At 38.2% G+C, this 144,179-nt stretch overlaps 1 protein-coding gene, 1 long non-coding RNA gene and 2 pseudogenes across 2 annotated transcripts; 3 read left to right on the top strand and 1 right to left on the bottom strand.

Moving 5' to 3' along the window:
* The first annotated feature begins 9,355 nt into the window (after positions 1-9,355).
* On the top strand, positions 9,356-9,797 carry LOC130707154 (60S ribosomal protein L32-like; annotated as a pseudogene).
* A 33,477-nt stretch (positions 9,798-43,274) lies between these two features.
* On the top strand, positions 43,275-46,338 carry LOC130707335 (uncharacterized). The gene is made up of 2 exons (XR_009007235.1): positions 43,275-43,328; positions 45,991-46,338. It is a non-coding gene; the product is annotated as an uncharacterized LOC130707335 (long non-coding RNA).
* Positions 46,339-52,897: 6,559 nt separating this feature from the next.
* On the top strand, positions 52,898-136,369 carry LOC103016126 (peroxisomal multifunctional enzyme type 2-like). The gene is made up of 23 exons (XM_057540378.1): positions 52,898-52,907; positions 54,470-54,577; positions 56,513-56,572; positions 57,849-57,870; positions 57,971-58,017; positions 59,485-59,569; positions 60,660-60,847; positions 66,974-67,065; positions 69,676-69,700; positions 71,283-71,411; positions 74,601-74,704; positions 76,150-76,386; positions 78,884-78,935; positions 85,069-85,140; positions 88,023-88,126; positions 92,379-92,444; positions 107,876-107,945; positions 108,647-108,753; positions 110,581-110,667; positions 116,787-116,873; positions 117,875-118,013; positions 127,115-127,242; positions 136,016-136,369. Exons 1-23 carry the CDS (start codon positions 52,898-52,900, stop codon positions 136,103-136,105), a joined length of 2,109 nt encoding a protein of 702 aa, XP_057396361.1. The 3' UTR covers positions 136,106-136,369.
* On the bottom strand, positions 111,201-111,692 carry LOC130707315 (60S ribosomal protein L21-like; annotated as a pseudogene).
* Positions 136,370-144,179: the final 7,810 nt, after the last annotated feature.

Here is a 144,179-nt window from a genome sequence, read left to right as displayed (position 1 = left end):
CTAAAATTAACATTTTGATTGGAGATCTTTTAATGTCTTTTAGATAGGGATTTAATATTAATATTTTAAATAGTCTCCCGTTTCCCTGTGGATTATTGACATTTTAAACTCTGCACTTCAATTTTCCCTCAATACCTGTAATTTTGTCATGGCTATTTCTCTCCTTAAAGATGAGTAACTCTATGATTGATTTCTTCATTTTTTCCCATCTCTTTCCAAGGTACTGAGTTTGATTGTGTCTTATGAATTAGTGAAAAATGCTAGTCCTTGAGTCAGGACATTGGGCCCTTTACCAAGTAACTCACCCTATGTGGGCTTCAGCTTCTGTATGCGTGATCAAGAGGCTTGGACTAGCTGACTTTTCAAATGCTGTGTTTCTTTGATTCACTCTCACTTTCTGATCTGCTACTTAAGAAGAGGGTCTGTTCTCATAAAGTAAGAACAGTCTTTTTAATCCTTGGGTTGGGCAGAGTTTAATTGGTCATACTCAGTTTGTTAGTTATATTTACTTTTACATATGCTTAACTCTAAATAATTTATATAGGTCTTGTGACTTTTTTTTTTTTTTAAATTGCTGACACAGCAAGAGGCTTTATTGGGAAGGAGCGCCGGGCGGAGAGCAGCAGGGTTAGGGAACCCAGGCGGACTGCTCTGCCACGTGCCTCGCAGTCTCGGGCTTCACGGTAACGGGGTTAGTTTCCGGGTTGCCTCCGGCCCATCACCTCGCTTGGCCTGTAGTCGGCCTCAGGGTCCTTCCGGGTGGCGCGCGCATCTCTCAGCCAAGATGGATTCCAGTGCGAAGGGCTCTGCGAGGTTGGTCGTCTCCGCCGTCTTCTGGCCCCTCCCGAGTCCTGCTGGTTAGTTTTCCTCGGCAGCACCGTGTTCCGTGTCGGGACCTCCTGTTGTGAGACGCCTCAGGCAAGTGGTCATCGTCGTGCCGGGCCGAGGCGGGCGGTTTCGTTCCCTCACAGAATTACACGCAGCTTTTCGAGGACGGGGCTGCAGAGGGGAGGAGAAATGGGGCAACAGCTGGGAGGGAAGTGGGCTAGGAGAGGGTCGTTGTCTTTTAAAGAGAAGAAATAAGACCATGTTTGTGTGGCGGTGGAAGGTTGCAGTGGAGAGGGGAGAGTTGCTGGTGTGTTAAGCACTGAGAGAGGAGATGGGGACCCGGGCCGGAGGTCCCTCTCCGGTACCAGAGGGAGAGGGGACTGAGGCAGAGCGCAGAGGAGGGGGCGGGAGAGGGGCTGTGGGCTTCCCTCCAGTGGCTTCTGCCTCCTCTGTGCAGTAAAAGCTGGTCACCAGTAAGAGGCAGGGAAGGGGCAGGAGCTGGCGGTTTGAGGGCTGGTAGGACCGGAAAAGGCAGAAAACCCTGGAACAAGGGCAGGACTGAGGTGGGGTCATGACTGCCGCTTTGGGCAGGAGAGGAACTCCACACAGGAGTGCGTACACCTGCTGCCTTTCCTCCAGCCACGGGCAGGACGCTCAAAGGGAGGAATATGCTGGTGTCTTGGCTGCTTTCTGCCTCAGGGGAATAGGCTCTCACAAGGGAAAATATCAAGAGCAGAGAGTAAAGCTAGAGCCAGACATTGTTCCTCTTAGGCTGTCTGTAGTCAGATAGAAGTAGCCTGCCGTCTACCAGTCAGTCCATCAGTCAGTCAGTCAACAAACACTCATCTTACAGACACCTGCTAAGCTCCAGGCACTGAGCGGTTGCTGGGGATATTAAACTACTGTCTTTCTTACTAGACTAACTGTTATTTAATGTGGCTGGAGCTCCGTCAGTGAGGACACTCTGGAGAGGGAGCGAGTCTTTCCGCCCAAGGGGAGAGGGCAGAGGAGGATCCCCACCAAGAGCTGCCCACGCTGCTCTCCTGGTTGGACCCTCTCTGTTCCTTGAACACACCTCACGCTGTTCCCTCTGCCCTGGCTCTTTGCATGGCTGATGCCTTCGTTATCTCTCACGTCTTATCTCAAAACCCTCTAGGCCTCTACCTAGAGCACCTTTGGACTCTGCCTGGGAGGCTCCTCCCCCACTCACCTGTGGCTTCCTCCCGTGTGTCTGTTCTTCTTTTCCACCTCAGCCTTACGGAGGTCTAGTTGAGAAATAAAATCGTAAGATACTTAAAGCATACGTGCTGATTTGATATACATATACATTGTGGAATGACTCCCCCAGTGAGTTAATTACCATATCCATCACCTCACATATTTACCTTTTCTGTGTGTGGGAGAACATTTAAGCTCTACTCTCAGCAAATTTCAATTACACTCTACAGTGCTATTAACTAGAGTCACCACGTTTTACATCAGATCCTCAGGCCTTATTCATCTCATAGCTGAAAATTTATACCCTTTTACTTTTACCAACCTCTCCCTATTTCCCCCACCACCAGCCACTGGCAACCACTTTTATACTCTCGGTTTCTATGAGTTTGCCTTTCTTTTTTTTTTTTTTTTCAACACAGGCACACTGTATTTTATTTTGACAAGAGATAAATAGACTGACACCAAGCATTGTAAATGGATGACCACAACAAAAGCAACAATGATTGCAATTACCAAATACGAAACACACTCAGACTATGTCATAATATTGACATTCAGTCCAGTAATCCTCCACTGTAACAGCTCCTTTACTTTGCAGTGAAAATTGATTTCTATATTCTTTGCCTCTGAGTCCTTGTGGGATTTTTTTTTTTTAATTTCAAGCAGAAAATCACTAAAATTATAATCATCCTCATCAGTTCACTCAGTCCAATGTAATTAATTTTCTTTTTCATCTTGATCTTTTGTTAACACTTTTATGAGTTCATCAGTTTTTCATTAGAGTTCTGAAAATGCTTATTCATTCAGTTCAGCAGTACAGTCAGTTATGAGAAACCTGTACTTGTCAGAGTCTTTTCTATGAATTCCTTGGAGATGAAACCCTTTTATAGGAACATATTTGCAAAAGCATCAGAGTACACCCAGAAGTGTCTGTAACTGACAAAAGACTTCAAAAGGACCATGGTTAAAGATTTGATGAAACTTCATAATAGTGCAATTGATAAGGAAATTTAGTTTTTTCTGAGATATAAGTTTTAAAGTAATAACTAGAATTATGAATTATGACATTATACCAGAACATACAAGATTTTTGGAAATTTCACGTAATGTCTGAAACATTTATATTAACATACTTCCATACAGTTAACCCCATGAAAGTTTAGTATTGTTTTGTTTGTTTTTTTATACTGCAGGTTCTTATTAGTCATCAATTTTATACAAATCAGTGTATACATGTCAATCCCAATCGCCCAATTCAGCACACCACCATCCCCACCCCACCACAGTTTTCCCCCCTTGGTGTCCATATGTCTGTTCTCTACATCTGTGTCTCAACTTCTGCCCTGCAAAGCGGCTCATCTGTACCATTTTTCTAGGTTCCACATACATGCGTTAATATACGATATTTGTTTTTCTCTTTCTGACTTACTTCACTCTGTATGACAGTCTCTAGATCCCTCCACGTCTCAACAAATGACTCAATTTCGTTCCTTTTTATGGGTGAGTAATATTCCATTGTATATATGTACCACATCTTCTTTATCCATTCGTCCGTTGATGGGCATCTGGGTCGCTTCCATGACCTGGCTATTGTAAATAGTGCTGCAATGAACATTGGGGTGCATGCGTGTTTTTGGGTTTTTTTTTTTTTTTAAACATCTTTATTGAAGTATAATTGCCTTACAATGGTGTGTTAGCTTCTGCTTTATAACCAAGTAAATCAATTATACATATACAATATGTTCCCATATCTCTTCCCTCTTGCATCTCCCTCCCTCCCACCCTCCCCATCCCACCCCTCTAGGTGGTCACAAAGCACCGAGCTGATCTCCCTGTGCTATGCGGCTGCTTCCCACTAGCTATCTATTTTACATTTGGTAGTGTATATATGTCCATGACACTCCCGCACCCTGTCACATCTCATCCCACCCCCTCCCCATATCCTCAAGTCCATTCTCTAGTAGGTCTGTGTCTTTATTCCCGTCTTGCCACTATCTTCTTCATGGCCTTTTTTTTTTTTTCCCTTAGATTCCATATATATGTGTTAGCATACTGTATTTGTTTTTCTCTTTCTGACTTACTTCACTCTGTATGACAGACTCTAACTCCATCCACCTCATTACAAATACCTCCATTTCATTTCTGTTTATGGCTGAGTAATATTCCATTGTATATATGTGCCACATCTTCTTTATCCATTCATCTGTCGATGGGCATCTGGGTTGCTTCCATGACCTGGCTATTGTAAATAGTGCTGCAATGACCATTGGGGTGCATGCGTCTTTTTGAATTACGGTTTTCTCTGGGTATATGCCCAGTAGTGGGATTGCCGGGTCATATGGTAATTCTATTTTTAGTTTTTTAAGGAACCTCCATATTGTTCTCCATAGTGGCTTTATCAATTTACATTCCCACCAACAGTGCAAGAGGGTTCCCTTTTCTCCACACCCTCTCCAGCGTTTGTTGTTTGTAGATTTTCTGATGATGCCCATTCTAACTGGTGTGAGGTGATACCTCATTGTAGTTTTGATTTGCATTTCTCTAATAATTAGTGATGTTGAGCATCTTTTCATGTGCTTCTTGGCCATCTGTATGTGTTCTTTGGAGAAATGTCTATTTAGGTCTTCTGCCCATTTTTGGATTGGGTTGTTTGTTTCTCTAATATTGAGCTGCATGAGCTGTTTATATATTTTGGAGATTAATCCTTTGTCCGTTGATTCGTTTGCAAATATTTTCTCCCACTCTGAGGGTTGTCTTTTCGTCTTGTTTATGGTTTCCTTTGCTGTGCAAAAGCTTTGAAGTTTCGTTAGGTCCCATTTGTTTATTTTTGTTTGTATTTCCATTACTCTAGGAGGTGGATCAAAAAAGATCTTGCTGTGATTTATGTCAAAGAGTGTTCTTCCTATGTTTTCCTCTAAGAGTTTTATAGTGTGCGGTCTTACATTTAGGTCTCGAATCCATTTTGAGTTAATTTTTGTGTATGGTGTTAGGCAGTGTTGTAATTTCATTCTTTTACATGTAGCTGTCCAGTTTTCCCAGCACCACTTATTGAAGAGACTGTCTTTTCTCCATTGTATATCTTTGCCTCCTTTGTCATAGATTAGTTGACCATACGTGCGTGGGTTTATTTCTGGGCTTTCTATCTTGTTCCATTGATCTATGTTTCTGTTTTTGTGCCAGTACCATATTGTCTTGATTACTGTAGCTTTGTAGTATAGTCTGAAGTCAGGGAGTCTGATTCCTCCAGCTCCGTTTCTTCTTTTTCAAGATTGCTTTGGCTATTCAGGGTCTTTTGTGTTTCCATACAAATTGTAAAATTTTTTGTTCTAATTCTGTGAAAAATGCCACTGGTAATTTGATAGGGATTGCATTGAATCTGTAGATTGCTTTTAGTAGTATAGTTATTATGACAATATTGATTCTTCCATTCCAAGAACATGGTATATCTCTCCTTCTGTTTGTGTCATTTTTGATTTCTTTCATCAGTATCTTATAGTTTTCTGAGTACAGGTCTTTTGCCTCCTTAGGTATTTATTCCTGGGTATTTTATTCTTTTTGTCGCAATGGTAAATGGGATTGTTTCCTTAATTTCTCTTTCTGATCTTTCATTGCTAGTGTATAGGAATTTCACATCAGGAAGTGTTTTAATATAGTCACTATGAAAAACAGTTTGGAGGTTCCTCAAGTAATTAAAAATAGAACTGCCATATGATCCAGCAATTCCATTTCTGGGTGTATATCCAAAGAGAACAAAATCATTATGTTGAAGAGACATCTGCAGTGTCATGGTCATTGCAGCATTATTTCATAGTCAAGACATGGAAACAACCTAAGTGTTGACAGCTAAATGGATAAACAAATTGTGATACACACACACACACATCAGAATATTATTCAGCCATGAATAATTGAACTTTGAATTCATGAGTATTTCATGAATAATTGAACTTCTTTCAATTGATATGTCTGTGAGTTTCATTTATATTGTTGTACGTGGATTTTGATTTTTATTCTCATTGTTACATACTACGATTATGGACATATACCACAGTTTATTTATCCCTTCTAGTGCTGATAAGCATTAATAGTGTAGTTGGCAGTTTTGGCCTATTATAAACAGTGATGTTATAAACATTCTAGTTCCTATACTTTTGTAATCCATCTATGTATTAGGTATACACCTAAGAAGGAAGGAAGAAAATAGAGAACAAAATTATATAGTTCTAAAATTAAATGACTTTAAAATATAAATAATAGACGATAGACTCACACATGACCATCTGCTTAAGCAAATAATCTGAAATATTTTCCATTAGATATCACACATGGCTCTACTGATGTTCAAAGAGAGAAAATTTAACCAAATAGACTTAAATGAAATTAAACACATCTTTGTCTGTCTTTGATGATTCAAATGTACCCTGGAAGGACCTTACATATATAAATAAAAGTTGTTAACTTTGGACTGTCACAGTGGTGAAAGACTGTTTAGAATAGATCAGCTTAAGCAGATTGCATTATATAAACTGAAAAAATCCAACTCTGGGGAAATTTTTTAGAGTATTTAAAGTTTTGTCTTTTCATCTTTATTTTCATTTAAGAAAACTTTTTTTTCTGAAAATAATTGGCTCTGAAAAGTATCTTTTAATAAAGATTTTTAAAAACTTTTTTCTAAACCTCTAACCCATAAAAAAAACTCACTGAATTACAATATGCTGCATTAATTTCCATCTATTGTTAATTTAAAACTCAGTGGATTTTCTTACACTAAACATACTGTGTAACCAGCACTGAGATCCAGAAATAGGTCATTACTGTACTACAGTACTATACGATCTGCAGTTGCTGAATCCATGGATGCAGAACTGTGTATAAGGAGGAACCACATAGAAGGAGGGCCAATTATAAGTTATACTCAGATCTTCAACTGTGTGGAGGGTTGTTCAACAACTCTCTCATTGTTCGAGGGTCAACTGTACATTGTGATTCAGCTTCTCCTTCTGCCAGATTCTGCCTTTCTCACATTCTTCCAGGTGAACTTCCTAAGAGCATTGTCCATTAACTTTCCCATTAAAAAGCCCCATTTTCAGGAAACCCGATCTAAGATAGTACCAGCACAAATCCCAGAACATCCATATGGAGAACTATTAGGCTTGCTAAGGAATGAGGAAAACCATGTGCTGCCGTTGCTGCAGGATTTGGCTAATATGTACCAATATACCATGAGGAGACAAGAGTAGATGCACAGGATTGTATATGTTGAGGATGCTGAATGAAGGGGAAGAGAACAAAAAAGAAAGTTGGGGATGGGGGAGTTTATCAATATGGGAGATAGTCCTGTGAAATAGAATTTAACACTCTGGCATCTACAGTGGGAGATCATGCTATTCTCTCCTAGGATAGCTATTAGAAACATGTAAAAAAAAATAGTGACACAAAATAAATTAGGTAGGAATGTCGGAGTTATCAGGGCTGATGATGGAAAAAGGATTCCAAGATTCAGAAAGAGAGGTAGGTAGGATATATTACATAAAGCTGGATAAACAGCTGACAGTATTTCATGCGAAGGCCTAGAGGACATGCCAGGTGACAGTACTAAGCAAGTAACTGGTGAAAGGGGAACAAAAATTGTTTAGGAGCTCAGGGATGGCTGTTCTCTCTAGGCTATGAATGACAGTAAAAGATGCTGTTTTAGGACTGGGAATCCTGATAGCAATTCATTTGATTGCATCTCAAAATAACAAAGAGGAGATGGTAGTGCTTAGCAATCAAAAGCAAGGTAAGTGCAATGATCACAACGAGCAACAAGATCTGTGTGGCAGATGAGGAAGCTTGACTCACAGTGAGATATAGAAATGGTTAACAGGATATGTTAGTCCTTACAGAAATCTGAATATGCAGCAAGCAAGCATTTTGCATAATATGTACAATCAAAATAAATAAAAATAAATGATAAGGAGGCAGAGGGAAGCTGCCCATTAAAAAGCTGCCCACAATGTTTTTTTCCTAGATTCCAGATGTGATCTGATTCTCAGACCATGAACCCACTGACTGGAAGAGAGGCCTATGATGAAAGATCATTTTTCACTGTGACAAATGTATAACAGTAATTCCCCTGTACTTTACCTAGGTGACCCCTGAACTTTAATTCAGGTGCCTCAGCACTGGGAAAAGGGAAATGTCCAGATCATTCAAGGGTTGATGTAAACATGAACATAGTGAGGACAGAAATTCCATATATTAAAAGGAACAAAATAGAATGTCTAGAACCCAAAATACGTTATGTGCAGATTAAACACCACAGAAAAAATATCAGTGAGCTTAAAGACATAACAATAGAAATTATCCATACAGATATATTTAGCTTTGGTGAAATATGGGATGGTACTAAGAACTCTAACAATAGTGTTATTAGAGTTCCAGGAAGGACGTTTACAGGAATTGAATAAATAATGGCTAATATTTTCCAAATTTGTTCAAAATTATAAGGCTGCATGTCCTAGAAGCTCAAAAAATTCTAATCAAGAAAAAGAAAAGCAAAGGCACATAATTCAAATTTTATAAAATCATTGTTAAAGAGAAAATTTTAAAAGCAGCCAGAGAAAAGAGAGATTAAATGCAGGGGAATAACCATAAGAAAGTTGTAGACTTTTTATCAGAAACAATGCAAACCAGAATATTTTAGAACAACATCTTTAAAATGTTTTAAAAAAGTCTGTCAACCTAAAATTCTATATCCAGAAAAAATATTCTTCAGAAATGAAGCTAAAATAAAAATATGTTCAGGAAAAGAAAAACTTGGAGAATTCATCACCCAAAGATCTGCACAAGAAGAAAATTTATAGTAAATTTCTTCAGGCTGAAGAAAGAGTAAACTAGAGTTTTACTAAGAAATAAAAAATACTGTGAATAGTCACTATGTAGGTAAATTTTTTTAAAATTCCTTCATTTTTAAATTTCTTTAAAGTGTATTTTATTGTTTAAATTATAAAATAATGATATATTTGTGGGGTTTATGACATATGAAGATGCAGATTATTTGACAATAAAGTATAAATAAGAGGAGGGCATAATAGAAATATACTGTTATACATTTCTTACATTAAAACTCAAGAGGCATAACATTACTTGAAGAAAGACTGTGATAAGATGCATATTGCAAACCCTAGAGCTCCTACTGCATAAACGTAAAAGTTATAACTAGTAAGACCATGGTAAAGAAAAATTGAATATTGAAAATATTTAAACAGTCATAAAGAATGCAGGGACGGAGAACAAAAAATATATGGGACACGTCCTCCTCAGTATCATGGCCACCCTCAGACCTCTCATGAAGCCAAAGATCAAAAAGAGAACCAACAAATCCATCCAGCACCAGTCAGACCGATATGTCATAATTAAGCAGAACTGGCAGAAGCCCAGGGGCATGACAGTAGGGTGCGCAGGAGATTCAGGGGCCAGATTTTGATGTCCAACTTTGGTTACTGGAACAACAAGAAAACAAAGCACTTGCTGACCAGTGACTTCTGAAAGTCTCTGTCCACAGTGTCAAGGAGCTTGAAATGCTGCTGATGTGGAACATATATTACTGGGCTGTGATTTCTCACATCGTCTCCTCTAAGAACCCAGAGCCATTGTGGAAAGAGCAGCCTAGCCAGCTGTCAGTCACCAATCCCAATGCCAGGCTGCACAGCGAAGAAAATGAAGAGGCAGCTTGTGTGCACATTGTATTCGTGTTAATAAAACCATAAAACTCAAAAAAGTATACGTATGGGACAAATTGAAAACAAATAGCTGGATGGTATACTTAGAAACAACCATGTAAATCATTAGATTAATTATAAATGCTCTAAACTTTCTTAAAAAAAGCCAAAGAATATTACACTGGATTTAAGAGCTAAATCCAATTTTATATCATCTGGAGGAAGTGCATTTTAAATATGGAGTTACAGATAGTCCAACAGTAAGAGAATGGGAAAATATACAGAGAAGTCCTCACAACCAGGAATATTGACAAAGATGAGAAGGGGAATTTCATAAAAATAAAAGTGTCAATTCTGAATCCCTGTGAACCTAGTACCAGAGATTCATAAATCTATGAAGCAAAAACTGCAAAAAATCTGCAAACAAAATGAGACAAATCCACATTATAGTTGAAATTTCTGCAGAAAATTACTAAGGATATAAAAGATGTGAATAAAATATCAACCAGCAGGACATACCTGAAATTTATAGAATAATTCACTGAACAATGGAACATACAAAGTCTTTTTAAAGAGCACATTCAACAGGTGGAACAAAAAATAAAATTAATTAATGAATAACTGAAAAAAAAAGAAAAAAAAGAAAGTGAACAGTTGTTTGGGACACCTTCCATCTGATTTCACATTAAATGGAGGCATATTGTGGAAATGAATCCTTAATGGCTATCCAGACTTTAAAAGTGCTCACATCAGTTATTAAAGCTAATAGGAACAATTTCAGTTTAAAAGCAGGACTTCCTGTCCACTTAATACTACAGTAGTATTGACTACATTACTTGGAAATGCCCTATGTCTAATTTTCCATACCTTAACTGGAGGAGAATATTGTCTCGAATGCAGATGCCTCAGATACCTTGTAATTTTATGTAACCAATTTCAATGGACTTTATGCCATTTTTAGCTTGTCACCTATGTGTGATTATCCCAGAAAACAATCTCTTTTCCCCCAAACTCACTAGTTATGTACTTCTTATGTTTAATTACTGAACCTTAGTACTTCCCCATTGAAGAGTGGGCTTATAAGTATACTTCCTCATGATTATATGATTTTTAGACTAGATGGTTTATTTGGTAGATTTCCTAGCATCATCTCCCTGGGCTCTAAGTATATTTAATACATTAATTTTGGGCAGTTCATCATGATGAACTGATGGTGTTAATTTTTTATTATAGCCTATTTAGTAGTTTTATCCTCTAAGATTACAAAGATTTTCTTTGATATTTTCTTAAACAAATTGTGGTATAGCCAAACAGTAAAAAGAAACAAACTACTAGACACACAGCATTGACGAATCTCAAAAAATGTGCTGAGCTACCTAGGACACAAAAGAACACATACCATATGAACCCATGTATATACTATTACAGAAGAGGTAAACCTAATCTATAGTAATCTCTGGCCTAGGCAACAACTGATAACATATCAGTTGTTGCCTAGGCCAGAGGTGAGGGTGGGTAAAATGCAAATGGATACAAAGAAAATTTGGGGGGTGATGGAAATATTCTGTATCCTGATGGGGTTGATGATCATATGGGTGTATACATTTGACAAACTCATCAAACTGCAAACTTAAAATAGGTGCTTTTTTATTGCATGTAAGTCATAAAGTTTATAAAACTTATAAAGTTAATAAGGAAAAACAAACAAAATTATTGTGTAGGGAGAAGAATGGAAGCAGGGAGACTAGCTAAAGTGCTGTGAATAATCTGAGCAATGATGGTTTAAACAGTAGAAATGGAAAACAAGAAGATAGATTTAGGATATGTTTTGAAGGCAAATTGTACATGATATGTTGATAATTTATATATGTACGTTTGAGAATGAGGATTCTGATGGACAGTGAGAAATATGGAAAAATCCCTGAAAATTTGGCTTAAAAAATTGGATAGTGTTATTTATTCAAAACAGTTGATCTGAGAAAAGAGTTTGGTAATTGAGTTCTATGGAGAATCAAGAGTACTATTTTGGCTGTGTTAATTTTAAGATGCTTTTTAAAAACACCTGTGGACAAATATCCAGCAGGGTGTTGGGTATATGATTCTGGAGTTCTAGGGCATGTTTGAATCTTAAGGTACAGATGTGGAAGTCGTAGCAGACAAGTTCTATTTCAAGCCATAGGCTTGAAAAAATGTCACCTAGAGAGCCCAGGACACTTAGTGGTGGAGGAGGAGAAAAGGAACCAGTGAAGGAGACTGTGATGAAGCAGCGAATAATGCAGGCACTCAGTTACAAGCACATGGGGTCCTAGACATTAAGAGATGAGAGTTTTGTGAAGAAAAGTGAGCAGCTATGTTGAAAGCAATGGAAAGGTCTGGTTAAGGAAAGAACGGTGATCACTGGATAAATTTGTGTGTGTGTGACCCTGACAAGATCTTTTTCTGGAATAGAAGGGGTGGAAACTTGGTTGGACTGGATGTAGAAGATCGTATTGACATGACTCTATATTTGTCAAGAAAATGTACAATGAATTGGGGAAGAATGGAAGAGTGGTGGGAAGATGATTCAGGTCAAAATCATGGGAGGTTTTATTTGATTTGATTTGAAAAATCCAGTATTAGTGCTTGTTTGTACGCTGATGGTAATATTCCATCAAGAACTGAGAATTGGTTGAAGCAGGAGAGGGAGTGTTTGAGGAAAGTCTTTGAGAAAACATGGGATGCAAACCCCAAGTGGAGGAATTCGTATTTAATACCATGCTTCATTTTGGGATACATAGCATTATGCTAAGAGAATGTATTGATGTCATTGTGCTCTATGCTTTAATACTCAATTTAGAACTAAAAAAGAAGACTTAGCAAAATAAGATTTGGTTCAAGTTAAGATTCGGTTAACATTCTGTGATTTCTTTTTTGGTTTGGAACACACAATTTTCCCAGTTTTGCCTATCCTTCAGGAATATCTTGCCTTCATTAGATAACTACTCTAAAGTTAAAATGAAAAGAGAGCATTTTCTAAACGTTATACTATTTAAGGTTGTATTTATTGAAGGAAAAAAACATCTAAACAGTTTTATCCTGATGGAAAAAATAGTTTCACCTGAGCCACAAATGAGAGTGGAAACAAAAGACAGAATCTGAGAATTTGTTTGCAGGGTCTTCTGTTCAAAAGAATACCGTCCTTGACAAATCTGCAGCCATAGTAACAGCCATTCCCAGTCCTGTGATCTACAGAGCATAGAACCCTGTTAGGTGTCACAAAATTATACACCATTGCACGCCAGTCACTAGTGAAAGGTTGAATTTTTTTTTTTTCTTTTTTGGTTGCTTTGGGTCTTGGTTGCTGTGTGCAGGCTTTTTCTAGTTGTGGCAAGCGGGGGCTACTCTTTGTTGCAGTGCGCGGGCTTCTCATTGTGGTGGCTTCTCTTGCTGCGGAGCACAGGTTCTAAGTGCACAGCCCTCGGTAGTTGCAGCACATGGGCTCAGGAGTTGTGGCTCGTGGGCTCTAGAGAGCAGGCTCAGTAGTTATGGCGCATGGGCTTAGTTGCTCCGAGACATGGGGCATCTTCCCGGACCAGGGATTGAACCTGTGTCCCTTGCATTGGCAGGCGGACTCAACCACTGGGCCACCAGGGAAGTCCGAAATGTTGACTTTTTATTGTCAGTTCTTGAACAGCCACTAATAATCATTCGGAGCTAAAGACACTCTTCATCTAATGTGGTGAATGGAGCTAATGAAATACTTCAGGGCCAGAGCAAGAAGTGAGGAAAAAAGCTGTGACTTTAAAATCCCCAGAAACAAAGGATGTCTTACAAATGAGAAGAAAACTTGAGATTGTGAAAGCCTGAGGTCGGGTCTCAGGAAAAAAGAAAGTGAAAAAAGCAGATTATTTTCCCAAATACTGGCATTTAAGCTGCTAGTACTTCCACGGGGGTGACCACCAAGATCGTGAGAGGATCTCCTACTCTTGCTGGTAGATCTGCGGAGCTTGGGCTATCCCCTCACTCCTTCTCCTACCTCCTTCAAACATAGATAATAACACTAAAACAGGTGTATCAGCGAGGATCCTTTAGGTGCAAGTCACTGAATAAATGAAAAGTGGCTTCAACAGCGAGAATAATTCGCTACCTCGCATAACAGGAAGTCCCAAGGTCGGCGCTATCAGAGTTGGTTACCTCCTCAGCTCCATGATGTGAGGGCTCCTGGTCACTCTCTCTGGGAGTCTCTTGACTTTCCCCTTTTGGGCACAAAAAGAATACAAGTAGGTCCTAACATAGAGGCCTCACGTGGCAGTGTCAAAGGCAGGAACAAGCGAGTCCCTATTTTATTTCTCCTTTTTTAATTATGAGGAAAACAATCCCAGAGGCCTCTCACTAGACTTTCCTCTTTGTCTTGTTTTTCTAATACTTGACCATGTGTAACAAATCACTGATAAGGGAAATGAAATTATAATGGCTGGCATAGACTGATGAGCATCTACCCCTGGGGGTAGGGAAGCCCTTTAAAGATACACAAAAAACTAGTTCCTAAATAGAGCTGGCTTTCTGCCAGCAGAGCAGAAAGGATAACTGTGACCGCTGAGAAGAGAGGGCAATGCATGCGCAGTGATGAGGAGAGTGGCTGGTGCCCAAATGCATTTAGTAAATATTAGCTGCTATTGTTGTCCTATCAAGCCTCTCTTCTGGGAAACACAATAGAAGACCCCAGCCTCACACCCCAGACTACGTATTCTGACCTCCATCCAATCTGTCATCAAATAGTACAGTTAACCCTTAGCTGTAGCTTTACTTTCTTTCCTTGACTGTAAATCCTTTTCCCTTGTCGTCCTGTTTGTCTCAAAAAGTGGTAGCTATTGAGTTGTCTGCCTCCAGCCTCATCGATTTTCAAAAATGTTGCATATTGTAGCCAAACTGATCTTTCTTTTTTAAACTTTTTTTAAAAATTTATTTATTTATTTTTATTTTTGACTGTGTTGGGTCTTCGTTTCTGTGCGAGGGCTTTCTCTAGTTGCAGCAAGTGGGGGCCACTCTTCATCGCGGTGCGCGGGCCTCTCACTATCGCGGCCTCTCTTGTTGCGGAGCACAGGCTCCAGACGCGCAGGCTCAGTAATTGTGGCTCACGGGCCCAGTTGCTCCGCGGCATGTGAGATCTTCCCAGACCAGGGCTCGAACCCGTGTCCCCTGCATTGGCAGGCAGATTCTCAACCACTGCGCCACCAGGGAAGCCCCAAACTGATCTTTCTAAAGGCAGATCTAATCATGTCACCATCTTCCTTAAGAGCTTATCACAGTTCCTCATTGCATTACATCTGAAGGTTGAACTCTTCAGGATCATGTCCATGTAGTTGTTCTTCAGTGCAGGTGGAGGGAGGCTCTCTGTCCTTCAGCTCTGCCGTATGGAACATGAAGTCCCCTTGGTGCAGCAGGAGAGAAACAGAAGACTCCCAAGCAGGGTCTCCATTGTCCACGAAGAGTGGGGTGCCCAGCCCATCTGTAAGGGGCTGAGAAGCACCATCTTGCATTCACCCGGAAGGGGAGGAGGACATACTTCTAGGGAACACTATTGTAATAGATCCAGAGATGTGCCTCCCAGATCCCCCTTCAAGGAAGGGCTTGCTGCCCAATTTCAGAGAACTTGTCTGTCTCAGTGGCTGAGAACTGCCTTGTCTGAGGTCACGACTTTCCTGGGGTAGCCCACTTGTAACTGAGTGAGGCAGAGGGATAAAGACATGGCCGTTTTGGCCCATGCACATAACTCCGAGAGGCGCTGCTCACTCGAGGACTCCCTGCTGGGGTGGCCAGGGCTTCCTTGTGCTTGCTTCACAGTTGACTTCTTCCTCTTCTCTATCCTGTTTCACCATTTCTTTCATATGTTTTGATCCTTTATGAACATCTTGTCCCGCATACTCTACATGGTATCTGCTTCTGGAAATTACAACCTGCAACAACTAGTAATTTCTAGCAGAAAGTCCTTTAACCCTCAACTCTCTTTTCTGCCTCAATGATCATTATCTAAGTTGATAATTTTTCACTCCAGATTTATAGAAATACAGTTACCTGAATGCATCCCCCAAATTTTGCAGATAAAATACAATTTATTAAGTAATTACATGCTGCCAAGTGCTTTTTAAAAAATAATTTTATTTATTTTATTTATTTATTTTTGGTTGTGTTGGGTCTTCGTTGCTGCACGCGGGCTTTCTCTAGTTGCGGAGAGCGGGGGCTACTGTTCATTGTGGTGTGCGGGCTTTTCATTGTGGTGGCTTCTCTTGTTGCAGAGCACGGGTTCTAGGTGCGTAGGCTTCAGTAGTTGTGGTGCATGGGCTCAGCAGTTGTGGCACGTGGGCTCTAGAGTGCAGGCTCAGTAGTTGTGGCACACAGGCTTAGTTGCTCCGTGGCACGTGGTATCTTCCCAGACCAGGTATCGAACCCATGTCCCCTGCACTGGCAGGCGGATTCTTAACCATTGTGCCACAAGGGCGGTCCCCAAGTACTCTTTTTTGTTTTGTTTTTCTTTTTTACTCTCTCATTCTCTCTAAGGCTCCCTATGAGTAGATAGATGCGTAGAAGAAAAGTCATCTGCCCAGACCCAATAGTTATTAAACCAGGGAGTTCAGACTCTGATCCTCCTTTGCCCTTTATAACTTTACAGCCTGTTTCCTTTATAACTAGTTTAAACCACCACTGCCTGGAGCACCCTTTCCCCCTTCTCTTTGTGGGGCTCACTGCTACTCACTCAGCTCAGCATCAGTAAATCCAAAAAGCTTCCAAAGGTGTCCCCTATCCCTGCATGCGCTGTCATGCTGTGTTGCTCGGATAGCTAATACCCAAACATTTATCCCCATCTTGGTACTTATCAATACTGTATTATAGTCGTCATTGCCTGTCTAGCATCTCTAATGGCTGACCAGTGCCTGGTGCATCCTTCTTTACCTACTTCTCAAAAGGATTTTTAGTGATTTAGTGTCAGCACGTAGTAGGTATTGAAAAGTGTTTACTGAGTGAATTTAATAATGCTCTTTTTTTTCTCTAGCTTTGCACTAACTCTATCATCCTAGGAGATTCAGTTAAAAGAGGAAAAAATACTGCCATTCTAGAATGTATGCAACAAACATCTCCGAGTCTAAAGGAATTTGGTTCATTAATGTTTCTTTTCCAGTTCTGATAGTTGACTATGCTCGTGGCTGACTACACAGTGTGACGTAGCGCCGATAACTTGGGAAGGGCAGAGGTGTCTAGTGAATAGAGAACTCTTCCTAGACAGAGCTATTTTCTGTTCATTTTTTTTCCTACAAATCCACGTTCAACATCTATGACATGCAAGACCCCTTCAGGGATTACTATCTCAGTCAGTTTAGATAATCACATTCAAGATGTATGTGTGTAACAGGAATTATGATGAGTATTCACATTCTGGTTCTCTTCCCTGCCCCCCAGTACTATCCCCATTAATTTTATTTGCAATTAAGCAAGATGAGGGGAGAAATATTCTGAGCAAAATGTTTTATTGTCTGATAACAAATGAAAATTATGCAAGTGGAAAAAAACTGAACCACTCTACAAAAGAACCATGTTGGGAGATTATAATATCCTTCATGGAACGGTACTTTATTAAAAGCCAGAAAAAATCTTTTATCAATGGTTGCATCCAAAAATCTGCCATTAATCTATGACAGTGATGCCAAGGAGAGTATCATCTTCCAGGTAGAAAGTTCATTTACTTAACTGAGTAAAAAGAGAGTATTTTATAGCATTTTTATTTCACTTCTCATTGCTATGTGCTTTAAATAAGACAATTGCCCTTATTTTTCATAGAAAAATAAAAAACATGTACATTGTCTATGCAATTTAAAATAAAAATATGTACATATTTTATTGACTTCATTTTAATTATTATTAAATAGACAAATATGGAGACATAACATGAGAACCCACTTTGTCTTGCACAATATTTAATAACTATGTCCTATAAATGGGTGTGACCAAGAGAGTTCCATGTTGTGACAAGGTGGGCAAGGTGAAGATTACAAATAACATTTAGTCAATTGTGGGCCTGCAGAAACCAGTGCTCAGGTGAATGTCAAAGTCAGGCCACGTTTCCCAGCTGTGACGACAGCCTTTCTACTCCAGTTTTGGACAATCTTCACATTTTTAAAAGTACACCCACCAGGTCCCCCTCGCTCCCTCCTGAATTTTCTCCTTCCCTTTTGTCTTTGTGTCTTCCTACCTTTCCTTCCATCTGGCTTTCCCTCCAATTCTCTCTCCTTTCTTCAAACTAGTAGCCAGCACCTGCTCTGAGTTCAGCCACATTCTGACCCGGAGGGATACAAAGATGAATAAGTCAGCCGATTATTGTTTCCAGGGGCTTTTATTTTTGCCTCTCTTCTCATTTTAGACTTAACATTTGCTTTCCCATCTATCACAACAGGGCTTCAAACTATTGAAGTTTCTGTAACTGTCTCCTTCCAAATCAAAAAGTTACTCCTTTCTTCTTCCATTGGATCACGTCAGAATATGTCCCACTTATGTGCAAGGGATGCTCATGGAATAAGGATATCCCTCACAGACAAATTTTCATATTTTCAGCATCCTGGGTTGTGTTTATCCTTAAAGGATATATCTACCTGTAAGAATTGTGGGCTCTAGGTAAGACATATTTTTGAGGATGTAGGTCTTGAGAAAAGGATTTGTGAATGTTGTTCAGAGTTGAGCTCATGGAGAGAGAGGGTTTGGGGAGCAGTTAGTCCTCTGGTCCATTCCCAGCTTGGCCATTTACTAGTTATGTGAAGCTGAGACCCTCGGTTTTCTCATCAGAATTCAGTAATGGGATTTAAATCAGCTGCAATTTGTAAGGTGTTATAAATTAATGTCTGTGTTATAATTCTTAAGCTATTCCTACTCTAAACGTCTTCTCTTTATGTACGTGTGTAAAACCTCATTAATGAGGAGTTGGATCCTTAGAATATACTATTATTATTTCCAGTTGCTTCTCGTTTTTTGCCAGTGTGTATGGCTAAAAAGCAGTGTGATGTGGTTGAGTTGGCTGATTCTACCTCTGAAGACCTGATTGTGAGCCTTTCTTCCCAAATTCACATTGCAGTGTCATTAAATTGATAGCTTGAAATAGGTCATCTTGGGAAAATTTATAGCGTGGAAATTAACAAACACTACAAAAAAAGGCTCTGTTTTCTTCTGGAGGGAGAAAAAAAATTGTTAACCCTTTACTAGCACACCACTGCCAAGAGTCCAGGCAGAGACAGAGAAAATCCTCTTTTTTCTTTTCCCAAATAACAGAATAGGACACTACAAGTCCCGAGTTCCCATTTCCCTATGACTGTGCTTCTGCTAGGAGGGGAACATATATTCCGAATTCTCTCCAAACTCAACTCTACCTTCTGATCAAGGTGGCCTTAATGTTCTCTCCTGCCTTTTGTTTCCGGAGTTGAGTTCAATTTCTCTCCGTGATTGCAGTAGTCTTGACCCCTAAGCAATAGTCTTTTTTTTTTTTTTTTAATTAATTTTTAGTTTTGGCTGCATTGGGTCTTCATTGCTGCACACGGGCTTTCTCTAGTTGTGGCGAGCGGGGGCTACTCTTCACTGTGGTGCGTGGGCTTCTCACTGTGGTGGCTTCTCTTGTTGCGGAGCACGGGCTCTAGGTGCTTGGGCTTCAGTAGTTGTGGCACGTGGGCTCACTAGTTGTGGCTCATGCGCTCTAGAGCATAGGCTCAGTAATTGTGGCGCACAGGCTTAGTTGCTCCGTGGCATGTGGGATCTTCCCGGACCAGGGCTCGAACCTGTGTCCCCTGCATTGGCAGGTGGATTCTTAACCACTGCACCACCAGGCAAGTCCCTAAGCAATAGTCTTGAATGAAGTCTTCCTTGCCTATTTAACCCCATCAATGCAGTTTTTCTTTGACACTGTCCCAGTTTTTTGACACTGACAATTCCATTTTTTTTGCAATATCAATCTCTATTCACACCCTTTTTAAAGCATGTACAATATTTCATGCTCCCAACATGAAGTGCCTCTGAGCTGTCAAATTCTTTGACCATTTATTAGATAGTCTGGCTTATTTTGTCTCTATGATAAAAAAAAAAAGGACAGGTTGTCTGATATTTACAGAGAATCCCAGGTAAATTTTATTGGCATCATTTGAAAAGTACTTAGTGGATTCTTTTTTAAATATAAAAACTATTTTCAAAGAACAGATTGAAAAATAGAAAGTTGTTCCCTTTTAGTTCCCCAAACTTCTATCTGGTTCTGCAGGGTATTTCACACAGCTGTGCTTTATGAGAGGCAATGAATTGTATTTATTCAGCAGCTTCTCTGGGGCAGTGAACTCTGAGCTCTTGCTCATAATTAGCATAAGTAAGCAACACATTCCTGGTTGTCAGGCACTTTTGAGCCTCCAAGTCACCCTCAAGGGAGGCATAACACACACCAGCCTAGAGTGCTTCCACCTATTTCAGCTCTGTGCTTGCTGCCCTACCGATCACTTTCAAATGCAAATATCTCCTTTACTATTTGAGGATTCATGCCTGCTTCTCCCTTTCTCATTAAATTATCCCTCCACCCACCCCACACCAAGGTGGGTCTCTGTGGATTGCAGACCAGTTGCCAAGAACCTTAAGAAGAACTGAAAACCTTTCACTTTCTACCCTGTGTCCTCTCCTTTTTTATTTGCTGTGGTCTCTGTAGCTGAGAACTATTTCTGGAGCAGCGCAGGCTAACAGCCAAGCCTTAGTGTGCTTCTTTCTTCAGGTTTCACCTAAGTAGATCTCAATATCATGCTGGCCTCGGGAATAGAGGCTCCTTAGAATACTTTGCTGCCTTCCCACCTGCCTTTAATGGTAACTAGAAATAGATTTAATGATCTCCAGGTGCATCTATCACCATCCTCAAACAATCTGGTTTTCAATTATTCAGCTTACTGTGGCCAGGGAACAGGACTCACCTTTCTTAGGGAACTGTAAGTTCTACTTCCTATTTCCTCTCCATTTGGGCTCTTTACTGCCCTTCCTGTCCCCTGCCTGCCACCATCAAATCAGGAGAATCTTTGGCTGTCATGGTGTCATGGTAGGAAGTCTATCTCTAACTCTCTGTCTTCAAATCTATTCAGGCTCAGGATTTTGCCTTTAGAATCCCAAATGGCTTCTTTTTGCTATAAAATTATTTTCTTTATGAATGTCTCACAGTTTAGGTGCGTGAATGGTGAAAAGGCCACGGTCTTACCAAAAAAAAAAAAAAGACTAAAAGAGGAGAACTTCTGCTGATATTTCAAAATATTGTGCCACCACATAAATACCATGCTGACTGAAGAAGGCATTTTAGTGTAGATGCTGTCTTTTAGTATCTTTAAGCAGAAACCCACTTAAAAGATATAAAAGCCCAAGCTCTACTTTTTATGTTCCTTAACCTCAAATAAAAGGGAAGTTGATTTGGGCAGAGATTAAACATAACAAATACAAAACTCACTTTCCTACCCATAGATGAGTTCCATTTAAAATAAATATTTTTTATCAAATCATCCCATTGTACACTTGAAATATCTTAGTTTTATTTCTCAATTATACCTCAGTAATGCTAAAAACTAGAATAATTTTTTTTCAGGAGCACTTTTGTATTGGTGACTGTAAATTATGATTTAAATCTGGTACAGTCACTGGTAAGTGTTGCTTGAAATGCAGGCAGGGGATAAGCAAGCACTTCATAGAGTTTACAAAATGCAAGTAGGATACTACCACAAAGTCACAGTTGTCTTTCACAATGTGTATTAATATTTGCCTGCTGAAAATTCCATGCATTTTGCCTGTTAATGAAGACCTTTTAAGTTAAAATTCCCTTTCTGAACAGGAATACTGTCCCTATATACTATATATATACACACACACACTAATATTACACTACTATTATTATACTATTATATATAATTATATATACTATTATATTTATGTGGTTTTATAGACATAATAGATTTACTATTAAACTAGTTATTTACTATGAAGCTATTTAGCTATCACAATTAAGCAAGTTTTCAAAGAGATTCTTTCCAAATGTGTGCTTCTTTCCACAATACCCATTATAAATATTTCAACAAGGAAAAGAATATGAAATGTTTGCAGACTTCTTGTCCGCAACACATTTTTGTTCAGCAATAATGACTTCAAGGTGTTTCTATTCAAAACTAAAGCTTTGCAGGAAGTTGAAGAGGAAGCCCTTACTCCTTGCCCCTTCATTTCTTTGTGTCCTGAAATTTGTGACTCAGTGCAATGAAAATAATCAGAATGAAACCTTGCCCAGAGGGAAGTCCTCTCAAATGCTGGCGGGGTTCCACTGTCCTCCTCCAGCATCATCCCTCATTTTCTTTGGAATATTGTAAATTTTAAGACCTGCTAGTAGAATCTATATCAAATATGTTTTATTGGGAAAGAGATTTTGAGGTGGAATAAAAGCATATTTTCTTAACCCTTTCATATTCTGATCGATTTACTTTAATCTGGATTAACGAAAATCCCTGAAGACCCTAAGAAATTACATGAGATTTCACCTCAGAGAACATTCTCCTATGTTAAACTACAGTGCAATTAGGAAGCCAGGAATGGAGTTTGAGCTCAGTACTCTTGAAGCTGAGAAAAGAAGTTTATTTGCCTTTACACAATTTTCATTCTTTTTGTGGCTTTTCTTAAGTCTCACTCAGGGCAAGATTCTCTATTGCTAATAAGCATTCCCAGTAATTTAGGGCACTGACCTCCTGTTTTCCCAAATAATATTTGTTGGTGCAAATAAAATCTGTTTTTCTCTTATGTTTTTCCCCCCAAATTTGCAGGGGCCTATATTGATGTATTTAATTTTGAAAAGTGTTATGGGATACCTTAAAAGAGAGTCAGTCCTTCTCATGCTGAGAAGTTAAACCTAAGATACATATTGTTGAGTTTTAAAGGTATGTTGGGTGGAGTTTGAATCAAAATATAGGCCATGTGGCACATTTGAAATGCACCTTATGCCCTTGGGAGTGCCCCAGAGAGAAGGGTAGTCATCTTCCAGAGCAGATGGAATGTTGTGATTAGAGACCCCAGTGACTGTTAATGGTAGGTGGCATGGCATATATATCATGACATTTGGATAGTAAAAACAGATGTTTCTAATAAAATTTTCAGATCAAAGCTCTAAAAGCAGACGCTCTAATTTGAATAACTTTGTAGCATGTTTCTGGGTGACCAGTAGCAGAAAGTTATTTTGCAATAGTTAACAGTTTTCCTGAGCTACAATCATCAGGCTCCCTACTGATTAATAAAAACGTGCCAGGTTCTTTGAGGTTAAGTTACTTGGGCAAGTTACTTAAGTTCCCTCAGCATGAATTTGTTTATTCGTTACATGTACACAGGACCTGGCTCTGTAAGCACATGGTAATCACCTGATTTTCAACAAATGAGTGCACACCTACCTTATTAATAGGTAGGTATTTAAAAGATTAAATGAGATAAAATAATATCAAGTAAGCAAAAGTTTCATCACGCACTTGGCATCCATTAAACACTAACCACTTGAGCGTCTTTATCCCTTTTTCACAAAGTGTCTTCACATCGAATACCTTATTTAGACCAGACAATTTCTAGTTTTTATTTAGGGTACATGTTACCTTCATTTTCAAACAAAAGACTGAGATTCAGACAAACTAATTGGCTTTCCAATGTCCATGTGGCCAGTGCATATCTGAGCCTGGAGTAAATATTCAGATAGTCAAGGTTCTGTTTCAGGGCCTAACTTCCAGCCCTGCCACTACTATCCATCTGCTTCCACTTTGGGGTCTGGTGTTCTCCTCTATAAATTGAAGGAGTTGACGTTGTTGGGTGTGGCATCAACTAATATATGGCACGATCCACCACATAGTCTCAGTATCCCACAGCAACATGCATTTACCTAGATCACAAATCCATAGGTCACCTGAGGGTCTCCTGTTCTAGGCTGGGTACATCCCTGGCTGGCTCAGCCCTGTAGGTCTCTAATCCTCCTCCTCAGCTAGCCCAGGCTTACTCTCCTGCTCTGACAGATGTGAAAGAGAGCAGGCACAATAGCACAAACAGTTTTCTGTTAACATTCCATTAACCCAGGCAGATCATGTGGCAAACCCGAAAGCAAGGGGTAGGGAAGTATCTTCTGTCTCTTTCCTGGGAGAAGGTACTGCCAGGTGGTATGTGAAGGATGTGGATAAGGGCAGGGTAAAGAATTGAGGACATTAATGCCATGTATTTCAACTGCTAAGATTGCTTTTAGCTCCAGCACGTTGTGATTTTCTTCCAATTTACATTTGGTTGGCAGAGTCTCTTTTCCTTATTTCTTTTCTTAATGTTTTTCTTTTTTAAAAAAGTGTTATTTTTTAAAATGAATTCTTATTGGAGTATATTTGCTTTACAATGTTGTGTTAGTTTCTGCTGTACAGCAAAGTGAATCAGTTATGCGTATACATATATCCCCTGTTTTTAAGATTTCCTTCCTGTTTAGGTCACCACAGAGCACTGAGTAGAGTTCCCTAGTGCTATAGTGCTATACAGTAGGCTCTCATTAGTTATCTATTTTGTACACAGTAGTGTATATATGTCAGTCCTAATCTCCAGTTCATCCCACCCCGCCCAAACCCCTTGGTATCCATAAGTTTGTTCTCCACATCTCTGTCTCTATTTCTGCTTTGCAAATAAGTTCATCTGTACCACTTTTCTAGATTCTTCATATAAGAGATATTATACAATATTGTTCTCTTTCTGACTTACCCCACTCTGTATGACGGACTCTAGGTCTATCCACGTCTCTGCAAATGGCACTATTTCATTCCTTTTTATGGCTGAGTAATATTCCAATGTATATATGTACCACATCTTCTTTAACCCATTCCTCTGTTGATGGACATTTAGGTGGCTTCCATGACCTGGCTATTGTAAATAGTGCTGCAGTGAACATTGGGGTGCATGCGTCTTTTTGAATTATGGTTTTCCTTGGGTATATGCCCAGTAGTGGGATTGCTGGGTCATATGGTAATTCTGTTTTTAGTTTTTTGAGGAAACTCCATACTGTCCTCCATAGTGGCTGTACCAATTTACATTCCCACCAACAGTGCAAGAAGGTTCCCTTTTCTCCACATCCTCTCCAGCATTCGTTGTTTATAGATTTTTTGACGATGGCCATTCTGACCAGTGTGAGGTGATACCCCATAACTTCTTCACACTCTTTTCAGATCAAAATCCCTATATTCTGCATCTAGGAAGGACTAATTATTTCCTTCTTTTCTGTTGAAACAAAAAAACCTGCATGTGTGTGAACCCTGAAAGCATATTCACGATGAAGAAAATATAGTGCTCCAACCTCCTATGAGATTGTCCTTTAATATTGCCTTCTGGAACAATATGTTCAGGGAACAGCAAGATCACCATATAAAAAAAACACAGAATGGCAAACTGACATGAGTTTTCTGCCCTTCAGTGAATTCCTGTTTGCCCTAGGCAACTTGAAAAACATTGACACTAATTATTAGAGAAGTGCAAATTGTAATGTTTTTGTGTCTATGTCCATCATTGATATTGACCTATAATTTCCTTTTTTGGTGATATCTTTGTCTGGTTTTGGTATCAGGGTGATGGTGGCCTCGTAGAATGAGTTTGGGAGTGTTCCTCCCTCTGCAATTTTTTGGAAGAGTTTGCCAAGGATAGGAGTTAGCTCTTCTCTAAATGTTTGATAGAATTCACCTGTGAAGCCATCTGGTCCTGAACTTTTGTTTGTTGGAAGATTTTTAATTACAGTTTCAATGTCATTACTTGTGATTTGTCTGTTTATATTTTCTAATTCTTCCTGGTTCAGTCTTGGAAAGTTGTACCTTTCCAAGAATTTGTCCATTTCTTCCAGGTTGTCAATTTTATTGGCATATAGTTGCTTGTGGTAGTCTCTTTTGATCCTTTGTATTTCTGTGGTGTCAGTTGTAATTTCTCCTTTTTCATTTCTAATTTTATTGATTTGAGTCCTCTCTCTTTTTTTCTTGATGAGTCTGGCTAAAGGTTTATCAATTTTGTTTATTTTCTCAAAGAACCAGCTCTTAGTTTTACTGACCTTATTTATTTATTGCTATTGTTTTCTTAATTTCTATTTAGTTTATTTCTGCTCTGATCTGTATGATTTCTTTCCTCCTACTAATTTTGGGGCTTTTTTTTTTTTGTTCTTCTTTCTCTAGTTGCTTTAGGTGTAAGGTTAGATTGTTTATTTGAGATTTTTCTAGTTTCTTGAGGTGAGATTGAATTGCTATAAACTTCCCTTTTAGAACTGCTTTTGCTGAGTCCCATAGGTTTTTGGTCAATGTGTTTTTGTTGTCATTTGTTTCTAGGTATTTTTTGATTTCCTCTTTGATTTCTTCAGGGATCTCTTGGTTATTTAGTAACATGCTGTTCAGCTATCATGTGTTTGTGTTTTTTACAGTTTTTTTCCTGTAATTGATTTCTAATCTCATAGCGTTGTGGTCAGAAAAGATGCTTGATACGATTTCAATTTTCTTAAATTTACTGAGCCTTGATTTGTGACCCAAGATGTGATCTGTCCTGGAGAATGTTCCCTGTGCACTTGAGAAGAAAGTGTATTCTGCCGCTTCTGGGTGGAATGTCCTATAAATATCAATTAAATCTATCTGGTCTATTGTGTCATTTAAAGCTTGTGATTCCTTAGTTATTTTCTGTCTGGATGATCTGTCCATTGGTGTAAGTGGCGTGTTAATGTCCCCCACTATTATTATTATTATTTTTAAAATATTTATTTATTTATTTTCGGCTGCATTGGGTCTTAGTTGTGGCATGCGGGCTCTTTGTTGCGGTGCACGGGCTTCTCTCTAGTTGTGGTGCAGGGCTCCAGAGCATGTGGGCTCAGTAGTTGCGGCACGCAGTCTCTCTAGCTGTGGCACATGGGCTCCAGAGTGTATGGGCTCTGTAGTTGCGGCACATGGGCTTAGTTGCCCCACAACATGTGGGATCTTAGTTCCCTGACCAGGGATCAAACCTGCGTCCCCTGCATTGGAAGGCAGATTCTTAACCACTGGACCACCAGGGAAGTTCCCCCCCAGCTATTATTGTGTTACTGTTGATTTCTGCCTTTACGGCTGTTAGCATTTGCCTTATGTATTGAGGTACTTCTATGCTGGCTGCATAAATATTTACAATTATTATTTCTTCCTCTTGGATTGATCCCTTGATCATTATGTAGTATCCTTCTTTGTCTCTTGTAATAGTCTTTATTTTAAAGTCTATTTTATCTGATATGAGCATTGCTACTCCAGCTTTCTTTTGATTTCCATTTGCATGGAATATCTTTTTCCATCCCTTCACTTTCAGTCTGTATGTGTCTCTGGGTCTGAAGTGGGTCTCTTGTAGACAGCGTATATACAGGTCTTGTTTTTGTATCCATTCAGCCAGTCTGTGTCTTTTGTTTGGAGCATTTAATCCATTTGCACTCAAGGTAATTATTGATATATGTGTTCCTATTACCATTTTCTTAATTGTTTTGGGTTTGTTTTTGTGGGTTTTTTTCTTCTCTTGTGTTTCCCACCTAGAGAAGTTCCTTTAGCATTTGTTGTAAAGCTAGTTTGGTTGTGTTGAATTCTCTTAGCTTTTGCGTGTCTGTAAAGCTTTGGATTTCTACATCGAATCTGAATGAGATCCTTGCTGGGTAGAGTAATCTTGGTTGTTGGCTTTTCCTTTTCATCACCTTAAATGTATCATGCCACTGCCTTCTGGCCTGCAGAGTTTCTGCTGAAAAATCAACTGATAACCTTATGGGGATTCCCTTGTAGGTTATTTGTTGCTTTTCCCTTGCTGCATGTAATATTTTTTCTTTGAATTTAATTTTTGTTAGTTTGATTAATATGTGTCTTCGTGTGTTTCTCCTTGGGTTTATCCTGTATGGGACTCTCTGTGCTTCCTGGACTTGGGTGGATATTTCCTTTCCCATGTTAGGAAAGTTTTCAACTATAATCTCTTCAAATATTTTCTCAGGGGCTTCCCTGGTGGCGCAGTGGTTGAGAGTCTGCCTGCCAATGCAGGGGACACGGGTTCGAGCCCTGGTCTGGGAAGATCCCACATGCCGCGGAGCAACTGGGCCCGTGAGCCACAATTACTGAGCCTGCGCGTCTGGAGCCTGTGCTCCGCAACGAGAGAGGCCGCGATAGTGAGAGGCCCACGCACCGCGATGAGGAGGGGCCCCCGCTTGCCACAACTAGAGAAAGCCCTCGCACAGAAACAAAGACGCAACACAGCCATAAATAAATAAATAATTAATTAATTTAAAAAAAATTTTTCTCAGACCCTTTCTCTTTCTCTTCTTCTTCTGGGACCCCTATAATTTAAATGTTGGTTCATTTAATGTAGTCCCAGAGGTCTCTGAGACTGTCCTCATTTCTTTTCATTCTTTTTTCTTTATTTTGCCCCTCAGCAGTTATTTCCATCATTCTATCTTCCAGCTCACTTATTCATTCTTCTGTTTCAGTTATTCTGCTATTGATTCCTTCTAGTGTATTTTTCATTTCAGTTATTGTGTTGTTCATCACTGTTTGTTCTTTAGTTCTTCTAGGTCCTTGTTAAACATTTCTTATATTTTCTCAATCCATGCCTCCATTCTATTTCTGAGATTTTGGATCATCTTTACTACTATTACTCTGAATTCTTTTTCAGGTAGATTGCCTATTTCCTCTTCATTTATTTGGTCTTTTAGGTTTTTACCTTGCTTCTTCTTCTGTAAAATATTTTTTTGTCATCTCACTTTTTTTGATGAGTGGGGCTGTGTTCCTGTCTTACTGGTTGTTTGGCCTGAGGCGTCCAACACTGGAGTTCGCAGTCCAACGCTGAAAGTTGTGTAGAGCCAGGTCTTGGTGCCAGAATGAGGACCTCTGGGAGTCCTCACACCAATTAATATTCCCTGGGGTCTGAAGTTCTTTGTTAGTCCAGCTGTTTGGACTCAGCACTCCCACCACAGGATCTCAGGCCTGACCCTTGTCCTGGGAACCAAGATCCTGCAAGCTGCAGGGTGCAGCAAAAAAAAAAAAAAAAAAAAAAAAAAAAGAAGGCAACAAACTAAAAGGAGCAGAACAGTAGCAAAGAATAAAAAATAAAATAAAGTTAGAAAAATAAAAAATATATTAGAAAAAATAATAATATAAATGAAACAACAACAAGAAGGCAAAACAGAACCACAACAGCAAAAAAAAAAAAAAAGAAAAAATGCCAGAAAAGGCCTTTGGGGGTTAGATGTGGGTGCGGGGCTTAGGCAGGGGCAGCTTTGCCTAGGCTCAGTGTGGCTGGAGGGGGCCCTGGAGGATGGAGGCTCAGGCCCGGGACCCCAGCAGGCTTGCCGGGGCCCGAGCAGGTCGGGAAAATGCTGGCTGAATTCCCCTCTGATTCCCTGATCCCCCAAAGTTCTCTCCCCATCCCCACTGATCCCTTCACCATGAGTGGGCCCCTCCGAGCATGGGAACCCCTCCCCTCCCCCAGCTGCCCCTTGAGGTACTGGTTCTCTCTCGCCTCTACTTCTGCTCCCCCCCCTCCCTCCCATGCCCCCAGGACATGCGTGACTGGAGGGGGCCCCAGAGGGTGGAGGTTCAGGCCTGGGACCCCAGCAGGCTTGCTGGGGCCCGAGCAAGTGGGGGAAATGCTGGCCACATTCCCCTCTGATCCCCCGAAGGTATCTCCCTGTCCCCGCTGATCCCTTAGTGGTGAGTGGGCCCCTCTGGGTGTTGGAGCCCCTCCCCTCCCCCAGCCGCCCCTCAGGAGCACCAGTCCCATCCTGCCTCCACTTTTGCTTCCCTCTTCCCAACCCCCACGTCCTACCTGGTTGTGCAGGGGTTCCTCCCGTCCCCTTAGGTGTCCAAGGTCCCCCACCAGAGCCTGGTAGGTGCCCTAATTGTGAGAAGATGTGAACTCTGCATCCTCCTACTCTGCCATCTTGACTTCACCTCCCCCCCCATCCCTGGAATAAAGCTCCTTGACATGGGTCTTGGTAGTAATTTTTTGAATATGATACTTAAAGCACAAGCAACAAAATCAAAAATAAACAAGTGGGACTACATCAAACTAAAAAGCTTCTGCACAGCAAAAGAAACAATCAACGAAGTGAAAAGACAACCTATGGAATGGGAAAAATATATGAAACCCTATAACTGATTAGAGATTAATATCCAAAATATATAAAGAACTTACACAAATCAGCAGCAAAAAAACCAAACAATGAAAAAATGGGCAAAGAACCTGCATAGACATTTCTTCAAAGAAGATATAAGAAAGACCAACAGGCACATGGAAAAAATGCTCAACATTACTAGTAACTAAGGAAATGCATTAAAACTGCAATGAGACATCACCTCGCACTTGTTAGAATGGCCGTTATAAAAAAGACAAGAGATAACAAATGCTGGTATGGATGAGGAGAATGGGTTTGGTGGGATTGTAAATTGGTACAGCCACTGCAAAACAATATGGAGGATCCTCAAAAAATTAAAAATGGATTACCATATTACCCAGCAATTCTAATACTTCTGGGAATATATACAAAGAAAATGAAAACTCTAACTCAAAAGATATCTGCCCTCCCATATTCATAGCAGCATTATTTACAATAGCCAAGAGATGGAAACAACCTAAGTGTACATTGATAGATAAAATGAGTAAAGCAGTTGTTGTATCTATACACAAAATGGAATATTATTCAGTCAGATAAATGAGGAAATTCTACTATTTCTGACAATGTATGGACCTTAAAGGCATTATGCTAAGTGAAATAAATCAGACAGAGAATGACAAATACTGTGTCATCTCACTTATATGTGGAATCTAAAAAAAAAAAGTCAAACTCATAGAAAAAGAGATCAGACTTGTGGTTACCAGAGGCTGAGGGTGGGGGGAAGGGCAATTGGAGGAAGGTGGTTAAAAGGTACAAACTTCTAGTTATTAGATAAATAAATATTAGGGATGTAATGTACAACTTGATGACTACAGCTAGCACTGCTGTGTGTTGTATAGGTAAGTTGTTAAGAGAGTAAACCCTGAGAGTTCTCGTAACAAGGAGAAACATTTTTTTCCTTTTTGCTTATTTTTTCTTTTTATTGTATCTATATGTGAGCTGAGCCTATTGTGGTAATTGCTTCACAGTATATGCAAATCAAAAAATCAAACCATCCTGCTGTAGACCATAAAGTTATATACTATGATGTTTGTCAATTATTTCTCAATAATTGGAAAACTGGAAAAAATAGAGAAATAAAAAACCAAACATAAATTAAACTTTTGTTCATTTGAACATTTTCTTTCTGGCTACCTAGAAGATTTCATCTTTTCGTCAATATTCTGTAATTTTACCATTATGTAGTCAGGTTTAGTTTTGTTTGTATTTATCTTACCTGAATATTCTAAAATTAGATGCTTTATATATTTTTCATCAGTTTTGGTTAATTGTCAGTCATTATTTACTCAAATATTGCTTTTTCTTCATGTTCTCTCTTCTCTACTTTGGAATTCTTACACATCTCTTTGACCTTTAAGTTTTTCCAGTATTTCATGTTTTTATTTTTTCCATGTGCTTATTTCACGTATTTTATCTGACCTATCTCAGGTCACTAATTCTATCATGTGTAATTTGATAGTAAATACATTTTTGAAATTCTTAATCTAGTCATTATATTTTTATTATTATTTTAAAAAATCCATTAGATCATTTAAAATTTTCCATTCATGGCTTAAATTTTCAATCATTTTTTATTACCTTGAACGAAATAAGAATAATTATTTTGAAATCTATTATCTGGAAGCCCTTGGTGTCTGTTTTATAACCTTTGATTTCTCCTGGATTTTGTTCACATTGTCTTGTTTCTTCAAATGCCTGGCCATTTAAAACTATATGCTGGAATATATATGTGTGTGTATATATATATGTATATATATATATATATATATATACACACACACACACACATACACACATACACATGCACACATATATATTCATATGTATATTATTTTATATATAATATATTCTAGAGTATACTTAAATATGTATATTCAGCATATGTTAAATATATATGTATATGTGAAAGATAATTTAAAGTTTTTAATATAGTATAATATGCATAATATTCATATTATCTAGCATAATATATAATACGCTAGACTTTATATAACACCAGCTGACATTTTTTAAACAATTTTTAAAAATTGAAGTATAGTTAATTTACAATGTTGTGTTAGTTTCAGATGTACAGCAAAGTGATTCAGTTATACATATGTATATATATCTATTCTTTTTCAGATTCTTTTCCATTATAGGTTGTTACAAGATATTGAATATAGTTCCATGTGCTATACAGTAGGTCCTCATTGTGTATCTATTTTATATATAGTGTTGTGTATAGGTTAATCCCAACCTCCTAATTTATCTTCCCCCCATGCCCCCTGCTATCCCGTTTGGTAACCATAAGTTTGCTTTCTATGTCTGTGAGTCTATTTCTGTTTTGTAAGTAAGTTCATTTGTATCATTTTTTTAGATTCCACATATAAGTCATATCATATGATGATTGTCTTTCTCTGACTGACTTACTTCACTTAATATGATATTCTCTAGGTCCATCCATGTTGCTGCAAATGGCATTATTTCATTCCTCTTTTGGTTGAGTAATATTCCATTGTATATATATATATACCACACCTTCTTTATCCAGTTATCCATTGATGGACATTTGGGTTGTTTCCATGTCTTAGCTATTGTAAATAGTCCTGCTGTGAACATTGGGGTACATGTATATTTTTGAATTAGAGTTTTCTTCAGATATATGCCCAGGAGTAGGATTGCAGGATCATATGGTAACTCAACTTTTATTTTTTTAAGGAATCTCTCTACTGTTTTCCACAGTGGCTGCACCAGTTTACATTCCCACCAACAGTGTAGGAGGGTTCCTTTTTCTCCACACCCACTCCAGTATTTATTATTTGTAGACTTTTTAATGATGGCCATTCTGACCGGTGTAAGGTGATACCTCATTGTAGTTTTGATTTGCATTTCCCTAATAATTATCAATATTGAGCATCTTTTCATGTGCCTGTTGGCCATCTGTATGTCGTCTTTGGAGAAATATCTATTTGGGTCTTCTTCCCATTTTTTGTTTGGGTTGTTTTTTTTTTTTTTTTTTTTAAAGGATTTTCTTATTTATTTATTTATTTTTATTTTTGGCTGTGTTGGGTCTTCGGTTCGTGCGAGGGCTTTCTCCAGTTGCGGCAAGCGGGGGCCACTCTTCATCGCGGTGCGGGGACCGCTCTTCATCGCGGTGCGCGGGCCTTTCTCTATCGCGGCCCCTCCCGTCGCGGGGCACAGGCTCCAGACGCGCAGGCTCAGGAATTGTGGCTCACGGGCCCAGCTGCTCCGCGGCACGTGGGATCCTCCCAGACCAGGGCTCGAACCCGTGTCCCCCGCATTAGCAGGCAGACTCCCAACCACTGCGCCACCAGGGAAGCCCTGTTTGTTTTTTTGATATTGAGCTGTATGAGCTGCTTATATATTTTGGAAATGAATCCTGTGTCAGTAGCATCCTTTGCAAATGTTTTCTCCCAGTCTGTAGGCTGTCTTTTCGTTTTGTTTATGGTTTCCTTTGTTGTGCAAAAACTTTTAAGTTTAATTTGTTTATTTCTGTTTTTGTTTCCATTACTCTAGGAGACAGATCCAAAAAAGTATTGCTGCGATTTATGTCAAAGAGTGTTCTGCCTATGTTTTCCTCTAGGAGTTTTATAGTATCCAGTCTTTCATTTAGGTCTTTGATCCATTTTGAGTTTATTTTTGTATATGGTGTCAGAGAATGTTCTAATTTCATTCTTTTACATGACCGGTTTTCCCAGTACCACTTACTGAAGAGACTGTCTTTTCTCCAATGTGTATTCTTGCCTCCTTTGTCATAGATTAATTGACCATAAATGCATGGGTTTATTTCTGGGCTTTCTATCCTGTTCCATTGATCTGTATGTCTGTTTTTGTGCCAGTACCTTATTGTTTTGATTACTGTAGCTTTGTAGTGTGGTCTGAGGTCAGGGAGGATGATTCCTCCAACTCCATTCTTTCTCAGGATTGTTTTGGCTATTCGGGGTCTTTTGTGTCTCCGTACAAATTGTGAAATGTTTTGTTCTAGTTCTGTGAAAAAATGCCATTGGTAATTTGATAGGGATTGCATTGAACCTATAGATTGTCTTGGGTAGTATGGTCATTTTAACAATATTGATTCTTCCAATTCAAGAACAGAGTATATCTTTCCATCTGTTTGTGGGGTCTTTAATTTCTTTCATCAGCATCTTATAGTTTTCAGAATACAGGTCTTTTGTCTCCTTAGGTTTATTCCTCTGTATTTCTTTTTGATGTGATGGTAAATGGGATTGTTTCCTTAATTTCTCTTTCTGATATTTTGTTGTCAGTGTGTAGAAATGCAACAGATTTCAGTGTATTTGTTCTGTGTCCAGCAACTTTACCAAATTCATTGATGAGCTCTAGTAGTTTTCTGGCAGTGTCTTTAGGATGTTCTACATATAGCATCATCCCATCTGCAAACAGTGACAGTTTTACTTCTTCTTTTCCAATTTGGATTCCTTTTATTTCTTTTTCTTCTCTGATTGCTGTAGCTAGGACTCCCAAAACTATGTTCAATAAAAATGGTGAGAATGGTCATACTTGTCTTCTTCCTGATCTTAGAGGAAATGCTTTCAGCTTTTCACCATTGAGTATGATGTTAGCTGTGGGTTTGTCATATATGACCTTTATTATGTTGAGGTATGTTCCCTTTTTTCTCCCTTTCTGAAGTGTTTTTTATCATGATTGGATGTTGAATTTTATCAAAAGATTTTTCTGCTTTTATGCTTTTCTGAGATGATCATATGGTTTTTATTCTCCAATTTGTTAATGTGTTGTATCACATTGATTGATTTGAGGATATTGAAAAATCCTTGCATCCCTGGAATAAATCCCACTTGATCATAGTTTATGATTGACAGTTTTATATCCAACTGAATTATCAATTAATACTGAGGGTGAAATGAAGATATTTTCAAGTAAAATAGGAAGAGTTTATCAACAGTAATCTCTGTTGGTGCTGCATTGTGTTCCCTCAAAATTCTTCTGTTGAAACCCTGACCCCTAGGACCAGAAAATGTGAGTGTATTTAGAGATAGGGCCTTTAAAATGAAGATTAAGTGAAAATGAGGCTGTTAGAGTGGGCCCTAATCCAATCTAACTGGTGTCATGTAAGAAGAGGAAATTTGGACGTACAAAGGGACACCAGGGTATCTGCTGCAAGAAAAGACCATGTGAAGACACAGTGAAAGGCAGCCATCTGCAGTCATTAGGAGAGGCCTCAAAGGAAACCAAACCAATCGACACCTTGATCTTAAACTTCCAACCTCTCCAACTGTGAGAAAATAAATTGCGGTTTTTTAAGCCAGTAGTCTGTGGTATTTGTTATGGCAGCCCTAGCAAGCTAATGAAGATTCTTATAAGAAGTACTAATACTTTAACTCCTAAATATTTTCAAATCGCATCACACATATAAAATATTCCTGCAGTATTCTGACAGAAGTACACAGGGGTTGGGGCGCTGAACAACACAGGGGTTGAACAACCCCTTGAACAGCACAGGGGTTGGGGCGCTGACCCTCTGTGCAGTTGAAAGTCCTCATATAATTTATAGTTGGTCCTTCATATCCATGGTGCCACACCATGGATTCAACCAACCTCAGATCTTGTAGTACTGTAGCATTTACTATTGAAAAAAAATTCACCCATAAGTGGTCCTGCACAGTTCAAACTCATGTTGTTCAAGGGTCAACTCTAGATAAGAATGGTCACAGGCCAGAGATCAGCCAGGGGGTTCTAGCCATTCTGTTCTCCACAGCCACACTAAGACTTGAGGATATCAATATTTCATGCACATCTGTAACCCATTCATGACACCTCATCTGGGAAGCTCTTTTCTAAAGGATAAACTTCAGGAAGAAGTAAAATGATCTCATAAGGAATGTCTGACATTCATGGAGGAAGTTTCTTTCTGTATATCAACTGAACCCCAGGCAGAGTTTCAGGATGGCTATTAAAATTTTTTTTTTTTATAAACAGAAGGACACTAACTGATGACTTCTCAGAGAGCTGAGCCCCAATCTTCTTTATCACCTTTACCTTCCAGGTATATTTTCCTGCTTCTGCACTTGGATTCCAGTAAGTCGTGAGGATAGATCTGTGAGTATAGCCCCATTCTCTGCTTTGGGTTTCTCTCTGGAAATACAAAGATTTTTGTTTGATCCTAGCTTTATAATTCTCTTTTTGTATTTATCATCACTATGTCTTTTTTTAATTTATTATTTTTAAAAATTTATTTTATTTTTGGCTGCGTTGGGTCTTCATTGCTGCACGTGGGCTTTCTCTAGTTGTGGCGAGCGGGGGCTACTCTTTGTTGCAATGCACGGGCTTCTCATTGTGGTGTCTTCTCTTGTTGTGGAACACAGGCTGTAGGTGCCAGGGCTTCAGTAGTTGCGGCACGTGGGCTCAGTAGTTGTGGCTCGTGGGCTCTAGAGCGCAGGATCAGTAGTTGTGGCGCACGGGCCTAGTTACTCCACATCCTGTGGGATCTTCCCGGACCAGGGCTTGAACCCGTGTCCCCTGCATTGGCATGCAGATTCTTAACCACTGCGCCACTAGGGAAGCCCATATCATCACTATGTCTTTTGGACAGAGATAGTATATTGAGAGTGTGAACAAATGGAGACTTAATCGGAAACCAAGCATAGCCATTATTCAGAAAGTTTCAGATTCCTCTTTGCCTAAGATATTGACTTATGAGACACCACATGAGGATTCATATGTTCAACTCAGTTGTGTTAAAGTGCATGACAATACCCAAAATGAAACTTCACGCTTGAAAATTGGACACCACTGAAGCTATTTAGTAACTATTTAGAAAGCATTATTTTCACCTTGGAAAATAAACATTAAAGTTTATTTATTCTAGTAAAATTATGTTTCCAAAAATGTTACTTCTGAGGCTTAGTTTATCTTAGTATAAACTAGTTGTTCTCTTTCAGGGGTTATCCCCACCCCACCCCAACTGAGGACATTTGGCAATGTCTGGAGGCAATTTTGATTTTTGTGACTTTGGGGGGGGGTGCTACTGGCATCTAGTGGGTAGAGGTCAGGGATGTTTCTAGACATCTTACAATGCACTGAACAACCCCACATAACAAAAAAATTATTGACCCCAAATTTCAATAGTGTCAAAATTGAGAAAACCTACATCATTTGACTGTACTCACCATACAAAAGCAAAAATCATTTAGGAGCACCTGTTGACACTTTTTTGTCCCCTGAGATTCTGTTACCAAGGCTGTTGCCCCAGGATCATACCCCTGCCCCTCCCTCGAATGGAAACCAGTTGTTCTTATCTAAGTTCAGGAGGAAGCTGCAAAGAGAAAAGCAAGGACTGGTTAGAACAACTAGACCCAAGATGACAGAAGATTTGACTTCCAGTAGACCTTGATCCTCATTATACGCTCATTGTAATACGTTAGCATGCTAAAGGGCCCATCCACCAGCACCATGACAGGTGACGATCGCCTTGACAACAACTGGAAAAGCCCATACAAGGACTGAAAAAGAGTGTTGCATCAGTTCTGTGTCCAAACCACAACCCTGTTCTCAGATAAGACGTGAGTATGCCTCCCACTATTTCCAATTCCCTCCCTTTTACCTCGGCCCTCCTAAACATATGGTGTCTCTGTCCCAATTCGGTTGTGAAGTTGATTTGAGAACTAAATTTGCGCTTCTGCATTCTTTGGCCATTAATGAAAGCTTGTGCTGTTCCAGTCTCAGCATAGGTTTCATTATTGGCTGTGCGAATCTGAGCGGAAAAAGAACCTCCCTGGGTGTCGGCGCCTGGCTAGGACGTTAGTGAGGGTCCAGTTGACCAGTTTGGTAACAGTTCCATTTAGGAGGTCAGCCTGGGGTCCCAGGACTCTGCATTTTTCCAGGTGGTTTCCATCCAAGAGGTCCAAGGATTACATTCTAAGAAATCTTTTTTACCCCTTGCTATTTCTGAAAGCTACTTAAGGATAGGGGCTGCATCCTCGCCTAAATCCAGAAAACGCTTGTTGAGTGAATGACAAAACGATGGATGAAAGTATGAATGAAGTTAGGGGAGTCAATCATTTTACTACACAGGTCCCAGCAGCTCCCGTTACTTCCGGCCGCAGAACTGGCCGGCCCTTTCAAGCCAAGCCTCTTGGGCAGGCTCTCGCCGCGACTGGAGGCATGCTGGACTACATTTCCCAGAGTTCCAAGGGATCGCTGCGCAGGCGCACTTGGAAAACTCGGGCGTCTCTCTCCTCCGCAGAAACTGGCAGGTCATTGCCGAACTGCCCCAGCCTGTCCTCCTGTCCTCCTTGTCCCGCAGTCTGAACTCCAGTAGTTCTGGTAGTGTATGTGTGTCGCTGCAGGCTGGACTTATGGCGTCGCCGTTGAGGTTCGACGGGCGGGTGGTACTGGTCACCGGCGCGGGGGGAGGTGAGTACGCGAAGGCTAGAGGGCCGGCGTCCTCCAGCGGTCCGGGATCCGCACGCAGCTGTAGCTGCGATCTCAGCATCTGGGCTGCGGGCAGCGGTGGCGGGGCGGCTTGGGGAGCGAGCGACTGGACTCGGTGGGGTTGAGGGTGGGAGGACGGACAACGATTGTTCTCCGGGCGCCTAATCGGCTGAGGATGGTGAGGAGGGGCTGGCCAGCCTTGAGTGGGGCGCCAGAAACTCCTGGTGCAGCCCACTTCTCCACCCGCCCCCAACCCTGTGGGAGCTTCTCAAGGCTTCAGGTCTTGAGAGGAGAGAGGCCCGGCTCGGCTGCGGGTTGCAAAACTAGGTAAAATTCATCCCGACGCCCGTCTGTGCGTATCGATTGCGACTCTTCCTGTTAATAGACTCCCTAGGCCTCTGTCAAGTGTTTTAAACGTGGCGGAAAAGCCGTCTCGGGGCTGGAATCACCCCCGCAGTAGTAGAGATGTCAGCCCCTTGCCTTTGAAAAGTCAATCATCTTTCCCTCTGTCGGATGATTTTAAGTTCTTGAGAGGGCCTTCTTTAAAAAAAGGCATCTGATAAGAGTCCTCCTTTTTGGACTTTGTGTGTTTATCAAGCGGATTGCAAACTCCAATGCCTGCAGGACTCAGGCAGGCGATAGAGGAATAAAATGAGAGTGGGGTGGGGGCAGTAGGAACTGGAGAGCAGAGGCCTTTCTGAAGTGGGCCAGATCTTCCTGTATTTCAGAAGCCAAGTGGAGATTGGTTATGTGAAATAACCCTATTTTTATTTCTATTTATTTATTTATGGCTGCATCAGGTCTTTGTTGCGGTGCGCGGGCCTCTCATTGCGGTGGCTTCTCTTGTCGCAGAGCCGGGCTCTAGGCGCGCAGGTTTAGTTGCTCCACGGCATGTGGGATCTTCCCGGACCAGGGCTCGAACCCGTGTCCCCTGCATTGGCAGGCGGATTCTTAACCACTGCACCACCAGGGAAGTCCCCAAATAACCCTATTTTTAAAGGACAAAATTTAAGACAAAGCACTCGTACCCACACGGATGCTTTCCAGTGAGGTTTTACACTATTTCCCACCTGTCCATGATCTCTGTAATCTCCAAGTGCAGGGATCTTGACCTAATGGGCCTTTGATTACCCACTGGTAGTGCCTTATACCTAGAATGGACCTAATGCAGAATTAATTTGAATTATATATTAAAAGTCACAAACAGTGGAATTCTGACAGTTAATTCATACGTATTTTCACGTCTCCATTTATAAAATGGATTCACATGCTTCCTTTCAGAAAATATCTTTAGTATTAATTGGTGGCCAAATGTTTTATATCCGTAGCTATATTTATTCTAAAATGATTATGTTTTTGGGAAAACATTTTGTTTACACTTTGCTTTTGATGGAAATAATTAAGTAAAGCACTCATGTTTTAAACCTCTTTTGACAGTGAGTGATTCACAGTATGAAATACATTTTATACCAGGACCTGGTATGCACACACACACACACACACCATATTTGAAACAAGCTCATGACACGGTACATAGTAAATGCAGTGCACTTTGAACGTTTCTATTCTGTTTCATTAAGTAAATGCAGATTACAACCCACCAAATTGATTTTGTGAAGTATTAATGGGTTGTGAGTAGACAGTTCTGAATTTAGCACCTCCTGTTCATGAACTGATCCGTATTTTAAAGAGCCTGGATTATGATACAATTACTAGCCATTAGATTTGAATACTGATCTGGGGCAGATATAATTTTGTGGTAAAGTTGAGACTGTCATTAGGTCTACACTGGGCCATCATTATGAAAGAGAGATTGAGATCTAATTCTAGTCCTCTCATGAAGACTGTTGTCCTTGAGGTCTTGGGGTTCTCATTTAAGGATACATATCTGTAGAATTGAGGCACTGCTAAACATCCCAGGAGGGTGTCCGTGAATGCCTGCCAGGCCTGTGTCTGGGAATTAGTCTGACTCCAACCCACGCATGTTCTAGAGATGAATAGAAATATCTTTGCACTATTCAGGTGCTGTTGTTTAGCTTGGAATATTGAATAGTTTAATGGGAGACCTGGAAGGAGAGGTTTAGAATTGTCTAGGATTAAGGTAAACAATTTTGCCGTGATGGGTGGTATAACGGGAATTCGTATTTATTAGCTGATTGTAGTAGTTGCTGGGGATGTAGTTGTGAGAGTGGTGGAGGTGGGCCGTGGAAGGAGGGAGTCTGGCCATTGTGAATTTGAGATGGTTATAAAATAGCAAGCTGTAGATCTGGAGATAGTGAGAAGTGTGTGAGTAGTTGGAGATTCTGGAGTCAGGAGAGGTTTCGAAGTCATTTGACTTCCTTTGATTGGTAAAGCTAGAAGGTGAAATAGTCCAGGAAGCTAATCTCAGAGGCTCTGTCAACTTGAAGCAGAGAGAAGTCTAACCCACTGAAGAGAGCACTGAACAAGCACTGTGAGAAAAGAATCAACTGATATTTGACAGTGCTAAAGAAGTTAAGGTCAGAAGAGAAATGGGGGAGAGAGGACGGTTGACAATGAACTTAGGTGTGGGAGAAAGTTAAGACAGGATTTAAAAGAGGATTAAGAGAAAATAGAGGCTCTTGGCTTTAACTTTTTGTGCATTTTGACTGTAAAGATTTTCTGGGCATTGTGGGAAATGTAAAAGAACGACATAATCTCAACCTACAAGGACCTTCTAGTTTAGTTGGAGAGACAGACTAAGACACATAAAGTATTTAAATAATGTTTATGTAAGCACAGATATAAAAACGTTGGAGGACACTTAACGAACCTGTTAATGGACGAGTGGTATTACAGGGAAACAGGGAGGAGAATGTCACTTTTAACTTTATATACAGATTTGTGTACAGTTTGCATGGGCCTTTATGGTAAAAGTAGATTACTGACACATCTTTTCAGAGAATTGTATGCTTGGTTTTGAGATAATTCTCTGATTAACGTAGATCAATCTCTACGAGAGACATACCCCATTCCTTTCGTCTGATGATTTTCTTTGTTACCATTTTTTTTTTTTTTTTTGCGTTCTGGTTATGAGTATTTGATTTCTCTGAAAACCTCATGTTTAGAGCAAGTGCTTCAGCCTAGATCTGATAAAATATGAGGAGACTTGAGTTATTATATTGGGTGGGTTCTCTCTCATCCATTCAGAGTGGATTAAATTTTAAAATAAATTATTTGGTGATCTTTTAGTTTTGGAAAACTTTATAGTTTGGGTTCTTTTTAGAAGAGCCTGATAATTTAGCCATCTCAATATTTGTTTACATGTTTATCAATTAATTCAAATTAAATTTAAACTACCAATTAAATTTCTCAATTACATTTTAAAAAACGTGTGCACGGGGCGTCAGGGGCACGAGGCGGCGCCGGCCTGGCGCGGGGCTGCGGCGGCCGCGTGGACCGGCGCCCGGGGCGGCAGAGCGGGGACGGGGCCGTGGTTCCGGAGCGCAGCCCCGCCGGCCGGGCCGAGGCGCTGGGGCGCCGGGGACGCGTGGTGGGCGTAGGGCAGGGGCGCCGGCCCGGGCAGAGGCTGCCGGAGCGCCGCAGGCCTGGAACTCCGCGCGGGTCGCCTGGAGACGACGCCTCCGCCAGGCCCTGCTCGAGCCCGCCCCCGCACCGAGGCGCACTTGGCCGCCCGGTGCCCACGGCGCCCTGGGTCTCAAACCATGCCGGTGTCTGACCAGGCGTTTGTCACGCTGGCTACCAATGACGTCTACTGCCAGGGGGCCTTGGTGCTGGGGCAATCATTGCGGGACCACAGGGCCACCAGGAGGCTGGTGGTGCTGGTCACCCCTCAGGTGTCCAGCCTGCTCAGGGAAATTCAGATGATCCACATTGACACCAGAAGAAGTGAAACCCTTCTGCTGACCAGTAACAACGGGAGACATGGAGAATGTTATCAAAGGCTTATCTGGGGGGAAGGACCTGGGCCTGGGCAATTGTAAGGGATGTTCTGTAAAACTGGGCACAGTAAATTTCCATGCAAAAAGAAAAAAAACAAAAAAACAAAAAAACGTGTGCATGTTAAAATAATTTAAACAATGCAGAAGTAAGCTTTCCACTCCTTGTTGCTAGTTACACAATTCTGTTCCCCAGAGGTAACCACTAATTGCCAGTCTCTTATATAGTCTTCCTGAGATATTCTCTGCCTATACAATTTATATGGGCACGTATCCATTTTTGGATGTATAAATTTACACCTCATACCTTTGAGTCTGAATTAAATATTTCCTGTGTGTGGTGATTATGTAGTCAAGGTTCAGAGCAGGATATAGAAACCACTAGATATTTGAAACAGGAAAGGACTTAATTTAAGCAGTTGGGTTTTAGGCAGTTCCTCTTGGAATTCCTTATGGAACAGTATAAAACTGGTCCATTAGGGGAGCCACTACCTCTGAGGCTACCATTGGAACTGCCACAGCCCAAATAGCCACTGGCCCCAGGGATCTAGAGAATGGAAGCCGCCATCCAGAAATTAGGGAGCTGGATCTAGAAGCTGCCACTATACCTGCTTAATACCTAGAAAGCCTCAAGAAATCAGCTTCTTAACCAACAGTAACATCCAAAAGTCACAGTAAGGTGGCTTCTGCCTCATTCCCTCCTTCCACATTTCATGCAAATGTGTTTAATGGTGGAACCCAATTCACATCTAGCATCCATCCTAGAGCTAGGTAGAATGATAGGAAATGGTTGGTAGAATAGGTGGAAAATACAGTTTGAAGCTTTCCAACCCCTGAAAGTAGAAGTAGGTGAAGTAGAGGCTGAGAGTACCAATGAAAGCTCTACCCTTGTAATGTAATTAATTGTTCACCAGTTACTTTGCAATAGGGATTGAGTTGAGTGGACCAGAAAAATTATGCTAACATTTGCTCAACCTTCTGATTTTTTTCTTTTGTTTTCAATAGGATTGGGCCGAGCCTATGCCCTGGCTTTTGCAGAAAGAGGTGCATCAGTTGTTGGTAAGTTGATACATTTTTCTTTTCATTCAGTAGCTGGGAACTAAAATACAGTCTTCACAAGCCAGAGGCCTTTGTATTCACATCAAATAATTTGTCAAGGTCAAATTTCATCACTAATTTTTTCTTCTGCCAGCAAAATTTTTTTCCCCATTGAGGCTAACTTTGTAACTTTTTAAAGTGAACTAGTTTCACAGAATTTGCAACTTAATAGAACTGAGAAAGATGAGCTGACATTCATTATATAAAAGGAAATTCTTGAATTTGGTCTATTGTGGGCTGTAATTTTTCGATGTAGAAGACTGGTGCAAGATGAATCCTTGTAAGTGTAAATATATTGATAAGGTAAGAAATAAGTGCATTTTCATAACTAAATGTTTGGAATCAGGGAATCCAAAGTGTTTTCTTTTTAATCTCTTTCATAAAAATTTTTCAAATGGAAGCTTTTATAACAGTTAAAAATTTTTTAAATTAAAGGGGCACTTGCATGAGTTTTATTATGGGGGGATCAGTTGGAAGATGGTGTATTGAAGAATACACCAAAAGTGGGAGGTTTTAGTAATCTCAGTGGTTTGCCTGATGTACTTGGCAGTTGGTATGGACCTAGGAGTGGATTTGTCTACAGCCAAGTCTTTGTGGGGAATATCTAAATGAGTGCCAGGTAGGTACATAGGGCAGATGTATGGCCCAATATTTATTAATATCTTTCCTGGGCTAAAATTGTTGGCCCACATCATTGTCCTCCCAATCCCAGTTTTCCTACATCTTATCAGGGAATACAGAGAGCCAAATTTATCCCAATTTGTTTACGGAGATGTGTAATAAAAGACTGAAGAAGCAGCCATGTTTTCTAAACAAAGAAGACCTAAGCAGGATATTGAATATACTTTGCTTCCTCAGCATATATCTTTTTTTTTTTTTCATTCATGAGATATTTAATAAAATAACACATTTCGGGAAAAATATCAATACAGTTGTATACATCATTACTGAAAACTGTATACCATCATACAAAAAAGGATTTTATTTTGGGAAATCAATTCCTAATTTATGGCAAGTTTTACTTTCAGAAATAAAACCACAAAACAGCACAATCTAATTCAATCTTAAAGGCTGGCATGCTGAGCAAGGAATGTTCTTATTCTTTGTAGGAGCTCCTTCTTTACACTGTCAGGTACCAGGGCTCTGCCTTTTGGTGTGATTTCAGCCACCAAGTCATCAACAGTAACTGTTCTAGTCCTGTTTCTTTAATTACCTTTACAGTGTGCCTTCAACTGATCCTTCCAGCCACATTCAATTAATTTAGCTCTCAGCAACTCTTTGAGGCCTTCTCTTTCTCCAGTTTCTATCAACTTTTGGTTAATTGCTGCTCTTATCTGCGCATCTTTGTTCATCTTGCTAACCACACTCTTCGGCTGCCCGGACCTAGCATATATCTTTATGAAAGGGACACAGCGACTTTGGATGTTCCTTGTTTAAGGTCATAGCCACTGTCTGTTAATCCAGTCTACTTCTTGGGGCAAGGACAAATTTTGTATTGTGGTATTTGGTCAGGGCATGTATAGTTCAGGCCTTTTTTGCCAGATTTTCCCCAAAATATTTCATGTCAGGGCCTAAAGGCACATGTTGTTACTTTTTTTTTTTCTTTAAAAAAAAATATTGTTATTTATTTATTAATACTTAAAACTTTTTATTTATTTACATCTTTTCCACTCAATTCGGTAAGTGCCAGTATCTCATTTTATCTTTTGTATCTCTTAAAGTTCCGAGAATGTTGCCTTTTGTAAAGAAGGGACTTTGTTCATTCCTTCCTTTATTGTTTGCTGTAGCCCTTTTCTGGGGGTGGGGCGGGCTGGGGAGTGGTTGGTGTGTCTTTGAGATTGGTTGAATAAATTTCTGCTTTTTTTTTTGTGACTAAGTTATAATCTTAGTTTATAAACTTGTTTTGTAAAACCTTTTGCAGCAGTATGTGTTTATGTGGATCAGTTTTCCTATATTTATTTATTACCTTTGAATTTGTTGAACTCAGATTGGAGTTTTTCAGTTCTAAGAAAAAGGTAAACAGGGACAGTGTATCTGTTTATTTTGTCATTGCCTCAGGGATGGTATCGCAGCAAGTGCTTGTGAGTGTCCAAAAAGGCAGAAAATTAGTGTTTTGGGAAAAATATTTACCAAACTAGGCTGGAGAGCCAGATTTAGTTTAGTTTAGTTTCTGTGAAAATGTAGAACTTTTCACTGATATTTTCTACCACTTTTTAGCCTGTGACCTAGCTGTGAACTTTCTGGGCTACCAATGGGTTTTGTTCTTCCCTAACCACCACTACCCTCTGCTTTAACTTTTTTAAAACACAGATGCCCTGAGTCCAGGTTGTATCATGTGCGCTAACATTTCTCCTGTGTTAATTTTGTTCTGCTCAGAATATTTTTACCTGGGTAAGCAAAACATAGTAAAGAGGAGTAAGCAAACCTAGGATTTATGACATCAGAGTATCTTGTTTGTGGAAAAATTACTAATCAGTTAATCCTATGACTAGCTCAGAGGCCAGTAAGAAGTAAGACCTTAAGAAATGGAGTACCTTGTTTCTCATATAAGTCAACTTTTGCTAGGTTATGCCGAGTTAACAGACAAATCTCAATGGTTTATAATAATAAAGGATAATTTCAGGACTTCCCTGGTGGTGCAGAGGTTAAGAATCCACCTGCCAATGCAGGGGTTACAGGTTCGAGCCCTGGTCCGGGAAGATCCCACATGCCGCGGAGCGACTGAGCCCGTGCGCCACAACTACTGAGCCTATGCTCTAGAGCCCACGAGCCACAACTACTGAGCCCGTGTGCCGCAACTACTGAAGCCCACTTGCCTAGAGTCCGTGCTCCGCAACAAGAGAAGCCACTGCAATGAGAAGCCCACACACCTCAACAAAGAGTAGCCCCCGCTCGCCGCAACTAGAGGAAGCCCACGCATAGGAAGGAAGACCCAACACAGCCAAAAATAAAAATAAATAAATAAAATAAATAAATTTATTTTTTAAAAAAAGGGTAATTTCATACCTATCTGACCTTTCAGCTTCTGGTCAGCTGTGTCTCTGCTTTATGTGTCGTACTAATTTCAGGATCCCAGCTGAAGGAGCAACTTTCATCATGGCTGTTCTTCCAGCAGAGGGAAAATAAAAATGGATCCCCTTGGTGTCTCATAAAGCTTCTGTTTAGAAGTGGCATGTCATTTCTACTCACCTTTCATTGGCCAAAGGAAATCACCTGGCCAAGCCCAAAGTTAAGGGTATCACTTAAGATATTCTCTTCATGTAAATATGATTGCTATGTTTTATATTCCGTAATATAAAGCATTATGGGAGATTTAAATCTGGGTATAAGAACTGCTAAGCCTGTGGCTGATAATTACAACAAGGGACATTTGGTTTCGTACACGTTACATCTTTCAAGAAATGTTCGCACATATCTGAAGGAAATGTTGGGAATGGAATAGGTTTGAGATTTCCTCAGTAGGTGAGCTGTATCGAGTTCTCTGAATATTAAGTTTTGTCTTGAGGGCGTGAACACAAAGAAGATGGAAGTGTTCCAGCAAGGAGAACCTCTTTTTGGACAGTAAGAAAGGCAGAATGCTTTCTATTCTTGAACTGGAGGAGTAGCATTTTTGGGTAATTGAAACTGCAATCTTTTGAAGTAAGATCGACATGATTTCTTTTCTGTACTGCAGTTGCATAATCACTGGTAAAGATGAGTTACAAGTTCCTGTGGTCTGATGCCAGAGCCTGTGTTTTTAACCGCTGTGTGATCCTGACAGCCAGAAGGTGAACTGCAGTGGGGAAAGTGAATTGTCTTTGAAGTTAGGTCAGGCTATAAATCCTGTTTCTGCTGTCTAATTACATGACCTCTCTGAATGTTAGTAGCCACCTTACCTAATAACTTCCAGGATTATGATGGGGATTAAATGACATCAAGAATTAAAACCTTTTGTAAAGGGGGTAAAAAGCCAGTAATAGTGACTGCCTACCGGGCAGTGTGCTGGGCACTGTGCTCAAGATTATGTCAAAGTGAGCTTAGGGGGCATCCCAGGCTGGAGTGAAGTCATCTAGAGGAACAAAGTGAGAGATGAGAGATCACAGGAGGTCAGGTCATGTAGGACCATTTAGTTCAGAGTAAGGACTGGCTTTTACCCTGATTGAGATGGGAAGCCATTGGAGAGCGTGGAGGAGCAACATGACCTCATTTAAGGTTTAAGTGGATCATTCTGAGTGCTGTGTGAGGAATAGGTTCTAGGGGAGCAGGCATGGAAGTGGAGAAGTACGTTGGGCATATTGGGGTCTATTATCCTATTAACAATTCTTGTCCACACTTGTGATTTTTCGTTAAAAAAAAGAAGAGGAAGCAGAGAGATCTGTCAGGTTATTGCAGTAATCTACATAAGAGATGGGGGTGATTCAGACAGGTGGTAGGGATGGAGGTGGTGCAAAGAAGTTAAATTCTGGATATATTTTGAAGGTAGGTATGGCAGGATTTGCTTATTTGCTGATGTGGGTTGAAAGGGAGAGAGAAGGATTAAGTGGTGGTTTACCGAGATAGGAAAGACTGGAGGAGGGCCGGATTCGCAGAGAGGGGACATTCTCAGTAGACTTTCAGATGGAGATAGTAGGTAGGCAGTGGGACATAGGACTCTGTAGTTGGGGGGACAGGTTGAAGCTGTGTAAATCTATTTTCAGTTTCTAGGTGGTATTCAAAGCCAGGAGACTGGATTAGATTACCCAGGTGGTGAGTGCATATAAACAGGAGATAGGGTCCCAGATCTGAACTCTGGAGGGGACTCAGTCTCTCATTTTCAGTTTCTTCTTCCTTTAAGGAGACCTTTGATGCCTTCTTGTTGAGACAGATTAAGTCCCTTAAATTAAAGAGACCTAATTTAAGACGTTGCTTTCTAAACTGTCATAACATTTTGGAGGTCTTCAAATATTTAGATACATTTAGCGCCATTCTGGAAAAGACTCTGATGAACTAGGGCGATTGCATCTTTCTACCAAACGTGAAAATAGTATGGCAGCTCTGTGTTTTCCTCCTTTTCTTTGGCTGTCAAGAAGCTTGAGGGTAAACCTGACACTGTCCCCAAATAGAGTAACTACCATTAGCATATGCTTTGAGTAGGCTTCTCTTTCTCTGATGTAACGTTTTCTTAATTTTTCCGTTTTTTAATAGCCCTTGCACATTTAAGCCACCTTAAATACTTTTTGGTAGCAGTCAGGACATGAACAGAATACAGGAAGAAATCCCCATTGGGCCCACAGCTCTAAAATCAGTGAAATGATTCTTAATGCTATTGTTTGCTATCGGAAACTTTATCAAAATAGGAGGAAAGGCATCAAGCATAGAAAACAGAAATGTCTGGAAGAACATCCAAGAGATGGTTAATAGCAGTTACCTCTGGGGTAAGACAAGGATTAAAACGACTTTTTGAATCTGCAGGGTTTGAATTTCTTGAAAGCATTAAAAAAAAAAAAAGTAAATAACCTCTCCAAAAAATAAGTACACTTGTAGTATAATATTGCCCATGTCATCTTTTTATATGCTTCTCAGATTACTCATTGTAAAGGATGTCACTCACAGAATCAATACATATGCAAGTTATTTTGATTTTGTAAATTTGGAAGCACCATTTTACTTTGGAAATAAAAGTCGTTTATAGATATGTCATTGGTAGTGGATATGACTCAGCTGGTGTCAAACCCTTGGATTGAATAAATATATGAACACGAATATGTGTAAGCACAGTGATAAAGCACTCTTCAAATACAAAGCATTATAACATTATTACTCTTGATAATTAAGGGGCAAGTTAGAAACTGCTATATAAGCAATTTCCCGCACTGAGCTACAGCAAAAAGGACGAACTACTTATAGTAAAGTGAAACAGTAAAGTGAGGGCAGACTTTAAGGGATCTTGAAAGTTAGGCAGTGAATAATTAGGGTTCCACTGCAGATTTTGAGCAAGGGGATGACGTAGTATAAAGGCTGCCTTTGGGCCATTACCCAGCAACAGTCTGCTGATTGCCTGGAAAGATTAAGATTGGAGGCAGAAGACCACCGGGAAGGCAACTGTAGTAATCTGGGCATGAAATTATAGAATAGGAAAGAAATGGCAGTAAACGATTCCTCGAAAGAACTGGAAACTCCTCAGTGCACAAACTGTCTACCTTGCGAGCTTAAAGCACCTAGCACAGTGCTGGATACAGAGTGGGAACAGAGTGAACATTTGAAGAATCATAATGAAATTGATGTCAAGCCTTGATGACTCAGTGACATGTGCTGTTCAGAAATGGGAGAAAGGAAAGAGTACCTGGGAAATAACTCACCCAGCAAACTGATGTTGAGAAGGTGGGACAGTTTGAGGAAGATGATAATCAATTTGATTTGCTTTTTTTTTTTTTTCCTATCAAACTATAAGTGACGTATATTCCCTCAGCTGGTTTAGCAGCCCTGATATCAGGAGACCCAAAGCATGTTTCTTGCTCTAGTCTTTGGAGCCAATAGTCAGGGCTGAAGGATAGCAAGAAAGAACAAGAAAACCAACTTCTGAGAGCAAAGTCCTGTACACAAATAGGATTGCTAAAGACGAATCCAGATTTCTCAATCTGGTTTATGTAACAAAACACTGAAAAACAATGTATGTAATGCTCATCAAATAATATTAATGCTCCAATGTTACCTCTGTTTCTCTTTCAACATTTCAATAAAGGAACTTATGATCTGCAACACATATGATAAAGAATTAAAATCTTTTATAAGTAAGGGCCACGTACACATCTGTAAGAAAGAAAAACACCCCAAATGAAACGTGATTTAAGCACGCAAAACAATAAGAAGTATAAATGACCAATAAGCCCATGAAAATAATGTTACCTTACTAGTGCTCAAAGAAATGTAAATTAAATAATGAGCTACATCTTGTAATCATTTAATTGTTATACTGAAAAGAATGATGATGTCCAGTGTTGGGAGGATATGGGAAAACAGGCATTGTCACAAACATGGTTCTGTTTTCAGCCTTGGATAGCTGATAACTTGATACTTTGTATTTAGGTATCTATTTACCTATTAATAGAGTACTTTTACAGGCTCCAAGTGTGTTTTAGAATTCTCTGGATTCTTATATCCCTGCTCTAGTGGTTAGCATATTGCAGGTATTTAGTAAAATCTTGGGGTGGATTTTTAGTAAAAAACCTTATGTAGTCTTTAGTAGACTATCCAAGTCATTGATTTATTTAAAATGACAGAAATAGGAAAAAGATTTTACATCTTAAAAAAAAAACAACAAAACTCTTCAGAGCTATAAACTGGATTTTATATGGAGGATTTACAAATATATCACTTTGGGGGATATTTTATTGGTTTTAGCTGAAAAGACTCTGTCCTTAACTATCATAATCTTAACCATTTTTACTCCCTAATTTAAAGCTATTTGTTTGACTGGGGTGGCTGATTTACTGTTCCTTCTATATTCTCCCCAAGCACATGTGATTTTTTTTTTTTTTTTTTTTTTAGTGGAAATAATTAGGATAAAAGAAACTTGTTTACAGCATTAGAGGAGCAGAGTGGTATTGTGGTAGGTCCAGGTTCTAGTCTGAATTTTGCCATTTCATACAGCCTTGGAGCCTGGACAAGCTTTGGAGCCTGGAACAAGTTACATAACCTTTCCTAAACTTTGCTCTTCTGTGAAAATAGGAACAACTGTTCCTGCCAGACTCCTAAAAAGCTGTATGGAGAGCAAATGCAGCAATGTACATAGATGGGTCTTTGAAAATGTAAAGTATATACATACCAGTATAAGGCGGTAATGGTATTTTAAAATATTATTGTGATTAGAATTTTAGTCATATATTTAAGCTGAACAGTGTCACATAGTGTGGATGCATTTCTCTTTCTATACAATCTGTTAAGATTGTTGCTATCCAAGCCCTTCAGCGTGTAACCAGTGCTTTTCTAGTTAAGCCTGAAATCCCTGTGATTTAGCTCTGGTGATAGTGGGATAACTGAGTGGGGTCAGTGTTAAGTTTGTACTCTCTAAGGTAGAGACTTGAATAAATCTATTCTGAAACTGTTTCACTGCACATCATTGATCTCAATAATTATTTATACAGTCTTCAGTTCTCACCTTTGCTTGCACTTGGTTGCACTTTGAACAGTTTCCACTTGGGGGTAGTGTTTCATTTCACAATTGAACAATTCTTTCTTTACTTAAGTATGGCCTTTGCCAGTTTGCTCTTGAACTTTCCCTTGCTTAGTTAAAAAGGGTCTTAATAGACTGTTAGCCGCATGTTTTAAAATCTTGATTTTTAAAAACTGTTTCCTGTCATTTGAGTAATTGTACAGAAATGAGTAATTAATAGGAATTTAGTCTTGAGAAGCTTAACACTTTTTTTTTTAATCTCTTGAGGGATAATGTAAGCCTTTCCCCCATTATTTTGTGTCTTTGTGGCATTTTTTATTTGCAGTAAGGCTGTGTTAAGACTATATTGTTAGAAAAAATATATCCCAGTCCACATTTTGAAAAACTCATTTCCTTTAAGAGTAAAAGCACATTAGGCTAGCTTTGCTCGGTATCATCCCTGTATCTCCCTTTACCACCCAACCCCACTTGCAGCCCTCACTCCAGCCCCCAACAAAAGAGAACCATTCTTGAAAAGAAAAAAAGATCTTGTGGGTTTTTCTTTTTTCCCCAGGTATGGTAATTATCCATTTGGTAATATTAAGAGACTTTAAATTTTAGTATATACCTCTATGCCATTTATTTTTTTATTTTTTATTTTTTTTAAATTTTATTTATTATTTATTTATTTATTTATTTATTTATTTTTGGCTGTGCTGGGTCTTCGGTTCGTGCGAGGGCTTTCTCTAGTTGCGGCAAGTGGGGGCCACTCTTCATCGCGGTGCGGGGACCGCTCTTCATCGCGGTGCGCGGGCCTTTCACTATCGCGGCCCCTCCCGTTGCGGGGCACAGGCTCCAGACGCGCAGGCTCAGCAGCTGTGGCTCACGGGCCCAGCTGCTCCGCGGCATGTGGGATCTTCCCAGACCAGGGCTCGAACCCGTGCCTCCTGCATTAGCAGGCAGATTCTCAACCACTGCGCCACCAGGGAAGCCCTATGCCATTTATTAATTAGTAATTTTTAAATTGTTATATTCTGCACAGTGTGCAATAACCCTACAAAAATGATCACTTTGCAATGCAAATTAATTCTTTGTCCCAGGTATTTGTTTTAAATTCTGTTTTTTCCAAGTTATTTGGCATTGATCTATATATCTTTTCATTTGTTTTTGCATGTTATTTTGTAAATAATTAAATTATTGTATAAATTACCTTCGTTATCATATTATTTAGTTATGTTGGCTTTTATAAACTTTATGATGCAATTAGTGCATTAGTGTAGTTACCACATACTTAACTTTCAGTAGATTATAAACTCTGAGGATAGGCACCATTCTTATACATTTGTAGATTTCTGTAGATTTCCTTGCAAGTAGTAAATGTGCAATTAATGTTTGTATCTATATAATTGGATATAGGGAGATGTTATGTGGTAAGTGTGGTCAGTTGTTAAACATATAAATTACGTATATCCTATAAATTAGTGACTGAACACATATTAGTTGTGTATGTAATTTTTGACCTCTTTCAATAAATAGTTTTTATTTCTTTTTTTGGTAGACCATGACACACTATGTTTTATAAAAATTCACGTGTGCTTCTCCAAGAGTTTAATATTGTGCTTGTTCTTTTTTTTTTTTTTTTTTATAAATTTATTTATTTATTTATTTTTGGCTGTGTTGGGTCTTCTTTTCTGTGCAAGGGCTTTCTTCAGTTGCGGCGAGCGGAGGCCACTCTTCATCGCGGTGCGCGGGCCTCTCACTGTCACGGCCTCTCGTTGGGGAGCACAGGCTCCAGACGCGCAGGCTCAGTAGCTGTGGCTCACGGGCCCAGTTGCTCTGCGGCATGTGGGATCTTCCCGGACCAGGGTTCGAACCCATGTCCCCTGCATCGACAGGCAGACTCTCAAGCACTGCGCCACCAGGGAAGCCCCGTGCTTGTTCTTTATCACCATTCCTGTAAACAAAGGCCTTCTTGACATGGAGAAGATATTTCACATTGTGTATTTAACCTTTCTTTCTTTCTTTTTAGTTATGGTAAGAACATTTAATATGAGCATTTAACAAATTTTTAAGTGTACAATACAGTATTATGAACTGCAGGCACTATGTTGTATGGCAGATAAGATCTATAGAACTTATTCATCTTGCATTATTGAAACTTTATGCCCACCGATTAGCAACTCCCCATTTTCTCCTCCCCCTAATCTTTGCAACCACCATTCTACTCTCTGATTCTATGAGTTTGACTATTTTAGGTACTTTGATGTAAGTGGAATCATGCAGCGTTTGGCCTTCTGTGACTGGGTTACCATATTATCTTCAAAGCTCATCCATGTCGTTACATATTGCAAAATTTCCTTCTTTTTTTAAAGGCTGAATAATAGTACATTGTATTTATGTACCACATTTTCTTTATCCATTTTTATCTGTCAGTTGATATTTAGATTATTTCTACATCTTGGCTATTGTGAATAGTGCTGCATTGAACATTTGGAGTGCTGTTATCTCTTTGGTTCCTGATTTCAATTGTTTTGAATAAATACCTGGAAGTGGGATTGCTGGATCGTGTGGCAGTTCTAGTTGTAATTTTTTGAAGAATGTCCATACTGTTTTCCTGTGTATTTAATCTTAAAAGTGATCTTTAGGTTTTTTTCTTTTCTTTCTTTTTGCTAAAAGTGGGTTGAATCATGGTCTTTTTCTTTCTAAAAAAGGAGAAGCATTGCACAGTTAAAAATTTCATGACATGAACCTGTGTTTAAATATTTTTCTGCTTCATATCTATATATATATATATTTTTTTCATATCTATATTTAAAAACAAAGAGGCATGTTTTGAAAGTACGTATGTCATGGTGTGTTCAGTAAGATGGGAATATAGTAGTAGGGAATTAGGAAGATGACTGAAGAAATACACTAATAATATAATTTCATTTCCAACTCATATTTTTAAGATCTAGAACTGAATTCTTATTTGTTTATTTTTGCATTGCAGTGAATGATCTAGGAGGGGACTTCATGGGAGTTGGTAAAGGCTCCTTAGCTGCTGATAAGGTTGTTGAAGAAATAAGAAGGAAAGGCGGAAAAGCAGTGGCCAACTATGGTACAGTATTTGAGAGAACTATACTGCTTGTTTTATATTTCCTCCACTGATGCTGTTTCTCATGTTAATAATTATTGAGCAAATATCTTGGCATTCCAGTATAATTATGAAATTAGATTTTACCTAAGTCTGCCAAAGATGTTTAGTGACGTATTTTTTAAACTTTTGATGTAGATTATTTCATGAGTCTTAACTTTTATTCAGTTGTCTATTTAATATTTTTAATAATGAGCGCATGATATAATCAGTACATTACTGTAGATGTGAATATGAATATGGTCTTTTCTTAAAAGACCTGCCTTAGCTAAAAGGTCTTATGTATTTCTACAGAGTAACATTAAATTCTTCGTTTTAAAATTGCTTTTAAAAAACATTTCTTAAAGTAATATAGTGTAAGAAGTGAAGTGCCCCCTTTCTGCACCCAGCCTTCATATTACATTCTGCACAGGTGATCATTGCTGTATGCAACTTTCTTATCTTTATGAAAATGTAAGAGTCAAAGTTAGGCATTAGAAATAAAGACAGCAAATACAACCTTTATGTTTGATGTATTGATTCTAATAGTATTTGTAAGGAATCCTCTTGAGTAGATTTACTTTAAAAAGCTAGTGCTTACTGACTTTTCTGCAAATTAGATTGGTTTTATGGACCAGGGAGAAAATTAGATTGCCAGTGACTTTATTCTGAAATTTTAGAGGAAAGGAAATAGGATATGATTTGTTTTGAGAGTTCAAGGGAATAATGAGACAGACATTTTAGTATCTTATTTCCACATTGAGAGTCTAGAAAAATGTTTTCAACTTAAAAAAATTTCTGGGGTTTTAAAACCTATTTTGTAAAGATAAAGATTTCAGACTCTCTTCCCTGCCCCTCAGTTTTGATATTCAACCTGTATCAATCAGGATTCAGTCAAGAAAACAGAAGCCCCTCTCGGTTTTCCAAGTGTGAAGGGTTTTATACAAAGAATTAGAGACTTACCATTGGAAGGTCTGGGCAGGTGCATGTCAGGGAAACTGTCGATGACCATCTCAGCCTGTGGCAGGTGGTTTTCAAGAGCTCACCTAGATGTGCTGTCAGTCTCACATCTGCAGCCTGCTCACAAGATTGCCTGCGTTTACAGTCTCTTCCTACTTTTCCTCCCTTAAAGTGAGTAACTCTTTTTGGCAAATCTAACTCAGGAGCTTATGGGTCCCAGGGAAGGGACCTGGCTCCCGCTGTGATTGCAGAGGAAGTAGAAAGAGGCAATGGTGATGTTGAGTTGACAGCTGAGCATTTGACACACAGCTCTGGGGATATGAGCCCTTCTCCTGGGCTGATTAGCAGAAAATAACAAATCCGTAATATTTCATTGAGCTTTACTTTTTGTAGTTAGTATTACAAAAACAGTAGGTTTGTTTTCCAAATGTAGTGATACAGAATTGAACATGCTTTTTCAAATTAAACACGCTTCTCCTTCCCTCCCTCTGAAAGTCTCATTTGCATCCTTAAGGGGAAGTGCTTATGTGGCTATTTAAAATTCAACAGAAATGAAATAAAATAGATTATTCCATTTGTCATACTCGCCACATTTCAGGAGCCACATGTGGTTTGTGGTTACCATGTTAGTGCAGAAATAGAGCATTTCCATCTTCACAGAAAGTTCTGTTGGACCATGGTGTCTTGGATATTATTTGTCAAATACTTCTCATTTACCCCCTCTCTCTTTTTTTTTTTTTTTTTTTGGTAGGTTAAAGGATTGCCTTAGGGACTAAATTTCTTTTGTAACATGTATCATTTATATTTTAGTTTGTTACGTGCCTGCAATATAAATGTATTTTCCTTGGAAATGAGTTCTGTTGAATGAATAGTATCTGTCATGTGCTCTGAGCCACAGAATTTAGAAGTCATTTGTAAGGGATATTACTGAAGTTTTGTCCTAATTTCCCTTTCCCTCAGATTCAGTGGAAGCAGGAGAGAAGGTTGTGAAGACAGCACTGGATGCTTTTGGAAGAATAGGTAATGTTTCTTTGCATTTATGGTACTAACAGAGCAGCTTCTACCTTTCTAATGAAATATTTTTTATTTCACTTTTGTTTATTAAAAACTCTTTTTTGGTGATCAAATTTTTAGATTTGTTTTAAATTTTAATTTTTTTACATACCCTAATCTTATTCCACAAAGGGCTTGAGGTGACAGTTTTTATGCATGTATGTGTTGAGTTTGTTTTATATATTTTTGTACTTTAAGAGCCTTTAAAAATACTTGTAAGTATTCTCTAAGTTTCCTTTTTATAATAATTTAATCATACCCCAAATATATTTAGAAAATAAAAAATAAATCAGTATTTTGGCAATAGAGGACCCAGTGGAATATTTTAGATAATTATAATGATTCAGATGAAAATGATTCAGTATCTTGCAAATTAATTAAGATGAATTATATAAAATAAAAATCTTCATTTTTAAGAAGCATTTCAAGCATTTCAAATATATTGTTTATTTTTCCTGACTTAGTCCCATACATTGTTAGTAAAAGGTTATTGAATTACTAGAGGGAAACTACTGCAGATAAGCCCAACATGTTTATAATCTGAAAAATGTTAATTTTTGTAGTTTGAATGTGTTTCCCCCCCTTTTTTTGGTCTAGCATATATATTTTTCTAGCTATATTTGGTTGAGCTTGTGAGAGACATGTTCACATAGTGTCTGACACAGGGATAGAGACCACAAAGTTCTGAAGTCATAAGGTGAAAATAGCCACAAGATGGTGGTTGAACCTTAAGAAACAATCCCTTCTATTTTATAGTGAGAATGCAATTATGTATGAAGACAGGCCATCAGTTTCTCACTCTAATGGTTTCCTTTCTGGGCTTTTGACTTTTGAGTGGCAAGGAAAAATCTTTTAAACTTTTAACTTTCCCTGTGAATTTTGAAGTTAATTGAGGGATGGTTTATGATTACCACTGAATTCTAAGAACCTAAGAGTTGTGTGACTGCTAATTCTGTAAATAAGCTCACAGAATTTTGGCAGGAGGTAGAGGTGGAAACATTTAGGTATGTAGACTTGAGACGAAAGCACTGATATAATGGGGTACTTATTGTGCTTTTGTGAATCCGATTTTTTTTTACTATAGGTATAAAATTGTGTTCTGCTAGCACTTGTTACCTATTATATCTACTTTTCCATGGGCAGGGGGGAGGCAGGGAACGCTTTTGAAAGAAATGTGTTGTAAGCAAAGGCAAATTAATATGCTTGCTTTTATATTTGTGACTTGAATATTTTTATATTGTAGATGTTGTGATCAACAATGCTGGGTGAGTATTTCTTTTTAAATTTCCAATAAAGTAATGTACATGCAAACTTTTTTTAAGTGTTGACTTTCTCTTCTCAACATACATAATATCAATTTTTTAGAATTTTGAGGGACCGTTCCTTTGGTAGAATAAGTGATGAAGACTGGGGTAAGTTATTTAAAATATACGTTCTCTGGAACATACTTATCCATTTAGCCTTCTAATATTTGATACATTTACACACTTAAGGAAAAACTTGCTTCTACCTATTTTTGCTTCTGCTAATATAAGTGATGAGTAAGCTTTACAACTGAAAATGAACAGTTGGAAGAAAAGGCTTTTGTGACTTTCGTTCGTTTCCCTTTTTCTCTTTGAGAGATTGTCAGCGTTTTCTTGCAGTATTAGTTGTTTCTAACAGCCTTTTGCATGCTTGTCTGGCTGTGTGATTCTTATTTCAAGAGCAAGAGTAGGCTATGGAAGAGAGTCTGAGGCACTAAAAACGATGGAGATCTGAGAACTGGGTGGGAAAAACCTAGATATAATTTTGAAACTTCTAATAAGTAGGAAAAATTTCCATTAGGAATGTCATGTTGGAAAGATTGAGTTTAGATGATGAACAGTCACAGTTATAAAATTTTTTTATCCTGTTTGCTCTTTTTTGCCCTTACTTTCATTGGCTATCAGAACTAAAACAAGCATTGGTGGCTGAGACGGTGGCAGGCATGGTAACTGAGATGAATTACATCATTGTTTATAGAGTGTGTTTCTGGGAAATATTGCCAGAAGTTCTTTTGGAAGAAGCAAGATATCTTTCTGACTTAGAATTAAGCAAAGACGGCTTTTAGCTTCCAATTCCCTTGTAATAACTGGAGAAAAAAAGGAGCTGAGAAAGATAGAATTTGTTGGCAGAGGGGACTTAAGTCGGTGCTTTGCTTTGAGCTCTGATGGGGCTGGAGTGTGTCCTCTTCTGGTTTCATCAGAGTAAGATTAAATCTGGAATTGTTTGTTTATCTGCATCATCCTCCAAGTTGTCTGTTCATTAGATTGACATTTCAGAAAGCAGGCTTCTCTGTCTCTCTTTTTCCCTCTTTCCCTCCCCCTCTTTCCTACACCTCCACGCCCCGACCCCCAGCTCTCTCTAACTCATTTGCAAATCCTGTTAAAAATAGGGATTTAGGGATATACTGAACATTTTATAAACATTTCTTGATGAAGAACTGAGTGGTTTTTGATTATGCTTTAAGTAACGTTTGTGTTGAGTCCCAATTACGTATGTAAAATTCTTGGTTATTTGTATTATGAATTTTTATATAAAATAGGCAAAAATTAAAGATGGCATTGCACTTAGATATGCATAGGCATTGTATTTAGGTGGCATTATATTTATGATAAAGTTAGATATATTAGATAATAATCTAATCATAAATTATAGGCAAAATAGGTATGAATTATTGATTGGTTATGTAACTGGAACTAAAGCAAAAATGATTACTCAGAGTGCAATGTGACAATAGCTGATTTTGAATGCTAGGTATAAAATGAACATCTTTGTATAAGTAAGTCTTTGCTTATGTTGATTCTGAGATAGGTCTGTCTAAATTTGACAATATTCATGATAAAAATGTCTTGTTTTAGATATCATCCAGAGAGTTCATTTGCGGGGCTCATTCCTGGTGACCCGGGCAGCGTGGGATCACATGAAGAAACAGAAATTTGGAAGGTAGAGTTGTATGTGGCTGTCAAGGGGGTTTGGAGATGCCGTGTGTGGGTTCTTATGTCCAGAGGAAAAGAATTGCTTTGACATTGAAAAATACACCTTCAGATATGCACAGGCTTTTTAAACGTAGTTTTGGAAGATGCCTCCCCGTTACATTGGTGTCAGTCATAGATTAGCGAGGTGGACAACTTAGTATTTCTTTTCACCTCCTACTTTTCATTATTAATGATTCTCCTGCTATTCTCTGATATTTTAGCAGTACAAACATTGAGGATTCAGCAATACTTTATTCTCTAACCAAAATATCATTTTTTGTGCCCAGTGACCAACTGGGGAGAGATGAGTGGCTGTTTTCTACTGGCTGACACTGGTCAGACATGAGTTAGTCTTTGTAAACTAGGAACGGTAAGACTCTTATAGTTGCGTCTGTGTGACTCAGACGTGGCAGACCTAGTAAGTGGCCCCATGCTCTCTAACATAAAAGTTATTCCTGTTAACTCAGGGTTCACACACATCTACTAGAAGTAAATTGCGTGTGATATCTGTTCTTATTGGAGAGTTCTAGTATATCTTGATACTAGCAGTTTCTGAAAGTCAATGATAGGATTTACTTGTTCTACTAAGTAGAGTAAGTGAGATTAGGTCAGATTTTGAGATGGTATTATTTAATATGAGGCATTTAATATTATCCAGAAAGGGAAAGGAGCAAAGTTCTGAGGACTAAAGAATTAGAACTTCATGATCTAATATTTCTTACTAAAATTTTAACTTGTAAATTGGCAGTTTATTTTATGTTTATAAATACTTATTGTTTTCAGTACATAATGAGTATACATTCTTACACTTGAATTCATTTGATCCTGACCAGGGATTCTTTCTAAAACAATAAAATCTCACAGTTGAATTTTGAGAGATTACTTTTATTATTTATATTAATTTAGATATATGAATCATGACTTTAAGAACCTAATGGCAGTATACAGAGTTGCTTTTGACAGGTATAATAGTAATGAAAAAGAAAAAAAAATGCTTAGAGTTGCAACAGTATCAAAATATAGAAAAGATGATGTTGAGAGATTGATTTTCCTTTTAGGATCATCATGACTTCATCGGCTTCAGGAATATATGGCAACTTTGGCCAGGCAAATTATTGCGCTGCAAAGCTGGGTCTTCTGGGCCTTTCAAATTGTCTTGCAGTTGAAGGCGAGAAAAGCAACATTCATTGTAACACTATTGCCCCTACTGCTGGATCACGGTTGACCCAGAACATTTTGCCTGATGGTAAGTAGTTTAGTTTTTTTTTAATGCTGTTCCTCACATACCTGTGTGGCGTGAGCTTTGTAAAAGTATTTAATTTTTTGAGTAGCTAAAAAAATTTCCTTACAATTTAAAAAAGCATAATGTGTAGTTTATGTTCATTATAGAAAATTTAGGAAAGCACAAACAAACAAAATGTGACCCATAATTCTACCACACTGAGCTAAACTTTTTCTCTTTGTGTAGGTAGACATACATACATTTTTTCTTTACAGAATGAGGTAATAGCATTCTTACTGGTTTATAATAATAATTATTTAAAACAATTAATAGATTGTTTTTTAGGGCAGTTTTAGGTTTATAGAATTGAGCAGGTAGTAAAGAGAGGGCCCATATACTCCTCCTCCCACACAGTTTTACATCAGTGTGCTACATTTATTACAGTTGATGAACCAGTATTGATCAATGTTTATTTATTTATTTATTTATTTATTTGGCTGCATCGGGTCGTTGAGGCATGTGGGATCTTTCGTTGTGGTGCGTGGGCTTTTCTCAAGTTGTGGCACGTGGGTGTTCTCTCTCTAGTTGCGGCGCATGGGCTTCAGGGTGCGTGGGCTCTATATTTTGTGGCACGCTGGCTCTCTTGTTGAGGCACGTGAGCTCGGTAGTTGTGGCACCCGGGCTTAGTTGACCCTCGGCATGTGGGATCGTAGTTCCCTGACCAGGGATCGAACCCGCATCCCTGCATTGGAAGGCAGATTCTTTATCACTGGACCACCAGAGAAGTCCCTGATTGATTATCATTAACTATAGTTAATAGTTTACTTTAGGGCTCACTCTTTAGGTTGTATGATTTTATGCGTTTTCACAAATGCATGATGTTACGTACCCACGATTCTAGATCATACAGAATGGTTTCACTCTAAAAATCCCCTGTGTTCCATCTCTTCATCCTCTCCTCTTTTTCCCAAATGTCTGGGAGGATTGAAGCTCATTTCTTTTTATCACTACGTAATATTACATGGTATGTAGGTGCCACAATTTGTTTTTTCATTCACCTATCGTGGAACATTTTGATTGTTTCCAGTTTTTGACAGTTGTGAGTGAAGCTGCTATAAACATTCATGTGCAGGTTTTTGTGTGGACGTAAGTTTTCAACTCATTTGGGTAAATATTAAAGAGGATAATTGCTGGATTGTATGGTAAGAGTGTCTTTAGCTTTGTAAAAATTTCCAAACTGTATTCAAAAATGGCTGTATTGTTTTTCATTCCTACTAGCAGTCAGTGAGAGTTCTTGTTGCTCCACATCTTTGCCAGCATTTATTATTGTTAGTCTTTTGCATTTTAGTTCTTTTAATAGGTGTATAGGGTATTTCATTGTTTTAATTTGCAGTTCCCTAATGACTTATGATGTTGTGCATTTTTTTCCTGTGCTTATTTGCCATTTATTTGTCTTCCTTGGTGATGTGTCTGTTCTTATTTTTTGCTTATTTTTAAATTGGGTTCTTTGTTTTCTTCTTCTTTTTTGGGGGGGGGTTCTTTGTTTTCTTGTTGTTGAGTTTTAAGAGTTCCATGAATATTTTGGAAACAAGTTCTTTATCAGATATGTGTTTTGCAAATATTTTTTCTCAGTCTTTAGCTTGTTTTTTAATTCTCTTTAGTCTCTTTCACTTTTGAAGGATAATTTCACTGGGTACAGAATTCTGGGTTGGTAATTTTTTTCTTTCAACACCTGAAATCTTTCACTCCACTCTTCTTTTGCTTACATGGTTTCTGAAGGAAAGTCTGACATAATTCTTTCCTTGTTTCTTTATGCATAAGGTATTTTTTCCCCTCTGTGTTCCTCCAAGATTTTCTCCTTGTTTTTTCTGCAGTTTGAATATAGTATGCATAATAATAGGTGTAGATTTTTGGCAATATTCTACTTGATGTCTTCTGAGCTTCCTGGATCTGCGGTTGGTATCTGTGATTAACTTTGGAAAATTCTCAGCCATCACTGCTTAAAATATTTCTTCTGTTGTTTTCTTTTTTTCTTCTACTTCTGGTATTCCCATTATGTGCCTGTTTTATCTTTTTATTTTAATTAATTAATCGATTAATTTATTTGATTGGGCCAGGTCTTAGTTGCAGCAGGTGGGCCCCTTTAGTTGCAGCTTGCAGGCTCCTTAGTTGTGGCTTGCAAGCTCCTTAGTTGCAGCACGTGGGCTCCTTAGTTGTGGCATGCAAACTCTTAGTTGTGGGATCTAGTTCCCAGGCCAGGGATTGAACCCGGGCCTCCTGCATTGGGAGCGTGGAGTCTTAACCGCTGCGCCACCAGGGAAGTCTCAATATATCTTTTGTAATTATACCACAGTTCTTGGATATTCTATTCCCTTTTATTTTTTTGTCCTTTTTTCTCTTTGCATTTCATTTCAGTTTGGGAAGTTTCTATTGACATATATTCAAATCAAGCTTACTGATTTTTCTTTTTTCATTTCAGAATGTTATATTGTTTTGTTTTTTATCATTTCCTTTTGATTTTTTTAGCATTTCCTTCTGTCTGCTTACAGTAGTCATCTGTTCATGTAAGTTGTCCACTTTTCTCCATTAGAGCCCTTAGCATGTTAATCACAGTTATTTTAAACTCCTAGTTTGAAAATTCCAAAATCTCTGCTATATTTCAAGCTGGTTCTGAGGCTTGCTTTGTCTCCTCAGCCTGTACTTTTCTTGTCTTTTAGCATGCCTTGAAATTTTTGTTGAAAACTGAACATGATGTATTGGGGTAGTAGAAAGTGTGGTATACAGAGCTTTATTGTGAGGTTTCATGTTTATCTGGCTAGGAGTTAGGTTGCGTTCATTGGTTGCTGTAGCTGTTGGTGTCAGAGGCTACATTTTCCTCTTTGTCGTTGTTTTTGTGTCCCCTGTTGTCTTTGGGTTTCCCTAGGTACTCTTTGTGTTTGCAGCTCTCTCAGTTGTAATCCACTGTTGTTATACTGGAGGCCTGTTGAAGTGGCTGTAAATTATGGCGAGGGGAAGTGTTCTATAATCTTATGATTAAATCCGCAAGTTTTTTAGCAGGTCAAAGTCTCTGGACTCTGAGCTTCAGTAGAGTTTTTTAGCCTTTTTTTTTTTTCTCCCCTTATTTGAGACAGGAAGGCTAGAGGAGTTCCACTAGTCTAATTGCTCTTCCCTTAGGTCAAATAAGGCTCTGGTAGCTTCCCTTGAGGATAGGCCTTTGTTAAGGAGAACAGAATGCTCTGGGCATATTTCAAAATGATTTTGTCTTATTGATTTATTTATTTTGTTACCCTCTCCCTTTTTCTCTGTAACATTTCAAAGCAAATCTTAGATGTTGCATTTCACCTAATAAATACTTGGAAATGTGTCTCTAACAGATATGGACATTATAACCACAATGCCAATATCACACCAAATAAAATAATTCATTAACATTGTCTAATACCAAATTTATATGAAAACTTCCTCGTTATCTAAAAAATATCGTTTTAGAGTTAGTTTATTCCACAATGGTCTAAACAAGGTTCACAGTCGTTTTGTTACTGTATCTCTTAAGTTTTATTTAACATATGATAGTTCATTCTCCTTTTTGAAAAAGTGCCAATTATTTGTTGAAGAAACTGCGAGTTCATTTGTCCTGAAGACTATTCCTCATTCTTGATTTGGATTGCCTTTGCACTTTTGTGGAAAATCAGTTGACCATGTATGTATGTGTGGGTCTATTTCTGGATTGTTTGTTCTGTTGTATTGATCTATGGGCCTGTCCTTTTACCAATACCATGATGTTTTGATTACTATATTTTTATAGTAAGTCTTGAAATCAGGTAATGTGAGTCTTCCAACTTTGTTCTTTGAAAACATGAAATATAAAGTTGTAAATTTAAAAATTTAAATGTATGATTGAGAGCCAATGCTTATTTATTTAGTTATATAAGAAATAGAATACTTGACTGGTGGAAAACTGTATGGTTTTTGATACTCCTGGTTTTAACATATATCTAAAAAGAAAATATCTGTAATACTTTAAAAGTAGTTTCTGTGAAACAGTACAAAACAATTGATGAGTGAAATTACTTTAGAATTAGCTGCTTCATGGCATACAAATGCTTATTCACAGTACCATTTTACTTTCCACGTTTGAGCTAACATTCATTTTAGAACTTGGGATTTGTAATACCAAGTATGTACTTGCTAGCTTTTCCTAAGAGCTGTGCCTAACCAGTTTGCTTTAGTGTAGAATAGCTATTTGTACCTGAGATCTAATTTTTTTTTCCTTTTCTTTTGTCAACAGGGCCATTTAAAAAAGTCCCTTATTTTAAAAAAAACTTTATACTCTCATGTCTTATTGAAGGAATTCTTGTTAAAGAACTAGATTATTTAAGTATAATGCTACATATATATGCACAACAGTGTAGGTTACTGGCAAGAAGTAAAGTATCAAAATGTAATGCATAGTCACGAACTCACTGCTCAACCCAAGAATTGGAACATTACTTGCATCTAACTTTATACCTTCTATTCTGTTCCTCTGCTTCATGCCAAGAGATAACCATTATTTAGAATTTTATGCTTATCATTTCTGTGCTAGACTCCTACCTTAGTCACTTTTTGCCATTGGCTGTAGACTTTCTTGGGGAAGCAGCAAGTTTCCAAGAAAATATTGAAAACTTTAGCTTTTAAATTTGCTTTCCTTTGGGAATGTAGCTTCCATTAATTTTGACCTCTAGAGATGTTAGGTCACTGTTTAATGTAGTATCTTTTATGCCCACCAAACCCTAGTGAAAGATGTTTGGAGAATAAGATCTACTTTAGACAAATAATTTAATGTTTCTGGACCTGCTTTCTCTTCTGTAAAGGAAGAGAGTTGTTACAGATCATTTTTAAAAGCCCTTCAGATTCTGAATTCCTGTTATTTTAAATTTTGGTATTTATTACTTTTTTATAGTTTAGAAAAAGCCGAAAATTTATTTTGCCTCAGCATTTTTCCTCTTTTCCTCTGAAATATTAACTTACAGGCTGTCAAAGGAATTATTTGTTAAAGAACCAGGTGTTATGGGTAATGTGCGGAGACATTTGCAATTTCATTTCCCCCTTTGAAATATATTTGAAAAATGGAAAGTCATGTATGTGACTTACATGTTTCTTACATGAAATGAAACATAATCTTAGGATGAATACCCATGAACTAACTTCCCAAGCTGTATTAGTTATTTACTGCTGTGTAATAAATTACTTCAAATTTTGTGGATTAAAACAACAAGTATATATTATCTCACAGTTTCTGGGGTCAGGAATACTGTAAAGTGAAAGGTTCTTAGAGCTGCTCTTTAATTTACAGGGACTGTAAATGTCATCTTTGTCACTTTAAAATATAAAACTGTATTTTGTCCCTTCACAGTTAAAATTTACATTTATTTGATTCTTTAAAGATTATAAGATGTATTTACAAATCGTGTCTCCTTTGAGCCTTGCAACAACTTAGTAGAATAGGCAGGTAACGCATTTTAATTACCATCTTACAGATGCAGACACACGTCCAAGAGAGTTGAGCGCTGTGCTCAATGCCCTAAATTGCCTACATGGCAGGGCCAGCAGTAAAATCTAGGTGTTCATGCTCCTTGTGTAGTACCTTTCTGCTCTGTTAAGTTGCTCACAGAAGGTATGCAGCAGGAAAATATTTCTTACACTTTGTGACTCATCAGTAACGGTTGCAAGGTCCATTTTACATCATCTTACTGCCATTACAGTTGTCAAGGCTGTTTTGTAGTTTTCTAGCTTCTGGGAGAGCAAAATAGTTTTGGGAATGAATGGTACCTAAGTTCATTATGCTATGTATGCCTTTGCTCACCAGTCTTTGCCAAGGCAGCTTTAACTTGTCTTCTAAACAGTACGTTACCCATCTTGGAAGGGGATATCTGATGCCTTCTGTGTTAGAAACCTGAATGTCTCCATTGGGATGAAAAGATTCTTCTGAAAGCCTTGGATGTTAATACTAATTATTTATGTATATCTAATTTTTTTCTTATTTATTTAAAAAGTCTCTGAACCTATAATTTTATAAGTGAGGAATTTTCAGAAAGTAAAATGATTGATTGAATATGTATATATTCTTATTGATAGTTTTTTTTTTTTTTTTTTGGCTATTTATTTCAGATCTTCTGGAAGCTCTGAAGCCAGATTACGTGGCACCCCTGGTCCTTTGGCTTTGCCATGAGAGTTGTGAGGAAAATGGTGGCTTGTTTGAGGTATTCTGCACCTTTGCACTTTCTCCCAAAGCAATATTTGTGTAATTAAATATAAAAAATGATTCAAAAATCAGTATTTTCCAGTTGTTCACATTTGTAAAAATCTGCATCAGTTGGTATCACTTGTATATTTTTTAATATTATGTATGTGTTACAGTTAAGGAACAAGTATGACTAATGTCATTTTTTGAGAAAGTAACAGCAACTTTGTAAATTGTTCTTCCCTAGTTCTTCATTTCTGATATTCTTGTCAAATGAAAATGTGACTGGCTGGTTTGATGTGTTTAGTCAGATACAGAAAGTCTCATTTGGTTAGAGATGCTGAGTAGTAAAGTGAAGGGACAGAGGTGGTGGTTTAAAGTCAGCCAGGCCAGGTTTTGATTTCTTGCTCTGGTAATTGCTGGCTCGCTGGAATATTGTACAGATTAACCTCCCTGAGTTTTAGTTTTCTTGGGGTTTTGTTGTGAGAACTGGAGATCATATTTTTAAACTCTTAGCCTACCTAGCAGTCACCCCTCAATTTTAACTATTATATCAGTATAGCAGGAATTCAGTCTGGGTATGATAGATCAGTAAACACAACTTACTATTTGTATTAACTTTAAAAATAAACTTTGCTATGTTTCCCTATCTCAAAGCTTTACATGTTTGCTATAAAAATAAAAACCACACATAATCCTACCGTCCAGTGAGGTTCAGTTTTCACTCTATAATCAAAGTCCCTTTAGATTTCCTTATGCTGATTTATATACTTTTTGGTCCTCACTTGAGTTTGATCTCTCTTTTCTTTTCTAGCATAAACTGTTATATTTTAGACCACCCCCCTTTATTTGATTCTCTGTGGTAATATAATAATAAACCTGTTGCATGCGGAATACATAACATCCAAAGATATTTCTTGGTAGCAAAATTACCTGGCTCAGTTTGAAGTGAATGATATATTAGCCTGATTTATTTGAATAAAAAGCTGTTTAGTAAATGAAAAACAGTCTACACCTGTCTATGCAGAGATAGGCACCTCTGCTTTCTTAATCACAGTCGTTGATTGTGAATTGTGGAAAATTAGAGGTGGCAAGAACTTTACAACTCTAGATTTACAGAAGAGAAATTTAATAATATCAAGCCATGTGGAGCTCCAAATTTGGTCTGCCTGTCTTTTATCTCATTAAGGAATTAAACAAAAATTCTTTGTCTTTTACATTTATATTTGTTATTAATTCTGTGAACAAAAATAATATATGCTTTTTGTAGAAAACTTCAAATATATAGGGGAATTTATAGAGGAAAATAAAAATCACCCACATTACCACTATCGAGAGATAACTCCTATTAATATTTTTATGGATATTCTTTTCCAGTCTTTTATTAGGTGTGCATTTTACACGAGTAGTCTTTTTTTTTTAAGTATACAATTTACACACATACCCAGACATGCACAGATAACTAGGATAATGCTGTAGATGAAGTTTTGTATGTTGTTCTTTTATTTTACTATATTGTGAACAGTTTTAGTAAGGGACATTTGCTGTGTGAGATTGAGTGCAAAATACAGTAAGAGCGGTGTGTAATATCCTGACTTAAACCTTGAATGTAAATTGACACTTTGTTTGCCAAGTTTTGATAGATATCTAGAGTGGCAGATAGAGATTTTTTTGGATCGACTGGAGCTGTCGTTTCTAGCACCTGCGAGGAGTTTGCAGCTTGTTGCTTCACTCCCCAAATATGATAAAAGATGATATTTTTCTTTCCTGTTATCAGTACCACTGCCACTTTAACTACTCTGACAGCATCAAGGCCGATTGTCCTGTTAATATACGTAAAGAAATGAGTGATTTTTAAAAAGCCATACCCTTGAGCATAGAGCCACTGAGAAGTGTGTTGTCTGCTGGTACAGTTTCTTCTGTTATATGCATGTGGAACACTGTAGTTGTGGTGTTTGAAGATATGACAAACAGATTTTCTTACATCAGACATTTTCTTCTGAGGATTTCCTTGAATGGCTTCTAGAAAAAATTCCATCTTTCTGTACGGTGATTAATGTATTTGGTCATTTGCCATATTTCTATATAAAGGTGTTTCATTAAAATGAGTATATGTAGTTCATTAAGTCAAATCCTGGCTTTATTTTTCTTTGCTTTTTATTTTTTTTTATTCATTAAGTCTTTCTAGAAGGACATGTATTTCAAGTGATGTGCTGGGCAAATTTGGTATTTATATTGTTTAACCTTCATGGTTACTTCATGAAGAGTGTATTATTATCCTGATTTTATATAAAGGGAATCTTGAGTTTAGGGAAGTCAAATTATTTGACCAGGAATCAGCTAGTCTGTAGAAGAACTGGTATCGCACCTTGGTTTCTGTGCAAAGTCATGCTTTTCTACTACATGCATTTCTGCTATATTGTGTTGCTTTATTTTTCTACTCTGATAACATGAATAGTGCAAAGTCATGCCGGCCAACGGAGTTTTGTAGAGCTGCATTATTTTCATCCATTGTCATCTAGCATTCTGATACTCGTAAAAAGATAGCTGCCTGTTTTGTTAATTTCATGAAAATTCTATTAGTAATTTCACATTAGATGGTATAACTTCTTCCTCCTCTTTTTGGTAGGTTGGAGCAGGATGGATTGGAAAATGTAAGTCCCTTTTGGTTTTTGGTTTGCCATACATTATTTCCATATCTTTAAACCTGCATATCCAGGTAGAGCTGGGTAAAGACCTTGTCAAATGCCGAACCATTGGATTTAGTGCACGCATAATCAAACTCAAACATTGTAATAGCAACAGGTCTTCTAAAACATGGAAGTTGTCCTGCAGGCCTGTGGTATTTTCAAGGATCTTTTCAGTTTTTTTCCTATTAGCAGTGCTTATTCAATATTTGTCCTGTCCTATTCAGAACTGGCTGTTTTTTCAGACAGCACAGTCTCTCTTTATATTGATGTTTGTCTTCCCATGTCTCCGGCACCCCACATGCTTGTTCAGCAGAGTAGTGAGTGGGAGGGAGGGCGTTTTTTGAAGATGGGAAGAGCTCTGTCCTAGGCAAGTTCTCCAATTCTCTCAGTGATTCTTTTCTTCCTTGGAGCATGAGACATCAGAAGGAGACAGTGGGGAATCACACTGGACAGCTTTCTAGAAGAGAAATTGCAGCTGATCTATAGAAATTATTCTCCTTCAGCCCAACAGTAAATTCATCTGGCTTAAGTCCTCTTTTCCCCCAGTTCTTAAACCTTGTGAGCTCCAGATTGGATAATTACTTTATGGTGTTTAAAAAAAATTGTGAACATTCCAATATCCCAATTCAAGTTTTCAGTTGGATGCTGGTATCAAAATTAACTGAATTATTTAAAAGGCTGCCATTACTGGATGACATTGTTACAACATATTGTAGACTATTATTAATGACTGTTCTCTAAGTTATGAAGTAACTTATTCAAACATTTTTAAGTGTCTTATGACATATTTTAAGAAAGGAAGGTCAGTTGTTGCAATAAAAGCTGTATATGGGACTTTATCAATAAGAAATCTCTAGAAGCTTCTGTCATTCCCCAGGACAAATCTTCAATTTAGTAATCATCAAAGTCTGACCATTCTGTTTAAATAAGGTTCTGTTTATTCCTCAGGCTTTTTAAAAAAGACACAACGTTAAAAATTATCTTCATGGAACTTATGCAGCAATGATGATTTTTGTGAATCTGGGCAATCTAGTTGACTTCCCATGGACAAGGAGGAAGAGCAAAGGGAGGAAACGGGAGAATTATGTGGGGTTGTCTGATATATTAATTTGATTATCTGGAGTCTTTGGCCTGTTATCACCACTAGTTTTCAGTTTGCTATTCAACAAAGCCCTATTCTGTTCTGTTACCTTAAAGTGTATTATCTAAGTGATCTGTGGTGATGAAGACAGTCTTTTGGTGTGATTATATATAATTTAACTTTCTGATTCAGCATTTCATCCTACCTTTAGTAGTATCTGGCATAGTCAGAGGAGGGAGAGGTTTTCCCTTCAGCTTCAAATATTAGAAAAAGAAATTTGACATCCTAATGGGTTTGTTATTCTTTTAAAAAAATTTTGTAGTAAAAATCTTTAGAAGTTAGAATCTTTTTTCCAAATTCCATTTTTCTTGAAGTTAAAAAAAAAATTCAGGGGACTCATGAATTCTGCTTCTGTCTCCCTCTTAAACTATGTGTTCAGTATCTTAGTTTTGTTTCTATAACCAGTACGATGGGAGCGGACCCTTGGAGCCATTGTAAGACAGAGGACTCAGCTAATGACTCCTGAGGCGGTGAAGGCTAACTGGACGAAGATCTGTGACTTTGATAATGCCACCAAGCCTCAGAGAATTCAAGGTAAAGAGTCCCAAGTCAGTTCAGTCCTGGTTGGGGAATCAGAGGCAACAAAGCATTCTTTTCTCTTATGGAATTGTCTTCTTAATTGTGATAACTTAGATGCTCAAATCATCTAGAGCACATTTTCTGCTCCAGTAGGTATTAGAACTCTCCAATTTAAGGTATGTATGTTACTCCCACTGTCAGTTTTTCAGTTTTCTTATGATCCTGATTTTTTGGTATATGTGTGATTGAGAGGATGGTAGGAGGTGTTTACCCATTTGTGCTCAATGCATCTATTCCCCATCTGGTGGTTGGTTTCAAAGTCTTGCCTTATCTAATCACATGCTCCTTATCTGACCTGATTTTTCTTTATTTCCCCAAAAGTTTATTTAAGTCTTATATTATTTAGGCTTAGGTCTTTTCTCTCTAGTGAATAGATTTTGCTTTGTTTTAGCACTTTGTCTTTGCTACTGTTTCTCTGCCTTTCTAAGATGCCTCTTATTCCTTTTATCACCTCTGCTAATCTCAGTGCTTCTTTAGAAAAACTCAAGCCCCAGATGTTCAACAAAACCTCCCCAGATATTCTGGGCTTCATTGATCTCTTTCTTAGCTGAACTCTTACAACTTGAGCGTCTAATCATGACTGCTTTCCACTGCTTTTGTTTCATAAGTGGGTGGTTTCTTAGCTGCATAGTAAGTTCCTTTGGAGGCAGAGAATGTATCTTGTATGTCCTTTTGTATTTGGTGCTAGTATAGTGCTGAACTCATAGAAAGGATTTAGTAAATGCTTGTTACCTTGAATTATTGAATCATCTATGATATGCCACAGGAAGAGATGGCCAATAAAAGTCACATTATTTTTTCTAGTATAACTCACATATGTATATAGTATATGAAATTTAAAGGACCTTTCTGGGAAGGATCATGAATCAGGATTATTTTATAGAAAAATCTTTTTTTCCCTTCCTAGTATTATATTTAATGTTTGATAGAAGAATATATCTGAAAAATGACTGTTCTTTTTTTTTTTTTAATCCCAATGTTACTTTCCTGTCTGCTGGTACACTCACTGAAATATTCATTGTACTTTTCTCAATCAGAGGATAACATGATTGTTATGTCATTAGCGGTAGCATTTTCTGTATTCTTTTTTTTGATATTTGAGATAAATTTAGTCTCCGAATAGCAGTCACCTATCAATGAAAATTAGGAAAAGGAAAAAGGAAGAAGTGTCTTAAAAACTCTTCTCTGAGGTCAGAATTCCATTTTATTGCCTTAAAAGTATTAGACTAATATAAAGAAAAAGGTAACAATGAACTATATAGTTATAAATGAAAAGATACCCCTAGTATTTGAAGTACAGTTAGAAAAAAAATGTTACACTTTCTGTAGAATCACGACTTTCCAAGCACCCATTTCATCATTCTCATTTTACAGATGATGGAACTAAATCCCAGAAAAGCTGAGTAAGTGGCCCAAGCTTTCTCAGTGTTTGAGCCAAGAGTTAACTCAGGTGGTCTGTCTTTGAGTGCAGTACCGCCGGCCTGTACCGAGGTTACTTTCAGTTAAATAGCCTCCCATCTAGGCAGCAGCCTAAATGGGGTGGTAAGAGGAAGATTGGTAGGCAAGAAACCTACCTCGTGTCACCAGGAATGGCAGAGAGCCCTGGTCATCTCACATTCTGTAGTTTAGTTATAGTTTTTGTCTGAGTTTAGAAGGAGGTTTGTTAGAAAGGTCCCAGAGCTTTTGGAACCTTATGGCATATGTGGATACTCTGTGAATCTCCTTTATTAACCTTTTAGACCCCAGAATAGCAGCTTCTGAATTCTGTCCATAGTCACTGGTCATAATGGTGGTTTTCTCTGGAAGAATTTTCAGTAATATTTTCTGAGCAAGTTACCTGTACAGAGACCTGGGGGGTAATCTTGACATTGTTGCATCCTGGAGGAGGGGTGATGGTGGGGAGAGAAGGAAAATTAGTTGTCCCTCTACCAGATGGAAATTGCACATCTGTGGACAAGGATCCGACTTTACAGAGTTGTAAAAATCACTCAAAGACTGCAAAGCTCAGAGCCTCTTTGGAATCATAACGTGGGGAGAGTATGTTGGAAACACCCAGTTATCTTTGGTCTGTTCAGAGTCTCACGATTTTTTCCTGCAATAGCCTGACATCGTACAGTCAGTTCATGAATGCCAGCGAAGGTTCTGCAGCAGGCTTGCTGGATGTTATAGGAATGATTGTCTAAAGCATTGTAGCTTTTCTTAGTCACGTCTGTAACAAAAGCTTTTTTTTTTTGGAAATAGCTTACATTTATTTGGATTTGACCAGGAGAATGTTAGCTCTTTAGGATATTTGAAAGATGATGCTTTTATGATCTTTATGTAATAGGTTTACCAAAGCACTCTGTCTTAAATTCCAGTGATCCTAAAGAGAAAATTCAGTTCGTTCATCCTTATTTATCCTGAAGTTGATTGACTTGAATCATTCATGATTTAAATTTTATTTCAGTACAAATGAAATATAGTTCAACTATATAGGAAAAATCTGGAAGTTTGTCCTGTGGGTCACTATTTAAATAGCACTGTAAAATAACTGGCTAGATATTTCACATATGCAAATGCTCTTCCCACACCCTAGTGGGACTGATTTTTCTTTTAATTAATTTTTATTGGAGTATAGTTGATTTACAATGTTGTGCTAGTTCCTGCTGTATAGCAAAGTGAATCCGTTAATACGTATACATATATCCACTGTTTTTTAGATTCTTTTCCCATATAGGTCATTATAGAGTATTGAGTAGAGTTCCCTGTGCTCTACAGTAGGTTCTTATTAGTTATCTATTTTATATATAGTAGTGTGTATATGTCAATCCCAGTCTCCCAATTTATCCCTCCGTGTCTCCCTCTCACTTGGTAACCATAAGTATGTTTTCTACATCTATAACTCTGTTTCTGTTACGTAAATAAGTTCATTTGTACCATTTTTTTTAGATTCCACATATAAGTGATATCATAGATATTTGTCTTTCTCCTTCTGACTTCACTCAGTATGACAATCTCTAGGTCCATCCATGTCACTGCAAATGGCATTATTTCATTCTTTTTTTATGACTGAGTAATATTCTATTGTATATATGTACCACATCTTTATCCATTCGTCTGTTGATGGAAAAAAGCATTATTATTGTTATTTATTCTTTTTTTTAGACTCAATTGGCGGTATAATTGAAGCTCTAAATAAAATAGATTCAGATGGAGGAGTTTCGGCAAATCATACCAGTAATGTGACATCAACAGCTACATCAGGATTTGTAAGTGGAAGAGAAAGCCTAACGCTTTGCCTTCTTTGGAGACTTTTTTCTTTTCTTTCCTTTTTTTTCTTTTTTCTTTTCTTTTATGCAAAAAATGCTTTTCCAAGCTATTAATTTATTGTTAAATAGGAAAGGTGAGTGACCATAAAACTTTATAGAACATGTAATGAATGTTTATAAAATTTGAATGAATGTAAAGCTAAAATATTAAATGTAACTTTTACTTTCTCTTCTTCAGTGTAATAAACAAGCGTATTTTTTGTTTTTTGGAGCATTTTTGATAATCGTCCTTCAGTCACTTTCTAACTCTTTAGAAAAGGATATTTAACTTAGTGCCTCTTTTGAGTCATTTCTTTTAAGGAAAAGCATTGATAGATTGTATTTTGGAAATATTTCAACATGGCTGCAAGTAAAAAGTCTCCCATTGTGTCAGGAATTCTAAGAGAGCTGTGGTTATAGCTCTTGTGAAGTTTGCTGATTAACTATGTCCAGTACTTCTTTTTTTAAAAAAAAATTATAGTGCATAAATAATAAGAAATAAGTCATTTGACACATTCAGTTGTGGTGTTTTGTGACTCAGGGGAGACATAGTGATGAAATAAACAATCTAATTGTAACCCTGAGAATATGATCAGTTTGTAAATGTGATTTTACTTTAGAGTAGGGGTTGGCAAACTTTTTTGGTAAAGGGCCAGATGGTAAATATTTTAGGCTTTATGGACCACGTACTGTTTCTGACACATAATCTTCTTTTTCTTTTTTTAGACCACTCTTAAAAAAATGTAAAAACCATTCTTAATTCTCAGCTGTTGTTTGCTGACTCTTGCTTTAGAATGAAAGTGATCAAAAATTGGACATGATTCTTTTATAACCTAACATATGCTTCACAAATTAGCTAGGCATGTCATCACTAAATAGAAAAATACAATATCCAATTAGATAAAGGACAGTCCTGGGTAGGAGCTTAGGGTAAAATCTAATTATAACCAAAACCATTATGAAGGAGTCTGATTTACAAGCATTAAGCAGTGTTTTGCTCATCTGTTTCTACTGACTTTTATAAAATAGATCTTATAGAGCCATTCATTATCCCTGTTTATAATAAGTTTTTTATTTTTTGTAATTTTGAGTAGCTAACAGTCACTGTATTAATAGGCTTTTCCATCAGCAGAGACAGGAAACTTGAAAATGAAATGTACTATCTGTTAGCAAGAAGCGGGCAAGAAAAAAGTACTTATTTGTAAATGAGGTCTTTTTCCATACATTATAATTGATTTTATTTAAAAAATATAGTGAAACAATTATGATACCCTATCAGATTTAGTAAAATGACATTCTATTCACAAAGCTAAGTATGTAGCAGTTAATAGTTTTGAAAAGTCAGAAATTTAAAGATTTGACAAGAATATCAGTGAAAAAAATAACTTTCTACAATTGTTCCATAGGCTGGAGCTATTGGCCATAAACTTCCTCCATTTTCTTCTTCTTATACGGAACTGGACACTATTATGTATGCCCTTGGAGTGGGAGCATCTATCAAGGAACCGAAAGATTTGAAATTTATTTATGAAGGGAGTTCTGATTTCTCCTGTTTGCCTACCTTCGGAGTTATTCTAGCTCAGAAATCTATAATGGGTGGAGGATTAGCAGAGATTCCTGGGCTCTCAGTCAACTTGGCAAAGGTATGCATAATAAGAAACCTTTATTTTGCTCTTCTTCTCTTTCTTTAAATATGATTGGTAAATGTCACATGCTGTGTGTGTGTGTGTGTGTGTGTGTGTGTGTGTGTGTGTGTGTGTGGTGTCTTAATACAATAGTTTATAGTGGTTGATTCAAGGATAAAGATTTAGCATGTCTTTTGATTTTTCTTAAAAAGAAAAAAAGGGTAGAGAGTTGAAAAGGCAAGCAAAAAGAAGACAACAATAATTATGTACAGTCCATAACCCTGGCATAATGTTATTAATTCTCTCTCTGCCATTACATGCTATTTGACCAAGGGTAAATAACTTCTCTAAGCTTCAGTTTCCTTATGTATAAAGTGGGTATGATAATCCTCACCTGACGATAGTGATGAAGGAGCAAGAGTGAAGAATATTTGAAGCAGAGAGAACAGGTGTAAAAGGCCTGGAGGCAGGTGCATACTTACCTTGTTTTTGGAACAGCAAGGGGGTTGATACAGCTATAGAATGAGCAAGGGGGCAGTGGTAGGAGAAGAGGGCCTTGTAGTCATCGTAAGAATTTCACCTCATACTCTGATTAACATGGGAGGCCATTTGTAGTGCTTTGAACTGAGGAGTGGTATGATCTGGCTATGTTCACTCACAGGTTCATTTTTGCTCCTCTGTGGAGAATAGATTTATGGGAGCCAAGCATGGAAGCAGGGAAACCAATTTGGAGTTGATTATGGTAATTCCAGCACTAGTCTGGATATGCATGGAAAGAAAGAGGAGTCAAGGAAGAAGGTTTTTGGTCTGGTTAACTGGGATGATATATATGCATATATACCCATATATTTAGAATTAATTATGTACAATGTATTGAACATGTATAGTAGTTACATATGGTATATTACTGTGTATAATAAAATAGATATATACAGTTACTTTAAGGTGGGGATGATCAGGAGTTGGTTTCGTACAGATTTGAGATGCCTATTCTACATTCAAGTGGAGGCATACAGTGAGCAGTTAAATATGTGAGTGTAGAGTTTGCGGGGGAGGCCCTACTGGGATTCGTAGCATTTAAGTGAGCTTTAAAGACATGAGGCTGGGTGAAATCACCCATGTGTGAATGTAAGTAGAGAAAAGCCTGAGTTTGGTGAGAGGTGAGAGGTGGAAGAGATGAGGAGGAGTGAGCAAGAGAGACTGGGAAGGAGTGGCTGGTGAGGTATGAGGCGTATCAGGAGAGTGTGGTATTTGAGAAGCAAAGTGAACAAATGATTTCAAGAAGGGAGGAGCAAACAATTGTGAGAAGGCTTTGGGGTTATTTTATTTCTTGAAGTAAGGGTCAGACCATGAGTCCAGTTGATAACTGTTGAATCGTAGACTTTTGAACTGATTTCTGTGATTTTGACTGATTGGAGAACCCATTTACTGGAGGATCGATTAGCTCATTGCTGCTCTGAGTCTATGAGAATCTACGGTTATTTTATTAAAGTATTCGATGAAGTTGGGAGGGAGGCAAGAAATAGATGCCAGGCAGTTTGTTGTTTTAATCACTCTCTCATTGTATTTGTTGCATACAGTTCTTCTGTTTGGGTAATGTCAGTACAAACAATTGAAGTAAATGTTTCAGAATTCTTCCTCAGACTTGGAAGGAGTTGGAAATCATGAATAGTGTTCAAAATCTGTCACTGGGAATGATAGCCATCTTGGGATTTGAATCCCAGTCTTCCTAACCTTGAGCTTCCAGGTCGTATGATAGTGAGGCAGTCCTTCATTTGTCCTCCCATCACTACCCTCACCCATTTTCTTTTTCCCTTCTGGGTTCTGAGGAAGACTGGGAATTAAACTGTCCCATAGCAGTTGAGTGTGGTCATTCGGATATATGAGTCAGGTTTTGTTTTTACTGTCCTATTGTATTCCCACATATATTTTTATATTCTTGCTTTGATACGTTGAAGTTAAGTGGCTCTGAAGTTGCACAGGGTCTTTAGTATTTACTCTTACACTAAGGAAATGTTGACATTGGCAGTGCTTTTACTTGAATGTGGTTGTAAGATTTTTATTAATGTTTTGGTTGTGTCATTTGTATTTGGCAGGTGTGACCTGAAATTACTTTACTAGTACTGACCTATTTGTTCATTTTTATTCAATAGTTATTTATTGGATACCTGCTGTGTGCTAGGCGCAGTGACGAGCACTGGAAATACGCCTAGTTTAGTGTCTCCATTGGCAAATAATCCACAATTATCAGTCAACAAAAATTTATGAATGTCAAGAAAGAACACAAATGTATCTTTTCTATTCTAGAGAGCTGACAGTCTTTAGATTGGGGGACTGATTATTTCTGAATCATATAATTAAGAAGTGGGAGCCAAATAGTTTGAGACAGATAGTTTGGGGGAAGTAGTCGCGTGAACGTGTGGACAGTGAAATGCCACTTGTGATTAGCGGTATCCACAGAAGAAGCTGTGGAAAAAGAAAGTCTACTAATAAAATTTTGCTTACCCTAACGTAGGTTCTTCATGGGGAGCAGTACTTGGAGTTATATAAACCACTTCCCAGAGCAGGTGAGTTCTTGATGGTTTTATTTTCTGACTAACCTTCCAAACTGTGTCAATGTGTTAAACTGGCATAGAGCAACCTAAATAAACTATATTATAAGTTATTCATGTGCATGTCAGCCATTAGAGTAGATTGATGTTAACTAGTACCTATTTTGGTTGCCTTAAACTTTGTCCTATTTGAATAGTCTTATTTAATAAATTACTTCAAAATACTAAACATCTGGTCAACAGTTGAAAGGAGCATATTCTGTGTGTGTCCTAAACTTAGTGATTGTGTATAATCAGTTATGATTCCCATGAATATGATTCTTCATTCTTTTCTCAGGTATTTGTGTTGGTACTGACTTTCATAACACAAACAATGTTAAAAGATACAGAATGTCTTGTAATTAACTTTTTTCTATTTTCTTTTAGAGTAAGTAAAACCAAGGCTGTCTTAATAATCAGTTTATTTTTCTCAATAATATCTTACTTGTTCAGTAAATCTTCTCATTATCTTTTCACTTTACTTTGATATGTTTGTTTTATGTTGCTACTCTGATGTCAGAATATTAATTATATACTGACCATGTAAGGTGGTAAAATAAAAAAAAAGTCTTTTTCATTTCACATTATATAATGTAGAGGTCAGCAAATAGCTAGAATTGTACTTTAATTTTTTTTGAGATTTTAATTAAAAAAAAAATTCGTATTGCTTAATGCTGAATAGTTCTGTTTCAGTGTTAGTGTTACTTGTTTCTGGTTGTTTTTGTAGTTCTTCGCTGTTTTTTTCTTCTTCTTTTAGTTTTTTCCTTTGTGGTTTCATGCTTTTCTTTTGCTTGTGTTCCTTTCTCTTTTGTTTTTGAGTATCTGTTGTAGATTTTTGATTTGTGGTTACCATGGGGCTCATAGATGTTGATCTATGACTGTGTTTATTTGTTTTAAACCAGGTAGTCCCTTAAGTTCAAACACATTTTAAAAGCTCTACATTTTTTACTCCCTTCCCCCATACTTTGTGTTTTTTGTTTTTTTTTTAATTAATTAATTTTTATGGCTGTGTTGGGTCTTCATTTCTGTGCAAGGGCTTTCTCTAGTTGTGGCAAGCGGGGGCCACTCTTCATCGCGGTGCGCAGGCCTCTCTTGTTGCGGAGCACAGGCTCCAGACGCACAGGCTCAGTAACTGTGGCTCATGGGCCCAGCTGCTCCACGGCATGTGGGATCTTCCCAGACCAGGCCTTGAACCCGTGTCCCCTGCATTGGCAGGCAGATTCTCAACCACTGCGCCACCAGGGAAGCCCCCATACTTTGTGTTTTTGACGTCATAGTTTACATCTTCATGTTTATCCCTTTACAGATTACTGTATTTATACTTGGTTTTACAATTTTTTGTGTTTTAGTCTTTGTACTAGCTTATTTAAGTGGTTGAGCCTCAGCCTTCCCTATATATTTGCCTTTACTAATGGGATTTTTTCTTTTCTATATACTTAATTCTTGTTATAGCTTTTTCTTTTCCACTTAGAGAAGACCCTTTAACATTTCTTTTAGGGTTGCTTTAGTATTGATGCCTATCCAAGAAGTTCTTTATCTCCCCTTCAATTCTGAAGGATAATCTTGCTGGGCAGAGTATCCTAAGTTGTAGGTTTTTCCCTTTCAGCACTTTAAATATACCATGCCACTCCCTTCTGGCCTGCAAAGTTTCTGCAGAACAATCAGCTGATAGCCTTATGGGCATTCCCTTGTATATGCTCTTTGTTTTTCTTTTGCTGCCTCTAGAATTCTCTCTTTAAGTTTTGCCATTTTTATTATGATATGTCTTGGTGCAGGTCTGTTTGGATTCATCTTGTTTGGGACCCTCTGTGTTTCTTGTACCTGGCTATCTGTTTCCTTCTTCAGACTTGGGAAATTTTCAGCCATAATTTCATTATATATATTTTTACCCCCTTCTCCCTTTCTTCTCCTTCTGGGATCCCTATAATGGAAAGTTGGTATGCATGATGTTACCCCAAAGATCCTTTAAAATGTTCTCATCTTTGTTCTTTTTGCTGTTCTGATTGGGTGATTTCCATTTTCTATCTTCCAGATCACTTATGTGTTCTTCTGTATCACCTAGTGTGCTGTTAATTCCTTTTAGTGTGTTTTTCTTTTCAGTTGTTGTATTCTTCAGTTCTGATTGGTTCTTTTTAGAATTTTCTAGCTCCTTGTTAAAACTCTCACTGTATTCAGCTATTCTTTTCCATAATTCAGTTAGCATTCTTATTACTAATGCTTTGAATTCTTTATCTGGTAAATTGTTTATTTCTATTTCATTAGTTGTTTTTTTCAGGAGTTTTCTCTTGCTCTTTCAGTGGAAACAGATTCCTCTGTCTTTTCATTTTGCTTATCTATTTCTTTATCTATTGAAATTTGGTGAAATAGTTACCTATGGTGGTCTTGAAGGGGTGTTCTTTTGTGGGCATGTCCCTATACAGTCTGCATGTGCCCAGTGGCATTGATGGGAGAGCTGGATTTGATGTGAGCACAACTTATGTCTTTTCTCAAGGTGTGCTGGCAGCTGTCATCTTAGTAGGGGGTGGGGCTGGAGATGGAGGGGTAGGGCCAAGCCAGATGTTAGGTAGAGCTTCCCCTCTGCTTAGTGGCTGTTACCCCACTATTTGGTGCGGGGGCAGGTCCCAAGTTGCTGGAGCAGAAGCCCTGAGGGTCGGGTCTGAGCTGGCTAAGTTTCCTTTAAGTGTGTGCTTCCCCCCCACCCCAGCACTGGCACCCTTACTCCAGAGGGGAGCAGTGGTGGAGCAAGAGGGGCGGGTGTGGAGCATGGTGACGGTCAGTGACGGTCGGAGCATGGTTTTGTTTTGTTTGTTTGTTTGTTTTAACATCTTTATTGGAGTATAATTGCTTTACAATGGTGTGTTAGTTTCTGCTTTATAACAAAGTGAATCAGTTATACATATACATATGTTCCCATATCTCTTCCCTCTTGCATCTCCCTCCCTCCCACCCTCCCTATCCCACCTCTCCAGGTGGTCACAAAACACAGAGCTGATCTCCCTGTGCTATGCGGTTACTTCCCACTAGCTATGTATTTTACGTTCGGTAGTGTATATATGTCCATGCCACTCTCTCACTTTGTCACATCTTACCCTTCCCCCTCCCCATATCCTCAAGTCCATTCTCTAGTAGGTCTGTGTCTTTATTCCCGTCTTGCCACTAGGTTCTTCATGACCCTTTTTTTTTCCCCCTTAGATTCCATATATATGTGTTAGCATACAGTATTTGTTTTTCTCTTTCTGACTTACTTCACTCTGTGTGACAGACTCTAACTCCATCCACCTCACTACAAATAACTCCATTTCGTTTCTTTTTATGGCTGAGTAATATTCCCGGAGCATGGGTTTCGTTTGGCATGGCCACCATCAGAGATCTGGGGCCCCTGTGCAGCCACCAGTAATGGCTGCCCCCTCGCTGCTCAGTTGCCACGTAGGGTTTGAACCTCCTCAGTGTCTCATGGCTGAGCCTTTTCCTCAATCATGGCAGCCCAGAGTGTGAAGCTGCGACACGAGGCACATGGTGCTGGCGTGTTCTCTCAGCTCAGGCTGGGGACCAGGGCAGTCGTAGGAAACCAGTCAGCTACCCAAGTGGTTTCAGTCTGCCCTCTCTGCCCTGCCTCAGGGGCACGTAAGTGTTCACGTGCTCCCGTAGTCCAGGCTTCCCACAGCCCTCCTGTTAATCCCACTGGCCCTCCAACCAGCCAAGGGGACTCGTGTTCCCCTTGTTGGACACCAGGGCTGGGGCGCCCAATGTGTGGCTTGAACTGCTCACTCCCCAGGGAAGGTCTCTTCCCGTGTAATCTCCTTTTTCCTCTGAGTCCCCTCTCAGGGACACAGGTCCTGACCTGATCGCTTTTCTTCCCTTTCTACCCAATTACCAGTGGGTCTTTCTTATAGTCTTGGTTGTACAGGTCTTTCTGTTAGTCTGCACTTAGTTTTCGGTGAGAATTGTTCCACATGTAGATGTATTTTTGATGTGTTTGTTGGTGGGGAGGTGAGTTCCGTGTCCTCCTGCTCCACCGTCTCAGTTTGAGTCTTCAGTTTAGTGTTACAGCCTAAGTTTTCACACAGCCCTTTTTTTAATCTGAGGCAGTGTGCAGTGTGTGGTCAGGTGAAGAAGTTTGGCTTTTATTTTAAAGACAATAGATAACCACTGAAGGACTGAAAGGAGAGAATTATATGATCAAACATGGATTTTAGAAAGCATCAACTCTGGCTTATGTTTGTAATGCTTGGATTTTAAGGGAATGAGATAGAGAGAAGGAGATTTTCTAAGAGACTGTTGTAATAATCTAGGTTAGAGACCGTGGTTGATTGAATAGGATTGTGGGCATGGGGATGGATATAAGTGGAGAAATTATAGAGATATGTAGGGAGTGGGCTTGGTGTTTGATTGGATGTGGAGTTGATCACCTGAGGAGATCATCAGCAATTTGACAATTATTTTTTGATTACTTCCTAACTTCTAGGCTTTCTGCTAGGGTTGTGAATAAATGGAGAATGGAAACAAATCTGGACTCTGCCCTCATGGAGCATGTAACCTAGTTGGTGGGGAGGGCAGCCAGTAATCAAAAAGCCACACAAATAAATGTACACTTGCAACTATATGTGATGAACATTACAGATGAAACATACATGATACCATTCGAACTTAAAATAGAAGGATTTGGCATAATCAGGTTGGTAATCAGGTTGACTTTGGGAAAAAATAACTTCAGACGTAATAGGAGAGCATGTTTTAAAGTTGGTCAGAGTGGACGTGCAGGTACCTAGTTAGAAGTCTGTTGTGGTAGTTCAAATGAAATGATGGTAGCTTAGGCTAAGGTGGTGGTGGAGAGATGGAGAGAAGTGGGAGAAGCAGAGAGAGATTTAGGAGGTGAAAGTGACAGCAATCTAGTTATCCTTAGCGTTTCTTTTACCATCTTTCACACCCAGGCAGGTACCAAGTTCTTTGATTCTCTCCCTTCAATACATTTAGAATCCTATTTCTGTCCCCCTCACTTTGACCACCATCATCTCTCACTTTCTAAGTGTTCTCTCTGCCTCCATTCTTTTTTTTTTTTTTTTAAAGAGATTGGAGTTTATTTATTTATTTATTTTTGGCTGTGTTGGGTCTTCGTTTCTGTGCAAGGGCTTTCTCTAGTTGCGGCAAGCGGGGGCCACTCTTCATCGCGGTGCGCGGGCCTCTCACCGCCGCGGCCTCTCTTGTTGCAGAGTACAGGCTCCAGACGTGCAGGCTCAGTAATTGCGCCTCACGGGCCCAGCTGCTCCGCGGCATGTGGGATCTTCCCAGACCAGGGCTCGAACCCGTGTCCCCTGCATTAGCAGGCAGATTCTCAACCACTGCGCCACCAGGGAAGCCCTCTGCCTCCATTCTTGCTCCCTTCAGGTCTGCTCATCTCACTGCAGCCAGAATATTATTTCTAAAATGCAAGTGTATTTGTCACTTCCCTGTTAAAAACCCCAGATGGCTGTTCATAGACTTCAGGATGAAGTCAGAAACTTTTCATATAATCTAGCTTCTCCCAGTCTCTGCATACTCCAGTCTTGCCACATACTTAGACACTATTTTATGAGGCAGGGGTCATGCTGAAGTTTCTGGCTTGGCAGTTGGGTGGATAGTACCATTCATTCGTATAGGGAACAAAAGAGAAAAACAGGTTGGAGAAAAAGATTATGAGTTCACTCCCAAATAATTGTTAATCCATCAAGACATTACCAGTTAAATAATGGAACAGTCCCTAAAAGAACAGAGTAGTTAGAAAGAAACACTGTCTAACTGAAGCCCATAGAGTAGAGATTTGAGAAGGAATGGGGTAGCTGGTGTTGGCTGTATGCTTAACAAGTGTTCATTGAATGATTGAAAATTGTTACTTTTTACAACCTAATGTATCAGAATTATTGATGTTTCAAATTTGGTGACTCAGGTATTCTGATTGCTTTTAATGTTTATGATTCAACATTATATTGAAAATTATTCTAAATCATGATTTTTTAGTTTTACTGAACTTACAGTGGAAGTTATGTTAATTTCTCTCATGTCTTCATATAACTTATGGTCTTTAAAACAGTCTCCTTATTTATTTATTTATTATTTTACTTTCCATTTTTAGGAAAATTAAAATGTGAAGCAATTGTTGCTGACGTCCTGGATAAAGGATCCGGTTTAATAATGCTTATGGATGGTAACTCATTTCTAGTTCTTATAATAATATTGTTAGATTCATAGGCTTTGTATGTAACATAATACTTTATCACAGAAGTTGATTAATAAGTTTCTATTTATCTTCCAATTGTGAGAAAGCAAGATTAGTGTTCTAAAAATTCATAAGCTTTTTTAGAAAATACGGGAGGAGGGGGTGGAGTAGGTTGGGGTAGAGGTCCAGAGAGTGGGACATTTCAGGAGATTTGTAACAACATAACCAAAGCACAGAGGTGAGAAATGTGTCTGGTATAGCAAACATAGAGGAGAATTATGCTTCCTAGAGTATGTTTTTTGGCAGGAATGAATACATAGACCGCCCTCAGTTGATAATTAGGCTATGTTGTAGATACTCTTTTCTGTGTTAGCTCTTTGGAACTTCAAACGCATTTGACCCCTGAATCATTCTTATAAATGGTAGTTAGGTTCTTAACCTTGCACATTCAAACCTATTGAACTTATAATGGGGTTTAAACACCATAACCACATTTTATTTGCAGTGGAAAAAAAGATGATAGTAGTTTAATGAATGTTGAAATACTAGTAACTAAACATAAGCCAAAGATACATTGCTTAGAATTTATTTGTTTTAAAGTTTAAGAACAATAGAAATAGATAAACATTATAAAAAATTTTGGAAATAGCAGTGGAAAGTTTTTGTCTGGTATTTGGAATATAGGCTTTATCATTTTTGTTCTAAATACATAGGAGGTTATACTGAATATGTTGTTTTGGAACTTGCCTTGTTTTTACTTAATAATATATTGAGATCATTTTTAATGCTCTTAAATATTTTTCTACTACATTGTTTTTGTTAACTCATAGTTTACAAAGTAAACTATGTATTTCATCATAGACACATAGAACATGTGTCTGTTCTCTCTCTTTCCCTCTTCCTCCTTACCCCTCTTCTTTCTTTTTTAAGGTTTTGGTATTTTCTTACCATTCCAAATATTGGCTAACATTTGGCTGGAACTCTCCTGGTTTTCTTTTAGTCTTCTCACCATTCTACCAAACGTCTACCACAAAAAAGTTTTGCAGTAACCTTAGCTTTAATTTTTACTATTCTTTCTTGATCTACTCCGTTTATTTAGCTATAGCTTGGTAATGGGTAATAATGTATTAGAATTTGTAGATAAAATATAGGTGAAATTAGATATCCAATTTTCTGTGTAATAAGGATAAAAGTCTTATTTTAAATGCAAATCACCATGACTTCCCTTATTTTTTGTTATAATTATATTTTTCCTTATTATACAATTCAAAATCATATTCCTAGTTTTATAGTGCTGGTGATTTAGGTGATGCTCAAACTGTCACCAGGAAAGTAGTCAGTAGAAAGAGGGACAGCTGTCTTTCATTCATTACTTGCTTACTTATTCACTAACTTGCTCAGTCACATCGTTTGTTCATTGATTTACTAATTAATTTAATACATATTTATTAGGTGCCTTTTCTGTCCCAGTTACTATTCTAATTGCTGGGAATATGATGGTGAGCAAAAAAGCCGTGATCCTGCCCTCCTGAAGCTTATACCTTCATTCTCACTTATTTCTTCTTTTACATTCCAGGCTCTATTGAGGACTTCAGCAGAATGTTTGAAAATTTGGGAGTGTGGTTATCTGCATTTTATTTTAATTTTTAATTTTTATTGAATTATTGAATTTTAGTGGATTTACAATGTTGTGTTAAATTCTGCTGTACAGCCAAGTGATTTAGTTATATATATATACATTCTTTTTCATATTCTTTTCCATTATGGCTTATCACAGGATATTGAATATAGTTCCCTGTGCAATACAGTAGGACCTTGTTGTTTATCCATCCTATATATAATAGTTTCCATCTGCTAATCCCAAACTCCCAATCCATCCCTCCATCACCTTCCCTTCCCCTAGGCAACCACAAGTCTGTTCTCTATATCTCTGAGTCTGTTTCTGTTTCGTAGATACATTCATTTGTGTCATATTTTAGATTCCACATATAAGTGATATCATATGGTATGTGTCTGTCTCTTTCTGACTTCTCTTGGTATGATAATCTCTAGGTGCATCCATGTTGCTGCAAATGGCATTATTTCAGTCTTTTTTATGGCTGAGTAATATTCCAGTGTGTGTGTGTTTGTGTATCACATCTTCTTTATCCATTCATCTGTTGATGGACTTTTAGGTTGTTTCCATGTCTTGGCTATTGTAAATAGTGTTGCTATGAACATAGGGGTGCATGCATCTTTTTGAATTATAGTTTTGTCTGGATATATGCCTAGGAGTGGGATTGCTGGATCATATGGCAATTCTATTTTTCGTTTTTTGAGGAACCTCCATACTGTTTTCCATAGTGGCTGCACCAATTTACATTCCTACCAACAGTGTAGGAGGGTTCCCTTTTCTCCACACCCTCTCCAGCATTTGTTATTTGTAGACTTTTTAATGATGGTCATTCTGACCAGTGTGAGGTGGTACCTCGTTGTAGTTTTGATTTGCATTTCTCTAATAATTAGCGATGATGAGCATCTTTTCATGTGTGTTAGTCTGCATTTTATAGTGGAATTGTTTGAAAGGTTTGAGAAGGAGAGAATTGAAATATGAAAGGCAGTTGGGGCACTTTAAGAAGAGGTGAGATGAACTGCTGTTTCATAGTCCAGAAAGGATTTGTCAAGATCCTCTTCTCTCTGCCTTCCAGAGACTGGTAGTGAATGATTAAAATGAGTGCTCTGTATCCCAAACTTGGGTGTCTTTAAATTGCAAAGCCTTTTAGTAATTGGATTTTGTTTCTGAAACTTTTAAAAGGATTGTTGATCACATATTGGGTAACTAGTTATGTCTTTTGGTAATAACCTCTTTTTTGTTTTCATTTGCTTTTCAGTCTACTCTTATTCTGGGGAGGAACTTATATGTTATAATCAGTTCTCCATCTTTGTTGTTGGCGCTGGAGGCTTTGGTGGAAAACGGACGTCAGACAAAGCTAAGGTAGGCTATGACTTCATAAGTGAGATACATGTGTCGTTAAGGATCCTTATCTGTATTTTGAACTTACCATATATGTAATTTCATAGAGTAGGATTTCAGTAATCCACACTTCTTTGAATCAAAATGTGTTCCTTGGATTTGAAATGCTGTTTATATTTGTATATTTTAATATATAACATATGTTATATATAGAAAAGTCTGGCTGACGTAAGTGTAATGTAGCTGAGGTAACTATGGGAATATCTTTACTTTCTTATGCAAACTTTGCCTGCATCCAAAACTCTTTAGAAAAACCTAACACATACAAGTGATCCTTGTATAAATGCAAATCATCATTCATTAAATGACTTGAGCATTTCTCTTGTATAAAACAATTCTAGTTACTCTTTAGTTCTCAAATTCTATCCAAAAACATATTTTTTTCCTAAAAATATTTTGTAAATTGGATTTTACATCAATTTAACCTAGCTTTGACCTCTGCCCTCAGTTCCCAGAATAGGGCTGCACTGTCTTCCTAGGAGGAGCAGCTCACTCATTTTTCCTATTACCCCCACCCCGGCTCCCCGGCCCCAGCTTGTGTTGCAGAAGCTCAATTCCAGGTAAAAGTGGCTGAGAGTTACGGGGCTGTCTTCCTCCACCCCATCCCCACTTGTAGGGTGGAGACTGTGTTCCACCGTGGCAGGCTGAGAACACTAGGGCCCTGATAACTCTTGCCCAGCCTGCTTATAGGGTGGGGGTCCCCTGCTGCTAGAGGCAAGCTGAGAAGACCAGGAGCTCCAACCTCTGCCTAGGACTCTTCTTGTAAAGTGAGGATGTCACTTGGAGAGAAGTGGGCCACTATCCTTGCCCTCATGTCCGTGGCAGTGGTGCAGAGGTCTTGCCTGGGGGGCAAGGCAGGCTGTAATGATAGAGAGCTCTGAAGCCCTTCCCATGGAAACTGACTCATTTTGGTACCAAGTATTTGGAGGCTCAAAAGTAAGGATGGTTTCAAAAACAAGGTTACTTTAGTGATAATCAAGAGGAGGCTGGTAGCTCCATGGAAGCAGTAAACTAAACTAGTCCAACTAGAAGTTTGCCAGAGAGAACCATGGAAAGAGACAGCTAAGAAGAGTCGTCATGGGATCATAACAAGCCTCAAAGACTGGCCTCAAAGACTACACCTCCAAAAAGGCCTGACTTTAATTGGATCAGACTGTGGAACAATTTATGCCCCAGGGCACTGTTGAAAATAATAGAACAGTCATCTGGCAATTTGTGAAGCCGAACAGCTGGACAGACAGTTTAACAGAGAGATCAGGGAGAGACAGTCACAGAGCGCCCTGCTAAAACCACTGTCATCCCAGGCTGACTGTGCTCGCCCAAGGCTGTACCCTCTGAGGAGCAACATCAGAGTCTGCACACTGTGGGGGAAATATACTTAACTAAAATCGTCTAGCCAAGTCACTAAACAAATGAACAAGTTAACAATAACAACAAGCCCTGGAAGGGGAAAGGGGTCTCAGTATCCAGAGTTGCTGCAATATATTATCTAAAGTATCCAGTTATCAACAAAAAAATTACAAGATCTGAAAGAAATAAAAGAGTATGACCCATAGATAGGAAAAAAGAAAACAAAACAGAACAGGCAACAGAGATTGCTTTGGAGACGACTTAATAGGAAAAGACTTCAAAGCATTTATTGTAAATATAGTCAAAGAACTAAAGGAAACCATGCTTAAAGAAGTAAAGTGTGTAAAGAAGTAAAGTATGAGGACAATGTCTCATCAAATAGAGAAGAATTGGGGAATTCCCCGGTGGTCCAGTGGTTAGCATTCCGCACTTCCACTGCAAGGAGCATGGGTTCAGTCCCTGGTCGGAGAACTAAGATCCTGCAAGCTGCGTGGTGTGGCTCAAAAAAAAAAAAAAAAAAAGAGAAAGAATCAATAAATAGAAATTATATAAAAAAAGAACCAAATAGAAGTAGTTCTGGAACTGAAAGTACAATAACTGAAATGAAGAATTTACCAGAGGGTCTCAACAGTAGATTTGAAGTGGCAGAATTAAAATCAAAAAGCTTGAAGATCGATCAATCTATCTCTGTCTGAAGAACAGAAAGAAAAAAAGGTGAAGAAAAAGAATGAAGAGGCTCAGAGAAATGTGAAATACCATTAAGTACACCAGCTTTTACGTAATGGGCATACCAGAAAGAGAGGAGAGAGAAAGAAGCAGAAAAAATAATTGAAGGAACAATGGCATTGATGAAAAACATTGATCTCCACATCCAAGAAGCTCAACTGCTCCAGTTAGGATATAAATGCAAAGAGGAAGATCTAGACAGATGTTTCTCCAAAGAAGACATACAGATGGCCAAAAAGCACATGAAAACATGCTCAACATCACTAATTATTAGAGAAATGCAAATCAAAACTACAATGATATATCACCTCACACTGGTCAGAATGGCCATCATCAAAAAATCTACAAACAGTAAATGCTGGAGAGGGTGTGGAGAAAAGGGAACCCTTTTGCACTGTTGGTGGGAATGTAAATTGATACAGCCACTACGGAGAACAGTATGGAGGTTCCTTAAGAAATGAAAAATAGAGTTAGCATATGATCCAGCAATCCCACTACTGGGCATACATCTGGAGAAAAGCACGCACCCCAATGTTCATAGCAGCACTGTTCACAATAGCCAGGACATGGAGGCAACCTAAGTGTCCATCAGCAGAGGAATGGGGGCTTCCCTGGTGGTGCAGTGGTTAAGAATCCGCCTGCCAATTCAGGGGACACAGGTTCAAGTCCCAGGCCGGGAAGATCCCACATGCCGTGGAGTAGCTAAGCCCGTGCGGCACAACTACTGAGTCTGTGCTGTAGCACCCACGAGCCGCAACGACTGAGTCCGCGTGCTACAACTACTGAAGCCTGCGCGCCTAGAGCCTGGGCTCCACAACAAGAAAAGACACCACAATGAGAACCCTGCGCACTGCAATGAAGAGAGCCCCCGCTCACTGCAACTAGAGAAAGCCCGCACACAGCAACAAAGATCCAACACAGCCAAAAAAAATAAATAAATTTATTAAAAAATAAAAAGATTTATGCACTTAAAAAAAAAAAGAGGAATGGATAAAGATGAGTGGTACATATATACAATGGAATATTACTCAGCCATAAAGAAGAATGAAATAATGCCATTTGCAGGAACATGGATGGACCTAGAGACTGCCATACTGAGTGAAGTAAGTCAGATAAAGACAAACATCATATGATATCACTTATATGCAGAATCAGAAAAAAAAAACATACAAATGAACTTCTTTACAAAACAGAAATAGAGTCACGGATGTAGAAAACAAACTTATAGTTACCAGGGGGGAAATGGTGGGGGAGTGATAATTTGGGAGATTGGGATAGCACAGGGAACTCTACTCAATACTCTGTAAGGACCTATATGGGAAAAGAATCTAAAAAAGAGTGGAGATATAGATATAGATATAGATATAGATATGTATAACTGATTCACTTTGCTGTACACCTGAAATTAACACAACATTGTCAATCAACTATACTCCAATAAAAATTAAAAAGAAAATAAATGCAAAGAGATCCACACCCTTAGTAAAGTGCATTTAAAGATTAAATCAATATAGATGTGAATTGTTGGTCTAATTCTTACAGTTATTGTCATCTTTTGCATTGGGAAAAGAGTCTTTACCTTTTTCTCCTTTGTGGCCTAGAGAATGGATCTGGTTATATAATTCCTTTCGTTAAACAAGGTCATTTCAGGGAAATCATAATGTAGATGAAGCTAGCAGTTATGAAATTTTAAATGTCATTATGTGCTGAAAATAAAATATTAAAATAAACTTTTTATCCAGCTTGCAGATTTTGTTACAGTCAGCCCTCCATATCTGTGTGTTCTGTATCCACAGGTTTGGCATCTGCAGATTGAACCAACCGTGGATCAAAAATATTCAGAAAAAAAAAATTCCAGAAAGTTCCCAAACTATTTACACAGCATTCACATTGTATTAGGTATTATAAGTATATGGGAGGATGTGCATAGATTATATGCAAATACTACAGCGTTTTATATAAGGGATTTGAGCATCTGCAGATCATGGTATCCATGAAGGGGTCCTGGAACCAATCACCCTTGGAAACTGAGGGATGACTGTATATTGAAACATGGTTGTTTATCAAATATCAGTTTGGGTAAAGAGAATAACAATTATTTTGTTATTATTTAACGTGTAGTGTTTTTTGATCTTAGGTAGCTGTAGTCATACCTAATAGACCTCCTGATGCTGTACTTACAGATACCACCTCACTTAATCAGGTAAGAATGTATTTTTGAAAAGTGATAAAGCCACCTGACTCCTGACACTTTTTGATTGATAACTCTGATACCCTGTAATTTTGTGAGTCCAAAAGTAGTGGCTGTGTTCTTCTACGTAATAAAAATAACGGCATATTTCTGTAGTTGAAATTCGTTCTTTCTGAATTTTTACTTAGCAGTTTTTTTCTCCACTAGGTATCAAAAGAAAATGTAAAATGGCTTTTCATTAGTCAATTGAAAAAGCATCATGCTTTGTTGGCAATGGATTGCTTGCCTTAAGGAGACTGCCTAGCTTAGTAGTGAAGAATTTCATTGAAGCCTTAGAGAGCAGGATAAAATAAAAGGCAAATTTCAGTTATCCTTTCTTCTATTGGAAAAGAAAACTGAGCTACATTGCTTCGAGAGAGATTATTTTATGCTAACTTTAGTGGACAGGTACAATAAAGCATCTGAGAAGGAGTAGATGATTTAATCTCATTTGTTTGGCATAAATAATATGTTTTCTGATGGAGGAGTTAAAATGCCCTGTCAGTTAACAAATTCTGTAAGCATGCAAAGATTTATCTAAGAAGCAAAAGGTGACCATAAAGTTGAGAAAAGCAACTTTGTTTTTGAGAGACCTGACGATTCTTCCCTAAGATGGCCAGAATCCTAACCATGCAAATATAGAGCAGAATATGTAAAGCTCTGAAGTTATGCTGTGAATAAGCAGGTGATGACAGCACATTATTTGTAAAATTCACTTATTTTTTGATACTAATTTTGATATACTTGATATGAGAACTTCTGCAGGATTTATGTGTGCTGGCAAATAGGAATATAATTTCATGAGCCAGAAAGAATTAAGTTTGGAACATATTAATTGTATTTTTTTATATACTATATAATTGGGTGATAGAACAATACTTTCTACCTCAGATTAGTTTTTGCCTTTAATTGTTCTTCCCATCCCTATTTCTTATCAGTTTCTTAAGAGAGCACTCATATTTATGTTTAATTAAAGCTTCATAGTGAAATTAATTTTATTAGCACACTAAAGAACAGAAGACTTCATGGTTTCATGGTTCAGAAAACCCAGAAATGCTCCATTATTATTCTTGTGTTACTGAAATAATAAAATATATCTGCTGTAGATAAGAAAAGCTGAATAGTTTCCATGGCTTGAATTTCTTTATACAGTAAGCAGAAAGATTTTCTTGTTTCCTTTTTTCAGATGAATAGAACTTTTTGTTAGCTTTTAGCAGACTTGAGTATTTTGCTGTGTGACAAAGGACAGTTTATAAGTTAACAAATCTTTTTTGTATAAATAATGGGCACCCATCATTTGACAGAGGTTCCTGACCATTTGTATCATATGGTCACTCGAGAATATGATAAAAACTACCGACTGTTTCTTCAAAAACATTTTGCATAAAACTTTGCATAAATTTCAGGGGATTTGTGGGCTGTTTTAAATTGGATCTGTGCTATAGGAGATACAAATCAAGTAGAAGAAGTGTGATCTATTGACAAGGAACTGAAAGGACACTTAGATATAAGGCGTAGATGTCTTCATTTCTAGGGCACCTATTCTAAGCAACGAATGATTAAATACAAGGCTTTGAATTATAGAGTAAGTGCTGTAGACATTCTGAGATGGGCTACTCATTAGAGAATGACATACAGAAGAGTTTGGTAGGAAAGATGGGACTTCTGAACTAAAATGGTGTATAGATCTTCTGTCTTGCCAGGGGTATAAGGCTTGCAGTATGGCCTGGAAGGGGATAAGAACTTAGTAATGATAGCAGAAAAGAGCATGATGTATGTACAAGGAGTAAGAATTAGAGCATTCACACCGGAGAGTGGTGGGAGATGATTGTGGACGAACAGACCTTTAAGGAGAAGTGGAAATGGAACAGATTATGTTGTTATAGCATAAACTTTGTGCCAGGTATTTAAATTAAATAAGTAACTTTTCAATCAGTAGGGAAACTGGCAACCATAGCTCTACCAATATCACTTCTGGAATATTTTGTTTTTCATGTCTTTAGGAAAATTTCTTCATCTTCAAACTGGTATCTATTACAAGTATACTTCATGGTTTTTCATAATTAATAAAGAGAAAATTCTTCCCCAATAATCTAGAAAGACCAAAGAATAAATAGGTAACAGGTGTCAGGCTTTGTATTTGAGGAGAATGAAAACAAGTATCTTTAGTTTCCCTAGATACATATCTCCTACTACTTATTCTAACAATTAGGACCTTAGCTACCATCATTGTTAAATAAAGTTAATCTTTGGAATATTGCTTATACTATCCATTAAAATATAATTCTTTATTATATTACCATGTGCATTGTAAGTACTTTTAAAATTTTGTTTTGAAACAATGATTTATTATTTTGCGTGACTCTGGGTCGCCTGGGTGGTCCTTGTGCTACAAACGGTGTTGGCTGTCAATCATGTGGCTGTTCTCAGATGGCGGCTGGGTGGGGCAGGAAAGTCCCGGATGGCTCTTTCACAAGTGCAGGGTCTTAGTGCTCCCTGTTGGCTGGCGTGCCTCTAATCTCCACCCGGCTTCTTCTCTGGGTGGGGTCTCATCTTCCAGGGCCTTTCTCTGTGGCCCTCATGGGGATTTCTATTTCAATTTCTGGAGCTGTTTCCTGTTTAGCTTCCTCCTTTTCAGTACGTCTGCATTCCAGCTGCCCATTCTCCCAGAACTCTGATCTTTATCTCTTTAACTCTTTGAGACTGTTTTGCTATGTTTCGGTTTCCCTTTTTGCACTGCAGTCTAGAAAGTGCTGTCAGGCAGAGCGCTGTGGCCATTGTAGAGTCCATCTTGTTTGTTTCTTTTCTGTCAAGAATCATAATCCTGTCCTGCCTACTGTCCAATGTCTAAGAACGGTATCTCCCTCGCCCACTTAAAAAAATTTTTTTTTTCCTAATTGTTTACAGTGGAAGAGTAAGTTCATTCCACTTATTCCATCTAGGCCGGAAGTGGAAGTCCTATACCTTTTTATATGCCCATAGTGCCCAATTTTCTCATTTATTACTATTTGTTTTCTCAGTTTTTATTGCTGTGCTTTGTTTCCTACTTGTTTCTAACAATTAAAGAGCCTATTTTATTTTCTTGTTTCTCTTTCCCTTACAGTTCCCATTTTGGGGAATGCATTAATTTTACTTTTTCAGAACAATTTAACATTTATATATTATTCTTCCCTCTTCCCCACCTTTGTTTTAGTCTTAGATTTGCAATCGAATATATATTAATCATTTTGCCAAAGGTTCTCCCATATCTCCTGGTTGGATAAAGCTCCTCCTGTGGTAGGTTCCCCAAGAAGGCCTCGTGTATAGTATTCCTTTGGTTCCTATGTATTTATTTATTAAATAAATTTATTGGAGGGGGAGAGAAGATGGCGGAAGAGTAAGACGCGGAGATCACATTCCTTCCCACAGATACAGTAGAAATACACCTACACGTGGAACTGCTCCTACAGAACACCCACTGAACGCTGGCAGAAAACGTCCGACCTCCAAAAAGGCAAGAAACTCCCCCCGTACTTGGGTAGGGCAAAAGAAAAAAGAAATAACAGAGACAAAAGAATAGGGACGGCACCTGCACCAGTGGGAGGGAGCCGTGAAGGAGGAAAGGTTTCCACGCACTAGGAGCCCCTTCGCGGGCGGAGATTGCGGGGGGCGGAGGGGGGAAGCTTCAGAGCCACGGAGGAGAGCGCAGCCACAGAGGTGCGGAGGGCAAAGCGGAGAGGTTCCCGCACAGAGGCTCGGCGCCGAGCAGCACTCACCAGCCCGAGAGGCTTGTCTGCTTAGCCGCCGGGGCGGGCGGGGCTGGGAGCTGAGGCTCGGGCTTCGGTCGGATAGCAGGGAGAGGACTGGGACTGGCAGCGTGAACACAGCCTGAAGGGGTTAGCGCACCACAGCTAGCCGGGAGGGAGTCCGGGGAAAAAGTCTGCAGCTGCCGAAGAGGCAAGAGACTTTTTCTTGCCTCTTTGTTTCGCGGCGGGCAAGGAGAGGGGATTCAGAGCGCCGCCTAAACGAACTCCAGAGAAGGGCGCGAGCCGCGGCTATCAGCGCGGATCCCACAGCAACAGGGGCGCAGAGGGAAAATCGGAGAGACTCCCACACAGGGGCTCGGCGCCGAGCGGCGCTCACCAGCCCGAGAGGCTTGTCTGCTCCCCCGCCGGGGCGGGCGGGGCTGGGAGCTGAGGCTCGGGCTGCGGTCGGATCGCAGGGAGAGGACTGGGGCTGGCGGCGTGAACACAGCCTGAAGGGTTTAGTGCACCACAGCTAGCCGGGAGGGAGCCCGGGAAAAAGTCTGCAGCTGCCGAAGAGGCAAGAGACTTTTTCTTGCCTCTTTGTTTCGTGGCACGCAAGGAGAGGGGATTCAGAGCGCCGCCTAAACGAACTCCAGAGAAGGGCGCGAGCCGCGGCGATCAGCGCGGACCCCAGAGACGGGCGTGAGCCGCAGTTATCAGCGCGGACCCCAGAGACGGGCATAAGACGCTAAGGCTGCTGCTGCCGCCACCAAGAAGCCTGTGTGCGAGCACAGGTCACTCTCCACACCGCCCCTCCCGGGAGCCGATGCAGCCCACCACGGCCAGGCTCCCATGATCCGGGGACAACTTCCCCGGGAGAACGCACGGTGCGTCTCAGGCTGCTGCAACGTCACGCCGGCCTCTGCCACATCCGTACCCCTCCCTCCCCCCGGCCTGAGTGAGCCAGAGCCCCCGAAGCAGCTGCTCCTTTAACCCCGTCCTGTCTGGGTGGGGAACAGACGCCCTCAGGCGACCTACACGCAGAGGCGGGTCCAAATCCAAAGCTGAACCCCAGGAGCTGTGCGAACAGGGAAGAGAAGGGGAAATCTCTCCCAGCAGCCTCAGAAGCAGCGGATTAAAGCTCCACAAACAACTTGATGTGCCTGCATCTGTTGAATACCTGAATAGACAACGAATCATCCCAAATTCAGGAGGTGGACTCTGGGAGCAGGAGATATTAATTTTTCCCCTTTTCCTTTTTTTTGTGAGTGTATATGTATATGCTTCTGGGTGAGATTTTGTCTGTATAGCTTTGCTTTACAATAGCTTTATTTTACTTCACTATATTATAGCCTCTTTCTTTCTTTCTTTCTATTTTTTCTCCCTTTTACTCTGAGCCGTGTGGACGAAAGGCTCTTGGTGCTCCAGCCAGGCATCAGGGCCGTGCCTCTGAGGTGGGAGAGCCAACTTCAGAACACTGGTCCACAAGAGACCTCCCAGCTCCACGTAATACCAAACGGCAAAAATCTCCCAGAGATCTCCATCTCAACATCAAGACCCAGCTTCACTCAACGACCAGCAAGCTACAGTGCTGGACATCCTATGCCAAACAACTAGCTAGACAGGAACACAACCCCATCCATTGGCAGAGAGGCTGCCTAGAATCATAATAAGGCCACAGACACCACAAAATACACCACCAGACGTGGACGTGCCCACCAGAAAGACAAGATCTAGCCTCATCCACCAGAACTCAGGCACTAGTTCCCTCCACCAGGAAGCCTACACAACCCACTGAACCAACCTTAGCCGCTGGGGACAGATACCAAAAACAACGGGAACTACGAACCTGCAGCCTGTGAAAAGGAGACCCCAAACACAGTAAGATAGGCAAAATGAGACGACAGAAAAACACACAGCAGATGAAGGAGCAGGCTCAAAACACACTGGACTTAACAAATGAAGAGGAAATAGGTAGTCTACCTGAAAAAGAATTCAGAATAATGATAGTAAGGATGATCCAAAATCTTGGAAATAGAATAGGCAAAATGCAAGAAACATTTAACAAGGATGTAGAAGAACTAAAGAGGAACCAAGCAATGATGAAAAACACAATAAATGAAATTAAAAATACTCTAGATGGGATCAATAGTAGAATAACTGAGGCAGAAGAAAGGATAAGTGACCTGGAAGATAAAATGGTGGAAATAACTACTACAGAGCAGGATAAAGAAAAAAGAATGAAAAGAACTGAGGACAGTCTCAGGGACCTCTGGGACAACATTAAACGTGCCAACATTCGAATTATAGGGGTACCAGAAGAAGAAGAGAAAAAGAAAGGGACTGAGAAAATTTTTGAAGAGATTATAGTTGAAAACTTCCCTAATATGGGAAAGGAAATAGTTAATCAAGTCCTGGAAGCACAGAGAGTCCCATACAGGATAAACCCAAGGAGGAACACGCCAAAACACATATTAATCAAACTGTCAAAAATTAAATATAAGGAAAACATATTAAAGGCAGCAAGGGAAAAAAAAACAAATAACACACAAGGGAATCCCCATAAGGTTAACATCTGATCTCTCAGCAGAAACTCTGCAAGCCAGAAGGGAGTGGCAGGATATACTTAAAGTGATGAAGGAGAAAAACCTACAACCAAGATTACTCTACCCAGCAAGGATCTCATTCAGATTCGATGGAGAAATTAAAACCTTTACAGACAAGCAAAAGCTGAGAGAGTTCAGCACCACCAAACCAGCTTTACAACAAATGCTAAAGGAAATTCTCTAGGCAAGAAACAAAAGAGAAGGAAAACACCTACAATAACAAACCCAATACATTTAAGAAAATGGGAATAGGAACATACATATCGATAATTACCTTGAATGTAAATGGATTAAATGCCCCCACCAAAAGACACAGGCTGGCTGAATGGATACAAAAACAAGACCCATACATATGCTGTCTACAAGAGACCCACTTCAGACCTAGGGACACATACAGACTGAAAGTGAGGGGATGGAAAAAGATATTCCATGCAAATGGAAATCAAAAGAAAGCTGGAGTAGCAATTCTCATATCAGACAAAATAGACTTTAAAATAAAGACTATTACAAGAGACAAAGAAGGACACTATATAATGATCAAGGGATCAATCCAAGAGGAAGGTATAACAATTGTAAATATTTATGCACCCAACATAGGAGCACCTCAATACATAAGGCAAATACTAACAGCCATGAAAGGGGAAATTGACAGCAACACAATCATAGTAGGGGACTTTAACACCCCACTTTCACCAATGGACAGATCATCCAAAATGAAAATAAATAAGGAAACACAAGCTTTAAATGATACATTAAACAATATGGACTTAATTGATATTTATAGGACATTCCACCCAAAAACAACAGAATACACATTTTTCTCAAGTGCTCATGGAACATTCTCCAGGATAGATCATATCTTGGGTCACAAATCAAGCCTTGGTAAATTTAAGAAAATTGAAATCGTATCAAGTATCTTTTCCGACCACAACGCTATGAGACTAGATATCAATTACAGGAAAAGATCTGTAAAAAATACAAACACATGGAGGCTACACAATACATTACTTAATAACGAAGTGATTACTGAAGAAATCAAAGGGGAAATCAAAAAATACCTAGAAACAAATGACAATGGAGACACGACGACCCAAAACCTATGGGACACAGCAAAAGCAGTGCTAAGAGGGAAGTTTATAGCAATACAAGCCTACCTCAAGAAACAGGAAACATCTCGAATAAACAACCTAACCTTGCACCTAAAGGAATTAGAGAAAGAAGAACAAAAAAACCCCAAAGCCAGCAGAAGGAAAGAAATTATAAAGATCAGGTCAGAAATAAATGAAAAAGAAATGAAGGAAACAATAGCAAAAATCAATGAAACTAAAAGCTGGTTCTTTGAGAAGATAAACAAAATTGATAAACCATTAGCCAGACTCATCAAGAGAAAAAGGGAGAAGACTCAGATCAATAGAATTAGAAATGAAAAAGGAGAAGTAACCACTGACACTGCAGAAATACAAAAGATCATGAGAGATTACTACAAGCAACTGTATGCCAATAAAATGGACAACCTGGAGGAAATGGACAGATTCTTAGAAATGCACAAACTGCCGAGACTGAACCAGGAAGAAATAGAAAATATGAACAGACCAATCACAAGCACTGAAATTGAAACTGTGATTAAAAACCTTCCAACAAACAAAAGCCCAGGACCAGATGGCTTCACAGGCGAATTCTATCAAACATTTAGAGAAGAGCTAACACCTATCCTTCTCAAACTCTTCCAAAATATTGCAGAGGGAGGAACACTCCCAAACTCATTCTACGAGGCCACCATCACCCTGATACCAAAACCAGACAAAGATGTCACAAAGAAAGAAAACTACAGGCCAATATCACTGATGAACATAGATGCAAAAATCCTCAACAAAATACTAGCAAACAGAATCCAACAGCACATTAAAAGGATCATACACCATGATCAAGTGGGGTTTACCCCAGGAATGCAAGGATTCTTCAATATATGCAAATCAATCAATGTGATACACCATATTAACAAATTGAAGGAGAAAAACCATATGATCATCTCAATAGATGCAGAGAAAGCTTTTGACAAAATTCAACACCCATTTATGATAAAAGCCCTGCAGAAAGTAGGCATAGAGGGAACTTTCCTCAACATAATAAAGGCCATATATGACAAACCCACAGCCAACATTGTCCTCAATGGTGAAAAACTGAAACCATTTCCACTAAGATCAGGAACAAGACAAGGTTGCCCACTCTCACCACTATTATTCAACATAGTTCTGGAAGTCCTAGCCACAGCAATCAGAGAAGACAAAGAAATAAAAGGAATCCAAATCGGAAAAGAAGAAGTAAAGCTGTCACTATTTGCAGATGACATGATACTATACATAGAGAATCCTAAAGATGCTACCAGAAAACTCCTAGAGCTAATCAATGAATTTGGTAAAGTAGCAGGATACAAAATTAATGCACAGAAATCTCTTGCATTTCTATACACTAATGACGAAAAATCTGAAAGTGAAATTAAGAAAACACTCCCATTTACCATTGCAACAAAAAGAATAAAATATCTAGGAATAAACCTACCTAAGGAGACAAAAGACCTGTATGCAGAAAATTATAAGACACTGATGAAAGAAATTAAAGATGATACAAATAGATGGAGAGATATACCATGTTCCTGGATTGGAAGAATCAACATTGTGAAAATGTCTCTACTACCCAAAGCAATCTACAGATTCAATGCAATCCCTATCAAACTACCACTGGCATTTTTCACAGAACTAGAACAAAAAATTTCACAATTTGTATGGAAACACAAAAGACTCCGAATAGCCAAAGCCATCTTGAGAACGAAAAATGGAGCTGGGGGAATCAGGCTCCCTGACTTCAGACTATATTACAAAGCTTCAGTAATCAAGACAGTTTGGTATTGGCACAAAAACAGAAATATAGATCAATGGAACAGGATAGAAAGCCCAGAGATAAACCCACACACATATGGTCAACTTATCTTTGATAAAGGAGGCAAGCATATACAGTGGAGAAAAGACAGCCTCTTCAATAAGTGGTGCTGGGAAAATTGGACAGGAACATGTAAAAGTATGAAATTAGAACACTCCCTGACACCATGCACAAAAATAAACTCAAAATGGATTAAAGACCTAAGTGTAAGGGCAGACACTATCAAACTCTTAGAGGAAAACATAGGCAGAACACTCTATGACATACATCACAGCAAGATTCTTTTTGACCCAGCTCCCAGAGAAATGGAAATAAGTACACAAATAAACAAATGGGACCTAATGAAACTGAAAAGCTTTTGCACAGCAAAGGAAACCATAAACAAGACCAAAAGACAACCCTCAGAATGGGAGAAAATATTTGCAAATGAAGCAACTGACAAAGGATTAATCTCCAAGATTTACAAGCAGCTCATGCAGCTCAATAACAAAAAAAACGAACAACCCAATCCAAAAATGGGCAGAAGATCTAAATAGACATTTCTCCAAAGAAGATATACAGATGGCCTACAGACACATGAAAGAATGCTCAAAATCATTAATCATTAGAGAAATGCAAATCAAAACTACAATGAGATATCATCTCACACCAGTCAGAATGGCCATCATCAAAAAATCTAGAAACAATAAATGCTGGAGAGGGTGTGGAGGAAAGGGAACACTCTTGCACTGTTGGTGGGAATGTAAATTGATACAGCCACTATGGAGAACAGTATGGAGGTTCCTTAAAAAACTACAAATAGAACTACCATACGACCCAGCAATCCCACTACTGGGCATATACCCTGAGAAAACCATAGGTCAAAAAGAGTCATGTACCAAAATGTTCATTGCAGCTCTATTTACAATAGCCAGGACATGGAAGCAACCTAAATGTCCATCGACAGATGAATGGATAAAGAAGATGTGGCACATATATACAATGGAATATTACTCAGCCATAAACAGAAATGAAATGGAGGTATTTGTAATGAGGTGGATGGAGTTAGAGTCTGTCATACAGAGTGAAGTAAGTCAGAAAGAGAAAAACAAATACAGTATGCTAACACATATATATGGAATCTAAGGGGAAAAAAAAAAAAAGGCCATGAAGAACCTAGTGGCAAGACGGGAATAAAGACACAGACCTACTAGAGAATGGACTTGAGGATATGGGGAGGGGGTGGGGTGAGATGTGACAGGGTAAGAGAGTGTCATGGACATATATACACTACCAAATGTAAAATAGATAGCTAGTGGGAAGCAGCCGCATAGCACAGGGAGATCAGCTCGGTGCTTTGTGACCACCTAGAGGGGTGGGATGGGGAGGGTGGGAGGGAGGGAGATGCAAGAGGGAAGAGAAATGGGAACATATTGTATATGTATAACAGATTCACTTTGTTATAAAGCAGATGCTAACACACTATTGTAAGGCAATTATACTTCAATAAAGATGTTTGAAAAAAAAAATAAATTTATTTATTTATTTTTGGCTGCATTGGGTTGTCGTCGCTGCGCGCGGGCTTTCTCTAGTTGCAGCAATCGGGGGCTACTCTTCGTTGTGGTGCGCGGGCTTCTCGTTGTGGTGGTTTCTCTTTGTTTCGGAGCACGGGCTCTAGGCGTGCGGGCTTCAGTAGTTGTGGCACGTGGGCTCAGTAGTTGTGGCTCATGGGCTCTAGAGCACAGGCTCAGTAGTTGTGTGGCATGGGCTTAGTTGCTCTGCGGCATGTGGGATCTTCCTGGACCAGGGCTTGAACCCATGTCCCCTGCACTGGCAGGCGGATTCTTAACCACTGCGCCACCAGGGAAGTCCGGTTCCTATGTATTTAAAACTATTTTTCTATACCCTGGATACTCAAAGGACAGCTTGGCTGGATATGAAATCTTGAGTTTCTTAAAATGGTGCTCCATTGTTGCCTGGCTTTCTATATTGCTGTTTAGAAGTCTGATGCCAGTCATTATCTTCCTTTAAGTTACTTGATCTTTATCCTCGAGGGCTTTAGGATTTTTTTTTCCTTCATCTTTAAAAATCTAATAGTTTTAATAGGATAAGTCTCAGTGTTGCTCATTCCAGGTCAGTTTTCCCATGTACCTGGTGGGCCTTTTTAATATGTGTGTTCAGAGCTTTTATTTTCAAAAAGTTTTCTAGGGTTATAATTTTAAATATTAGTTCTTATTCATTGTTTTATTTTTATTTCTTCAGGTACTCTTTATGTACATTGGATCTTTTTCTATCTTTCTTCCAACCATTTTCTGTCCTTTTTTAGTTCTTTATTAATCTCATTTCCATTCTCTTGGTTTTTTTCTTCTTTTTCTTCTATGCCCCTTATTAAAATTTTGTTTCAATATGTTCTCCTTTGGGAACATTATAATTTAGTCTTCAATTTCTGGTATGATTTTGATTTTTCTTTTCTTTCTTTCCCAAGTTTAATCATCTCTTACTTCATTTCTTCATGTTTGTTGTCCATTTATATTTTTGGTTTTTGAATTTCAGATTCCAGATGTTTATTTCCTATCCCCAAATGCTTGAGTATTGTGTTATCGTTTTCTTCTGTTTGCTAGTTGTTTTGTTTGGGAAATTTTTATTTATTATAATGTTTCGGTTCTTATTTTCTTTTTTAGTCTTATTGTAGCTTTGTACAGGTGAAGATTACTTACCTATATGCATTTTGTAGGTAAAGTTAGTAGTTTGGGACAGTTTACAAGGTTCTTTCTTAAAGAAATTCAAGATTGTCATCTGTCAGTATAGCAAAATGCCTTTTCTTTAATGGATGGCTTTTTGGAGTAGGGCATAGTGGGGAAGTGTTTTATTAAATTTTTTTTTAGTTCTCTTTATCCTGCAGGATCATAAATTTCCCCTCTTGCTTCTCTTTCTTCACCATTCGTCTTCGAAGGAGACATCTTTGTTTTATCCTCTTCTTCCTCAGAAGTATTGCCTTTCTAGGACTGCCGTTTGGAGGCCCATGCACTTTTAATTCTTTTCTCAGTAGTCAGTATTCTAATCTTCCAGGATTCTTCTCAGTATTTTTGTCCTCGAGGTAGACTGTCTGTGTCTCGAAGTGATTTTTCTTTGTTTCCTTTTTTCTCTTCCATGAGCTTCTGCTATACTCCCCCTCCCCACCCCTACCACTCTCTCTAGTAGTTTTGAGAGGGTGCTCAGAAGACAGTGCTGCTGGATATAGGTGTTTTTTTTTCTACTTATAGGAATTTGAAGTTTGTGGTTTTTCTCTTCTAGTTACACTGTAGGCCTGGGATCTGTGTAGTTTTACTTGTTTTTCTTGTCGATCTGTGTGCTTTTTTAGGGGATGTGAGGATTTGGGAAGAACTAATTCCTGACCCTTTTTATTTAGCATTTAGTTTAACTTAATGGTACACTTTAAAAAAAAAAATTTACTTATTTATTTGGCTGCATTGGGTCTTAGTTGTGGCACACAGGGTCTTCGTTGCGGCATGCGGACTCTTTCACTGAGGCATGTGGGCCCTCTAGTTGTGGCGTGCAGGCTCCAGAGTGTGTGGGTTCAGTAGTTACGGCATGTGGGCTCTCTAGTTGTGGTGCGCGGGCTCTAGAGGGTGTGCGCTCAGTTGTTGTGGCGCAAGGGCCTAGTTGCCCCTTGGCATGTGGAGTATTAGTTCCCTGACCAGGGATCAAACCCATGTCCCCTGCACTGGAAGGTGGATTCTTAACCACTGGACGACTAGGGAAGTCCCTAATGGTACACTTTAAATAAATAAAACTAGGAACTAATTTACTCATATATGGAAGATCCTCCCACTTACATTTAATACTCAAGTAAGACAATATAGAGCTATTTTTCTTAGTTTGTATGTGTGAATTTTAGTGATTTTTACATCTAGGCAGAAATGAAACACCAAAACACGAAGCTTTTTGCCCTTCTTCTGAAATACAGAAGTCCTTCAAGATATTCAGAAAATAAACCTTGATAGTGTCCTTTATTGTTTAGAGAATGGTTATTTTGCATTATCATTGAATTTAGTCAAACATCTGATCAGTTGACTTTAGTCATTTCTCATCATAGATCTTTTATGTCTTTGCTAATTCTGCCTTCTGTTGGAAGCAATGCTGTCATTGAAATAATATGAAAATTTTCATATTCCTTTAATATGATTTCTCTAGAAGAGTTGTTTCTTTTCATTTATAGGAATGATATCTGTGGGGTAAGAACACTGGCACTAATCTTAAAAACTTGATTGTCTTATACCGTTGCTGAAATCTTTTAAAATAATCATAATAGTTCACATTTATTGAGGTATTAATACTTATCAAGGATAATGCTCTGTAAGAGTTTGATTAGCCTCTCAGTTTTTTAAATGAGAAGGTTGAGGCTAGGGTGATAAAGAAAATTGCCCACTAATGGCAGAGCTGGATTTGAACCTAGGTCTGTCTGGTGCCAAAGCCCATGATCTATTACGTGTTTGACACCTTCCTCTTTGGGCCCTGAAATTCGTCATTCTTTTACCATTTGTATGCAACATGATGATGTATATTTGCCTAGTGTTTTATTTTTTTTTTAAAGTGCTTTCTAAAATTTATCATTTAATCCTCTACCATCTTATACAGACTCTTAAGTCACATCTTTTTGATAATTGTTGATTTGATTTAATTATTTTTAGAAGCCATATAAAGGGAAAGAATACTGAGTCATTAAAAAAGTGAATAATTTAGAAAACTATCATATAGAATGATGGGAAAGAGAAAGAGCTTATTAAAATTGTACAAAACATATTAAAAAGTAAACAACATTTTCCTATGAGTTATAGGAGATGTTATTTAATATAAATAAAATTTGTTAAAAAAATAATCAATAATTAAAAACAACAAAAACTCATTAAGAAAGTCAGGTATGCTGACTTGGCTAGTCTCTACACAACATCTTAACAGTCTTGGAAAGCTTAACCTAGCAATTGATAAGAGAGAAGTCTAGAGGCAGACCCAAAGTTAATACACAGATACATTAAATACTTACTGTTAGCTCTTTTGTGAATTTCTTCCCTTCAGTACTGAAAAGTACTCTCTCAATTGACCAATGCACAATTTAAATGCTGGGAAGTATGGTGACTTTTTTCCTATTGTTATCTATATCTTTCTGCTAATTCTGCCTTATCTAAGTAGAGAAGTGATGTGAGGATCTGGAGTAAGCAGGAATATAATCTTAATGGCAAGTTATTAGTCTTTTTTTTGCAGGATGAGCTGATCTCCGGATTTAGTGTACCCAGTAGAATGAAAGTTTGTGAGAAGTGTGTGATGTTTATATGTCTAGTATTGGGTTACAGGCTTCAATTTAAAATACCCCATTAAGAAAGTTGGCATAAATTTTGCTTGGTTAGAAGAGGCTATAAACATTTACACCTTATCTTCATTGTGTTTTTTAAAAAAAAAGTTTATTTTATTTTTAAAAAATTAATTAATTAATTAATTAATTTTTTGCTGCATTGGGTCTTTGTTGCTGTGCGCGGGCTTTCTCTAGTTGCGGCGAGCGGGGGCTACTGTTCTTTGTGGTGCACAGACTTCTCATTGTGGTGGCTTCCCTTTGTTGAGGAGCGTGGGTTCTAGGGCTTCAGTAGTTGGGGTGCTTGGGCTTCAGTAGTTGTGGCTCGCGGGCTCTAGAGCTCAAGCTCAGTAGTTGTGGCGCACGGGCTTAGTTGCTCCACGGCATGTGAGATCTTCCCGGACCAAGGATCAAACCCGTGTCCCCTGCATTGGCAGGCGGATTCTTAACCAGTGCGCCACTAGGGAAGCCCTTCATTGTGTTTTAACGAGAGTAGATTGATGGATTCCTTTTTGTGAATTTCTCCTTCGGCAGTGGTAACCAGTGTTGTTCCCAGATGTAGTTCTTGGTTCCCCTTCCTATTATTTGACAGTCCTCACGCCTTATGATCTCAGTGGCAGGTGTTACAAAAAGCATTTGATTTACACTTAATCTTTTTTTGTTAGAAATAGTTATTTTTTAATCAAAGCTACTATGAGGTACATTATAATGCATTTCTTATGCAATAATCAGCCATATTTCCTGTTTTTATTTTAATGTATTCTAAGAAGGCACTGGGTGCTAGTTTCTTTTATAATTCTTTCTCCACAGGCTGCTTTGTACCGCCTCAGTGGAGACTGGAATCCCTTACACATTGATCCTGACTTTGCTAACTTAGCAGGTGAGTTGCTAATAATGTGAGCCAATGAAAATATTAGCTCAGTTATCTAAATAATACTTAAAGCCGTCGCTACTTATGACTGGAAGTTTGAGTAACATTTTAAAAATAGCCCTCTCCTAATATGTTTATGCAAAAGACATGGAAAGGTGGGAAGTAGTGTTCAGAAAATGGTGTACGTGAAATTCAGATTATGGTGGAAGGTAGCTCCTGCTAGTGCAAGGTCTAGGATGGGACCATGGGGATGGGTGTCTGAGTTATCATGAAGGTCAAGGCCATTGGAGGGGAGAGCAAAGAACTGAAAGGTTGAAGAAGGATCATCTACATACATGGATATTGAAATCACTGTGGATGATTTCATGGTTACAACCAAAGCGAAACAAAATAATTATTTGTGTCCCCAGATCTCTGACATTCCTTCCTTTTTTTTTTCTTTTTTTGTTTATTTCATAATTTTTTTCCCAGGAAGTATTATTTGTAAAATATTTTCCATGTTTCTTAACACATTATTGACTGGAGATGTATTAACGCCATAGGCGTTAGTTTCTGCAAAAATCCCCCTGGTCAATAATGTGTTAAAATAGGTGGTATGAGTCAGGCTAATGCAGTTTAAAAATGTATTTTTGAAGTCCTGAATGAACTGTTCTTGGTTTTTAAACATGAAATGTGCCTTTATCTAACTAAATTCTCTCTCTCATTTTTAGGTTTTGACAAGCCCATATTACATGGATTATGTACATTTGGATTTTCTGCCAGGCATGTTTTACAGCAGTTTACAGATAATGATGTGTCAAGATTCAAAGCAATTAAGGTATGTGTAAATTATTAATAATTTAACTACTTGTTCCTTTTTAGTTTTAGAGGAGTCTTAGTGACTTCACTTAAAAATAGGTACTATACCGAAGTTATTATTTTTATTATTTCATTGACTTGGCAATCAGCAAGTTCTCTTTTTGTAGCTCTAAATGCCTCTATTACACTTGCATCATGAAGGATATTATATACAGTTATACTTTTAACAGATTGATTTGATTGTTTTGTAAATTAATTAGGAGCATACATATATCAGCATATATGCCTTAACAAACTCAAGATTTACCTTTAAAAATTTATTTATTCATGTTTTACTGTTTTATAATTTGCCTTAATTTAATTGAAAATGTTAAGTGGCTGCATTTGAACTCTAATAAACATGCACCTATATCAGTATGTTGGTTGCATATTGATTTTAGTTTTGCACTTTTTTTTTTTGTGGTCACTGTAAATTTATTTATTTTTTGGCTGTATTGAGTCTTCCTTGCTGCGCGCAGGCTTTCTCTAGTTGTGGCGAGTGGGGGCTACTCTTCATTGTGGTGTGCGGGCTTCTCATTGCGGTGGCTTCTCTTGCTGCGGAGCACAGGCTCTAGGTGTGCGGGCTTCAGTAGTTATAGCACGCGGGCTCAGTAGTTGTGGCTCGTGGGCTCTAGAGCACAGGCTCAGTAGTTGTGGCACACGGGCTTAGTTGCTCCGCAGCATGTGGGATCTTCCTGGACCAGGGCTCGAACCCGTGTCCCCTGCATTGGCAGGCGGATTCTTAACCACTGCACCACCAGGGAAGCCCTAGTTTTGCACTTTTAAGTTAGCTTCAAGTTTTCATCCATTATAAATTGCAAAGAAAACTGACTCTGCACAGTTTTGCATAAATCGAAAGACATACACTTAAAACAAAACAAAACAAAACTTTAAGGCAGTGTCAAATAGCTCCAAAAGCTCTTATCAGTTTGTACTCCATGAAGCAGTGGAAATTTATTTTCTGATGTCTTGCCTTTGATAACACTGATTATTCTCATTATTATAACTATTTTATAGTTATTATTATAATGATTTTAAAAACCAGCGAATAATATATACACAGAGCAAATAAAATAGTATAGAAAATTAAGAAATAAAAAATGTAATTATTCTGTCCTATACAACAACCCCAGGTCTTATTCCTCAGACTTAATTAGTGCTACTGTTTTTTTTTTTAATTAATTTATTTATTTATTTATTTATTTATGGCTGTGTTGGGTCTTCGTTTCTGTGCGAGGGCTTTCTCCAGTTACGGCAAGTGGGGGCCACTCTTCATCGCGGTGCGCGGGCCTCTCACTGTCGCGGCCTCTCCCGCTGCGGAGCACAGGCTCCAGACGCACAGGCTCCAGACGCACAGGCTCAGCAGTTGTGGCTCACGGGCCCAGTTGCTCCACGGCATGTGGGATCCTCCCAGACCAAGGCTCGAACCCGTGTACCCTGCATTAGCAGGCAGACTCTCAACCACTGCGCCACCAGGGAAGCCCCTAGTGCTACTTTTAACTGCTTCTCTTAAGTTGTTCTGGTGGTTACCTATATAACTCTACTTAATATGATTATTCTTCTGTGTTTTGATTTGTCAAGATTAAACTATTTATTGATTCTATATTTTGAAAGACAAAGAATTAACTTTTACTAACTATATCTCTACTAATTTTATCATACTACTATTTTTATGAATTTAAGTATAGTCCAGTCTCTGTTTCTTCCTTTTATGCTCTCCAACCTTCCCCCCAAATACCACCCCCCTGCAAAGTGGGAAAGTTTCATATTAAAACATTCTTAACCCTAAAACACATTTTTTTTAAAGGTTCGTTTTGCAAAACCAGTATATCCAGGACAAACTCTACAAACTGAGATGTGGAAGGAAGGAAATAGAATCCATTTCCAAACCAAGGTATGGATAATGTAGTTAGAGGTACATTGTTTCGTTACCCTCTTCACTGTATCCTATAATTATGTTCCATCCTAGCATTCTTTTGGTTAATATTATGGATATGAGATAAAACTTAGAAAGTTTTTTTTAAAAAATCAGTGGTAACTTTTTTTTTTTTTTTTTTTTATTAATTTATGGCTGTGTTAGGTCTTCATTTCTGTGCGAGGGCTTTCTCCAGTTGTGGCAAGTGGGGGCCACTCTTCATCACGGTGCGCGGGCCTCTCACTATCGCGGCCTCTCTTGTTGCGGAGCACAGGCTCCCGATGCGCAGGCTCAGTAATTGTGGCTCACGGGCCTAGTTGCTCCGCGGCATGTGGGATCTTCCCAGACCAGGGCTCGAACCCGTGTCCCCTGCATTGGCAGGCAGATTCTCAACCACTGCACCACCAGGGAAGCCCAGTGGTAACTTTTAATTGAAAATAAGATGCCTCCGTACCTTGTTTTTTTTTTTTTTTTTTTTTTACAGTACAGGTCTTTTATTTTCTTTACCCCCATCATGCCATGAATTCATAGGGAATGGGCTCCAACAGTTCAGGCTTCTTTCCATTGGTTCTCACGAAGTGTGCTTCCCTGGGGGGAGCAGGCTGGCGCTTCAGCTGAACCCAAGTACCTTTCTCTTTGGCTTCCTTCTTTTTCTGATCATTTTCCTTCACTCGTTTCAGGAAGCTATCTCAGCTCTTAGAGTGCGTAACATGCTCGATACGCACATTAATTCTCTTGGCAAGAATCTTGCCCTTAGCTTGTATGTTTACAATGATGCCAACAGCATGCTGGGTAACATTGTAGACTCTCCCAGTTTCGCCATGGCAACATTTGTGGGGCATTCCTTTTTGAACAGTGCCCGTTCCCTTGATATCTACAATATCACCTTTCTTGTAGATTTGCATGTATGTGGCCAAAGGAGCAGCTCCATGTTTTCTAAAAGGCCTAGAGAACATGTAGCGGGTGCCCCTCCTCTTTCCCTTTGTGTTGGTCATTTTGGCGAATTACTGGAAGATGGAGGTTCTGGCCGAAAAGAAGCTATTTTCTGTTTTTTATTCTCAGCTAAATTGGTGCCTGTCTACATAGCATTTCTGAAAACCCAACCAACCATATCTTTTTGGCTCAACCCATCATTCAAGTTGTTGTCAGAATATAATCTTCAGAAAATTAAAGGCATGACTCTCAGACAGATATAAAATGAAAATGTGACACAAATTAACATCTTATGTCACAGAGTCTGGGCTTAATTAATAGTAAGTAACAAGACAGAGTATATCTCCCTATTAGAGTTAAGTAATTTTGGGGTGAGGCTGTTAGCAGTGCTCCAGTAAAATACTAAAAGGACATGCAATCAGCCTTTTATAAGTTTTTTACAGATTATTTTTGTTAATACAGTTGACCAGGGTGACACTTTTTGGCCTGATCATTTGTACTACATTGATGGTTTGTGTCGAGCAGTTTAAATACCACCACCAACAATAATAACAGCTTAAAGTTGTCGAGTACCTATAAGCAGGCTATCCCATTATTTCTACTATGCGTAACAGCTCTACATTTAATTTAGGAAAATCTAGGTTCAGGCCTCCTAAATAACTTGCTCATGGTCACGTAGAAAGTGGTGGAGCTGGGATAGACACCCAGGTCTGCCTGGGTCAAGGCTTACTTCCTAGGCCCTAACTTTTTTTTTTTTTTTTTTTTTTTTTTTTACTGTATCATGATTTCTTTCATAAATATAAATAACTTTGCAGAACTCTTCTTTGTATGGCTGCCTTCTCCTTATTACTTCCTGCTGCTTGCAGTATCATTTTCCTGCTTCATGTACGCACACTATTTCACTTTTCAAATTTCTTTTGTCTTTTCGGCTTCAGTGGAAGCTCTACCTTGTCCTCAGAGGCAGTCCCTTACTACTCCCCTTTCCCTCATCCATATAAAAACACATACTGGCTTTCTCTGAAATCCTCCTACAATTAATGTTGGTGCCACATATTCTGGAACCCTCTTATTTTCTAATTATTTCACCTACGTTTATTTTATTTTTTAATTTATTTTTAACATCTTTATTGGAGTATAATTGCTTTACAATAGTGTGTTAGTTTCTGCTGTATAACAAAGTGAATCAGCTATACATAAATATATATCCCTATATACCCTCCCTCTTGCGTCTCCCTCCCACCCTCCCTATCCCACCCCTCTAGGTGGACACAAAGCACCAAGCTGATCTCCCTGTGCTATGTGGCTGCTTCCCACTAGCTATCTATTTTACATTTGGTAGTGTATATGTGTCCATGCCACTCTCTCACTTCATCCCAGCTTACCCTTCCCTCTCCCCGTGTCCTCAAGTCCATTCTCTACATCTGCATCTTTATCCCTGTCCTGCCCCTACATTCTTCAGAACCTTTTTTTTTTTTTTAGATTCCATATATATGTGTCAGCATACAGTATTTGTTTTTCTCTGACATACTTCACTCTGTATGACAATCTCTAGGTCCATCCACCTCACTACAAATAACTCAATTTCATTTCTTTTTATGGCTGAGTAATATTCCATTGTATATATGTGGTACATCTTCTTTATCCATTCATCTGTCGATGGACACTTAGGTTGCTTCCATGTCCTGGCTATTGTAAATAGTGCTGCAGTGAACATTGTGGTACATGACTCTTTTTGAATTATGGTTTTCTCAGAGTATATGCCCAGTAGTGGGATCACTGGGTCGTATGGTAGTTCTATTTTTAGTTTTTTAAGGAACCTCCATACTGTTCTCCATAGTGGCTGTATCAATTTACATTCCCCCCAACAGGGCAAGAGGGTTCCCTTTTCTCCACACCCTCTCCAGCATTTATTGTTTGTAGATTTTTTGATGATAGCCATTCTGACCAGTGTGAGGGGATACCTCATTGTAGTTTTGATTAGCATTTCTCTAATGATTAGTGATGTTGAGCATCCTTTCATGTGCTTGTTGGCAATCTGTATATATTATTTAGAGAAATGTCTGTTTAGGTCTTCTGCCCATTTTTGGATTGGGTTGTTTGTTTTTTTGATGTTGAGCTGCAGGAGCTGCCTGTACATTTTGGAGATTAATCCTTTATCAGTTGCTTTGTTTGCAAATATTTTCTCCCACTCTGAGGTTTGTCTTTTCGTCTTGTTTTTGGTTTCCTTTGCTGTGCAAAAGCTTTTAAGTTTCATTAGGTCCCATTTGTTTATTCCTGTTTTTATTTCCATTACTCTAGGAGGTAGGTCAAAAAGGATCTTGCTGTGATTTATGTCATAGAGTGGTCTGCCTATGTTTGCCTCTAAGAGTTGTATAGTGTCTGGCCTTACATTTAGGTCTTTAATCCATTTTGAGTTTCTTTTTGTGTATGGTGTTAGGGAGTGTTCTAATTTCCTTCTTTTACATGTAGCTGTCCAGTTTTCCCAGCACCACTTATTGAAGAGGCTGTCTATTCTCCATTGTATATTCTTGCCTCCTTTATCAAAGATAAGGTGACCATATGTGTGTGGGTTTGTCTCTGGGCTTTCTATCCTGTTCCATTGATCTATATTTCTGTTTTTGTGCCAGTACCATACTTTCTTGATTACTGTAGCTTTGTAGTATAGTCTGAAGTCAGGGAGCCTGATTCCTCCAGCTCAGTTTTTCTTTCTCAAGATTGCCTTGGCTATTCAGGGTCTTTTGTGTTTCCATATAAATTGTGAAATGTTTTGTTCTAGTTCTGTGAAAAATGCCATTGGCAGTTTGATAGGGATTGCACTGAATCTGTAGATTGCTTTGGGTAGTATAGTCATTTTCCCAGTATTGATTCTTCCAATCCAAGAACATGTTATATCTCTCCATCTGTTTGTATTATCTTTAATTTCTTTCATCAGTATACTGTAGTTTTCTGCATGCAGGTCTTGTGTCTCCTTAGGTAGGTTTATTCCTAGGTATTTTATTCTTTGTGTTGTAATGGTAGATGGGAGTGTTTCCTTAATTTCTCTTTCAGCTTTTTCATCATTAGTGTATAGGAATGCAAGAGATTTCTGTGTATTAATTTTATATCCTGCTACTTTACCAAATTCATTGATTAGCTCTAGTAGTTTTCTGGTAGCATCTTTGGGATTCTCTGTGTATAGTATCATGTCATCTGCAAACAGTGACAGTTTTACTTCTTCTTTTCCGATTTGGATTCCTTTTATTTCTTTTTCTTCTCTGATTGCTGTGGGTAAAACTTCCAAAACTATGTTGGAAAATAGTGGTGAGAGAAGGCAACCTTGTCTTGTTCCTGATCTTAGTGGAAATGGTTTCAGTTTTCCACCATTGAGAACGATGTTGGCTGTGGGTTTGTCATATATGGCCTTTATTATGTTGAGGTAAGTTCCCTCTATGCCTAGTTTCTGGAGAGCTTTTTTCATAAATGGGTGTTGAACTTTGTCACAAGCTTTTTCTGCATCTATTTAGATGATCATATGGTTTTTCTCCTTCAATTTGTTAATATGGTTTATCACATTGATTGATTTGCATATATTGAAGAATCCTTGCATTACTGGGATCAACCCCACTCGATCGTGGTGTATTATCCTTTTAATGTGCTGCTGGATTCTGTTTGCCAGTATTTTGTTGAGGATTTTTGCATCTGTGTTCATCAGTGATATTGGTCTGTTGTTTTCTTTCTTTGTGACATCTTTGTCTGGTTTTGGTATCAGGGTGATGGTGGCCTCATAGAATGAGTTTGGGAGTGTTCCTACCTCTGCTATATTTTGGAAGAGTTTGAGAAGGATAGGTATTAGCTCTTCTCTAAATGTTTGATAGAATTCGCCTGTGAATCCATCTGGTCCTGGACTTTTGTTTGTTGGAAGATTTTTAGTCACAGTTTCAATTTCAGTGCTTGTGATTGGTCTGTTTATATTTTCTATTCCTTCATGGTTCAGTCTCAGGAGGTTGTGCTTTTCTAAGAATTTGTCCCTTTCTTCCAGGTTGTCCATTTTATTGGCATAGAATTGCTTGTACTAATTTCTCATGATCCTTTGTATTTCTGCAGTGTCAGTTGTTACGTCTCCTTTTTCATTTCTAATTCTATTGATTTGAGTCTTCTCCCTTTTTTTCTTGATGAGTGTGGCTAGTGGTTTATCAATTTTGTTTATCTTCTCAAAGAACCAGCTTTTAGTTTTATTGATCTTTGCTATCATTTACTTCATTTCTTTTTCATTTATTTCTGATCTGATCTTTATGATTTCTTTCCTTCTGCTAACTTTGGGGCTTTTTTGTTCTTCTTTTTCTAAGTGCTTTAGGGTAATGTTAGGCTGTTTATTTGAGATTTTTCTTGTTTCTTGAGGTAGGATTGTTTGAAAGATCTTTTTTTCTGACGTATAATGGGAAGTAGTCAAGGGAGAATGATCTTCCTGATTGTTAAAAGGCAGTTTTAATAAATGCTGCCTTAAGTTTTAGGCATTGTCCTATACATTTGTAGCAATACCATAATTTTATGAAAGAATACCACTGGAATAATTTTAGCTGAAGTATTAGGAATTAGAGTTCCTTTAATATTTTATAGAAAGGCTATTTACATATTACTTTATACTGTGTACACTTCCTTTTTGAAATAAGAGCTAGAATTATTTCTTTTAAAAGACTGTGGTCTGTTCCTACCCAATTGTATTCTATGTTAACTGAACAAATACAGTTTACGTACCCCTACCTCATGTGGATTTTTTGCCATGCCTTTTACTATTTATAAGAATTAAGCAATTCTCACCCTGGCTCCCCATTAGACATACTTATATTGGAAAAAAAAAAATCCCCCAAATACCAGTGCTCAGGGTCCACCCCAGACCATTTAAATTGGAATATTTGGAGATGGGACCTGGTCATAAATATTTTTTAAAAGGGCTCCAGTTGATTCTACAGTTAGGGTTATTAACACTTGTATTAAATCAGTAAGCCTTCATGTATATTTCTCTTGATATTTAATTTATGAACTGTTTATTTAATTTGGATTATTTTCTTTTTCATATGAAGAAAAATGTAAATTTCTTTTAAAAGACTTTTCACAATGAAATTGTATTTTCATTGGAATCATCAGAGTGAACTGGTTGTTTTTTTTTCCTCTTGTACCTTTATAAGATCCAAGGAACTGGAGACATCGTCATTTCAAATGCATATGTGGATCTTGTGCCAACAGCTGATGTTGTAGCTAAGACACCATCTGAGGTGGGTTATAACCACTGACATCCAAGTCATACCCTGACTTATGAATTTCAATTAAGATCACTTTAAGAATATTCAGTCTACTTTAGAAAATTAAGAGCTATGAAAGATTCTTAATTCTTGAACTGGAGAACATTAAAACTGCTTGGAGAAAAAGGAATATTTTGACAACTTATGAATTTTTTGAAAAACTTCTTTGTGGGGATACTAGGGTATCTTTCAAGAGAATATAAGTAATTTTCTAGTTTTATAGTAACTAACTCAGTTGTTTAATGAGAAATCTTAAACAGTATTTGGGAGAAAAATATATTAAAAATTTAAATATCCTATACCTTTTTCTTGATTTAAAGATTTGTATAATGCTTTCAATGCAGATACAAACACAGTAGCATGTATTATTTATTAAAACATTTGTGTTATTCTGTATTAACATGCTGAGACTTTTAATAAAAATATTTATATTTTCTTTCTCCAAAATATTAACTTTGTAATGTCGAGGTTTTTAAACCCATGATGTTTGTCTTTCATTCGCCATATAATCATATAACTGAATGAAAATTAAAATCTCTTTAAAAAGAATCTAAGATCAAAAACTTAAGAAATTTTAGAGCTAGAAAGAAATTCAGGCTCTATGTAATTTAGTCCTATTTTACAAACAAAGAAATGAGACCACAGTAGTTGATTGATTTGCCCAGTATCTTCCTGCTGAAGTTTAGTTAGGATATAAGTTATCCAGTTAGTTCCTAGTCTACTTGTAAAATATTATTTCTGAATTTTGATAAAAGTAAAATTCTTTTATTAAGAGGACTGAGGTTCTGGATGACATAAATTAATATAAGGAAAGGTATGAAAGAAACCTAGTGAGAAAAAACTAGTTTGCCTTATTTATGTGCAGGTTTTTAAAGAAAATCATGTTGTTGCACTTTTATTTTGTAATAGTTTTATCCCCTTGAGTCATTTTTACAGAACTTCTAAAATTAAATTAACTTTTCTCTTTTTGCTAGGGTAGGGAGCTTCAGAGTACCCTTGTGTTTGAGGAAATAGGTCGCCGCCTTCAGCATATAGGGGGAGAGGTGGTGAAGAAAGTAAATGCTGTGTTTGAGTGGCATATCACTAAAGGTGAAAATACTGCAGCTAAGTGGAGTAAGTCATGTCCCTGGCTCTGTAATATTCTAAGATAACTCTTAGTCAAAAGAGATAAAGTATCCTTGTTATAACTAAAGCCTGTCTCTTTGAAGGTAGGTAAATCTTTTCTTCTTCGGTAAGTTGTTTTTTTATGGGAAATAACGGGTTTCATGGCACCCAAAGCCATGCATGTTTTTTAGAGATGAAGGGAATCAATTAAAATGAAAATATCTGTTTTAAAGATTTCATTGTAACACCTGAAATTAGTACTTTAAACAGTCACCTTAGCCGTATGCTTCTTTAACTAATCTTCAAATTCCTCTTAAATGTGAAGAAAGTACATCAGGTTAAATGAAATATTTTAAAGTTTTGAGTAATTCTCATTACATTTTAACAGCTTTAAAAATATTTTCTTCATTCCCCCCAAATTAACATTTTGGATTATCACCTTAACTATCAGTACATAATCATAATGATTTTCTTCATCTATACAGATGGCAATCAAAGGTACTAATTTTATCTAATCGAGGGAAGTTATCTACTAGAGTGCCATGTTAGCAACCTGGCAAGGCATCCGATATAAGCCAAGTTGCTGCAGAGAGAAAGCAGTCACATTTCCATTCACTTCTGTGGAGGTCCAAAAGGACTCTGGTACCATTTTAAGAAGAAAGAGAAGATAAAAAGGGAAAGGGGTAAAAAAAATTCTACCATGTCTTTTGTATCTGTTGTGTAACTACATTCTTAATCATGGCACAAACTTTTCTGTGCTGTGGTCTCTTAAAAGATTGCAGTGTCCAATTTTAATTTAATTCTTAAAGTAAAATTGGGGAAGGTATGATGAAATTACTAAAGATGAGTAAAAAAAATTTTCTAGATCAGAGAATTTTCTTCTTTTTCTGTCTGCATAGTAAAAGCACTAGCACTTTTGTGGGCTTACTTTGCTAATCAGCCAGATCTGTTAGCAAGTTTTTAAGTATCCAGTGTCTATATATCATGACAGAAAAATATGTGGCTTTATCAGATTTCACTGTGCTGCTTCTATATAGGTTAAAGGGCAGGGAAGTGAGTATATGTCCATTCGCTTTCTTTAGCATCAGTCAATTATAGATTGAGAGGCCACTGCTTCTAACAATGAGAGTATCTTAGTTCAGTTTGCTATAACAAATATACTATAGACTGGGTAGGTTAAACAACAGAAATTTGTTTTCTCATAGTGCGGAGGCTGGAAGGTCCAGTGTGAGGGTGTCAGCATGTTTGGGCTCTAGTGAGAACCCTCTTTCTGGTTTGCAGATGGCCGCCTCCTTACTGTTTCCCCACAAGGCAGAGAGAAAGATCATCTCTCTCTCATGTCTCTTCTTCTAAGGACACTAACCCCATTATGGAGGCTCTACTCTCATGATCTCACCTAAACCTAATTACCTCCCAAAGGCCCCATTTCCAAATACCATCATTATTTGGAGATTAGGGCTTCAACGTATGGATTTTGGAGGGACACAAACATTTATTCCATAGCTGACCGCTATTCATATTTTGAATCATGAAGCATGCTATTAATGAACGCTGACCATCACTTCTTTACCTTTATATTATAAAGTGTTCTAGCCTTACTTTGATTGGTAGAATATTCTTTCTTTATGGAGTATTCTAACCTTAGGTTTATGTTATAGAGTATTACGATCTCTAGAGCTGTTGGAGAAAAAGGGTGTATCAGTGAATGTTCACTGAAACTTCTTGATTTCTCATGTTTTTTGTCTTGAGGTCCCAAGGGACAGGATCCTTTCATTTGTAGTCAAGCAGCTGTGGTCCCTTGAATCTGTCTACTAATGTGGTACAGAGAGCATCCAGAATAGTTTTTAGCTCAAGGATTTTTCCCGTCCTTCATAACTGTGAAGTACAATGGGATCCTGTGTAGTTAAGGTTGGCCAAGAGCCCCTGGAATGCTGAGGGACTCCTGGAAGTGACCTGTGATTGGCTTACACTCCAGGACCATGTTAACTTTCAGGCCCATCTCAAACCTGGTTGTAATCCTTCTCTGGGGACTGTAGGCTAGTGTATGAGATGTAGTATACTATGGTGGTACCTGAAAGCAAGGGTTGTAGGCTGTGCTTCTGCAAGTCCCACAACTGATGGTATGAACCATCTTCACTCTTTATTTGTATACCACATATCATGCAGATAATCTGTCTATACAGACTTTTTTTTAAAGGAAAAAATCTTTAGGTTTGGGATTTTACTTGCACAGTAGAAACTACTGTTTTGTAGATTTTCATTATTTTTATTCTGAGATTACTATTTTAGAGTGCCTAAATACCTTGTAAATCAGACTGTTTTATTTCTCATTACAATTAAAGATCACTGTAAATGCTTACTGAGACCAAAAAAATTAAAATGTATCTCTAAGTCAACTAAAACTTTTTGAGACCATCTTCTATTACATATTCCTAGGAAATATTTTGAAGTTTTGTTCAATTGATTTTGGTTTAATGTAAGTTTCTTGTTAACATAACAATTGCTATTCCTTTTAGGGAGTATATTTTCATTATATAAAATTTGGTATATAAAAGTATAGAGCAGAAAATAATGATGTATAATCCCACTACCTACAGTTAACATTTTGATGTTTGTCCTTCTGGAAGACATTTGTGCTTATAGGAGGTTAATTCAGAAGGGGGTAAAGGAAGCCAAACATGTAATAACGTATTTAGTTACCCAAAGTTCAAAGTGTCTATTTTTTTTTCTAAAAAACTTCATAGATTAACAGTGATATGTAGGTAGCATCACTTTCTTTCTACTTTCTGTCCTTCCTCCTTTCTATCTATTCATGATGGAATTCAACCTTTTCCCCTATAGATGAAACTATATTAGAAGTTGAGTTATAAATATAAAACACAGGATTTTTGAAGGTACTGGTGAAGGAAAGGAATGCGATCTATAAGAGAGAAAATGTGCTGGAATTATGTGTCTCACAGTTGGCAGAAGAGAACTCTGTAGAGATTTGTAAAGTATACAAGTGATTCACTCTGGCAAATAGCATAATTTCCTTCAATATAGTGTCAATAAGCAACTAAGATTTTCTCCTTATCTTAGTATCACTTTCCTTGTAGAAAGTATTAGAAAATGTGCTTACATTTAATAATTACCTTTAATTAACCTAGGCAAAAGGTTTTTTCTTGTATTTTCACCGGAAAAATAGGAATATTAGAAACCTGTTAATAACTACTTGTAATTGATGCTTGTGGCTTTTGTTTGTTTTATCATCTCTTCTTCAGGTCCCAATTTATCACAGCTAACAGTCAAATTGGATCTTGAAGCTTTCTCTGAAAGGGTTCATCATTATCTTTGGTTATCTGCCTGTCTTTTATTTGATCTGATTCTCAGCTGTGTAACTTCTTTCAATTCTGGTTGTTTTCTCACCATCTTTGTGTCACTGAGCTAAATCAGAGTAGCTGGCAGCAGTAGAAAGTATCTAGGTGTTTTGGCTTATGATATTTTAGAAGATGATTCCATGTTGGTATCTCTCTTTTGCATCTTGGTGCTTAATGGCATAAAATAGATGATTGAATGCTCTGACTTAGGGAATACCTAATTTTTTTTTTTTACAAGCAGTTTTAAAAATGTTTTGCTAAACAGTTAATCACCAAGTTCTTGGTATTTTAAATTGCTGTTAGTTGTCCCAGTCATGTTTGCATTATGGCAGATCCAAACCTGTGTACAGAGAACAGGCTCAGCTCCTTAGTTCACCTACGGAACTGGAGTTACACAAGTGACAGGCCTTGAGCAAGTCTAGGAACCAAGGGGTTTGGGCTCAGTGGCCTGGAAGATGCATGTCAAACCAAGGATCCTGGACCGTGCCCATCTTCCCTGCTCCTTCCCCTATCTTGCCATCCAAACAACACCAACAATGAATCTCTGGGCAGAATGTGTGTCTATGTCGGGATTTTTAAAAACTAAATTAGTGTGAGTCTAGAGAGAATGGGGAGAGTTCTGGTATCAGTGTTGGTTTTGGCTGTGGAGGAGGAGGAGCTATGTCTTTCGAGGTTAGGCCTCTCTGAGGCCTGTCGTGCTTGATCATCTAGGAGCAGGAGGGCTGCCTGGGCAAGGTCCCTTCCTCTTCTCTGGGGAACAGGAGTGTGTAATGGAGAGATGTAGGCCCTTGACATGCATAAGAAACCAGAGGGTGGGCCTCAGTGAGGTGCTTTTGGGAAGGAAGCCCAGATCTTGGAATGCTCACTTGCACCTTCTTATCCATACTGATGTGCAAAATATTAATGAAATAAAAAAGAATCAGAAAGAGAGACATTGTAGACTTCTTCAGCTGTTTTGGGAGCTGAAATCAGAACATTGTAGCAAGGTCATCCTGTTGAGTAAAATCTATAACACTATTATTTATTATAAAATAAAAATTTTTTATTGAGGTATAGTTGATGTACAATATTGTATAAATTTCAGGTGTACCACATAGTGATTCACAATTTTTAAAGGTTATATTTCATTTATAGTTATTATAAAATATATTTCCTGTGTTGTACAATCTATACAATAGATATATAGCTTATCGGTTTATCTATTTATTTATTTATTTAACACATGACATCCCTAGGTTAGTTTGTTTATTGGATCTATACTTTTTTTTTTAATTGACATACAGTTAATTTACAATGTTGTGTTAGTTTCTGGTGTACAGCAAAGTGATTCAGTTATATATATGCGTATATACATATGTATATACACATATATATATTCTTTTCATATTCTTTTTCATTATAGCTTATTATAAGATACAGAATACAGTTCCCTGTGCAAAAGAGTAGGACTTGTTGTTTACCTATTTTATATATATTAGTTTGTATCTGGTAATCCCAAGCTCCTAATTTATCCCCTCCCCTCTTCCCCCTCTGGTAACTATAAGTTTGTTTTCTGTCTGTGAGTCTGTTTCTGTTTTGTAAATAAGTTCATATTTTGGATTCCACATATAAGTGATATCATATGATATTTGTCTTTCTCTGTTTGACTTACTTCAATTAGTATGATATTCTCTAGGTCCATCTATGTTGCTGCAAATGGCATTATTTCATTCTTATGGCTGAGTAGTAGTCTGGTTGTGTGTGTGTGTGTGTGTGTGTGTGTGTGTGTGTGTGTATACACACGCATACACACACCAAATCTTCTTTATCCATTCATCTGTTGATGGACATTTAGGTTGCTTCCATGTCTTGGCTATTGTAAATAGTGCTGCTATGACTATTGGGGGTGCATGTATCTTTTCCAGTTAGAATTTTCTTCGGCATTATGCCCAGGAGTGGGATTGCTGGATCATATGGTAACTCTATTTTTGTTTTTTTAAGGAGCCTCCATACTGTTCTCCATAGTGGCTGCACCATTTTACATTCCCACCAACAGTGTAGAAGGGTTCCTTTTTCTCCACATCCTCTCCAGCATTTATTATTTGTAGACTTTTTGATGATGGCCATTCTGACTGGTGTGAGGTGATACCTCACTGTAGTTTTGATTTGCATTTCTCTAAGAATTAGCAGTGTTGAGCAACTTTTCATGTGCTCATTGGCCATCTGGCCATCTGTATGTCTTCTTTGGAGAAATGTCTATTTAGGTCTTATGCCCATTTTTTTGATTTTTTTTTTTTTTGACATTGAATTGTATGAGCTGTTTGTATATTTTGGAAATTAAGCCCTGTCTGTCACATTGTTTGCAAATATTTTCTCCCAGTTTGGAGGTTATCTTTTCATTTTGTTTATGGTTTTCTTTGCTGTGCAAAAGCTTATAAGTTTGATTAGGTTCCATGTATTTATTTTTCCTTTTATTTCTTTTGCCTTGGGAAACTGACCTAAGAAAACATTGGTACGATTTATGTCAGAGAATGTTTTGCCTATGCTCTCTTCTAAGAGTTTTCTGGTATCATGTCTTTTTTTTTTTTTTTTTCCACAGACACACACTGTATTTTATTTTTACAAGATGGTGTCATGTCTTATACTTAAGTCTTTAAGCCATTTTGAGTTGATTTTTGTGTATGGTGTGAGGGTGTGTTCTAACTTCATTGATTTACATGCAGCTGTCCAGCTTTCCCAACACCACTTGCTGAAGAGACTGTCTTTTCTCCATTGTATATTTTTGCCTCCTTTGTCAAAGATTAATTGACCGTAGATGTGTGGGTTTATTTCTGAGCTCTCTTCTGTTCCATTGATCCATATGTCTGTTTTTGTACCAGTACCATGCCGTTTTGATTACTGTAGCTTTATAGTGTTGTCTGAAGTCTGGGAGGGTTATGCCTCCTGCTTTGTTCTTTTTCCTCAGGATTGCTTTGGCAATTCTGGGTCTTTTGTGGTTCCATATAAATTTTAGAATTATTTGTTCTAGTTTTGTGAAAAATGTCATGGGTAATTTGATAGGGATTGATTAAATCTGTAAATTGCTTTGGGTAGTATGGCCATTTTAACAATATTAATTCTTCCAATCCAAGAGCATGGGATATCTTTCCATTTGTTTAAATCATCTTCCATTTCCTTTATCAGTGTTTTACAGTTCTCAGTATATGAGCCTTTTACCTCCTTGGTCAGGTTTATTCCTAAGTTTTTTATTTTTTTGATACGATTTTAAAAAGGATTGTTTTTTTTACTTTCCCTTTCTGATATTTCATTGTTAGTGTAAAGAAATGCAACTGATTTCTGTATGTTAATCTTGTATCCTGCTACCTTGCTGAATTTGTTTATCAGTTCTAGTAGTTTTTGTGTGGAATTTTTAGGGTTTTCTGTATTTAGTATCATGTCATCTGCATATAATGACAATTTTACCTCTTCCCTTCTAATGTGGATACCTTTTATTTCTTTTTCTTGTCTGAATGCTGAGTAGACTTCCAGTACTATGTTGAATAGGAGTAGGCATCCTTGTCTTGTTCCAGATTTTAGCAGGAAGGCTTTCAGCTTTTCACCATTGAATATTATGTTGGCTGTGGGTTTGTCATAAGTAGCTTTTACTAAGTTGAGGTATGTTCCTTGTATACCCACTTTGGTAAGAGTGTTGTAATTTGTAAGGTATATATTCTAAAACCTTCAAAGATCTCTAAGTCCAAATGTATGTTCTCATCTAACACCTTTCCCTCCCCCATTAAATTCTGTAAAGTATAACTGAAATTTTTCGGACTTTTTCAGTGTATTAATGATTATATAAATACTGAGCTAAAATAATTCATAAAGCTTTTAAAATACATTCCACCACGAAAAGGAAATACATATAGCTTGTTTCTTCATTTCATTTAGATTACCCATGACCTGACAGGTATCTGTAAACCTAAGGTGACGGTGGTGGATGACGATCCTTCCGCAGGAGCCATTTGTAGACCATGACTTGAGCCACTGTGGAATGGGGAGTTTCACTCCTTTACCCCAAATTTCTGTATTCTTGCTAAGAACGTCCCCCTTTTTAGCCCTCTTTTCTTTTACCAGCACTAGTTATTAGCTTTCCACAGAAAAAAAGTTTTATTGCTTCCTAAGAGTCAGGGCTGTGAAGCAGCACGTAAAACCAAGTGAGTGAGAGGGCAGGTAGACAGCCCTTCATTAGAAGGGCCTTCATTAGCTAACAGACTTATTCCACACTGATGTATTAAGATGCGTGAGTCCAGTTTTATTCCTGAGCAAGACTAGTACATATAGTGGTCCTTACACTTACTTGTGAAGAATTAAAATCATGTCTGTTGAATGCCAGAGGTTTGCTTTTCTTTAGTCTTTCCTTTCTGCTCTCTGACCCCCGCCCCTTATTCTCTCCCTGCTCCCTCCCTGCCTGCCTTCCTCCCTCTCTTTTTCTACCTTTCTTTTTAACTATACAAATAATACATAAAAACACATTTGTAATATGTGTGTACCAATAAGAACAGAGCCTTTGTTCTTCATGCCTTACTTTTAGTACCTTGTACATTGTCTGACACCCATAGAAGAAACTTAACAATGAAGTGAGTGAATGAAGCATAAAAAGTAAAAAGGTCTCCTTCTCACTCTTACTCCTTCCCAGGTAACCGTCATAGTCATGTTATTATTTTTTAGTTTAGTTGGCAAGATTCTCTTCTGTGGACAGTGGGAGTGACTTAATTTTCTCTTTGGAGTAGGGCTTGGCTAAGCAGAATGCATGGTTTTGCTTACATGTGTGTAGCTTTTCCTTGATCCTAAATTGGGAGTTTCCTGACACTCTTAGGGAGAGTGATGCAATCATAGCTCCTTCGCAGTAGCAGAGAAAGCACATTCAAGAGGCTGAAGCTGGATGAGTGGAATTACCTTCCTGGATGACTGGTCTCAGTCATATATGAGACAATTAAAACTTTCTAAAATGCAACTTTAACATAAAACTCTAAGTATTGTATAGAGAGCAATGAAGGCAAATTTTTAATAGTTTTTCCAGTTACCCAGCCTGTTTCTGGGAGACTTAATCCTTCTGTCAAAAACATTTAAGGGAAAAGATTTTAATTTTAACGTTTATTCACAACAATTAGGGCAATAAACATTTTATAAATAAATTATAGCAAACTAATTAGAATACTTTTTAAAATTTAATTTGATTGTCATTTAATTCATATGACAGAACCTTTGATGAATTCGGGTTTTTGAAAGGTAATTAGAGTGTGCGTTCCCTTCCCCCACCCCAACCAATATGCAGTTGTTTTAAAATTCAGTTTTCTTCCTTTGTTGACTGCAGTCTTTATTTGAATCTAAAGGCCTTAACCATATAACTTCCAACCACTTAACTTCCTTATATTATTCTACATTGATTCACATTTCAAATATCTCTGTTATGTAAACTTCTTCAATGATGAAAAGCTGTTATTGATTTGACTATTTTGAAGATCATATTCTTTATAACAAGGGCATCTCAAAAAATCAAGGATTTAAAATTTTATTCTGAGTGATAGGTAATATATAATATATTGGGTTGGCCAAAAAGTTCGTTTGGGTCTTCCATATCTTACAGAAAAACCCGAACGAATTTTTGGCCAACCCAATAGAATAAGTACCACAGTAACTTGGAAACTATAAAAATGTCTGCATTTATTTGGTTTATTTTATTCTCATCTTGTGAAGAAAAAAATGACAGACATTTGTTTCTTCCTATTTTCCCAGCTATTGACCTAAAAAATGGTTCTGGAAAAGTGTATCAAGGCGCTGCAAAAGATTCTGCTGATGTAACCATCACGCTTTCAGATGAAGATTTCATGGAAGTAGTCTTGGGCAAGCTTGATCCTCAGAAGGTAAAGTTCTTAAAATGTTCATTTATTTGTCATTATTGCTTCCTGTTTGACAATTGCAGTTTTTGGCTGACTCCAAAATTCTGATTTATAAGACATATCTTGCAGCTCTGAGGAAAGACAGAGTTGATAGCGGTGTTCAGATTGACAGGTCATATATTTTTCTAATGGAGTTTTTCAACTGATACTTTTTAAAACTAAATTTTTGGGTGGAATTCTTCTTTAGCAGATAAACAATGTAAAACCCACATCTAGACCTTTTAATATATTGTTAGTTCAGAGTTGAAAAACCATATGGTATTTCATAAAATTAGACATTCTTTCCTGATATATAAAATTAAGAACTTGTCTTAATCATCATTGAAAACTGGAAATAGAAGGATGGAACATAATAGCCACTGTCTTACTGAAGATAGAACATTTAGAGACATTTCAGTGGAAAATCATGATTAAAACAAGAGTGCCTTTGCTGGCCATTATGAGGTAATATTGTTCTGAAACCTATTGCTAGTCCACAAACACACAAAATTAGATGTAGCAATTAGAATGGAGTAGAAAATTTGAATGATTATGTAGCTAGAAATCCCACAAGAATCAACTGATTGATTCTTAGACCAGAAGAGTGCAAACAAATGGTTGAATGCACAATGATGATTTAAAAATAGCTTTCACATAACAGCAAAACCAACTAGAGGATATAATTTTAAAAATTTGTTTGCAATCACTACCCAAACTGCAAAGTACCAATGACTACCCTAACAAGAAAAAGCATAGGGCTTATTTGCAGAAAACTATACAACTTTACAAGGAACGGAGCAATTTGAATAAGGGAGAAAATGTTCAATTTTCCTGGATAAAAAGACTAATTTTAAAAGAATTGTAAAGTAGTATAGTGGTTAAAAATACATTCTTTGGCATCAGATAAATCTAAGTTTGAATCTTAGCTCTGCCACCTACTCTCTAAGCCTTAATTTTCTCATTGTAAAATGAATTGTGATAATCCCAAAGGATTGTTATGATAACTAAATCCAATAATATACATGAAGAGCTTAGAATAATGTGTGGTACTGAGTGAGCCCTCAGTTAATTCCTTCCCGGGAATTTATTTAGTACCTCCTTTAATTCAGGTGCTAGGTGTGGCTGAACAAGACAGTGCCCCTTCTGGGTAGAGCTTAGTTCTAGAGGGAAATGGAAAAGAAGTATAATTTCAGATATGAAGAAAAATAAGTCAGACTAATGGGTTATAGCAGTGGTTGGCAAACTTTTTCTGTGCAAGGTCCCCTAGTAAATATATTCTAAGCTTTGCAGGTCAGATGGTTTCTGTTGCACCTACTCAGTTCTGCCATTGTAGAGTTAAAGTAGCCATGGATAATATGTAAACAAATGGATGTGGCTGAGTTCCAGTAAAACTTTGTTCACAGAAACAGGCAGCAGACTGGTTTTGGCCCGTAGGCTGTAGTTTGCCAACCCTTGGATTAGAGTGTGACAGGATAGAAGAACTATTTTAGATCGGATTGTCCAAAAAGGCTTGCTAGAGATCTGAACAAAGTGAGGGAAGGAGCCATAAGGCTAAAGAAACAACTAGCACAAAGGCTGGAGGCCCCGGTAGCTCAGCTTATTGGATACTATAACTGTGAGGAGGCCAGTGGGGAGAGAGGCAGGAGGCGAACAGGGAGAGGTAGGCATGGCTTAGATCACACAGGACCTTGTAGATGTTGGCAAGACAGTGTAGATCTTGTGTGATAGGAAGCTATTGAGCTGTGGAGTGACATCTGATTTTTAAAGGTCATTGTGGCTGCTGAGTGGCTAATTAAGAGTTCTTTTTTAAGATATATTTGAGGTGCTTATATATAAAGATTAAATGTAGGGTTTACAGAAACATTTATATAATTGCTAGGAATATCAGACCTTTGGGGGGGAATGGATTATTCAGTGAATGGTACTGAGCAGTTGCATAGGAAATGGTAGTGCTTTATGTCATTCCATATACCTTAGTCAGTACCATACAGGATGGAATTAAATGTAAAAAAATTAAAGCAGAAGCAAAACTTGATGAAAACCTAGGTGTTTATTATTCTTAGTGACAGTCCTTAGAGAAGTTCTAATTTAATATTAGGGGTTTTCTAAACTCATTTGGCTCAATTACATTCTGCCTCACCTCAGTGCTATCTGTGCTATCTATCATCACTCTTCTTCAGTTATCAAAGACCTTATATCCCAGTGTACAGTCTCTCTCTCTCTCTCTCTCTCTCTCTCTCTCTGCATCAACTCTTGTCAACCTTGATGGCTTCCTTCAGGATTTGTAAAAGTGACTTCTCTAACAGATGACTCTTAGTTTATTGATATTATTTCTAATTATCTTTTACTCCATTCTACATCAGCTTTTGTCTTTATTGGCAGCATAAAATGTACAACTTCCAACAAAACATCCCCATTTTCCAACACCCTCACCTACAGTTTCATTAACTTGTTTTTTTTTTTTTTTAAAGGATTTTCTTATTTATTTATTTATTTATTTATTTATTTTTGGCTGTGTTGGGTCTTCGGTTCGTGCGAGGGCTTTCTCCAGTTGCGGCAAGCGGGGGCCACTCTTCATCGCGGTGCGGGGACCGCTCTTCATCGCGGTGCGCGGGCCTTTCTCTATCGCGGCCCCTCCCGTCGCGGGGCACAGGCTCCAGACGCGCAGGCTCAGCAATTGTGGCTCACGGGCCCAGCTGCTCCGTGGCATGTGGGATCTTCCCAGACCAGGGCTCGAACCCGTGTCCCCTGCATTAGCAGGCAGATTCTCAACCACTGCGCCACCAGGGAAGCCCCCATTAACTTGTTTTGTTATTCCTGCTACTGCTGTTGAGCTTCACAGAGACCTCCGGTTTGTTGACAACACCACTTTCTATCCATCAGCTCCCTTCTGTCTTCTCTTCTTGTTCAGCTTAGATTCCATGGTCCATCAGAGTACCTCCCTTGAAAATACCCTCACCTCCCTTGTACCTCTCTCATCTCATTTGCCTGGAAAACTCCACCCTATTTTAACCCTACTCTCTGCCATCTTTGCATCTGTACCTGAATAGATGAAGACGCCAGGAGAAAAGCCATACAACTAGACAAATTGGCTTCCCTTTAAAATTTTGATTACAAGTCTCAAATAGTCTCTACACACTGTCTAGCAATCTAACTGTGATTTTCCACTAAGCCTCCATTCCTGTTGTCTGAGATGAGTATTTCATACCTGTCTTCTCAAAACTCCCCCATGCCTACCTCTCTTTCATTTTTCAGCTGATGACGTTTCTCATGTTCTTTGGGAGAAAAAAAGGACTTTCAAATGAAAATATTCACCTTCCCATCACCAGATCTATTTTGTCAGCATCTGCACCTGTCTTCTTTTCTTCCTATACATTACATTGAAGGAAGTCTCCCTCTTCCTGTCAAAGACTTCTTCACTTCTCATCCAGGTATCTACTCAAAGTCATTGCTTCTTCTTCTTTCCACTTTTTTCTGTACCATTCTCTCCCATTCTACTACATAATTGTCCCACAGCATAGAGGCAAGCTAACATCTTGATTTTAAAGCAAACACTGTCTCTTGATATCAGATCCCCATCCAGCATGCCATATCATTTCTCTGTTCCTTTTCACAAAAGAATTGTCTAAACCAGCACTGTTGAATAGACATATAATGTGAGCCACATAAGTAATTAAAAATTTTCTAGTAGCCACAATAAAAAAGGTTAAGAATAAACTCAAAATGGCTTGAAGACTTGAACATAAGACATGACACCATAAAACTCCTAGAAGAGATCATGGGCAAAACATTCTCGGACATAAATTGTTCCAATGTTTTCTTAGGTCAGTCTCCCAAGACAATAGAAATAAAAACAAAAATAAACAAATGGGACCTAATCAAACTTACAAGCTTTTGCACAGCAAAGGAAACCATAAACAAAACGAAAAGACAACCTACAGAATGGGAGAAAATATTTGCAAATGATGCAAGCGACAAGGACTTAATTTCCAAAATATGCAAACAGCTCATACAACTCAACAACAAAAACCAAACAACCCAATGGAAAAATGGGCAGAAGACCTAAATAGACAGTTCTCCAAAGAAGAAATACAGATGTCCAACAGGCACATGAAAAGGTACTCCACATTGCTAAATATGAGAGAAATGCAAATCAAAACTACAATGAGGTATCACCTCACCCTGGTCAGAATGGCCATCATTAAAAGTCTATAATTAACAAATGTTGGAGAGGGTGTGGCGAAAAGGGAACCCTCCTACACTGTTGGTGGGAATGTAAGTTGGTGCAGCCACTGTGGAAAACAGTATGGAAGTTGCTTATAAAACTAAAAATAGAATTACCATATGATCCAGCAATCGCACTCCTGGGCATATATCCCGACAAAACTATAATTCAAAAAGATTCATGCACCCTTATGTTCCTAGCAGCACTATTTACAATAGCCAAGACATGGAAACAACCTAAATGTCCATTGACAAATGAATGGATAAAGAAGATGTGGTGTATACAATGGAATACTACTCAGCCATAAAAAAGAATGAAATAATGCATTTGCAGCAACATGGCTGCAACTAGAGATTATCATACTAAAGTGAAGTAAGTCAGAAAGAGAAAGAAAAATACCATATGATGTCACTTATATGTGGAATCTAAAATATGACACGAATGAACCTACCTATGAAATAGAAACAGAATCACGGACATAGAGAACAGACTGGTGGTTGCCAAGGGGGAGGGGGTTGGGGGAGGGGTGGAGTGGGAGGTTGGGGTTAGCAGATGTAAGCTATTATATATAGAATGGATAAACAACAAAGTCCTACTGTATAGCACAGAGAACTGTATTCAATATCCTATGATAAACTGTAATGGAAAAGAATATATAAAAAAAGAATGTATATATATGTATAACTGAATCACTTTGCTGTACAGCAGAAATTAACACAATACTGTAAATCAACTATACTTTAATAAAAAAATAAAAATAAAAAAGATTAAAAAGAAACAGGTAAAATTAATTTTAATATATTTTATTTAACCCAATACATTCAAATATTTTAACATGTACAATATTAAATATTAATGGGATATTTTATATCCTTTAAAAAAAATCTTTAAAATCCAGTGTGTTTTTTATACTTATAATACATCTCAGCCAGGGCTAATCATATTTCAAGTACTCAATAGCCACATGGGCTAGTGGCTGCTTTAGTGGGCAGCAAAGGTTTAAACATTCTGTCTTGACTGCTCTTCTGCCTTCTCTTATCTGACTTCCACATCTGTTACTCCACTGATAATGTTTTTGTGAAGTTCTTGTGATGACCTATATTGCTAAATCCAGTAAATATTTCTCTATCTACATCTTTCTCAGCCTTTCAGTAGCATTCAACTCAGTTAACCGCCAACTTCTTGAAATAATCTTATCCCTTGGCTTTCATGATGCCTTATTCTCCTGTTTTGCTTCCTCCACCTTTGGCTCTTCCTAATCTCCTTTGGTGTCTTCCTCTTTTACCCCCAGCTGTTGAGTTCTGGTGTTTCTCAGGGCTCCTCTCTAATTAACACTCTTCTTAAAAGAGTCCACCCATCCTGTGGTATTTAGAGCCGTCTACCTGTTGACAGCTTGCAGACTTCAATGTCTCACTCAGTCATCTTCTCTGAGTCCCGTAGTGGTATAACCAGCTCTTCACTTGTGTCTCTCATGGCGCATCTTACTGTGCCCAACCTAGAACTTGTGATTTAGTTTTCTCCCCCATTCTTTTTGTTTTCAGGAGACGGCACCATGATCTGTCTACCCAAACTAGTACGCTCCGTAATGTAAGAATCGTCTTGGCTTCCTTCTTTACCTCTGTATCCTTTCTATCCGTAATCCTGCTTGTTCTTTCTCCAGAACGTATCTTGAGTTCTTTTTCTTCTCTTCACCACTAGGGTTATCATCATGATCCAAGCCTCCGTCATCTCTCACCTGGCTTCCTGACTGGGCTTAGTGCTTTTAGTCTTGCTTTTCCACCAATCTGTTCTCCATACAGGAGCTGGAGTAATCTTTTAAACATGTGAATCAGATTATAGGTCATTCCACCTGATAAAAACCTCCAAGATTTACTTTTGCACTTGGATAAAATCCAAACTACATATTATTACATGGTATGTGAAGTTTCCCTTGCTTATCTTCCCAGCTTCATCCTGCACTGCTTGCCTCATCACTTACAATGCTAACTCAACTTACATTGCCTCTCCTCTTAGTTCCTTCCCATCGATTTTTACCCCTTCAATGTCTATTTATTTGACTCTTCTGGAATTTCTATTCCCATCTTTTTGCATGGCTGGCTTTGTTTCATCCAAAGTAGTTCCCTCCTATTATATTATCTAAGTAGCCTCCTTCATAGCATTTAAAACAGGCTTTAATTACTTGTTTACATTTTACTTTTTGACTCCCCTACTGTAATGTTAGCTCCCTGAGAACAGGGAGAGATGTCTCTTTCCTAGCATAGAATATTGCCTAGTGTACTGTAGATGCTCAATTAATACTTGAGTAGATTAAAGCAAGGATAGAAATAAGGAACATAAGCTCAATAGCAGTAGTTTAGGCTATGTAGAAATTAAAAACTTCTGCATGTCAGACTCCATAAGATATTCCATAAACCTGGGGAAAAATAAAATGATGATACATCGTATATTGGTGTTAATAACTTATAAAACTTCTGGACAACACTAAGACCTCAATATAAAAAATGGGCAAAAGACATGAACCAGTAATTAATGAAAGAAATAGGTATGACTAACATACATGAGAAAAACTATTAATTTTTCCCAGTATCTAAAACATGCAAATTAAAGCATGTCATTTTTGCCTCAGATTTTCAAAGATTAAGAAAACCATATTATTAAGGTTGGGATAAGAGGATTCACATGTAGCTAGAAGGAATATTAATTTAACAGTCTTTCTGGAAAGCACTATTGCAGAGTTTCACTGACTTTCTTCCTTTATGGCCACTTACTGTCTCAGCACTTTTTGCGTGGCACTCCTAGGCCAAAAGAAATACCTAATGGTTCAGTTTATGAAGTAGTTAGATCCAAACAAGAGTAGTTTTCCTGTTGTGTTTGACCAATGTCACTATGTTTCCTTCAAAAATTTTAAATATTCTGTAGTGTCTGTTGGAGTTTGGCGTGGTACCCCAGTGCACTGAGGTGCGCAGTTTGAAAACTGTGGTGATATGGAAGCATGGTCAAGAAACTTATTTAAGAAATGCCATGATTTAGTAATTCTTCTTCTAGGAATCTATCCTAAGAAAACAGTTAGATAGGAACAAAGATTTATGTACACAATTCTTCCACTCAAATAACAACCATCAAATATTGGTATATTTACTTCAAGGAAGTTGGTGTCTTTATTTTAGGTTGTAAGTCCCTTTCAGACTGTAGCACCTGGCAAGCCCATCTAAGAACTGACTCTGCAGGAGTCGCAGACCATCATTTCTGTAACTGCACAGTGAAAGCTGTCTTCGTTTTAAAATTCCAGTCTCTAGTTTGAATGCTTAGCACTTGAACCTGATTGAATGAAATTCTCCTGCATTATTTTTGGGATAAAAAGTTGAAGCAGTTTTTGCTTTTCCTCCAGTTGGTAAGGATTCGCTTCTGAAATTAAGTTGCTGCTAGTTAATAAGCAGGAGACATTATTAAGCAGAGAACACCTGTGTCTAGTCCTGGCCCACTTTTTGTTGGCTCTGTGGCCTTGAGCTGGTTTTTAAGCTTTTTGAATTTCTTTTCTGCTGATATGCCCACTTCAGGTTGATGGCTGTGCTTCTCAAGTGATATTTTATTTGTGAGGCTGCTTTGTAATGTTACGTATACATGGATATTACTATTTTTTCAATCTAGCTAAAAATCTAGAGACTTCTTTTTCACTTCATATTCCGTATGTTATTTTCTCAGTAAGCTATATTGTGTTTTATCATTTTTATTTTACTGATAGGGAACTTGACACCAGGGGAGAACTTGCACAAGTTTCTATTGTCAGGTCAGGAAAGAAGTGGTACAGGAGCTCTTAGTGTTTTAACATTATAGTCTTTTGCATGGTAATAATGAGCTTAATAGCTCCTTCCACATGTCAAATGCCAAGCTAAGCACTTTTCACACTGTTTCATTTAACTCACACAAGAAAGCTGCTATTTAGGTGCTGTTGTCATGCCCTTTGTAGATAAGGAGGCCAGAGCTCAGAGAGGTTAAGTAATTTGTCCAAGCTCACCTTGCATTTAATGGCAGAGCCTAGATTTTAACCCAGGCATTCTGATGCTACAGCCCAGGATCTATTCACTACTTTGTTACACTGTCTTATTTTGCCATTATATGGCCTTCTGTTTCATGAAGATATAATAAATCTTTTAAATCTTTTAAAAGTTCTGAACTGAATGTTTTTATTGTTAGTAATACAGTAAAGCCTTTTATTCATATGGTCTCAAATTCACATTTAAGAACATAGACTAAAGCCAGAAGCATAGGTTGAAGCAGAATTCCCAGATCTGTCAATTCAGATAAATTATTCTATCGTTTTCTAAAATACACAAGGAGTCTTTATTTTTTCTTAGATATCTAAAAATATGGGTGTTACTATAATCATTAAACTATCATTGCTGGATAAAAGTTGCCTTTGTTGTCCAGAGTTATTAACTCAATTGTATTCAGTCTCAGCAATGATCTTTTTAAAAAAGAAATACAATGTGACATGGTAAAGGTTGGTTCTCTCTTTCCCTCTCTCCTTTCCAGGCATTCTTTAGTGGCAGACTGAAGGCCAGAGGGAACATCATGTTGAGCCAGAAGCTTCAGATGATTCTTAAAGAATATGCCAAGCTCTGAAGGACATACTATGTTATTAATTACAATAGAAAAATTAAATACTCTCTTCAACTAAATATGCAAAAGTGATTTAGCAAAAATGGTCAAAATTAAGATACAGGGGAAATTGCCTAACATTTTCAGATTACAGATCACTTTTCAGATGTTCATTTTCTACTAATTTTTCATGTTATTACTTTTACAAGGAACTGTAAGCTGGCACATGATTATCCTTCTGTTCTTAGACCTATGTCTTCATAATAATAAAGTTTCGCTCAAGTCCAATTTTTTTAGAATTATGATGGCATTTATAAGTTGTAAGGAAAATGAAATGAGTAGAGGCCAATTTGATGCCTTTTACAGTTTGTTTTGTTATTTTCTCTTCTCTTTATTGATATCCCAATTTTAACATGAATTTTCATATATTTATTCATTTTCATACTTTGCTATGATAGATAGTGTTCTGTTTTAAGGCAAGATAAAGGTCTTTGTGTTTTCAAATAGTTTTCTTTCTTCTCCCTTCGCTTTTGCTGGAAATTCTTTACTTTCAGAGAATGCTTGGAAATCTACCAAATATATAACTCTTTTTTTTCTTTTTTTAAAAATTTAACTGTAGTTGATTCACAATATTATGTTAGTTTCAGGTATACAGCTTCAGAGTCTTTCCCCTTACAGGTTATTACAAGATATAGTTCCCTGTGCTATACAGTAAATCCTTGTTGTTTATCTATTTTATATATAGTGGTATGTATATGTTAATCCTGTGCTCCTAATTTATCCCTCTCTCTCCCCTTTCCCCTTTGGTAACTGTAAGTTTGTTTTCTCTGTCTGTGAGTCTGTTTCTGTTTTATAGGTAAGTTGATTTGTATTATTTTTTTAGATTCTACGTATAAGTGATATTATATAATATTGTCTTTCTCTGTCTGACTTACTTCTCTTGGTATGATAATTGCTAGGTCCATCCATGTTGCTGCAAATGGCAATATTTCATTCCTTTTTATGACTCAGTAGTATTCCATTGTATATATATTCACATCTTCTTTGTCCATTGATCTGTCGATGGACATTTAGGTTGTTTCCATGTCTTGGCTATTGTGAATAGTGCTGCTATGAACATTGGGGTGCATGTATCTTTTCCAGTTAGAGTTTTCGTCTTTTCCGGATATATGCCCAGGAATGGGATTGCTGGATCATATGGTAACTCTATTTTTAGTTTTATAAGGAACCTCCATACTGTTCTCCATAGTGGCTGCACCAATTTACATTCCAACCAACAGTGTACAAGGGTTCCCTTTTCTCCACATCCTCTCCAGCATTTATTATTTGTAGACTTTTTGATGATGGCCATTCTGACTGGTGTGAAGTGATACCTCATTGTAGTTTTGATTTGCATTTCTCTAATAACTAGTGATGTTGAGCATCTTTTCATGTGCTTATTGGCCATCTGTATTTCTTCTTTGGAGAGCTGTCTATTTAGGTCTTCTGCCCATTTCTCGATTGGGTTGTTGTTTTTTTGTTGTTGAGTTGTATGAGCTGTTTGTATATTTTGGAAATTAAGCCTTTGTCAGTCACATCATTTGCAAATATTTTCTCACAGTCTGTAGGTTGTCTTTTCATTTTGTTTATGGTTTCCTTTGCTGTGCAAAAGCTTGTAAGTTTGATTAGGTCCCATTTGTTTATTTTTGCTTTTATCCTAAATGGAGTTTTTATCATAAATGGATGTTGAATTTTGTCAAGTGCTTTTCTGCGTCTATTGAGATGATCATATGATTTTTATCCATACATTTTGTTAATGTTTGGTGTGTGACATTGACTGATTTGCAGATGTTGAACCATCCTTGGATCCCTGGGATAAATGCCACTCGATCATGGTTATAATCCTTTTATGTATTGTTGAATTTGGTTTGCTGATATTTTGTTGAGGATTTTTGCATCTGTGTTCATCAGTGATATTGGCCTGTAATTTCCCTGTGCCATTCTTGTCTGGTTTTGGTATCAGGGTAATATTGGCCTTGTAGAATGAGTTGGGAAAAGTTTCCTCCTCTTCTAATTTTGGAAGAGTTTGAGAAGGATTGGTATTAATTCTTCTTTGAATGTTTGGTAGAATTCACCTGTGAAGCTGTCTGGTCCTGTACTTTTGTTTGTTGGAAGATTACTAATTCAGTCTCCTTACCAGTAATTAGTCTGTTCAGGTTTTCTATTTCTTCATTATTCAGTCTTGGGACATTGTGCATTTCTAGGAATTTATTCATTTCTTCTAGGTTATCCTATTTATTGGTGGTATTCATAGTAGTCTCTTGTGATCCTTTTAATTTCTGTGATATCAATTGTAACATTTCCCCTTTCATTTCAGATTTTATTTGTTTGTGTTTTCTCTCTTTTTTTCTTGGTCAATCTAGGTAAAGGTTTGTCAATTTAGCTTGTCTTTTTAAAGAACCAGCTCTTAGTTTCATTGATCTTTTCTATAGTTTTTTTAGTCTCTGTTTCCTTTATCTCTGCTCTAACATTTGCTATTTTCTCTCTTCTACTAACTTTGGGCTTCATTTGTCTTCTTTTTCTAGTTCCTCGAGGTGTGAAATTATGTTGTTTGAGACTTTTCTTGTTTCTTAAGATAGGCATTTATTTCTATGAATGCCCCTTTAAGAACTGCTTTTACTGCATCACATAAATTTAATTTAGGGTGATTCATTGTTATGCCAGTTGAATTTTAACAAACCAAATGGCAGTCTTTTTTTTTTTTTTTTTATGAAGTCCCTGATCCTAAACCTCAAAGACTACAACTATAACTACTTTGCTGCAGATTTTTTCAGATGTTTTTCTAGGTTAACACACACATACACACAAACATAATTTCTCTCTCTCTTTTTAAAATTTACTTATTTTTATTTATTTATTTTTTTATGGCTGTGTTGAGTCTTCGTTTCTGTGCGAGGGCTTTCTCTAGTTGTGGCAAGTGGGGGCCACTCTTCATCGCGGTGCGCGGGCCTCTCACTGTTGCGGCCTCTCTTGTTGCTGAGCACAGGCTCCAGATGCACAGGCTCAGTAATTGTGGCTCACGGGCCCAGTTGCTCCGCGGCATGTGGGATCTTCCCAGACCAGGGCTCGAACCCGTGTCCCCTGCATTGGCAGGCAGATTCTTAACCACTGTGCCACCAGGGAAGCCCCCAAATGGCAGCCTTTTAATGTTTGTCTTTTATAATTGTGCTTGGAACAGCTTAGTGTCCTTCCAAATAGAAATAGCATAGTAAAGTTAATCAAATGCCACTACATATTAATGAATGAAATTGTTGAATATATACCCTAGATGCTTAAAGCATATTAAGAAAGTGACCTTTTAATTACCTTATTAACCCACCTCTGTCAATCTTAATGGTCAGAGAGCTACTGGTGTCCAGACTTAGTAGCTTCTTATTAGTCCTCATGCTCCTTAACCTTTTTGTAATATTTAATATTACACCATGTTGTGTACCATCATGCTGAGTGCACCATCCTTTTTAATTCTTTATTTCCCTTTTATTCTTCGGTGAGAAATATTTTACCTTCTTAAATGAACCTATGAGTTAATCTCCCTGACTTCTGCTTGTCTCTTTGGTAATTTCCTCTGTCTACCTGTCTTTTCAGAATTTTTGGTTGAGGTTTCAGCCTTCTCCACTTTTTGGTAGGTGTTTTCTTCCTGGGTGATTTCATTTACTGCCTTATCTTCAACCATCACCTGAGTATTCATAACTCTGAGTCTATTATCTTCAACTCTGATCTTGCCATATCATATAACAATTCCATAGTTCCACCCACAGTGCCAAATGGTTACTAGACTGTTGTCATATATAGTTGACCCTTGAACAATGTGGGTTTGAACTGCATGGCTCTACCTATACTTGGGCTTTTTTTCAATAAATGCATACTACAGTACTATACCATTTGTATAGTTGGTTAAATCCACAGATATGGAAATACAGATATGGAGGGCTGAGGGCCGACTGTAAAGTTATATACGAGTTTTCAAATGCATGCAGGGTTGGTGCCCTTAACCCCCTTATTCCCATTGTTCAAGGGTCAAGTGTAGTTACTGCAGATACATGTTCAAAATAAACCTGTGATCTTCCTCTCCACTCCTAAATGTGCATCTTTTCTTATTTTGTCTTAGTTAAGAACATCACCTTTTGCTGAGTTAAACTAAGAAACCAGAGTTATCCTTGACTTTTCTCTTCCTCACACCCCATATCCAGTCCTTCACCAACTCTTACCACTTCTATTTCCTGAATATTTAAGGATTTTACTCTATGCTCCTCCTACCCAAGTACTTGTACCCTAGTACCTCACACTTGATAGCTCATTTTGATGGCTTTCCGACTGCTTTCCAGTCTTTCATTACCACCCTCTTGCCACCCACTTCCCTGCAGCCTCCAGAGGTTAACACATCTGAACATGTGACTTCCCAACTTAGAAACCTGTGATGATTCCTACTTGGTCATCTTACTGTCAGACTGTTCAGCATGGTTCAAGTTTGCATCATTTGGGATTCTTTCAGTGGCAAGTAATAAAACCAATTCAAATTGGCATAAAACTTTTTCATATAACGGAAAAAAGTCTAGATGGGTAGGACTGGCTTTGAAGGGAAATCATTGAATGAGTCAGTGTTGTCCAGGCCATCTCTCTGCCCGCTTTATCCACAGGCTCCATATGGTAACCACCCTGGCAGCTCCAAGTTATTCTCATTGTGGTCACAAGATGGCAGCCAAGAGGTACAGCCTCATAGTCGCATCTCAAATCAACCAGCAGAAGAGAGACCACTGGGTTCTCCCAAAAGCCCCAGTGAAGACCTTATCTGGTCTCACTAGCTGTTATTGATTATAAGCCAATCCCTGAACTCATCACTGTAGCTAGAGATTGTGGGTATGCTGATTGGCCTGCATCTATACATGTAGCAAAGGATAGTGTGTTGGGGAGCCCCAAGACTTTCCCCAGATTTGGTGATTTGTCAGGAGGCCCACAGAACTCACCATATAGTCATACTTATGACTTATGAATTTGATTTATTATATCAAAATATACAAAGCAAAATCAGAAAAGGGGAAAGCGTGCATGAATAAGTCCAGAGGAAATCAGGTAAAAGCTTCCAAGAGTTCTTTCCCTGTGGAGTCATCCAGGACATGATTAATTTTCCCAGCATCAAATCATGACGGCATGTGAAATGTCTACCAAGACTCAGCGTCTGAGGTTTTCATCAGGAGACTAGTCACGTAGGCGTCTTCTGCCAGAGTGCATACCAAAATTCCAGACTTCTAAAAGGAAAGCGGGTATTTAGCATCAACCACATTGTTTGTGCAGTTTGTGCACAGGGAACCACTCTTCTCAGTGAGGGAACGTTGGGAAACTTCTCAAAATTTTAAGTTCCCAGATGTCAGCGAAGGGCCAGCCTTGCAGGCGAACCTTTCTAAGGACAGCAGCCTCAGGCCTGACACGGTAACTCTTCTGCACTGATAGGATCAGCCCCAGCCAGACCACAAGGCCTGAGGGTGAATCAGCGATGACACCAGAGGAAGTTTAGAGCATGGGGTGCCACATCTCAGAAGTCTACCCTAAGGTTTCTTTGCCTTTTCACCTCGTCACCTGGCAAACTCCTCTGTATCCTTAAGCCTCCCCAGCGTGGTCCCTGTGCGAAGCTATTCGTAACCCACGCTAGTAGAACAGCCTCTGTTTGCTGCTCACAGGACTCTGTGTGTGTATTTTAAAGCAGACCATCTGAGAAAGCCGAATTGTATGTTGGAGAGAAATAGATTTGAATAATAATCTATTTAATAAGAATACTACCCCAACATTAACTTTATCCTTGAAGTCAATGACTATTGCAGCAAAACTAAACGATAATCCAATGCCGTGGAGAAATTCTGAAGTTGAGAAACCTCAAAAGCTGAAAGTTAAGGAAGGTGATTTTCTGAAGAGCAGAAGGTTTTAGGTCAGTGTGGACTAAGCTATTTAAGGGGGGAGAGGAAAGACAATAACCCATTCAAAAACCCGTAAGTAGGCAAAATAGAAAAACTGCAAGTGTCGACTAAAAATCTAGATTTATATTACATGTGTCTGCAGTATATTGGCTGAAGTTGCCTGGTAAGTGACATCTAGCTATCAGGGTTATCGTAGCTTAAAAGATAAAAAGATATCTGAGGAGGTGAAATGTTGAGGCACTAAAATTCAAAATTTGCTCATGGGAGAGCTGTTGATGGCCTCATCCAGAATCCGTCTTTTAGACAGTTTGGTTGCATAACTTTGGAGCTCACAGCTGATAAGAGTCAGAAAACAGAGAAGTAGAAAGCGCCGCGAGTTGGGGCAGTGTTGGCCAGGGGAAGTTTTTGAAGGCAGCGTGGAAGAAGACATAAAATTATGTCTAAAAAGTATCACTTCAAGTGAGTTTTATGTGAAGGGAGATTGAACAGCTCTGTCTTCCTTAGTGTCTTTTGAAGTTACAAGTATGCCAGTAAAGAACAACGATGGGTTAAATCAGCTGTCAGCAAACGTTTTCTGTAAAGGGCTAGAGAGTAGTATTCTAGGCTTTGTAGGCCACATATGGTCTCTGTAGCATCTTCTTTTTTAAAAAACAGCTTTGTAAAAAAAGGTAAAAACCTGTCCAAAAACAGGCCAGGGTTGCGGGGGGCGGGGGGAGCGGTGGATATGGCCTTCAGGCATAGGTGCTGAGAGTGCCAGTTTAGAAAACAAAATATTGAACCGTCACCTTTATTTGCTTTGAACAATTATGAAAATATGAATTCATATGAATTATGAAAGTGTGAACGGCCCTCTCCCACTCCCGCACCCAGGCAGGTAAAACCACACGGCACACGCACTGGCTGTGTCCCCACCAGCCACACGCTGCACTCCCTGTGTCGGCGAGTGGCACCAGCATCTACCCAGTTTTCCAAACCAGCAACTCCAGTATCCCCTTGATCTTCCCTTTTCATCTCCATCAACATTCACGAACCACTACCCTCTATTTAAACATTGCTGTTTTAGACATTTCAATTCTTCTGAACTGTTTTCTTAGACAAAGCTTTTAGGGGTAGGATTATTGGGTCAAAGGGTAAGAGCAGCTTGTGAGAGTCCTATACAGCCAAGAGGTTTCATTTGTGCTTATCCCACTTTGGGAGGTGAGGAAAGGAGAGCAAACATGTCAGCACGTTTATGAATGGCGAGTTCTGTCATAAAAAACAAAAGTCTTATACAAAAAGCCTTATACAAGTCAATGCCTGTGGACTGCAACAGTCCCCTAGTTCCTAATGTGACTAAATCTTGTATCACCAAGCAAGAGAAAGCAATTGAAGCAATATGACTTAGACCTCTGATTCAAATGAGGTGTCTGTGGAAGTAAAGTGGGCAGGAAGCACGTACTGCTGTGTGCAGATGCTGGGCCAGGAGGAGCAGGGCCCTGCATCTGATTGGGAACCCGTCATCATCAGAAGATACAGTCCTGTTCACAGACTGTATCATAAGAAGGTGGGTAGTACTGTGTGTTTCAGCGATCTGACTCTTTTGCCTTTTTGAATAATCAACTGAAGTTGGGGTTCCGTGGCAACCAAGCCTCAGTCCAGAGTGAGCCATCACTTTGGCCCATGTCCCAGGGGAGGACACCTGGGCAGTAAGAGTATTTCACCTTAGATTTCAGATTGGGAGATTAGAGAGAGGGGCTTTTGGTACTAGATTTCAGATTGGGAGATTAGAGAGAGGGGCTTTTGGTACCACTACCTTCTGGCCCACTGTCCCCTATAAAAATAGACCTGTCTTCTTTTTCCTCTGCCCAGTAAAGGGTACTCAAGTTTATTGGCCTGTGGAGGTGAGTTAGGACAGATTGGAATAAACCATTTCCCCTCACTCTTCACCTTTCAGCCTAATGTGTGAGCTATTCCAGATATATGGTTTTTGCTACATGTAACCATACTGATTCCCAAATAACAATTTTCAAGCCCACCAATGGATAGTCAGTTAATGACTGTTTATTGAACTCCTAATGTGCACTGGGCATTAAAGATTTAGATGGGAATAAGGAAGAGAGAATATCTGATCTTAAGCAGCTCATTGCATGAGTGAATCCAATTTTACCGTT

This window comes from Balaenoptera acutorostrata, chromosome 2 (assembly GCF_949987535.1).
Source record: "Balaenoptera acutorostrata chromosome 2, mBalAcu1.1, whole genome shotgun sequence".
Lineage (NCBI taxonomy): Eukaryota > Metazoa > Chordata > Mammalia > Artiodactyla > Balaenopteridae > Balaenoptera > Balaenoptera acutorostrata.
This window is presented reverse-complemented; position numbering and strand designations above follow the sequence as displayed.

What these genes read in the sequence shown, in the direction of transcription:
- LOC103016126 (XM_057540378.1), top strand. An exon ending in AAAATGGTGGCTTGTTTGAG is followed by an intron (nt 67,066 to 69,675) that starts GTATTCTGCACC and finishes TCTTTTTGGTAG; the next exon opens with GTTGGAGCAGGATGGATTGG. An exon ending in AAATACTGCAGCTAAGTGGA is followed by an intron (nt 118,014 to 127,114) that starts GTAAGTCATGTC and finishes CTATTTTCCCAG; the next exon opens with CTATTGACCTAAAAAATGGT.